This window comes from Chelmon rostratus, chromosome 20 (genome assembly GCF_017976325.1).
Source record: "Chelmon rostratus isolate fCheRos1 chromosome 20, fCheRos1.pri, whole genome shotgun sequence".
NCBI classification, from domain to species: domain Eukaryota; kingdom Metazoa; phylum Chordata; class Actinopteri; order Chaetodontiformes; family Chaetodontidae; genus Chelmon; species Chelmon rostratus.
Window position 1 is genome coordinate 6,260,296 of NC_055677.1, and position 130,811 is coordinate 6,391,106.

Here is a 130,811-nt window from a genome sequence, read left to right on the forward strand (position 1 = left end):
GAAAGGCTTGAGGAAGAGTTAATTAAGCCAGCTGCAGGAATGGGAGAAAGTGCTGAGTCCTGGAGACACAAAATATTTATTCATCAGCCCATTAAAGTTTAATTCCTCTTTTTTTTTCCTATTTTTAAAATGGAGGGAGAATGGAGGAAAGCTTTGAACATTTGACCTTATATGTAAAAGTGTAGGGTGAGTCTAAGGAGCCTCGGGGATTGTTTTAATCATTAAGAACCAGCAAGCAAGAAAAAAAAGAATTTGCTCACTGCTCTATTGGAGCGAACTTACATATTATTCAAATCAGATTATTGCAGCTTTTGATTATTCACTTTTCGTTTTCTGTAAAAATTACGACCACAACGGGATATTCCTGTCCGAATTCTGCTCCGGATATCCATGTTGGCTCTTGGCTCATACTTCACCGTACTGTAGGTAGGGCTCGTTGTGATGAAAGGATGGGGCCTGGCAGTGCAGGAAACAGTCGTGTGCTTGATTTGTCTGCAGCCTAATTATATGGCAACAAACGAGTTGCCAATCATGAGAATATATTGTCTGGTTTTATCTCAGGAACTCATCAAGTCAACCCAATTAAAAGCTGCAATGAGAAAGACATTGGCAGTGAACAGGGCTTTCATTCAGTTAATTCATGATTGCCAATTAAAATAGAATAGCGTGCAAAGTTGTAAAGCTGTCAGGAGGGCCAAGCTAAATTACCCTTTTCCACTTTGAATGATGGATGCGTTCATTGCTCTCCCTTATCTTATTTATTCTCCGGGCAGAAGAGGAGGGGGGACAAAAGCAGGAACAGTTTAAAGAGTGTGTCGCTAATGAAGAGGGTTCCTCCTTTCGGAAAACTGAAATCTGCAAGTGGAAGATTGTTTTGGTTTCCCCAGAAAAAAAAAAAAACTTAATTAAATCACGTACAGTATCCAAGATCCAAGCAGACGGCCCAATTTTCTCCCACAATGACTTATAAAAATGAAATCCAAAGACTGGAGATTACATTGCAGTCAGTATTGATACTGATATTCCTCTGCTATAGGTGTTTTCATTTGCATATCATGCCAATCGTACCAACAGAATCTGTACATATTGATAGGATAAATCTTCAGAAACTCAAAATTCTCTGCTTGTGTCAACGCAGTGCTTTAAATCCCATTTAAACAACAGCTAAAGCGACGGCAACTTATCCTGGTTGTGTCTTCTGCGCCATTAGCCACTGTTGCCATGCTATTGATGGCCTAATTAAAATGTGTCAGGCTGAAATGTGTCACATTTTTTAAAGGCTGAAATTGATGGCTCACATTAATTTTCACTTTCTCAAAATGACCTTTAATTTCGCTCGCCGAACGCCGGCTTGTGTCTACACCGGCACACCCTCCCGTTCCCGCTCCTGAAACAATATGTCAAGCGGCTTTGACAACACGCGGAAGCAGCCGACCGTTCCTCAGAGCGGAATATCTCAAAGCTCAAATTGAAGTCACTCTCAGATTTCAAATATCCGCGAGAAAATCATATGCCGGCGCCTGCCTACAGAGTAATGGTTTCCAAGATTTTTTTCGCTTTTAATAAGTCATCACACGCACCCCTCCCTTCTCAGCCCACTCCCTTTGTAGTCTACTCACTTTTGCTCTTTTCCAGGTAGCCCAGCATTTATATCCCCCCCTTGGGATCCTCTCTTTATAAAAGCAAAACAACCCCCAGATCCAGAAGTGTCGCCGTGGCGAGGTTTCCCCCTGAAACAGCCGGGGAGAAAGTGATAATTTCCATTTGGGCTCCAGTAGCCGAGAGTTTGTCCTCTTCCCCTGGAGACGTGCTCCACAGGTCAGGCTCTTTGCAACAGATTAAAAGAGAGTGTCACTAACGTCACCCGGCCAGGAAATCAATGGCATGGCGTAGGAAATGAAAGCTGTGACGGGCGTGGACGGCCGCATCAGCTCCTGTCACCGTGTGTCCACTCTGAGTATTCTCCTCAGCCTGGCAGCTGCCGGGACCGGAGGGGGGCCCTGTCAGCCGAAGCCAGCATGGCCCCGGCACACTCCTGAACCATGGAAAGCCCATTGGGGCCTTTTCTTGAATAGGCTTACAGGGCTTCAGACCCCCCCCCCCCCCCCCCCCCCCCCCCCCCAACACACACACACACACACACACACACACACACACACACACAAACACACACAGTCAATCAACTTGTGCCACTCTAGACTGAGCTTTGCTGGCGCACCAGTGGAGAACTTTTCTCATTTGACACGTGAGTTTATCCTCACATGAGAAATCAAAGTGTTAAAAGTTGGAAACAGAGAAAAATTAAGTGAAAATGGACAAAGGGCAGTTGTTGTTTTTTTTTTTTGCGAGGGGACTTTGTTTCTTTCCAGGTTGCATTGATGAGCAACAGAGCTCATCGTTGTTTAATCTTTATTTCGTCTCCTGATTGCACCCATTTTTCAGACAATAGGTTTAAACGCCATTTGTCATCCTCCTCCTTTTATTTATTTCCTCCTTATTTGTCTCAATGTCTGAATCTGTTGTCATTTCCAAACAAGACAGATAGAGCTCCTTATATTTTACAGTCCTTGAGTGTTCGGATATATCTGTGGCTAAAGCATTCTTGCTAACCTTTATCTCTCTTTAGGTATTATTGCCCGGCCTTGTCAAGCTTTTCATACTCTCACATATGTACTTGACAATAAAAAACGCCTTGAATTTCTTCAGTAATTTTTTGAAAAAATTGGTCCTTGCTTTAGACAGAGCTAGACAAAAGCAGGATTCTCACATTTTATCAGCTGCTAGGTAGCTCATGTGCTATCGTTAACTCCCTGACTTGGTCGAAAAGCACGCGGTCTCCGGCTGTAATGTTTCCGTCTGACTCATTTTGAAGCGGGAAGTCTGTATGACGGATACATACATATAAAACTAAGGCTAAAGCAGTCCGCTTGAAAAGTCAGCCACACATGTTAGCATGTAGCAGCTTCCACACAGTGGAATATACAACACAGTGTATGTGAAAAGGGCTTTTTTAATGTAGCATCTAACCCCGCAAAATAATGTAGCATGAAATGCTTTGTGAGTAACTATCTTAGCACTGTATGTGGTAAGCTAGCTAGCCAGACATGCTAATATTTGCAGCTCATATTAAAACCACAGACTGTATGAAACAGTGAACGTAGTCTCGTGCATAGGCTTCTGTAGATGCATGGTGATCTACAGTGTCAGTGGCCCTGGCCGTCGCCATCTTGGCTGGGCCTGACGCCACCAAGCTCAAGGCTAATTCAAAAAATGGGCAAAGAGGTGGAGGGTGGGTGGAGCTGAGGTGGGTTGAATGAAGTCTGGTTGCTGAAACCTAGCGATTAGCTGTCACTTAAAGCTTCCATGCCCATAATTGTGCACAACTTTAAGCCTTAATATAACTTAAACAAGTGAGTTGTACAAAAATTCGGGGACATTAGCCACAGAGACCAAAACTGTTCTTTGTACCAGGCTGTAAACAAGTTAGTTTCTGCTGTGAAGTTGGACATTTTAATATGGGGGTCTGTGAGGACTGACTCGCTGTTGGAACCAGCCTCGAGTGGCCATTTGGCACTTCCATGTTGGCTTCATTTTTCAGCCCTGGAGGTTGCTTTTTGACTGGTGACTTGAATATTTGACTGGTCGCTCTCATTAGAGCCTCATACACACTGCTTCAACAAATAAATCCAAACCTTGACAAGCCTGACCTGCCTAGTTACAGCTGCTGGGATAATCTATAATCGAACAATCGCTGTTTAGCAATCACCTTATGGCCATAGGGGAAATCAGCAATTTGCAAACAGTAGTTTTGGCAGTTTTATCCTTGATTCACAGGCAACACAGGTAGATTTCTAATTATGCTGTTACCCCTGAAAGTTTATTCCATTATGAGGAGGCACTAAGAAGCAGCATCATTTGAACAAATTGGGGTATTACACTGTTTGCAGCAAATATTTGTCTTACTTTCCCCATTTTGAACACAAGCTGCTCACGCTCTAAAGTCTATTTTTACTTTGTGCTTAAAACAATGCCTTACTTTATATTCACTTTCTGTCTTCATGAAGAAAAAAGCAAGATTGGTAATGTATTTCGTTCTGCTCACCCTCCACCCACTGACTCAGCAAGTGTTCTTGGCTCATACAATCCCATTCACATAAGGACGGGAAGAAAATTTAATGGGCAGAATAGAAACTCCTGGAGTTAATGAGAAGTGTTTGAAATATGACCGATAAGAGGAAGAAGACCTGAGTTTTCCACGGGCATTCATTACACAGCGTAGTCAGTCAACCCAGCTCCTCATGCGTGCCTTTGCATTCCCATTTGACACTTGTTGGTTGATCAAGTCCATTAGATTATCACTGTTCATTTCCTTTTCTTGAGATTGGGGACTCACTTCTGTCACCAGCAGGATGGCCCAGGCACCGCGGGAGCACCAGATTCGGCTTGACAGGACCGCATTTGGTTTTCAGGATGAGGACGCATCGGCCGAGGCAAACGCCACCTGGACCGTTGGCTGTGCTGTTTGTGTTCACCTGTGTCTTGCAAGAGGAACAAAAAGGCGCTGCTTGTTACATGGTGGCCAGGAAACACGGGAGCTTGTTGAAGCAAACAGAATGCAGATGCTTGTGGTGTGGGAAAAAGGGATGTGGAAAGAAGAGGAGCGAGCAGATGAAGGGATGGGGGGGGATAACAAGCTCTTTGCCAACCAGGCAACCATGAGGGCTATTGCTCTGCTGGATTGAATGCAACAGGCCCGGGTTTTTCAGCCTGACTACTGGAGCATGTGAACACACATCTTCCCCGCCATGGGAGAGGAGACTGTCATGACAAAGCCAATGCCTTTGCCTCGCTTTTTTCCTTTTACTGTCCCTTCCTGCTCCTCATCTGTGTCTCTGTCTCATCCTGTCCTCATTTCTGTCTTGTTTGTACTTGCTCTCTGTTTGGCTCTTTCTTTCGTTCTCATTGTATATAACACAAGATGACATTATTTTCCTCTTTCAAAATGGAAAGAAAAGCATCTGGGTGATGTGCAGTCAAGACTCGCTGTCAAAAGCTTTGAACATTTGCCACCTTTCAGAGAAATCCTAATTGAAAACCCTGGCTCTGGAGGTACAACAGGTAAACTAGAAATGTGTGAGCTAGAAATGAAAACAGATGTGATCTGATATGCAGCCACATGCAGTTTCCTTAAAAACTGCATCTGGATCACGTGTCTTAATATGAAGAACAATTTTTGAGAAACAATGCCACACAAAATGGCTTGAGAGGCAACTTTTTGTTGTGACGTTCCTCACAAAATCTGGTTTTTGTGCATCAAGTGCTCATCCCTTGTACACATGAAAGGTGGAATTTGAAAGTTTGGTTAAGTTTCAGCTCCTTTGCAGATGGTGGCGGCTGTAGTACAGTGATTAGATGTCCCAGTTTATCCAGGATTGTCCTGGTTTCAAACTGGGTGTCCTGACAAATATCTGTGAAGCATTAAAATGTCCCGGTTTTCAACATTCACCACCAGGACACAATCAAAATCATAATAACAATATTATATCTGTTTTTAGCTCGTATGTAGACATATGTTCCATGTATCCTGTCCCACCCATTGTTACCTAAGCCAGCAAATAAACAAAACACAGCACCAGGCTTCTGAACTCAACACTCATTTATCTGTATGTGCCAGTCAATGTGTTGTCAAGGCTGTTTCTAGCTTATGAGTCATTTGCTAACATGCCCTGTCAGACAGACCTGAAGAGCAATTTCTGACAGACCCTGTCATTATGCTAACAGCTAGCTGTCGTACTGAAGAGAGAGACGGTCTTTTCTAAGGAGCTCCAGGAGGCTTATCGTTGCCTCTAAAGTACCTGGCCACACAAATGCTGAGCTTGTGTTGTCAATGGTGTTGAAAGGTTCGCTTGGTAGGTGGGCTAAACACTGAAAAAATTGTCCTCCGTCCTGATGAAAACACTAACACACTATGGAGTGTGCAAAAGTGCATTCATGTATATGTGCATGAACATGTGGCTCAGTTTGGGGGTTTGAAAATAGCGTCACCTATAGGCTGTCGTTGGATTTACAGCAGCTAGAATATATTTTTAAAAATTAATACGTGTTAAAACATCTATAGAACAGGTATCAGGTAATAGGACACTTGTTTCAGTGAGCGAACCTTTCAACACCATGGACACCACAAGCTCACCATATCAGTGGCAAAGAGGTTTGACCGGACGGCTGTTGTTAGCCCATTAGCCACGTTAGCGCCTGCGTTTAAGCAAACAACGCTATATGCACTTATTCAAGTTGCTCCTGCTTCTGACCACACAACATGAGCAAAATTTGTTTAGCCAAACCCAAATGTGCATGTGGATGGATAAAGTGGGCTGATGTGAGGGATTCAAGAAGTTTGCATCTCTTTACACCATGAAACTGGCTCGCCATTTGCATTTGGAAGTGCCCTGAATCCACGTTTGCTGCCGCCATTCGTGAAAGATCAAGACGGGCTACAAGGGGTGAGTGTTTGATACTCAGTTATGGATTTTGGATGACAAATCGGTTTACTGTCTGTAGAAAACATAACTGTGTTAAACCGAAGTGTCATTCTGGAATTTGCAACATTGCAATTCAGTTTAAAGCTTAATTAACCTTTTTTTTGTTTCATTTTTTCTCTTGGCCACTTCAGGACAAATCCAATTCAGTTCAATTCAGTACTGATCAGCCTTTCAGCTCTGTTTTGGTCTCCCCAAACTCCTGAGGGAAATATTTGACTGTTTAGCTGTTGTTTGGTTTGGTCACTAATTGCTGACTTTGGCGGACTTCCGTTTTGGATTTCTCTGATGTACAGCCAAAACAATGAGCTAAAATAGGCTAAAAAGCTCTGCAGATCATAGAGGGGCTGGGTGATCATTTTTTGTGTATTTTTTTGCTATAAAACCCTTTCACCTTAAATGTAGTCAATTATAATTTAAATGCCATTAAGCTTTTAATTACTAGAGTTTTAAACATTTCTAATTCGAGTAAAAAGAAAAAAAACATGAATCAAATATATTTTGAAGTCTTAATCCGAGGTTTCAGAAGCCATACCTTCATGCAGTGTATATTACAGTATTTCATAGTGGTTTTGTTGAAAAGGCGGATCCTCTCTGACAGACTTATTTCCCTTTTGCAGAGATTTTGTAGGTGCAGATCTGAGTGTGAATTGAGAGCACAGCCTGAGCTGCCACGGCTCTCCCGCTCTGTGACACACAGACCGCTGAATACTAGCAAGTTGGTGTGTCATTAGGATTCGGATCAGGATGCTGTCTCAGTCGACACAAACTGAGGTGAATGAACATGTCTGTCTGCAGTGAGACGTTTCTCTTTCAGAACCTGCTGTGACGCGTCTGGAGGGAAATTGCTGAGGATGACCTCTGTACTTACCTGTTATCTATCTCAAGTATTTACCTAGCTTTTTTTTTTTCTTTTAAGGGCTCTCCATCTCGATCTTCTTCAGGAAGAATGAATGTCATTTTACTTACTAGATGTGCTTTGCAGAAGTGATACTGCCTGCCGCTATATGAAAGATGCCACGAGTTCATGATAAAGTTTCAGTAACATTGATTATTCACACAGATGCAGAAGATTGTCCTTGAAGAATGACTGTCTCTGCAGTGTTGGCAGCTAGTGTCACCAACCACCAAGTCATAATTTTGCTTGTGTGCAGAATTGCATCTGCAAGCATGACAACATTTTCAACACACTGTATATCAATGACGATTAAGACAATTTATATATGGTGGGTGCAAGTAGAGGTATTGTGTGATGCAGAATCTGCTTGTGTAAAAATATGGGAGGGAAATAAAATACCTAAAAAGGGAGAAGGGTTGATAAAAACCTGTTACCTTAAATTATGCGAAATCCAGCCCTCTGCAAGACAAGTTCTAAGCTGCAACTCAGCAAGATTGCCATTCCCCATAATCTATTTAACCCTCAGGGGACCAGGAGAGTTACGGGCTAAATTAGTGTAATCTTGAATGAGGATTTCTTGAATATGGTGGTTTCATCCAGTGAGGGATTGTGTCCGCCTCCAGCTTCAGTGGCCTGACAGACAATGAGGATATGACCATCTGAATCAATACAGCCAATCCCCCATGATTAGGTCATCCATTAGTTCACTTGATCTTTCGACCCTCTTACATTGCATCTGATGAAAATGTAATCGCTCAATACTTGCTGGATGATTAGTCCAAATCCCTGTTCCTCAAAGAGGAGGAGCAGGAATGTTTTGATGCAGCATATGCAAATAAGTCCGTCTTTGTATTTTGGTCATGGTGCTGGAGTCAGGGGGCCGTCAACTCCCCGGCCTTGTCCCTTGAACATCAAGGCCCCTCTGCTGCCTCTGATCCTTGGCTCTCTGCAGCCTTGTGCCTTACACCATGTAGTGAAATGCATGTTCACATGCTGTGTTGTATATGCAAAACCCACACTGAGAGAAGGACTGCTCCCGATGCGTCTGGGCTCAACAGAAAGAAAAATCAATCAACAAAAAGAATTAAAATAAAATTTAGAAAAAAAAAAAATATTAATGGGGATTTAAACTTGTGTGCAAATGTCTTGGTGCAATTACGGAGCAGAGAAGGAGTCAGAGATGAATTAGAACAACCACTAAATGGAATTCAGTCTGATGATAAATCAGGATCCAACTGTCAAGATCACGGTGTGAAAAAGGTCACTTGCTTTGAATCATTGCTCCGCCGGCACTAAAGAACACGAAGGCTGACGCAGTGTAGTGAATTCTATTTTCATAAACTTAAAAACTTGAATCAAAATGAACTGCACTTGAAAGATAATTACTGTATTTCAACGTGGATTTTTCTTATCTGTATAATAAGAAGAACCAGGTCATGTGTTGCTCGTTCATCATTATTCTCCAACTCTGTGCTTGACTGTTTTTAGTGCTTCGTCTGTGCCGTGCTGTTCTAAAATGATAACATATGTTATGACAGCTCTTTAGCTGTGAGCACAGCAGCATGTTTTCTTTAAATGTCCACTGGGGAAATCAATACCTTGTTTAGAGCTGAAATGGGCCAGTCAATGTTACAATCATCTGTTTCCAATGACAGTGAAAGGCAGTTACTGGAATTATAATGTCAATGGCCGTTCTGCAGGTCAGAGATTGACCAGCAATTAAACATGACACATCAACTAATTTTGCCGTTAGGGGCATTGATCCACATATATCTGTGTATATATTTGCACTTTCCAGGGGAAATAGAGTGTAGAGTGACACAACCAATTAAAACTAATAGCAATTTAAATATGAAAAATAATTTGAAAAATATACCCATTTAGTCAACACTGCGATTGAGAGTGCCTGAAAACTCGTTAACAAGTGAGTAAAAAGGTCTAAACAGTTAGCTAAAAATAAGTGACAAATTGTTAGGTAAAAGTAGCAAATACAGTCCTGAAACAGAGAGCTAAAGTCATGGATGAACAGTAAACATTGTTAGCAAAAAGTAATGCAAAATAATTTAAACTATTTGCTTAAAGTAATGAAAAACAGTTGAAATAGATGTGCTAAAAGTAATTGATAAATGGCTGAAATACATGTGCTAAAAGTAATGAATAGACAGTTTAAATTGTTGGCTAGAAGTTGCCTAATGGATAAACAGTTAAAAAAGAGCGAAAAGAAATGGATACACAGTGCAGTTAGCTAAAGAAAAATGTTAGCTAAATGCATGGGTATAAACAGTTAAGACAGCTAAAAGTAGCCTAATGGCTAAAAAGTACAGCTGCTAAAAAAAAAAAAGCCTAAATGCTGAAACTGTTACTTAAACGTCTGGATGCTAAAAAAAAAAAAAAAACTGTTAGCTAAACATATGGATAAACTGTTAAGATAAAAGCTAAAAGTAATGGATAAACAGTGCAGCTAGCTAAAATTAATGGATGAATGAGTGTTAGCTAAAAAGTAAAAGTGGAAAGATCACTAAAAGAAGCCTAATAGATGTGGTTAAAATGGATATGCCTAGCTAAAAGAAGAGTAATTGATAAACAGAGTAATTTCATGATTGAAAAATAAATACTTATGGATAGTCCTAAAAAGTCCAAATAGTAAAAAAAAAGTCTAAATAGTAGCTAAAAGTATTGGATAAATGGTTGAGATTGTTAGCTAGAAGTTGTCTAATGGATAAACAGTTAAAGAGAGCTAAAAGTAATGGACAAACAGTACAGTTAGCTAAAGAAAAATGTTAGCTAAATGCATGGGTATAAACAGTTAAGACAGCTAAAAGTAGCCTAATGGCTAAAAAGTACAGCTGCTAAAAAAAAAGGCTAAATGCTGAAACTGTTACTTAAACGTCTGGATAAACTGTTATGGTGGCAAAAAAACCTGTCAGCTGAAATAAACGGATATATAGATTAAACTGTTAGCTAAACGTAATGGATAAAGCTAAACCTAATATGCGGTTAAAACAAATATAGCTATTTTGTGTTATATGTTTACGTATATAATAGCGTTAAATAAGATCCTGTTTAAAATCTATTCAAATGAACACATTCGGAATATGACAGATGGTGTTAATAAAGGAGTATCTAACTGCGTCAGAACAATAACTATACTACTCAGGTAAACACCTAACACAGCTTCTGAGATTCAGTGTGTTTTATCAAACGTCAGTGTCCTTGGAGGTCGTATTTTATTATAGTTCCATAAGCTGCTACAGTGTCCCTTCACTGTTTTCCTTGTTAGTCTGTGAACAAAAAGACCCATCAAGCGGCGTGTCACGGGGGAACAGATAACAGTAGGCCAGGTGAGCGGAGGTCAGAACATCCTGATGAGGGGGCTGGGTGGAGGCGGTGTAATGGAGGCATGGCGGTTAAATGCCGGGGCCGGCCGCGGGATCCGGAGGGAGTGGGGCGCGGGCAGCATCACCTCAGGCATCTCCTGACCGCGCGTGATTGATGGGGAAGAGCTGACGAGCCGGGCTCCCAATGTCACTCTCCAATTAAATAACTCTCACAGCTGAACTGCGGCCCCCCCACCTCCTGCGATACACCTCCTTCTTCTCCTCCCTTTCACCTCTCCCTTTATTATCACACACCCACTCCCCCTCTGCACCCTGTCTCCCTTTAAGTTGAGTTCTTATTTAGTCCAGCTTACGCTCTCTTTCCTTTTATCTTCATGCCATTTTATCCCACTTCAACTTCCCTTTCTTCAGCTGCTTGCAACATTATTCTTCCTCTTATCCCGCCGCGGCGCGCTGTAGCTAATTTTTACCTGTCCATTGTCCCGTGTCTCTAATTTCAGCTTTGCTAACTGCTCTTCCAGGTATGACAGACAGAGGCTGCTCTTTCTATTAGTTTGGGTCAGTGCTCTCTTTCTAAATGACAGAGCAGAGAACAAAGGGAGCTGCACAGTTGTAATGTATTCTGTCTCAAAAATGCAAATAGCACGGCGGAAAACACACAGAGGAGAAACCTTGGGTGACTAATGATCAGGGCCGTGTTTCAACTGAAATATAATGTTTTTTTTCATGTGAGAACAGGTGGATTTACCATGAAAAGATAAGCATAAACCACCTGCGAAAGAGGAATTCGAACTGTTTACACTCACGCGGCTTGAGGAGTGTTCTGTGCAGATGCACCCGCTATTACTGGAGAAGCTGGCCCGTGCTGTATGTTTACAGTCGCTAATTAGGAATGTAACTAATACTGGTCGGCCTCAAATGTCTGCGAGCGTAGAGGTGCGGTAGCTTGGAGGAGCCGGCCCCACGCTGCATTCTTCTGTCACCGCAGAAGCTCAGTTTGTGGCTAATTGGATGAAAAACAAACAGAAGTGGGGGCCAGGCTAACCATGCGGAAGTGCACTTAAAAAACTGAGTATTTAAAAAAGCCAGATTAGGAAGAGAGAATTGCGCAAGGAAAAACAAAATGAAGGACAGATGTCCAGTGGAGCCTTGAATGGGAGTAAATCAGCTATATCTGAACATGTGACTTGCAGGATTTAATTATTTCTCAAGGTGAAACAGGGGTGTTGAATCCCTCTCATTGGTCGAAGGTGTCAAGAATTTTGTATTGATTTTCGTCTCACAAGCGAGGCAATCATTTAACAGTGCACATGCCATCTGCTGCCAAAAAACTTGGCACATTTGGAAATTCGGCTCTTCTTTCTCTCTGCCAGATCGCGGCGTGTGTTTCTGGCTCCCTCCCCGCCAACTTATTCTGGTCAAACTCTGTCGATCGGCTCTCTCCGCTCCAGTCGGCGAGGATTTGGCTCAGATGAGAGCGTTTCCTGTCTCGCCCGGTGTTCTGACTCCTCGCTGCTGCGCGTCCCCTGTTGCCTATGCAGGAGAGAGATAGATGCATACCCGAAACCCTGCAGCTGGGGTTCCCTGCACGGAGGCAGCACTGCGGAGAGAGAGAGAGAGAGAGAGAGAGAGAGAGAGAGAGAGAGAGGAAGGGGGGAGAGAGAGAGAGATCAGACTTGCCACATCCCTGCCAAGGGTGAGAGCATTTTACGCGCGATCCAGTCGCCGATCTCCAGCAGCCCTGCTCTGCCATCGGGACTAATTTCACCATGAAAACTTTTAAACTCCCCATTTCGACGTGAGCCGTTTCCCTCTGTTTGGTGCGCGGAGAGGAAAAAAACCCAACTTTTACCAGTAGACACCATCTGTGCGGCGGGGAAGTTATCCCACGTCTCTTTGGTGAGTATTTCCAGCAGATTTCAGAGCGCAGTGAGGACAGTTGCAGCCATGTAGTTTTTTTTTTTCTTTTTTGATGCATTCCCACACTGCGTCTCAGTGCGTTTATGGTCTGCTTGGTTATTCTGTGCATTTTTGTCCCGTCGTTTATTCTGTAATTAGTATTCCGCGGACACAGGTTTCCTGCGGCGGTCGCTGGCAGAGATTTTTACTGTCGGTTCATCCGCGCTGCCCGATCCCCATCCTGTGTTTATCTGGCACCATCATTCCGCTTTATTTCTCTGAAGCCCGAAGTTGTTCAGATGTTCGATCGATTTGTCTTAATGATGCGAGCTGTTTATTTGTATTTTTATTTTAACTGGACAAACGTCTCCGATCGATTCGGGAACAGGTGCGCCCTGCGAACTTTTTCTGCATTGTGCAGGTGTTGACAGCTAATGCGCAATGATTGATACTAAACAGGAGGGTCACAGCAGGCAGGTCACATCGGTGCCCAAGGCCGAGCGGAGGCTACCTGCTGATTTACACTGCAAACAGTCCATGTCAGGAGATTACAGGCTGCATCATCTATTTCCACCGTGAACAAGTGGGGGGAAAAAAACACAAAAAAATAGGAACTAAGAATTTTCTGAAAAAAAGATCTGCTGTATTTAAGGTTAATGTGCCTCCACGTGTTTGGAGGAAATTCATGAAAGTAAAAACTGCAGTGGGAATAAATGCCAGAAACTGGCAGAATGTGCCACTAGTTCAAGGACCAGAAAAAGATTACATGTGGATCAATACCCGATAAAATTACTTCTAAAGATGCATCTTGCGGAGTGTGTTTGTTTTCAAGCAAGATGCATCAACTCATATGAGATCTCTGACCGTGCAAAATGATTAACTGTGTTTGTGTTGCCTGTAAGCCACATAATCATCATAGTGAGTGGAAAATGCAGTGTGATATAGTATTTTGCACAACCCCTCAGCAGCATTTATGAATTATATCATGTCGCTGCAAGGACAGGGAGACGTGTTTATGTGGCTGTGAACGAGTGGGTCCTGGTTTAAAGACTTTTTAAAAGCACGATTCCAAAAATACTTCATTTAACGCGTAGTTTTTGCTGCTGTCACGGGAATATGAATTAGTATCCACTCGCTGTTCGGTTGGACAGAGTTTATTCTGCAACCCAGCAAATCCCTGTCTTTGCTAACATGGAGCATGTGCATTTAACTCTGTAAAGCCCTCTGTTGAACTCTTTACAGGTGTTGCATTGTGTCTTTTCCGTGCAGCAAGTCAGTCAGCTTCAAATCCACTAGCAAAGGATAAATTCAAATGAATGAGTCTGAAATCGTTGAGTGGGGGGACCACCTTTCAACCGGAGGACTCAGGTTCAAGCTCCTGCACCTGTAAGACTCTGGTCTGTATGTGCTGCGAGCGTCCTTGAAGACCTGCCAGCTAAAGGGTCATTGTGGCTTTTCAGCTGCCCCCATGCTCTGAAGGAAAGGTCAAGGAAAAACCAATGAAGCCCCTTGCTATTATTAATAATATTAAAGCTGCTCGTATAATTAATGCAAAGACGTGATCTACATGCTGGTTTCCTTGATGATTCAAAAATAAGGAGAATATCCTATAAACTTAAACGACGGCATAAAAAGCCTTTATTAAGCGTCTCGAACCATAATCAACTCAAGTTCTCACGCAGTCTGTGTCGTGCATCCCGGCCCATGAGGGAAGCCACTCCGAATGTACACAATGATCGAGGAGAACATGGAGCAGAGGAAGCGTGCGATTGGTTACTGAGCGCTGTAGCTCTGGTAATCCTGTTGTGAGACTGGCAAATGGGATTAGAACACTGTGTGTAAGAGAAACAGAGCCGGGGGACGACTGGGAGGCTTTACATTCACGGATTTATCTCGCATTTTCACTTAATTTGGCGTCATCGCTTTGACGCTGCCCAGCGATGAGTCTGCTTCTCGTTACAGGAAGTCAAATGTGGACTTTGTCCACTTTGGAAAAGGCTGACTGAGTCAGCCAGAGGAGGATGTTTTGTGCTGATGTTTGAATATTTTTAAATGATAAGGACAAAAAGCAGCGGTTTGATTTTCTCTGCAGGGTGGAAAACCAACTGAAGCATTCAGAGCGTTTGGCATCAAAACATTGCGATTGCTTTAAGGCAGGAGGGTAAAACTGACTTTAAATGAAGAATAATAGGCAGTTTGATATCTGGTAGTTAAAGCGCAATGACTCTGTTTTTCTCAGTTTGCCCTTTAAATCTTAGAATATTTCAGTCATCATACTTGCAGACGTCAGGCCTGGTTTTCACTCCTGTGCAGTAAGAAACACAGCTTCCACCGACTGAGACAACCCATCGCAGCACACACAACGCCCTCACTTGGTTTTCGCCAAAGTTTCACTGTTTCGTCGGCGCTTCGGCGTGCACCGAGTTGAGTGTTTTCATATCAGCGCCGCGTCACGCTCTGCTTACTGTCAATCACCTGACACCAACAGGAAGAAGGGATGGAAGTCGTCATGTGAAAACCCTCTCTTGTCACATCCGTTTCTCTTTATTTGCTGGTGAAGAGCAGCTCAGAAAAGTTGATTTCTCTGCAGCGTGAATTGCTTAACAATTTGGACAAATCAACAAAACAGGAAATCAGCAAAAGCTCGTTTGATAGAAAGCCAATATCTGCCTTGTTGAACGAGTTGCTGCACCCACAACTATATTAGCATTATCTCCAGTCCGCATCTGACCCCCCCCCATCTCCTCCAGAGTTCAGAGTTTAGCGAAATTAGAAGCATTAACGGACGCTCGGCTCAAACTGACCCTGTGCCGTTTTCCTCTCCCACAATGCCACCGCTGCAACCTGCCTTCACAACTCGTGCTGCCCCGCAGCCAGATCTGCTCCACTTTCCACCTCGACCATTAAATTGTCATGCAGAGGTAGCGACTTTGTGTGTGTTAGTCTGTGCACGTTCATGTGTTGCAGGCTTAGCGTGTCGGCATATTGTATTCCAGTTCATGTTAGAAGCGCGGACAGCTCAGGGTGAATGTTTTCACAGCTTTATGGCTTCTTGGATAAAGTTTTGCCTCCAAGGGGTTCAGCTGCTTCCTGCACTGCAGGGAAAAAAAACAATTTAAATAAAAAGCTAGATTCTCTCATGCTTGGGGTGCTTCTCACAAACATCTAGGTGTCTGCACAGGTGACAATCACGGTGTTATGATTCGCCTCCGTGTTAATTATTAGCGCAGAATAATGACTTTGTCGTGCCGAAGTACAACGAACCACTTCCACAGGATGTGTGGTGTGCTGTTTTTATTTTGCTGGGGGGATCAGAGAGGAAGTAAAATGAGAACTGGAGAATCTGTGTGTGGGAAGAAAGAGGTCACTTTATGCCAAAGCAATTACCTTCCTCATCCAGGCCCCTGCCAATACTCTGCGTAGAGGAGAGAGAGAGAGAGGTCAGCGAGGAAATAAATATACGTGCGGTCAAGCTCTCAGTTTTCTAAGCGTCTGCTTTCAGAAGACCTCCTGAAGTTGAAATGGCATTTCTGAGTCAGTATCTTCCCGAGATGCTGCATAAATTTGCCAGCGAGCTCTGCTGCACATCCTCCCAGGCTCCGCGCTCCTTCAAAATATTTATTGTGGGAATCAGCCAAAGCCATTGTTACGCGTCAAATTAGACTGATAATACCAGCAATATTATGAACTTTGTGTAATTGCTCAACTGCCGAGGACCACCAGGATGTGTTGTGACATGAAGAGCATTATCTGTCAGGAGCCGAAGCTTTTCTCTGCTTTGACACGTCTTCATGTTCTGGCATCTTGGGGGATCTGTCATGGCATGACGACGGCAGGGAGACAGATCCCCTCGCATGTGCTCGGGCCGGCAAACAGACTGCTCGGAGTAGAGGTCAGGAGCGCTCGGGCCATCACGCTGCTGACAGCTCAGATTTATTTTTAATCTCGCCGATGAGAGCTCGCCACACAGATCATCCGCCTTGTTAGTGTTGAGTGGCGAGCCCCGCCGCCATTACGCCACGATCCTACACAAAGAAAATGTGACAAAATAATGACCTTGGTGAGGTAAAGCCCAGATAATTGGGAGCTGGCCTGAATGGCGTTTTGATTGTTATTCCGTGCAGCCACTGGTGTTTCACTCGCTGCGAAACCTCTTTGCCTGTGTGCATTGGAAACTCCATGTCTCCATCTTACCCTGATTAACATTTTGACCTCCGCCATGATTTTCCTGTGGCTTGTGTAGGTGAGTGTGCACATGAAGGACGTTATGTTGATTGTCTGTACCATATTTACTGTCTATTCATTTTTGACCAATTTCCTTATGATTGGTGAAAAATGTCATTATCATTGCATCAGCAGGCACATTACTTGCTGTCTAAAGTGACTGCGGTCACAGAGGCAATTTTGCTGACGGTACTTTCTCTCTTCTCTCCTCTATGTCTTTGTCTCTCGCCTTTTTTCCTCTGCCTCTCCCCCTCTCTCTGTTCTGATAGGTGCCAATTATACAGCCTGTGTGTTGAAGCCTGCCCGGTCGCCGCTGACCCTGTTAGCCAGCTTTAATGTCAACTCCCTGGCTCCAAAGTGGAGGGAATTACCCCACTTTTAGTCTCCAATCAGGGAAAAAGAAGAGCAACGCAGCAAAATGCAGAGCTTGACTCTTTTTCAACCCGTGCGCAGGGTCTGACTGCTCTTGCTTTGTGTTGAAACACAGGGTCAGGACTGTGTGGATAAAACCCTGAGGGTTTTGACATTTCAGCCTCACTGTCTTTTTTTAGTTTTCGCTCCTCTTCTGGCCTCAGTGCTTTTTGGAGGAGGCCCAGATGATGGGGTGGTGTTGCTCAGGCATATGCAGAGCCCTGGCTCTCCTGGCGCTCCTGTTTCCCTTGCGGGAGAGGGGCTGCTGGGGGCTGAATCCTAGCTCTGGGGATCTGGAGAAGTCCCCACACTCTGATCCAGACCCCTGGGAGGTCCTGCACAGGCACAAACGCAGCTGGGTATGGAACCAGTTCTTCGTATTGGAGGAGTACACAGGAAATGAACCACTCTATGTCGGCAAGGTAAGCGATCTGTGACTCTTAATGGATCAACATTAGCACGGCTTAACAACGTGTGCACAAGAAACGACTGTTTTAAATGTGACTGCATCTGCCTCCTAAGGCTTATGATGAACTGATCCACACATCCTCACATACCCTATTTTTGCAAATCTGGAACCAGGTCTAGTGCACCTGTACAGCAATACAAATATCAATAACCTCTTACCATAATGACCTACAAAATCTAGGACATAGCACTGTTTTACAGAGTTGTACATATTCCCCATGCCCTATATAAAATGTTAAACAAATGAAAAGACAAAACACAGACAGTGTGGGAAGGTATTCTGCATTTCATTCCAACCAGGCTGAACTCTGTTCTTGTTCAAATGTACAGTTTTAGTTTAGAGGACGCTGCACGACTTGACAAGGTAATTTGCACCGTGATCATTCCCCAGAAAAGGTACATATTACTCAAAAGTGTCTTTGTAGAGTAGGTGTTCTGCCAAGGTACAAGCAGATAGATCAAAGTAATGCATGTTTTGGCAGATAAATAAGTATGAAACCCTCCCAATGACACAAATGGCATAATTAATGAGAGGGTACAGCGACAAAGTGACTAAGCATGCATTTGTGAGATATGGTAGCTCTGCTTTTCTATAATGGTAAAAATGTATACAGACCAGTGGAAGACGTACTCAGAGTCTTCACCTGAAGAAAAGTCATTTCAAGTTAATCACATGTGTGTCCTGCAGTCAAATTTGTATTTAAAAGCAAACTGCACTGAAAAAAATGACTTAAGTAGCTAAAGTGAGCATACCTGTAACACTTTATTATAACCCCTCTATGTAGCATTTATAAGCAGTATAGTCAGTAAGTTGTGAGCAGGTATAGACATTTATTTCCCAATATATTATGTATGTTTCAGCAACTATTCTGGAGTATAAACAGTCACCAAATACTTTATAGCACACTGTAAGGATTTATTTATGTGTATAAGCATAGACCTACATCTTCATGAGATAACTTATAATTGTTGACAAATGCATGAATAAATGCATCAAAGTGTATGTAACATAATAATTTAAGGTTCAGGTTCAGCTTCATTGCCTTTGCACAACACAGGATTAAACGTATATTTATATTTGTCTATAAGTACTTTATAGTGTGTTATAAAACGTTTAAGAGTTTTTGTACTGCTTGTAAATGTTAAATGGGGGGTTAACAAGTTCCCTTTAGGCAGAAAGGCTCCTTTCACATCATTGATTAACTTCTTTAAAACCTTGGCTGTTTAATCTATAACAGCACATCATGTTGTATGAGCAAATAACATTTGTTGCATGTAAAAACTGTGGCTGTGAAAGCTGTGGAAGAAATATTCATCCCTTTACTTTGAAATAGCAAAACTGCAATGTTAAAATACTCTGTTAAAGTAAAAGTACAGCAAAATGTGCTTGAAGTATCAGAAGTAAGTGTGAGTGTTTTGGGTGAAGCTGTCTTGTCTTGTTAAATTTGTAACAGTGCGTCGTATTGCAAAGAACTGTGTTCACCGACAACAGTTTTACAAAGTGTTCCTGAGTTCATGTAGTAACATCCTTTATCCCATCATGTGTTCACAAAGTGGTGAACCTCGCTCCATCCTCGCTTGTGAGCGACTGAGTCTTTCCAGGATGCTCCTTTCATACCCAATCATGATGCTATCACCTGTTACCAATCAACCTGTTTACCTGTGGAATGTTTCAAACAGGTGTTTTTGGAGCATTCCACAACTTTCCCAGTCTTTCGTTGCTCCTGCCCCAACTTGTTGGAAATGTGTTGCTGCATCAAAAAACAAAAGTAAAAGGTAGGATATTCCCCCTGTAGTGATGTATGAATATAAAGTAGCATAAAATGGAAATATAGGACATAAAGTATTTCTCTAACATTAAATATTCACGACTAAATAAGCGACAATCAATGTTAAAAAAAAAACCAAATGTTTAAGGTATTATTTATTAAGAGTTGAACAGATGTCTGCTCCTTCAGGACTACGTGGGTGGGTTTTTTTTGATCAGGTTTGATTGACAGTAAACAAACATCCCACCAACTGTCTTGAGATTCTGAGTCAGATGTTGCTAAATTCTGATTGGTGCCAAGAAGCATGTGACATCACCTGTTTCTAACTAAGCCTTGCCCACTTCAAAGCAGTGAGAAGAGGCTGACTTAGAAAATACTTTTTAGGGCCTTCAAGTACAATAAATCAGTAAATGTGGTTAATTATCCAAGGTGCAGAGTAAATATATATATCTTTCTACAACGCAGGGTTGTATAATGAAATGCTCTTTGTAGCCCCTTTATGCTACTCATAAAAAGTACATAAATGGATGAATGAACAATAACTCATACAAATAAACAATTATTTATGGTGGAGTGCGGAGGATGAATTAAGGAGTCTCACAGCCTGAGGGGAGGAGCTGCTCTGTGGTCTGGTGGTACAGCAGTGGATACTCCTGTAAAGCTTGGCACACAGTAGCAGGGTGAACTGGGGTGTGTGGTGTTGTTTAGGACCCTCTGGGCTCTTTGCAGGCCCCTCACCTCACTGATATAATGGATGCCAGTGATGTTCTGGGTGGCTCTAATCACCTGCTGCAGAGCCCTCCTGTGCTGAGCCGTGCACAAACATCCCTGTTTGTAAAGCTTTCTTTACCAGGATGAAAATGTGTGATGACCGTGTGAATGGTTCCCTGTGAACCTGATTCTCAGGAGCATAAAACTGTTGCTCCACCTCAACTACATTGATTTAGACAGGAGCATGTGTCTTTGCCTCCACTTTTCTAAAATAGGCTCTTTGGTTTTGTTGCTTGTGAGCAGCAGGTTGTTCTCTGTGCAACGCTGCAAGATTGTTTATTTCCTCCCAAAATAAATTCTCACTGATGTTTGTAGCCCGGTTGATGATGGTGGTGTCGTCTGCAAACAGCACCTGAGTTCTCTCCATGTCGGGGTTTGTAGTCGTGGGTGTACAGCGTGAACGAGAAGGGGCCGAGCACGCAGTCCTCAGGGGCTCCGGTGTAAAGCGCCAGATAGGAGGAGGTCAATCCAAACTGTCAGGCATCTGTTTGTGAGGTCCAATATCCAGTCGCGGAGAATGGTCCTCAAGCCCAGAGCTCAAGTGTTTGAGGACCACAGCGACCACTGCAAGAAATTCTATACGTCAGATGTTGTCGTATAATTTAAATTGTCTAGTGAAATATATGCACAAGTGCCTCAAAATGTACTTCAGTACAGCACCTGAATAAATGAACTTAGTTAAATTCCACAGCTGGAAGTAACTGGTACTTTTTCATGTTGAATAAATGTCGTCAAGAAAGTTGAAAGAGCCAGGTAAAATATAGTGTACTTCAATGCAGAATGAATAAAAGTACGTAGTTATAGTCCACGATTTGACTCAATGTAATGTAAAAAATGAAGAATGCAGTATTTCCCTCTGAAGTGATGTGAAATAGATGAACAAGACAGCATGAAATTGAAAGAGTCAAGCAAAATGCAGGGAGAAGTACCTCAAAGTGTACTTTTTGTATCTAATCAACACCCATAAAATAGCAAAATCTATTTCTTTTAATTGTATTGTGAAGTTGATGTTTTACATCACAGGGTCTGGTGTACACAAACGTTGCCCCCGGCTTTCAGCACCACTGTGTAAATGGACAGCTCCTGCCTAGAAAATGGCTCTGGTGTGTGCAGTACAGGCCAGATGGGTCTTGGATTGGTCTCTAGATCCCTGTTATCTTGGAGAATTTTCTGGTCTTATTATTAAATTAGTTTTCATCTTTCCGCTCATCTGCAGGATAATCATTCTCATCTGCATGTATTTGCCGGGTCTGCTCTCGCAAGCCCATTTCCTTGCTGTCTCTGAACTGGATTAGCGTCTCCAGCTGGAATTAGGATACATTTGACTGTCCTATTGTTCTCCTCACTGTTTTTGCCAGAGGGATGTTGGAGGAAGGCATCTAAATCAGAATGAGCCTATTTGTGACACTGCAGGAGTTCAGCTAAAGGTCATTTCTTGTCCAAGCGTCCACGGTATCTTAAAACGCCGCCTCGTGTGATCTGTGTGTCTCCAGATATCTACTCTGTCTGACTAGCGGGGAGAGTATTTTTCGCTGAACATCTGTTCTCTGATTCGAATGTCCTTGTCCTGCGTTGCCCATTTTGAAAGTTACAGAAGAGAGGCCAGCGTAGTAGTTGGGAATTTCGAGTGCTTTTCTTTTACACATGCTTGTGTCTGATTGCTTTTCTTGTTAGTAAATCCCGCAGGACGTGAACAGGCTGATTACTTATTCATAGATGTGTGGAGATCTGCTTATCCACATGGAATATACACAAACTCATTTGCAACCCCTTTTCTAACAGGCAGTCTTTTTATTTTGCCCTCATACATGTATTGATCGAGCTTTTTGTTTCGGTCGGTGTCTACGGTGGTGGTCCCGGCAGTCTGGGGCGAAGAAGGCAACACAGCAGCATGTAAAAAGTCAGACCGGCTCCATCTTTACATCTGACCTCGTGCCCAAGCTCAATCTAACCATTCCAGAAATAGGAAAAATCAGATTCATTTACTCCCCGTGGGCAGAGCGGCTGCCTGGGAGCTTGAGAAGCTGTCACATTATTTGTTCCCTAAGATCACAGTTGTCACATGGTGTGTGTTTGTTTGGTATCACAAGGACACGCTGTAAAAAGTCTGGGCGGGACACCCTGACCTCGTGACTCAGCGTGAGCGACATGGAAGGTCCTGCCGTGTCAAGAAAAAGACCTTACTAGAAATGAATTCTGCATGTAAAAAAAAAAAAAAACACGCAGCCAAACAGAAGCTAGTTTTTCATGCTCAGCTCTAAATTTTCCAGCAGGTGATATGCAAAAACACCCGACTGTCGTGACCAGTAATTGGTTTTGTCAGATGTATCCGATGTGTCTAGTATGACAAACAATGGGATTCTGTGTCCAAACAATGGCACAGCCGTTGCACAATTTGGTCATTTGTTTTGCTGGAAGCAAAGGGAAATATGATATAGTTGGTAGGAAATGGGAAGTCATCACTTTGGCCTGGCTGCTCCCTTTGCATCTGCAGTCTGCTTGGCTTTAATGCATTCTGTCAGATTCTGAATTTCACAACCAAATGTCTCATTATGCCTTGGCACTCTGCCTCGGGTAAGTGTACTGGCCCGGAATCAGCTGCAGTCACATCACGCCAGCAGAAACATACATTAAAGAACCTTAAACTGCACATCCTCCGCCACAAATTGGTGACGCACATATTTAAACAAGCGAGAATGCCGGAGCAACTCATCCACTTAACAAACACTTACTGGTAAACATGATGCAATTAACACTTTCTGCAGAGTATTTGTCTGATTAAATATTTCTGAGCGATGCAAAACAAAACGAACCGCAGCTTCTGCTGAATGAGCAGCGTTCGCAGACGTGCTGTACCACGTGACAGACGAGTCAGCTGTCATGTTTAGGACTTTGTTAACTCTCCTCGCTTTACACTCTGGAATATTTCTTCCTCCACCCGATAACTTCTGTAACGCCACAGCTACATTTTGTTCAGGACGCATCCTCTGTCATGAATCTGTTTATGTTCAGGTGACTGGAGATGTTCGCAGCCCGCGAGGCAGAGCGCTGCTTCCCATCGTGGGGAGGGGGGGGCACAAGCACACAGACTGAATCTCACCTGTTTTTTCTTAAAAAACAAAGTTGTCTTCAAATTGGCAGTCTGACTAACCATCAGAGTAATGGATGGACTTGCTCCACCTTTTAATTCAGGCCGCGTTCAGGCAGCAGCAGCCAGCGCTCTCCTGCTATCCTCACAGACGTATTTCTCCCAGTACAAATAAAAGAACTGGGAAGCATCTCCTAATGGAAGAATCTCTTACAGCTCGCTGTGAAATCTTAAAGCGAGGCTGAAGAAAGGGAATGGCTGATCTCTAACAGTGCAACACAGGAAACAGGACATTTTGTTTCTTTGCAACAAGTGTTACGTGTTGATCGTATTTATCGCAGCAATCATTAGACATTTTTATGAGCGTGCGGAATGAGTAATTCCTGACCTGGAAGCAAGAACCTGGTGTTGTACGTGACAGTAATTCAGTTTAATAATGGAACAATATGCATCGTGGGCATCAGGGACGGTTCCACAGATAATTGCAGCAGAGCCGACATAACATGTAACTATGCAAACTACTTCATTAGCATTCTATTAGACGTTCACTGTCAAATGGGTTAGAATCATAGAGCGCGGGGCGCCGCTGCAAAGGTCAGTCTCAATAGCATCCACTCACACTCGCTGGTGCCGCAAACACGTCGGCGCAGCTGGGGAGTGGCGAGGGCAGCGTGTTGAGCCCGAGAGGAGGGTGATTCAAACTGACAGGGGGGGGAGACATCATACACACAGCACCCAGGGACAAGAGCTCACAGAGGGGGGAGCTCATGCAGCATCCTGGGGGCCTCTGGGACGGTGGGAAAGCCTTTATCTGAGCCAGGGAATCAAAGGGGATGAAAACAGCAGTGTAAACCAGGCTAGAGGGTAGTTATCAGCGGGGGTAGAGGAAAGGACAGAAGAGGAACATTGTTTACAGTCGCAGTGTCTCTCATATACAGCACAGGGCCGAGGCTGGAGTCAACATCAGCGGGGGCAATTTTAGATCCAGTAAAGTCCAGAAGGAGGTCAGGACAAAGTCAAGACAGTGTCGAGTAAAGTGAGACTGATTCAAGACCCAAACACGCAATAAACTGTACATTTCATCCAGAAGAATATACAAGCTTCTTCAGAGAGTTTGATCCACGCTTCAACATCAAACTGATAATTACCAAGCAATTAAAGTTAAGCTGTAAATATTTATTCCACCTCATGCCACCAACAAATTCATAAATCAGTGTTGCCACAAGCCGAAGAGCCAAATAATCATGCAAAGGCTTTCTAATTATCGTATTTTCCCTTCAGACCTGTGGCAAACGTCTGCGCTGCGGGTCACAACGCACTCATTCCACTCCATCGTTCACACGCACTTTGACTCTTTCTTTCACGCGAAGAGGATGTCCGTGTGGTCCCGCCCCCGCACCTACAACAGAACTGGCAGGAGAGTGAGGGAGATGTCAATCGAGCAGTGTGCACACGCCCACACAGTCCAGAGATAGGCCTAAACAGGCAGCATCAGTGAAAACACCTGAGTGGGTAGATTATGGCTCTGCAGGGGCTCACAGCTGCTTCCACCCATAAACTCTACGGTCAACTTTGCTCCACTGGGTAGTTTAAACTTCACGCCCATTGAATTCACTCTAGCGTTGATAAATCTCACAAATTAAATAATTGCTCTCTAGACACAGTGCATAAAACCCCAACATTTTAAACATGGCGTCCTTTGTTTACAACTAGCGTGTCATGGTAGGTAGTTCATCTCTGAATGTCCCCCCGCATGCATGTGAACTAAGTAAATCTTGATGCAGAGTTGCAGTAAAAAGATTGACACGTTTGCTGTTTTTCCCCAGACGATAATTGAATTTGGGAAATGAAAGTGATTTAAACGTTGCAGCTTTCCCCTCCATCGAGTGAGGCTTTGGCCATTTTCAGCGGCCTAACTGGGAAACAGGGCACGCTTGTCGTCATAGAAATAGATCTCAAGATTGCGATGTTCACAGCAACTTCGGCAATACCTTCTACCTTCCCTACCAGCCTCTGCACGTCCTCGGCAAAGCAGCCCTAGTGTTGATAGGCTACTACTTGTGACGGATGACCAATCAGGTAGTGCTGTGGGCGGGGCAGCGAGCAAAGCGGCCACATCAGAGCCAAGCAGCGCATTTTTAAGTTGATCAAACCCTAGGATCTTTTTTCCTGAGCCGGTTAATGATCCGACGCGTGACTCAAAACCGTGACGTGAGTTTTGTGATCTGTTGCACTGATATTTAATAAAATGTTCAAGTTAAAGTGGGCTCCTGATCCTGGTTTACTCCCTTTGTTTCACTTCTAGGCTTCGTTCTCCAAGTTCACGGTGGTCTGTTAATGGCTTGGTAAAAACAAGGGTAGATCATTTCAGTATTGTGATGTACTATATAAAATAAATACTCTTTCTCGTAGTTAATAATATCGTAGCGTAATTAAATATTAAGGGATATTGTAGGCAGGGGCAGTTGCGAGATAGTTTGAAGCTGCTGTGTATTTCACTTTATGTTTTCTGTCTGTATCCTCTTTTATGTGTTCTTTTTTTCGGGGGTTGCTGAAGTTTCCTGAAGTGCTGATGTATTGAATTTTCGACATCCCCAACAGGTCTGATCCTGAATAATTCAAGAGAGGTCCTCAGCCTGTGCTGAGAGGGTAGACGTACTATGAATACACACAAAAGTTAAGTTTTTAGATCTCTCTATTTTTCCTCTACAAAGTGGATAACAGGTGGCCTGGAGACTATTGTGTTTGGTGTAACAATGGTATCAGGCATTCTTCTGCATTTCAATGAATAATGTAAACATGGCGAGGCTCCCGATGCATATAGTTCATGTATTTCAAAAAGTCGGTTGAATGTATGCGACTTGTTCCTTCTACAAGATTTTGCGGTTTAAGTAAGAGACCGTTTGCCCTTTTTGAATATAAAAATGTATTTAGTTGGTTGAAAACGACCTAATATGAGAGGAGAAATGGTGGTCAGGCATCTGCATGCAGAAGCTGCTGGACTATAGAGCGGCGCTGGTTTTGCACGCGCTGACTAATTACACTCCGCATGAATATCGAAAAAGAAAGCAGTGTGATCTCAGTTTTCTGGAATTGGTTTTCATAAAGTCTGATAGACCACCAGACAAGAGACTTGAGGCATTGCAAATGTTTCCTTAAAGTAGAGAGATACTGAGTTTCCTCATCTCTATTATTTTTCCTTTTACTACAGGTACCATCAGAGAGCTGCTCATTGTGTCAAGTGTGTTTTGAGATTGATTCATTACCCCGTGTTGCTCAGGGGACACCAGGTTTTAAAGTCTATCAAACCTTCATTGATTTAACAAACATTGAGGCTCCATAGTAATCAGATTATTCCCCACTTCACGCAGTAGTCTAATTTCAGAATCCAATTTTCATCTAAGTGAGAAACTTGGTTTCCTTTTTCATGTTAAGGGAGGGAGAATAATTTGATTAACAGAGCTACATTTTGGAGGGTGAAACAGTGGTACAGTATAACCGTATCATGGCTTCTAGGAGTTGCTGCTTATGTCGGATAGTACCAGTGAAGGAGCACACTGTCCTAATGATTTCCAATCAGGGGTACATGTTCCACAGGGGGTACCTGTGCTGGAGCCCGGGGGAACGTGGAAACAATGAGGAGTAGCTCAGCTAACTGGTAAATATGCACAGAAATTATGACTTGGCAAAATATAGGCCTACATATTGTTTCCTATAATATTACATATCTGTGGTTAGGAGGAAAATAAATACGAGCAGGTTAACTGATGAAAACCTTGAGACCGCAGAAGGTTTCGTGAAGTTGTGAAAAATGTCAAAATGACCACTCTAAGCCTGACTTCAATCAAAAGTCTACAGCCAAGCTAGCAGCTCTACAAGGCTGCACAGAGCTGCTTTGAGCTAAATGCTAACATTAGCACTCCGCTAGCTCACAAGGACAACATGCTGAGTTTTTGCAGATATATAGTAGACATGTAGTTTATCTTATTTAAGTTGTTAATGTTTACTAAAAGACAGACCCACACGAGTCCATAGCCATGCTAGTGGCTCAGTTAGGCTGCACTCAGTTACAGTGGTGCTTTGCTAATGTCAGCATGCTAACATGCAAACAGTCACAATGCGAACATGTTTTAATGTTATGCAGGTGTAATGTACACCATCTTTATCTGAGTTACCATTTTAGCATGCTGACATTTGCAAGTTAGCACTAAGCACAGGTGCAGCTGAGGCTGAGCTCATTAGTTTTGCAGATATTTGATGATAAATCAAAGCATTGGACAAACTGGTATTTTGAGCTAATCATAGTGCTAAAAAATCAAAGCTTGAAAGTCTAAAAATCATTATTATTACATTCATCCTGAGGAGTTCTTCAATGTCTCTACCTAACTTCATGGCATCAAATAGTTGTTGAGATATTTCACTCTGGACCAAAGCAGAGGACCCACATTTCCATCCCTGAAGCCACGGCTAGCATGACTGAACATACTGTAACATTATCCACTAGTACAGTAAGAGAGTTAAATAACATCCACTTTAAAATCAGTTCAAAGGAACATGACATTTGGTGTGGATGCAGGGCTACTAGAGCTCATCTGACAGGGATGTGACGGTACATCAGACAGTGGAGGTTGGGCACCACCACACTACCTCAACTCCTATTGGCTGTAATTAATATCTATAATAAACAAGTACGTGTGATTTATATGAATGGTGGAAAGTCTTAATAATGATTCCTATGGACTGTCTTTGTTAACAGTCGAGCACTGATGGCTGTTTGTGACGTCATACGGTTTTTTGGAAACGAGAGAGTGAAATACATAAACGAGTTATCCTTCTTTCTCACCTTAACCTAATTACTCTCAGTAATCTGCTTTTGTGTGTGTGTATGTGTGTGTGCGCCTGTTCAAATTGCAGCTCTGCTAGAGTAACCTGAAGCCTCCTACCTCCATCCCCTCCTCCACACACACACACACACACACACACACACACGCACACACACACACACACACACACTCTCTCCTCTAGACATTTACCATCCAATGGATGAAGGGACCCTAATATGCTAAAACCAGGGATGCATTGGCCACCTCTCGCTGTAATTAAATTCAGTCATAATGAATCATAGCCCCTAATCCTAAAACAGGCTATATTTCCACAGGGAGGAGAAATGACCTACATGTACTGGAAAAGCTCTCCGTATAGCCGTTCCACTACAGCTTTCTTACTTGGCATCCACTTTGAAAACATGACAAACACACGGCAGACCTCACTTTGAGCTGTGTTGAAAGTAACTGACTGTTGTGGCGTGCTTATTTCCATATCAGTGCTGTTTATTTATACATATCACACAGGGCATGATAAGCAAAATCAGGTAGCAGCTTCAAAAGATTTGCAGCAGATCATGTCACATTTCTTAATAATGTGGTCAGATCTTTTTTTTTTTGTGGTAACTTTTTGTGTCCTGGTTTCAGCTAATGCTTTGTGACTCGAATAGCAACGTGAGCAACGGCTCGTTGCTCCGCTGAGAAGGATCTGTGCAGAGTAACACGAGGCAATTAGGGTATTGTATGAGCCAGCCATCGGACTAATGTTGGTGATTCACAATGGTGCCTCTGCACCTTTGCTCTTGGAGGTGTATTTTATCATTTGCAGACCACGCTGGTAGCAGCCCAAGATACTGTCACAGATTCATTGTGTAAAAAATACACTTGGCAGCAGGCGAACATAGAGATAATACATACTTTGTTTTTCTTTTTTGAATGGCCGCGGATAGAAGAAGGAACAGTGCGCTTGGTTGCAATCCAGGGAAGTGCCTTAATTACGATTTCTATCTTTGTTTTGTATGTTTGAATCATTGTGTTGAATTCATTACAGAGTTTTTTTTTGTTGTTTTTATAATTGCACATCGTCACTAATTGCATCAGAGAATGCAAAATTTCAGCTTTTATTCAAGCTTTTATTCTTGCCTAATAATGGGCCTCCAATATCAGTCATGTCAGTCAAAAGATTTTTCCTCTGGGCATATTGGAGGGTGTAAATAATATATTCTTTCTCCCACTGCATGTCTGTCTCTCGGACAAGACTAAGGCCTTATTTCCACCTGGTAGTTAACGTGTGACCTGTGTCTGGATAATGACATCTGAACCACCAACTTCTGCATTGAAACCTGCAGCTTTCTCTTATTATGACTCTGCCTGCATTGTGATTAGTTGTCAATATGCAATTAGTGAGGCAGGGCTGGCAGACATGGCACGTCCCAGGTCAATTGAAGCAATGCTACAGGTGTATTTTATTTTTATATTACACTATGTGGGGGAGGACTTGTTCCCTACTGTGATTTGTACATATAACTTGTGTCGGGCAGCTGAAGTTAGCAGGGGGAGGCAGATCGAGGTGATCTTTCAGCTTGATTGTGTTAGCATGTAGCCACGCTGTGCATTCACACCATGCATTCATAGTGTTCCTTTAACCACATTGAATACAGGTTCTACATTCATGCTAAATGTGAACAGGATTTGAGAGTCTATGGCCATTCTAGTGGTCCTCCTTATTCACAGTGGTGCTTGGAGCTAAATGCTAACAATGGCAACACTAGCATGCTGATGTATAGCAGGCATAATGTTTACCATGTCCACCGTTTTAGTTTAGCATGTTAGCATGCTAGTATTTTTTAGTTCTGTGGCGATCAGGCCCCCACCTTGATTTTAAGTGGGTGGTGAAGCCATGAGCAGTGTGGAAAACCCTCCCCCCGATGGATTATAGACACTGATGTGATGGAGAGAATGACTGAAGGCGTCAGCAGAGAGGAGACAACATGATTGATTGATTGATTGATTGATTGAAATCATTACAAAATCTTGTTGGTTGAGCTGATTAAGAATAAGCGGGGGGTGGGGAGAGACTTGTGAAGGAAAAAGCACAGAGATAGTCTTCCTGCTTGAACTTACACTGAGCTTATTTGGTCATGAACCAAAGTATTGGTTGGTAAGAAGTCCCTCCTGAGGGGGGCATGAATGTCTCCTACCTCATGGTGGTGCAAAAGGAAGCAATCCACCCGAGAGTTTTTCAGCCTGAACCAGACCGACACAAAGCCTGAGTTTAATGACAAAAGAGTCCGGTAAATAATCAGAATGCAAGAAGTGACCTTTGCCGCTCTCTCATTTCATCTCTGCGAGGCGTGGCTGTAGAAGCATAATTGCTTCATTGAACAAAACTAACCCCTCTCATTACTGACTCCACATGACTGATTTTGGACTTTCGGAGCCCAAGGCTAATTCATAAAAAAACATAACCACAATGACTGTATTGGAAAGAGCTGGTGGCTGAATCAATTCTGTTTCTTTTCATTCTCTTACCCCAAAGCATTCATTCAATTTCAGGGACAACAGGGATAAGTGGATCTTAGGTGGTGCAGAAAATGTTTAGTAATATTTTTTCTTTCTTGTGGACTCTATTTTTTTCCATGCCCATGAAAACCCAAGGACATTTTCTGCTTGTGAAATTAAAGCATGTCATTTGGATTTTATTTCGTATGACATGTGCATTACTAACAACTAAACTTGCCTCTGCTGCCGTTCTTTTCCTTTCCTCTTGCTAAATGCGATTCTTCCATAAGAATGAAACTTTGCACAAAAATGTCAAATCCAGACTCACCTGTATTAAACTTTACCTCCAGTCAATAGGGATTTTCGCCTCAGGCTGGCAATTGGTTATAGGGCCGATGTGCAATCTTAACCGAAGGTGTAAGACAAATTATTTTCACTCTATTCAGACCAAACTTCATTCCCTTTCAGCCCATTTTCCCCCCTTCCAGTAGATATCACTTTGACACAGCCTGAATTCAGCTAAATTTAGTGGCTCCAGAGAAGTTTGAGGGATATCTGTGAAGATATCCTGTACTTGGAACCCAGCCCATTCATTTTCTATGGAAGAGATGAGTTCATAGTCTGTCAGTGTTAAATTATGCCGAGGGGCTGAGGCTATGCAAAGACTATGGGATGATTCAGAGATGGATTGGGCTATGATCTAAAGTTGTTATTGAATTTGGCTCCCGATATCCCTCAGAATGAAAAATGGAGTCAGGAGAGTGATTTGCTCTTTTTCTTTGTGCAAGACTAAATATATTCACTACTGGAGGGATTGTGTACACATCAAAAGTCTTCCTTCCCAAAGGCCGTCTCATGTTGGGGTTTAATAAGGTATTTTATTGTTTGAAGTAGTACTGCTTGTTTGAGTTGTTTATAATCCCATTGGATCGTAGCAGCACTGTTGGTAGTGTGAAAGACACGGCTTTATCCTCGTGTTGTCTTTTCTTTTCCGCTCCGGACTGCGCTTACGTTGTAGAGTCAAGGTGGGCTTTGTCATTCTTTGCCCAAAGAACTGCAGAAACGGGGCTCGGGGTTCATATTATATGCTGTGGTGCCAGCGATGGGCGACGGACAGGTTTGTCGGTTATGGTATGCAAGGTGTTTTTCTGTAGCCCGAGTGTGAAGGTTCCAGAAATTCCAGACAAGACGCTCATGTAACGTGACTGCAGTCTTTGAAAGCCTCGTGGCTGCTCGGTCAGTTGCGTGTTGCTCCCATTTCTCGCACGAACAAATTCCTGGCTGGTAACATTGCAAGCGCACAAAGAGGCCAATGACGGAGCAGCGCTGCGCACCTGCAGGCAGGAATGAGCGTTGCTATGGTTACTGTTTCCGTCGCTCTGAAACTTTCTTGTGAACAGCAGGTTTTTTTTGGTCTGTGTGCTAAGTCATGATTGTAACATCATTTTGCATTTTTGGTTAACGTTCGGGTTGTCAACACGCCCAAATAAGGGGAAGCCTCAAAGCGGCTCTGTCACAACTCCTCCTGCCGCTCTGCACACAAAGTCTGAACATCCGGCTTTCTTCTGAGCCCAAAGCACACAGTTTAGTCGACAGAGGCGCGCACACATGCCGCTGCAAACCCACAGAAACACCTTTCATGCGAGGTAGAGTTTCGCCTTGCTTTTCACTCACAAATTAAAATGTTCACAAAAAAGAGAAAATTTTTAATGTTAGATTAATGAGGCTCACTGGCCAAAGCGTGGACTGTGCTGAGGTGGTGCTTCTCATCCTTTGCACCTTATGATCCAACAGCGGATTTTAGATTTCAGGTTTCTGATGTGAACTATTAGATTTCTGCTTAAATTTTGTTTCATTTCTTGTCTTTTTTAAATTTTTGGTGTGCTTAGTGTCGATATCTCACTATGAGAGCAAAATGATTCAGTGTTTTTAATGACAATCGTCTTCATGAACCTGCGATAATGGGGTCAGTAAAAAACCACAACCAACAAGCATATCCATCGCACACCTCTGGCGCTGAATTATATGATACAAATCCATTCGATATAAGTCGAAGACAATAATAGAAGCAGGATTCTATTTTTTTTTCTGTCTTATCCTGTTAATCATCCTTCGCCCCCTCAGAGTTTCTTGTTACTTGGTGGTTCTTAATACCACTGGCTTGTAACGTTTATTGTGAAATTCATACCTCATCCATTTTGAAGTTGATTGCATTTCATGTGGGACATATTAAGATGCACATGCAAAAAGCATCAAACATATGGCTCTTCCTCCACCTAAAGCTCTGAATTGGGGCCTGAATGCACCTTGACAAAAGTCAGTTGACTCAAGTTTAACAAAATAACACAGAAAATAGTAGTAACTGTTGTTTTTTGTTTAGTTTTTTTTTTGTCAGAAAATTCAAACAAAAACCTCAGCATGACCTTGGAATTGCTGTCATTTATTATGATTAGTTAATTAAGTCATTGAAAAATAATCAGATTATAATATATCCAGAATTGATTAAAATTTAAATAAATTTTCATGCAAAAATCCAAAACAGTCCCTTAGTGCTGCGTCTCACCTGTGAGGATTAGATGCTGTTCTTTGTTTTCATCTTTAAGTTTTGGGCTGTTGGTCGGACAAAACAAAGCAATTTTTTCAGTATTTTTTTGGATAATATGGAGCAAATAATCATCACATTGATGGATAATAAAATAAGAGTTAGTAGCAGCGTTCTTTTTGCAGTCTGTTTTGTAGCCTAATGAAAAAAAAAGTATAATTACAATTAGAATCCTTACAGCAATGTTCCACTCAGTTTCTCCTTTATATTTCAAATATACAGAGGTCAGGCTGCAGCACGTCCAGCTCAGAGGGGTGATTCCCACACGGCCGTCTGACATGAGAAGCTGGTACAAGGACAGTTTGACTTCAGTCAGCGTCCACCAGAACAGTGTGTCAGAAATAGTCAGAGGACGTGGATTATACTTGACTGCGCTCCTCAGCTGAAAATGCTTCATAGTTGCCAGCAGCAGCACGGTGGGGATGACGCTGCCTCACTCTGAAATGTTTCGAGCTGCAGCGATAAGTCGATTAGTCGATCAACAGCCGAATAAGCTGTAAAGTCATTTTTCATGAGAGAAGAGGTTTTCCTCCTCACAGATATGCAGATGCATCTTTGTGTTTTAAACTGTTGACTAAACAAGACATTTTTTTTTTAACATTTAGACACCTTTCAGACTGTACGATTAATGGAAAAGAGAATCTGCAGATTAATCTGTTGTGAAAATGATCATTAGTTGCAGCCCGACGCACATGTGTTCAAAATGAGAATCCAAAATTCTTGAAAAAAATCTTTACTGGCAAAATTTAGTGATGTGTTAGAGTTGAATCTGCTTTTTTTTCAGACATTTTTTGGGTCAGAAAAAGTCTCTCAAATCCAGCACAAAGGCCTGCAGCAGGTAAATTTTAAAATGAGAGAATAAGAGTGGTGTCATCTGTGTCGGCTGTTAGCTGATATGCTTTTAGCTGTCGGTGCTCCTGCCCCGCCAGAAACTGTGGAACAGATGGACTTGAGTTACAGCATTTTTCACACGTCTAACAATGTAACATGTGGAGAATAGAGTGAAGGGAGGTAGTGCATGCGCCATGCAGCAGTTATTTAAGAGACTGCTATCAGCACACACGGATATAGAACAGTGTGAATTTGCATCAGCCATTTCTGACTGCAATCTAGGCTTTCATTATAATTAGCTGTGAACTGAAACGCAGCTGGGTAGGTGCTTTGTCGGGTCATTTGCGTCTGTTTTCCTATAGATTATCAGTCCAACTTTCTGTGGCATCCCATCAATTAAAGTACATCATGTAAAGCTGCCTGCTTGCCAGGAGCATTTACATATTGACTGCGAGCTCCGGGAACACTGGCCACATGTGGATATGCACAGGTAGCTTCAAAAACATGTGCTGTAAAAGTCGGTTGAAGCTCCGTGTGTCTCTGTTCTTGTGAATTCTCGACACACTCTTAAGATATGCTGATTTCATTACATGTAAATGAAATTCCTTTTCTTCACCTCCCACACTAGGTTAAAAGTTTATGAATTTAATCACATCTGTCATGAGCTTGAAAATCTCTGTCTGCGCTTGCCACAGATACTAATGCTGACAGGATTTAATGCAAAAAATACCACCTTAAGAAATGTTAAAATGTCCACAGCAGACTTGATTTACAGATTCTGTGTTGTTGTTTTTTTTTTTTTTTAAAGGTCTAAAACATTAGCGGTAAATGTCAAGAGAGCTCCACCGCTCTCTCCGCCCACACGTACGATTCATACACAGCTTCAGGTATGTCGTCTGGTCATTTTGGGAAACGCAGGAAATCATTAAGTGAAGTAAAAGAAGGCAAGGCCAGCTGAGATTAAATGGAAAAAGTAATTTAACAGCACTACACATTAATGACAGATGGAAGACGTAGCGCCTATGCTTTTGTTTGACCTCTGTATCGTCTAAATAGCGAGCATCAGTAAACAGATCTCATGCACACAAGTTTTCTGGATTTAATGTGTTGGACGTCGAGGTGTAAACACGCTGCACTTTTGACCTGATTCATTTGTGATGTGTCAAACAGAATTAGAGGATTATTCGACTCATTGAAGACACATTGCATCTGATTTGCTGGAGGATGACATGCTGAATTCAAGCACAGAGTCATCAGTGGACGTTCTGACTCGTGATATATTGTTTAAACTGACTTGTTCTTGTCACAGTGTGACTGAATTGATCTTCAGCAGCCTTTAGCACTTCCTTCCAGAAAGTTGGCGACAGAGTAATCTGAAAAACCTGTATTTATTTTATAATTTATCTTTGTTTCAGAGGCTTAAATAATCACCCCAAACATTGCAATGAGTTTTTAATCATAGAGAACAGAAAAAAAGCTTTACTGATTGGTTGAAAAATCAATTAATGCTAAATATAGCACAACTGAAACCTACGTTTTTAAGCTGATACTGATAGTGATATTCAGGAGTTTCTGATATTTCAATAGTAGTTATTTTTTTTACTTAAACTCATCTCATAAATGATAGTGTTGATACAGATCCCTGAGATTAGCTGCAGCAGTATACAGGTTACATATTGTATTATGGTTATAATACCATGTGTATTTGCGCATATGCAGCACTGAATTCTACTGTATAAATGTTATTAAAAAATGTCATATTTACATTATGATCAAGTGTTTGTTGAACCAAAAACACTATTTTTCATTCCTTTAATGGTCTTTTTAACTGATAACAATAATTCTAGCAATAATATCGTGTATTATATATATATATATATATATATATATATATATATATATATATATATATATATATATGCATGGTAGCCTCACTGAGCAGGATGTTTTACAGTGTAAATAATCTACTTCTCTCTGGTGGACAAACTTTGTAATGGAGACTGTATCTAAATGATCTCAAACCTAGTTTGGCCTTTGTTTACTGCAATTACAAAAATGACATTTATATACGTAACTTCTTTTATAACTTGCAGCAGCAAATGTGTTTTGAAGGAAATGTGACGCTGCCTGGATCATCTGCTGTTCACATAATGTGGAAAATATTCTGTCAGGTTGTAAAACTGTTTATACGAAACATATCATATTTGATTTGTTTTCCTCTCAAGTTTCTGTTTTTCAGTACGATGTCTTTGTTTTTGTCAATGGCAGCAGTTGGTTAATTTTAGAGAAAGATCACATCGCCTCTGAACGTATAACCCAATCAAAATTATTATAACAATATGTTTTTTCAGACATTTTGTCAATGACAGTTGAGAGATAACGAGGTAAATTCAGGGTGATACAACTTCAGCTGGTAATAGTTCATCAGCTAAATCAAATTGATGCAGCTGTTAAATAACAGGGTGTATGCAGATTGAAATGAAGAGGAAAGTAGTCATCTTCTGTTTGAATATAAGTCAGCGAAAAGGAGGATCCATCACCCCAAAAAAACACCATTACAAAGACGAGCAGCACTTGTAGTTTTACAAAGATTGAGCTGCAGTTCATGAATTTCTGCTGTTTTTATTTGACTTTAAATTCTACTTGAGCTTTAAAAAAATACTTCATGTTCATATTAGGGTCAGAAGTTTTATTTGTTGAGTTTTAGATGTTGCCCTTGTGCATAAAAAGGATTTTCTTCCACTTTAATGGAGAAAAACTTGTTGTGGTGAAAAGCACGGTTTTACTGTGAATGGACATTTTAAAGCATCCATTCACCTTGCATCAGAGAAATGATGAGGTGGAAAGTAAGTGCATGTTGCCAAGTCCTGCTGGGTCTGGTTTGATTTAGGATCAGGGACCAGGACGAGTCATGACATCCCCGTGTTGGCCATGCTTCTGCTGACTCCTCATCTCTCGGCCTCGGGGTCTCTCCAGCAGACGGTGGCACATACAGCAGCGATGTCAGCCTCACTCTCGTGCTGTCTGGGGTACTTAAGGCGACGGCGAGGCGACAGGAACAACACATCGGTTCGCCCCTGCGAGCGGCAGACAAAATCAAAGTTGACTCGTTCTCGACAGCGAGATTCCCAAGTGTCATGTGAGAAATAGATGGAACACAGTAGCCTATAATACCACATTTACTCACAAAGGAAGCATACATACTGTTTGAATGTCCAGGGTGTCGGCGCTGCTCAGTGTTTCCCCCAGTAGTGGTCCCGCGCCAAACTAACACCAGGCGGCATGAGGTGACGTGAGGCGATTGTTCGATCGGTGTAAATTTGTGTAATCCATTACAACCACCCAGCCTCTGCTGGAGAAATACTCCCATGTTGATGACTCGCATGCATTCATGTCATCGACGCGGTTGTGTGGTTACGGCGTTCGTCATGCTCGTGGATTGAAAAGAGCATTAGATCTGGGCTTAATTACATCCAACGACAGCTTTGGCTTACGTGAGGCGTCCATATGTGTTGTCTTTTCAAGGTATTTTTCAGGCACTTCTTTATTAGTAAGTTCCCAGTCAGATTTATCAGAGCTTTTAGAAAAATCCCACTCGTAATAAAGCTGACACAAATGCTGTTTACATGTCAGAAACTTGTAATTCCAATAACATGAACGTGGCATCAGGCTTTGAGCTAAATGCTAGCTCATGCTAATATATATATATATTTATTTAATTTTTCTTCACCAGAAAGCGTGTCTAAACTTTAAATGTAATGAATATCAACAAATTTCACACTAGTATTTATCAAACCTCCATCAGCTACGTTCGCTGTCTTATTACAGGGTGTTAGCATTTTCTAAGTAGCGCTGAACACAGAGCGAGGCTGAGGCTGATGGTAATGTCATCGGTTGTGCAGGTATTTGGTCGTAAACCGAACTGAAACTTTGACCTGATGGTAGCGTCAGATGAACACTTCAATAGTCGTGATTTTTTTCAATTCAATAACAAAAATATCAACCTCAGCAGAGTCAGCAGGAGTCATCCTCTGGGGACCATGAATGTCTCTGCAGCGTTCAGTGGTAATCCATCCAGTGGTTGTTGGGATACTTTACCCTGGAGTAACTGGAGTTGTGGACTAACTTACTGACCAACATCGCCATCCCTATTTTTCCATTCTCTGCCATCACTGGTGGTCTTGTGTCTCAGTGCAGATCCAAGCGTTGAGTATCGCCCCCGGTTTATTCTAAGTGAGCAGCACTACAGGTTTTCACATTTCTGAGTAAATGCAGATGTAATTGTCTGAGCGTTGAGTCCTCTGAGGACGTCTGCGTCTCAGCTGATGTGACTGATATATTGCTCTATTAACACACCAGTTTCTGCCTTACTGGCCCTGAAGATGGAGAAACTTCACCATCTCATCAGAAAACCTCTTCACGCTTTAGCTATGACTTTTACTAAAGGCCACTTTCAATAAATGTCAGGCTGCAAACATTGGTAAACAGTTTTAGCTCTGATCAAATTCCAGCGGGGTGATATACACGGCGAGGTTGCCATGTCTGTAGGATTACAAGGGTTCCACTTCGGAGATGGCACATTAAACAAATGGATCGTCTCCCACTGGCCACGACAGTATTTATTCCCACCACTGAGGAGGCCTGCCCTTTCACTTCACGTCCCGCTCATCCAAACGTTGAGCCCCTCCCGATGCCGTCCCCTCACCGACGAGGACTCGTTTCGCTCCAGTTGCACAGCGCGGCTCTGGAAGGGAAAGCTGCACGCTCACAACTCCGGCGAGATGTGCCGAAATGTTGATAAGTAGCATTTAAAATAAAAAGATTGCGCCGTAGCTGTGAGTGTGGACCTTCTTTGTTTGATGCGTTCCTCCAGCTTGAGCACGGTTGTTTGTTTTCCTTCCCTGTTTGCAATGATTATGAATTTTTCACACATTAGAGCTGAACGATTCCTTGCCAAGTACATATGCAATTATATGTAAACATGTCCAGTGTATTGTTGTCATTATACTGTACAGTTCGTTTGGAGCAGAATGGTATTTTAACAGCATATCATTGATTTACCTGGAGTTGTTGCGAGCTCATATTGATAACCATCATGTGTATGGAGACCCACGGCGTTCAGTATTGAATGAATATATAAGACATTGTTAAATAATAATCACGCTGATGAGTACGTGTACAATAATGTATGTCTATTGACAGACAAAACATGGCGATTAAATGAGAGCAGTCAGTGGGAGGAAAAAAAAAACAGAATTACCATTTTCACATTCATCTGAACAATGGCAGCTAGCAGTTGTGGCGAACAAGTCTGGTGACTTTTATGGAGGGTGAAGTGCAGGGCAGGAAACTGAAGTTTATCAACCAGGTCCTGCCAAGCAGTGGTGTGATGATGATGTAGCAAGAACTCCGCTGATACAAGCTTGAGTTGAAGATACCTTTATTAACAAGCAGTATCGGATCAGATGCCGGCCATCCAGAGAGCTTCAGGGTCAGATCAGAAGACTCTGCCCTGAACATCCAGACAACACAATATATAGCAGGGCTGTTTATCTAACTCCACCCATACCTTTCCCTATCTTAAAGACCAAATCATGCTCTGGGCATTGTCCCACTGAGGAAAGTTCTCCTTTGTGACAATATATGTCTACATCTTTAGTAAATAGTCCTAATAGCCCCCTCTCTAAACTTTACCACTTCTGGTTTATCTTTTCCTGATCTGACCCTACGTGGCCTCACATACCACAACTAAAAGTGGTCTCCATTCCAGACATCAGTTTACCCCTGATCATGCTTGATCTGACATATATTCGTTATTTGATTGATGATTTGATCATATACCTCAAAACAGCACAGGTGTGGGTGGTTAGAATAAGTGTTCAGGTTAGACAGCAGATAAAACAGCTTAGTTAGTGTTGAGGAGCTTTCACAGAGTCGCCTGACGTACAGGCAAAGTGCTGAGACAGTATTTTACCTTCAACATCTTCTTTCACATCTATTGTAAAGATTTTTTTTAGAAATATTACATCCATAAATTCATTCAGATTTCAGTCTAGAAGGCCAAATATCAACTTGATCTTTTTAAAGTCTGTTTCAATATCTTTTAAAATCTTTTTTTTTTTTTTGCCTTTGTAAGACAGCGAAGAGCTGACAGGAAACGAGGCTGAACTGGGGTTTTAGGCCAATATCCCAAACCCCCAGGCCGACGCGACGCCCCTGCAAGACACAGTTTTTGTCTGTTAGAGTCATAGGTGGTGAAGTAAATGCCAGACTCCGGTTCTTCAAATTGAAGTGATTTATAGGTAATAATAAGGCAGTTATCGTTCTCCTGATCCACATCTCCAATATTTGGATTGTTCATTGTCCTTGTCGGTCATCTTCATCCATGTGTTGTAGGTGACTAGCGCCCGAGAAGAGATTATTGATGTCACTGTCATCAGGCGGTCACCTCAGAGTGCTCGGAGCGATGAGTACTCTTCACTGAACAGGTTTTTAATCAAAATAATGTGTGTCTAACGCCTGCGAAACCTGTTTTCTGTGCAGAGCTCGAGTGCATGTGAAAAACAAGAGTAAACAAAATTATCGTGCTTCCCCGAGCATTCAAAAAAAATATATGAATGACATGAAAACAGCCATTATGAAAATCGCTAAAGAAAAACGAGGGATTTGGAGGAATTTGAATGCAGGTAATGGTGAAGATACCATGTGATTATTTTGTTGTTTTGATTTCTTTTTACTTATAAATAACCTTTTTTTTCTGTGATCTATGTTTTCTTTGAAGACAGGGATTATTTGCTCGGGCACGTGAACACACATTTTTGCAGCTGTTTGTTGACTTGTAACGATAAACCCTCTGGATATCCGTTGACTGTGCTCCATTAAGCTTGCACATACGGAATCAGAGGCAAAAAGCTTCTGTACACATTTACAGCGTTGCATAGAGGAGAGTGGATGGCTGATCAGTGTGGTCTCATTGACATTATTGGTACAATGGAGTGCATATGCATAATATGAGAATGGGAATTAATGAATACATGAATATGTAAATGAGTTGCTTTCTAGATACATAAGGATCTTCACATCTGTGTAGAGAGGGAACAGTGGTTTTTTTTTTAGATAAATGCTAATCAGAGCATTCTAATATGCTGACCAGTGCTAACATATTCACGCTGTAAGACATTTGTTATCTACCTACTATCAAACGTCATTCAAATTACTCATGGACTAGTTAGCCAATCGTTTTTAGCAGGCTTTGTTTTCCTTTGATATGGGGAGTAAGTTTTGGAACTACAGATCCTATAATTCGGTGGCTGTGGAGGATGTAGACAGGAAGTGGGTGGGTTATCTGAGGCCTACAACTTGTGCCTCTTTCTTTTAGCCTATATTTGTTGACATTTTGGCAAATTGGCACCACTAAAAGCATGCCGAATTTGATACTAGCAGCTCCTGTTTGCAGTGTACCCACGGAAGTACAGATAACTATGACTGGATTGCTTTAATACTGAAGAAAACTTAAAAATCGGACGATTCTCAGGCAAGTTCTGGTAAGGAGCATCATTTTCTGTGATTTCAAAGTGGATTTGTGGATGTATGTTCATGATATACAAAGATAATGATATAATTGGGAGGTGGAAGTCACCCTAAAATCTACAATAATGTGTCTGTGTTCAGATTTTTTCACTTTGAAAACCTCTGTACTACAACAGCAGTTGACAGCCATGCTAGCTAGGCTACACTTACAGTGGGTAGGCTACACCTGTACTTTGAGCTAATTGCTAATGTCAGCATGTTAGCATGTTCACAATAACAATGCTAACATTTTGATGTTTAGCAGTCATAATGTATAACACTGTTGCCCTATTTGTTTAGCATGCTAGCATTTGTACGCTAGCACTAAACACAAAGTAAAGCTGGGGCTGATGGGAACGTCATTAGTTTTGCAGGTCAGGTCATAAACCAAAGTATTAAACAAACTGAAATTATGACCTGGTAATATATTACACTTCATCCTGAGGGGGGCATGAAAGTATGTATTGAATTTCATGGCAATCCAACCAATGCTTGTTCTGATATATCAGTATGGTGGTGATGCAGATACAGAGGAACACCACAGTCAGGAGGATTTATCCTCTGGCCATCAATATCTGGAACTCACGGTTATCCATCGAGAGGTGGCTGAGACATCTCATGATGATGCTGGAGGAAAACTGAGGAGCTCACCATCATCAGCAGGATTCCCCTCCTGGGGACCATGAATGTATTTCACGGCGATTCATCCACCGGTTGTTGAGACATTTCGGTCTCGGATCAGAGTTCTGCGATTATCACCTACTTGGTGAATGCCGCCCCAAGATCTCTTCCCAGGCAGTCGCACACCACTTCACAGTTTAATTAACGTTACTCTGACGACTCTCATGAGTGCCATGCGACCTCACACGTGATCTCGGCGATCCCAGAGCACCTGCACGGGTTTAAATGTCTGGGCGCTCCCCGTGATTATCAGTCAGATGGACTAATGGAGCCTCTTAGACCGCTGTGATGACTAAAACAGCAAATCCAGTTAGCTTTTCACACAGCACTTCTAAATATGCAAGAAAAATATATATCTGGGCTGTTGCAACTGCAGTTGTTTAATGCAATCTTTACAGAAAAAGTGTAGTGAATTCCTCCACATGGTACAGTAGAAATACCTTCCTCGTTTTAGCCTCCAGTTTTTACAAAGTGCCAGGGCCCTTTTCATATGACGGCCAATGGGGAGCGGCTGCAAGACGGATGGAAAGCAGCCACTTTGGAAAGGCCTGTCATTTTGTTGTTGGCAGAGTGGAGCGCTTTCTAAAGTTGTAGCACATTTTAACTTTGCAGAGGCAACCACACGAAGTGGACTTCTGTTTGTGTGAGCCGACTAATCACAAGTAGTGCTGGAGGTTTAACCTTATGCAGCTGGAACAATACGATAACAAAAGAACAGCGGGAGCAGTTTGTAGTAGTCGTTGAACATCTTTTGTGACTCACTTCTGCCTATTATCTGCGCAATACGTGAATGATGAAATGTTTTTCTATATAGAGGCAAGAGAAAATAAGGCTGGCTTTACTCAGTCGCCTCCCTTATGCTGACAATCTAGTCACAAGACTTAAAAACTTTACTTTAAATCATGACACACCTACACACACATCATCCAGGTCAAAATGGATCACTTCATTAAGACCTGGACGGAGGATCGAGCATGTGAAAGCGTGTCATTTCCTCCTGAATGTCTCTATTCTTTGATATTATTTCTGCCTTTCTAGCTAGAATTTAATCTGATTCTACAAACCTTCGCGGTGACGAAGGTTGCTCAGAAGCAGTCACAGCAGTTTTTTTTTTTTTTTAACCTGACACTTAAGCTCAATGAGAGTCAGGAAACAATCCTTTCAAAGCGCTTCACAATGGAGGGAAGAGGAGTGAGCTGGCTCTATAGTAAGCTGTCACTATCAGGTTAGAGGATAATGTAGGCTGTCACAACAAGCAGGTGCAAAAAGGAGACACAGACGTAATTTTGCTAAATTTAAGGTTTGTTTATGCATTTTTGTGACACGTCTCAATATGCACCTTATTTTCACCCATGAGAAACACGACTCCAGTTGAGGAGAAGGATGTTGGCTTTTCATATAAACCTGGTTTAGCTCCTTTTTTGCTTTCACCTTGTCTACCAGACTCCATTTATAAAAGGGACATTTTTAGCCTGAATATGACCTCCATATAATGGAAATACAGCTTAAGTAAGTAGCCTTCAGGTTGTCATTTAACTTTAAAATGTTAAATGCATTGTCCTGTTTCATCTCATGTTTAGACCGTTGCCATTCAAAATGAGAAAGAATACATTTATTGTATATAGAAACATGTTTGTACTTCTAAATTCTTTACATGCTGGGTAATGCAAGGTAGCACTTCAGTGTATACTTTCCTTTTAATACATATATTCATATATATTTTTTTATAATTAATATTTTTGTGTAACTCTAATGATATTTTAACTCTATTTGTCTTATAATTTTTGCACACATGCCTTTTCAGCGCAGCCATCCTGCATTTCACAAGTAAAACATTTCAATCTTGGATCTTGGTCCAATTTTGTCTCTTCTAGCTTTATTTTGCATTAAATTCTACTGAAACACGTCCAGTAAGTTCACAAATTAAACATTTTATTATTCTTGCACATTTGAAAGCAGATAAGTTATATTGATTCTCAGCTTTACATTTCAGCCGGAAATCATCTCTTATACACATAATGTGTCAAATTGTGATAAATGTATTTAAACAAATCTATTACCTTGAGCCGCAGGAAATGGGAATTTTGGATGAGCCAGAGATGCAGCCCGGGACGAGAGGTTCACAACAATATGTCAAGTGACATTTATAGCCCCCTGTAACCTCTTATACTCTACTGCATGTCATGCACTTTTCTGTAGCAGTAAAATTAGCCCTTTTTGTCACTTTTGCATGTTGTTTTGTCATTGTTTGACTTATGTGCCACAGCAATGTCAAGTAAAAACAAATGCCTCCTGTTTTATGGCCGCCTTCTTTGCAAGCACTTTCTCAAAGTTCTCAGATGGAGTCTTTATCCCATCAGTCCCGTCCACTGTTTAAGTGAGGCTCGCACACGCACCGATTGGTCTATCTGGCTGCCAATCAACATGTCAATAGACGTGGAGCTCGTAAGCAAAATGAGCGATCGTGCGTGCTTGAACTCCTCCTAATGTGTTATTGTGATCCAAGCAACATGTGAGCATCAAAACCTGATTGTGTCCCGTTTAATGCTGTTAGAGTTCAGTGAATATTATTGGTTATGAGGCCTTTTAGATCCGACCCTTGACCCCGATTAAGTCAGAAAGATCAGTGACGTGGTTTGATTTGAGTTAAAGGAGAAACTTCTGCACACTGTTCGGCTCCAGATAAATAGTTTAATTATCTTTTACAGGCAACATTTCAATCTACAACATCTTCCTCTGGCAAGCCTGATGAAGATCTCGCCTGAGGAAGATCTTGTAGATTGAATTGTTGCCTCTACAAGAGAATTCAACTATTTATTTGGAGTCTAACAGTGTGCAGACTTCCTCCTGTGTGCCCTGCTGTGATGTGTTTTTTGTCTTGAGTAAATCTTAGTTGTCTGTTGCCTGTTTTATCAGCAAGATGTTTTTATCATTGCTTTTTTTAAGTCCATCTCACCAAAACCGTCACACATGGTTCGGATTAGTCGGATTACTGTTGGACAACTTCAAAATTCTGCTAAAATGCACTTTGTAACAGTTGTTTCTTGGCGAACCTAAATTCAACATGTGCATATAATCCATTGTACATCTTGAACTATTCATTCAAATAAATCTTCATTGTCGACTAGTTATTCTGAAAAGACAATGTGCAGCACATTCATATTTGGAGCTAATGGGAGGCTTTGAGAAGCTGATAAATGGCATTTTTGGCCTTGGACTGAAAGGTTAAATGAAGTAATCTCATAGAAAATAGGTGTCAAAGTCACATCAACACACTTTAACCTTACGTTCGATAATGTTTGTCTCTCAAGCATGACTTTTGCTGAACTGTGTCCACCTCTGTGTCTTCCTTTTCTACATCTTCACCCGCAGACTGGAGGAGTAGCAGCTGTAGGTGTGGCACGCAAAGCTCATTTCTTGTATTGACACCACCTGATATGGAAATACACTTTCCTCCTCGCTGCTCACTTTGTCATTTCGATTGGTCCATCAATAGGCTGTCAGTTCTAGCCTGTGCTCACATGAAAAGAAAAAAAAAAAAAAAACAGTCGTCACAATGATAGCATCTAAGGAGCCTTTTTGTGACAAAAGAGCTTTGATTCCCTCACCCGTAATACTTTGAAAGGGATGCCTATTCCTGTCTCCCATTTATGTGCATCTCTGTGATGAGGGGCAGCTGAATGCCACACACACACACACACAGACGCAAAATAAAAAATAAAGTGAAAGCTTGCCCTGATTGCCAGCTTGATTACTTTCATTGATGTGGATGACAAATCTGCATGGTGGCAAAGCTGGCAAACCAGAAAAAGGCAGCGGGGCACCACACTGAAAGGCCTGGGAAGCACTCCTGCATGTCTTTAATTAACATGTGTGTGTGTCAAGGGCTACTCCTAACACGCCGTATTGTGCTGAAGTAAATGAGGAAAATGTAAAAGTGTATTTAGAGGCTCATGTTGGGCAGTTGACGAGAAGCTTTCATGCGGTAGCTCATTTTTCACTTGTGTGCGCATGTATCTGTCTCTATATGTAGCAGGTGTAGTATTAGAGGTGCAGGGATGCTAGGCTGATTCTAGCATCCCTGCTGGCGCTGATAAAGCTGCTTAGCTCACCATCAGAAATTGAATTTGGCCATTTCTGATGCCGCGGCCGATACTTTTAATAGCTGCAGTGTATCGGCTTTCTTTCACCGCGAAGCCCTTTCAACCTTCAACAGGTTTCACTCGACCGTCTGTAATTACATATCAGACATCTGCAAATGCAGCCGCAATTACAATCTGAGCAGTCTGAATTACAACTCAAGATGTCCGCAGATGCATCTTCCAACAGATTTCGAACAGTCACAGGAATCATCACCGTCGTTTATCACACTGACGGGATTCACATTCTGCATTTCTGAGTATTTAGGATACCTCTAATTACGTTTTGGCTCGTAAGAATGACGCGTTGAGTGGTATGGAGGATGTAATGAGACATATTAAGACAAGTCAAAACTGGATATCATGTCAAGGTATCACTAATTATATTCTGCGTACAACTGGACTGTTAATTCTTCATCTCTCCAGAATGTAATTAGAGACATCTTCATTCTTCAGATTCTGACTGCTCATAAATGCATCGTGGGTATGTGAGTCTTTAAACTGTAATATTTAGGGTGTCTGTGTGACGATCCGCTGCCAATGATCTTTAATTAGCACACCGGCAGTTACTTCTTCTGAAAAGTGAGATGTGATCTGTAGCTGAACAGCCTGTTTTTGTTCTGTTTTTTTGTCCTGTAAGTTTCACAGACACAATACAAACACTGCTCCTGTGTTTCCCGTCAGATTTCCTCGTGCACCACATGCTGGGTGCATTATGTTTCGGGATTATATTAAGCACAGCACGATGTATGAACAACTGACGCCCACGTTCATGTTAGTTTTTGACTTACTGTGAAAAACCTGACAGAAACATGAATGATTAATTTAATAAGCATTCAGATCAGTACCTGGATTTTTTTTTTTTTTTTAAACGTGTAAACGCCTTTTCTTTTGGCTTTTGAGATCTTGACTAACATTTGTTAAGGCCCGTTTTTCTGAAAATCCAAATTCATTTTCCCCTCACATGGAAGCAGAGCTATTATCTCTCTGGTGTTATGACTCAGCCGGCAGGTGCAGATATGAGGAGCCGCCGCTGTCTGATGGAGACAAAGTGTATAAATGGCAGTCAGAATTCAGAAAAATCATTTCTGACTTTGATTGAAAGCCGATTCTCTTATGTGAAAAGTCACCACATCAGAGAGAGAGAGCAGTGAACCCTGCCTTATCCCTGCTGGAAACTGCCTCTCTGCATTTTCATATTTATCCTCTGGAGAAAAGCTATCTGCTCTTGCTTTGTACCTGCTGTCAAGCCATCACACACATCTATTTGTGTAGATTTAACAGTCTATTAAACTGCCTTTTTGGCTCGTTTGGAATCAGCTTATTCAGGACAGAAAATAGAATTTCTCCTTATTTAATTCTGCTCTGAAAATGCTCTCGGCGATTAAACTAATTTCAACCTCTTTTATCTTCCGCAGTTCGACTGACTGTTTCCACTCAACCTGCAACTTCGTTAAGTTCTTCATCTTAAAACGCTGCTGCAGTATAAAATTTCACATGCCAACAGTGGTGGACACACAACTCTGTTACTTGAGTCAAAGTTTAGGTCAAATGTTGCTCGAATCTTTACTTGAGATAAAGTACCGAGATATGAGCTTTTAAAAAAGTATTCAAAAGTGCGTTTTCTTTTAAATGCATCATTGGATTGTTGCCACAATGCATTTACTGAATGACTCAAACAGCCTCCTGAATGCACCGACTTTCCTGTAGAAGCTGGTACAATCTGCTTTTTGATGCCTTTGCTCCTTGTGTGTGTGCTGAGGCTGCAGCATGATAATAAATCACACCAAAAACATTAAAAAGTACTGATACTGAGCTAAAACTACTACGGTCTTTAATAATTTAGCGCCGGGGCCTGTTTAATACCTGGTTTCAGAACCCGTCCCTGTACATCACAGTACTGTCCTCATCAGCAACATCGCCTCAGCATTTCTGCAGCTTTGTTTGAAATGTGTATCTGAGATTAAACATGTCTGCGCACCATGACGTGATTTCTCAGGTCGGACGACAAAGTTGTGCAGGCGGTGGCGAGATAAATCTCGAACATGGACACGGTTGCTGTGGTGATGGGGGGAATCGGCATCTTCATCAGCCAGCGTTGCCACCGCCAAGTTCGAAACAAGCTGTTCAAAAACTGCAGCGAGCACTTTGGACTTTACTCACAGACGGGAGTTTTTTGGAGTAGAAAAGCTGAAGAATGCAAAGTATTCACATTTAAAGACGCTGAAAGCTTTCAGTCCAGTTTCTCTACCTACATATTCTTTCCTTCACATGTTTACATCTGCAATTTGTGCATAAACAGGCCCTTTCTTCTCCAGATAATTCAGTCATTTTCTTTTAATTACATTTTTGAAAACTTTGAATGGTTAATCATCAGTACTGCAGAAATAAACACTATTTTAAACTGCCACACTTTTCTCTAGTAATGACCAAAATGTTTGAAATGACACATACAGTAAACGTCAGTTACCTCAGGGAGTAAAGCTAAATAGGAAAATGCCTTCTCCATCAGCATCCAATATCTGCGTGCTTGAAAATGTTTCCATCTGGCAAAGTAAATAACTTACAGTTATTCTGGAGACACAGACTCATTAACTGCAAATGAGTCAGAAAACAGTACAGCTGCTGAAAAAAAACCACACGAGGCTTTCTCCGAGAGATCGTGCACTTTGCTGGAAATATCTGTGTTGCTGTAAATCTCTTAAATTGCCTCAGAAATTGTAAATACGCTTCTGCTTTTATAAACATTATGTGTTTATGCTGAAATCTGCCTCATCTCAATGACTCATATGGCACTAATTCAAACTAAGATACCAGACTTTTAAATTTTGATTCAATCCTAATAGAAAAACTGATACTCGGTACCACAGTGTGCAGCTACAGACAGACCTGTTACACATGTGTTATATTGTTAACATTAATGGTCGAGGACCAGCTGGTATTCTTCCCTGTTATTTCATCTGTGCAGCTCTGGGTTGAAAATCTGATTGTGGATCAGCTGAACTTTGATACTTTTGATACCTTAATCCAAACAGATACATGTAATTTAATCAAACACTTGTCTGTGCTTTGGTGCAAACATGCACAGTGTGTGATTGTTTTGAAGCATTATTACTATCAAATCTGAGGTGTCAAAGTGCTTTACAAACTAATAAAATCAACCCACACACTGTCAAGATGATTAATATTAAAAAGAAACAAAGATGTGCAAATATAGAACATGGAGATCATGAAAAGATGAGACCAGGAAGGCTTACAGAGCTGATGAAGTAATATAATGCAATGTCAGCAGTGAGAGACATCATTTATTAAATTTAAGGACACTAAGGGTAAGCCTGTGTGTACAGATCCCATGCATCTGTACACCAGTGTGCGGTGGCTCACGGTTTCTCCATGGTGACGGCTGACTCCCCACCTCCCAGCTTGAAATGAAAGAGCAGCGGCTGAGCCGCGGAGCCTCTCTCAGGGCACAGCACCATGGCTACTCACCAGAACATGGCCGAGTGAATAGATGAAAAGCAGAGCATGTCGGGGGCTCATGTCAGTGACAGCTGCACCGGAGCCCCCGCCTGCATTTTTAGCCCTTTCTTTTGTAGCAGAACGACCCTCCTTTATTTGAGCTTCATGTGTGCTTTATTTAATGAGTCTGAACTCCCACAAATGGCACATATTTAGTGTCCAGTATCCACCGGCGTTTCGGCTCATGGTGTCAGCTGGACTCTGTGCAATATGATCCAGTGTATAATTTAAACTGTGGGATGGATTATTATGTGCAGGGTTCTTGTGCAATTTCTCAACAGGAAACAATGTCTGAGTGGACCCTCGTCAATGTTTCACACTTTATTTTTGGGTTGCTTGTGAAACATGCTGTACTACGTTGCTCGTAGCGACCCCGTTAAGCCCCACCGTTCAAGTTCTGTGAAATATCTTGAGGGCGACTGTTGATTAAGGGCTCTTGGGCAGCAGCAGAGCCAGTTTTGGTGTACTGCATGCAGTATTGCTCACAGGTTGCCTGTAGGTATGGACGTTTGTATCCATTTTGGATTGTGCACAGACCATTGAATAGGAGAATTTGTACTCTCCTCAAGAGAGGCGCACAAACAAAGCTTGAAACTTGCATCTTGGGGGTTTGAGCATTTTTATTTTTACTCATTTTTCCTTTTATTTTAGGCCTTTATAGCTTCCTGCTTGCAGAGCCGAGCCAAAGGGGCGTTACAGGAGGAACAAAATGGAATTACACTCTGCAACATGAGTGTTCATGTAGCAAAGAATGGAGACAATGAAAATTCAAATGCTAGAACAATTTGAACGCGTTGTGCAGTAGTTCTGGTGATAGGACAAGCATGTATCATTGGTTTGTTAGGGGCTCTTTATTCTTTTTACCCTTCTCCCTGGCTACAAGGTAAACAAGCAAACACAAAGCTAACAGGCTGCTCCCTGGAGGACTGCCTGCATACAAAGTGATGATGAGTGTCAGCACTGATTTCAGAAGGGTTCGTGTTCAGATCCCACCCCTCCCTCACAATCCCCGGGAGCGCCTTTGAGCTACGCCGCCGTGCTGCATGCTGTGTTACACTCACCTCAAGGGAGGCAAAGAAAAGAATTAAAGAGGAGTCTCTACATTTTTGCAAGTGAAGCAACTATGCTGCTCAGTAAAAGTAATAAGAGTTGAAACTTCAAATACCACCTGAAAATGAGCAGTGACGGTTTTAAAATGGGTTAGATTAATGAGAGAGAAAAGTATTTGACCAGGGTATACTTTTAATAAGCCCTGCCAAGCTATACATATTTTATGTAGTCCTCAGTGTTGATGAGATTTAGGGATGGAGTATGTGGAGCCAGTTGCAGCACTGTTGTATGTCCTCCTGCTGCCGGGCAGAGAGAGGGGAATGGAGCAAGCCAAACAGTTCACTGCAAAGACCACACAGCATGCTTGACCCTTGACCCCGGCTTGCATGCTCTGTGGCCTGTCAGTGTCGTCCCCCTTGTCCACGGCATTTGCCACAAACAAACTGCCACGGATGGCTTCCTCAAGATTAAATGTTGACTCTCAACGACTGACAGTTTACCTCGAGTTTGCTCCTGACAGCAGGAGATGGTGAACAAACACGGTGGGCTCCATAAGAGAGGCGGCATATGCATGCTGAGGCTTGAGGACACAACTAATGCAATCGTCATGCCCCGAACGCAGCATCCATCAGCAGGCTGATGGATTCCATTAATACAAGACCTTTGGTGTTATATCCTCTGTTCAGCATGTACTCCTTCAGTGCCACCAATATAATATTGACCTAATCATTCTCCACCCCTGCAGCGCTGGCTTGGAACCTGAAATACCGTTGTTATTTATCCCATAATGAGATGTTGACATTTACAGATAAATTGAAGGAAGAGTTTCAACAACAATCCTGTGTGAGTGCGTCGTGATGTAAAAAGATATGCTGTACAATAGGCTTTTGTCTTTGCTCACAATGAACACGGGCACAGTAAGCAGCGAGAGAGGCCAGTGTGTAATTGAAAAGCACAGTAGACAATGTGCACACACTCACTCATTTGTTCTGTTTTGACGATAAAAATAATCATAACAGTGAAAAATAATTAAATACCCAAAGATAACGACTATAAACTGTTTCTGCGCAGAGTAATACATTAGCTGTTATTTTTTGGGGCTCTGAGTCAGGTGTGATTAAGACTTTGAAAATCACGTAGCGTCAAAGAGGGTCTGAGAAGGGGTAAGGCAGGCCTCTGCACTGTTCAAACCAATGATCGATTCAGCAGAGATCTCCTGAATCCAAACACCACGTCGTCCAAGAGGAAGACATGCCGGCAGACTCGTTCTGAGCCTCACCCATCTCGCTGTCGGGGGATGCAGAGGTAGCTAAAAGGCAGGGGGATGGAGGAAATTTGCCTTGAAATGCAAGAGGCTCTGGTTGTCATAGGTTACATGCCTCTTCAGTGTCACTTGGAGTTCAGAAACACCTCGCGCTCCTTGAGGGAACAAACCAGCCCGACAAGGGTGCTGGCAAGGAGAATCCAACTGATCTCCGGTTCAGGAGGAGTACCGTGGTTTCCATCCGGCTCCCGGAAGAGTTGATTGGCTCTTCACTTTTGCACACTGGAGTAGATGTAACTTGGACAAGGTGCGTATCGTGTCTCCTGAAGTGTCTTGAAGGGTTCGTGTTACGGTGGGCCCGAGGCATCTGAACCGTGGAGAGAGCTGTGTTTGCATTTTCAGCAGTGATTTAGGAACATTCTTGGTGAAGATTATGTATCATCGCCAATTCTGTTATTTTCAGAGACATAATCTTGAGGCGCAGGCGAGGAGTAGAGTGTAGGATGCCCTTTTCGGTAACCTGGAGTAGCTATAGGGTCTCAACTGGGAAAGTGCTTCCCGGTGCAGCTTTCAGAGTCTGAAGTCTGCATGCAATGAGCTACAAAACGCTGTTTGCGTGTATTAAAAGCTTTGCCTTAAATAAATGTGTAGAAGATAAACATTTCATGAAGAATCATTTTATATTTACATTATTAGTGGAAGTCTATTTGGTGAATCGTCATTGTTTTATTGATACAAACACACAAGGACACACAAGCATCTTTAACTTCAGCTGAGGCTGGGTTTCATGTGAGATGAGGGTAGTTAATACCAGATGTTTTATTGGGAAATTGCCAGTTTGATCATTTGTAGTAACTGCCAGTGGCAGTTTTTGCACCGTTTCATTTTTATTTCTTTATTTGCAGCAAAATTCAAATCATGGTGGGATTTTTCATAACATCCTGTAATGAAACAATGCAAGAGCTGTATTTGCATTTCCAGCAGAGATGTAAGAGCTTTCTTGCTGAAGCTTGTGCGTTGTTGAGTGGTTTGCTTTTTCCGTTGCCGATTGTTCCGACGGCCCGTTATTCCGAAACCCCAACAGCCTGAAAAATGTGCGAAACCACTCGGCCAATATCCCTGTGATTGGCTTGTGTTTGTTGCTTGGTTAGGGTTCAGGTTAGATGGTTGGTTAGATGGTTTGGGTTAGAAAAAATGTGTCAGAGCCAATCAGAGGCAGAGTAGGGGGTGGCTCCTCATGGAATTACACAGGGAATCAGAATAACAGGCCATCGGTACAGCTGCATGAAGCGAGATTGGTAACGTTCGGGTCGGTTTATGCTTATTTAGAACGAGTTCATTAAACTTGTGTGCTTGTAGCTGTTCATTCCACATTCAAAGGTGGAGTGAAGAGAGGAGATGAAACATTGTTCAAATTATCATTTAAAAGAAGCATTTTAGTGTTGTACTCTAAAAGGTAGCTTGTAGTTTTGCAAAGAGTGGAAAAAAAAGAGTTAGAGGAGTTCAAAACCCGACTCCTCTCTCACCTCCCACCATGACGTGGGTGTGCATGTCTGATCATCAATTTCCCCTCTAATCTGACGCTGCGAAGGTGTGAAGGAGGTTGAAAAACCACCTTGAGGTTGAGTTTAAAATGACAGGGAAGAGGAGTTTTGCAATACAGTATACCCTTGTTTTTCGCGGGGGTTACGTTCCAAAAAGAACCCGTGATAGGCAAAATCTGTGAAGTAGAAACCTTTAATTTTTTTTTTTTACAATTATTGTACAATTAAATACTCTATTATACATTGAAAAGAAAGAACAAACCATTTAACAGGCTCAAGCATTTGTTTCACAAATAAAAGTACTTTAGAAACGTTTTTTTTAACAAATAACTTCTGTACTGTACTGTCAAATAATAATTTTAATCATCGATGTGAACAGAAGGCTTCAAATTGCCGAGATTAGCACCGCCCACCGCGACCCGAGTAATTGGATTAAACGGGAGAAAATTAAAAATGATTATGAAAAAATACAAAGTACAGTCGGACAAATAGTGACTCAGGTGTATTTCACTGCTCTTCAGACTGAGCCGCTGCATCCTGACTCCGCTCTGCAGTGTTTTCTTCTTTTGAAGCCCGCGGTGCAGGTGTGTTTGTTCGGGAGAAGAACATAGTGATAGGCAAAACTCGAAATTACAAGAGAATTTGCACGTACGTAATGTAAATTTGGCAAGATGTTTTACGTACATGTACATATTAAACGGCAAGGTTATTGACGCACAGGTAGAGAAGAAGCGGAGTGACTTTTTAGCCAATCAGAATGCAGAACACAATGCACGATGCAAATCCGTGAAGTAGCAAAACCGTGAAAAGTAAACCGCGTTATAGCGAGGGATCACTGTACTGACTCGCAGCAGAATCCTTCAAAGTTTGCAAAGAAGAGTGATTATTGGCAGTTTGATTATTGGCGGTGTTCTGATATAGAAATCATTTGTCTCAGTGCAGTGGGCTGGCCAGAGCTTGGCTTGTGAGTAAGAAGGGAGAGTTAAATCATTTCTTTCTAACAGACTTGAGGACGGACCAGGCTTTCCCGCCTGGTCCGTCCTCATTTTATTGGTGTGGAGCAAAGACTGTATGTACAGTGGACAGAGCCTCTGGGTCTGAAAAGTGAATGTAGTGTTCTGCCAGTGCAGAAGTGCCCCAAACCTGCATTCTTTCTAATGGCCAGCAGGGGGCACCTCCACTGGTTGCAAAAGAAGTCCGATAGTATGTAAGCTTAAGAGAAAATGACCCGCAACTAACATACATTTCACTGTCAATTCATCTTTTGATTATTTTCTTGATTAATCGATTAGTTGTTTGGTTTATAAAATGTCATAAAATGTTGAAAAACTTGGATCAAAGATATTCAGCTTACTGCCATAGCGGAATGAAGTAACCAGAAAATATTCACATTTATGAGGCTGGAATCAGATAATTTTGACCTTTTTTTTGTTCCTTTGTGATTGACATGTCGCTACCACGGCTTGTCCTCGGGTTCGCAGTCACATCCAATCAGCAGAGAGGCGTAGCAATGCATGTCTTCCCCAGCTCCACCCTCTCATCCAAACACGGTTACCTTTGGCTGCAAGACAGCGTTGGGCATAATGCCAAACTCCCGGCTTCGAAATGGTCCTCAAACCAGCGAGTGACGTCGCTGTGGGTTTGCGCTTTCTTTAGAGAAACACTTGGAAGATTGAGAGCACCACTGAAGTGTAAACATTACAAGTTCAATTGGAGCTTTATTCTGTGCACTTTGAACAGCAAATATTGAGAATGAGGAAAAACATCCCCTGAAAAAAATCCACTAAAAGCTTTCTCTGCCTGCTACGCTTTTAATTGAGGTGTTTTGTCATGTTGGAGGTGATGGAGTGAAGGCAGAAATGTGCACTCTGCTAAATGCTGACAGTTGAAAATGGTCCATCTGTCCATCTTTGAACACCAGCAATGGCCTTCCCCTAAGATATATGGCAGTTTCTGTGATCGCTCTGATGTTCGGCGCATTGAGGGGTTGATGGCCATCAGACAGCTCTGACTTCAAACGGGATTATTCAAGGCTGGTTACTAGCTTCAAGTGTTCTGTTTTTAGAGTTCTTCAAGGATTTTTTTGTGTGTTGTCCTTTGAGGAGGGGACTTAAAGTCATCTTAAGACTTGACATGTTCTTCTGATATTAAAAATCCACCATAAGCAGAAGGTTGTTGTAGTGATAAAAATGTAGCTACCCTTTGTGTACCTCGTATGTCCTAAGCTCCTTTAATTTAATCAATACTCCAGCTAAAGAAAGATGAGGATATGAAGTCAAACATTATTTGGTATGCTACTAATTTTAGAGAAGGATGCTTCACAAATCTATTAAAAAGGACTGATCTTGACAGCGCGGCTCCTGCTATACGACCTCAGCTCTTACTGTTGATTCTCCGAAGGCAAAAACCTGTAGAATTCATTTTGCTGCCATTAGTGGACAAATTTAAAGCCGCTCTTTGCATTTTGGCTGCTCTTAATGGCATCAAGAGAACTGTTAAAAATATCTGAACTTTAACATCCTGTCATTTAATACAGGCTTGTCATTGAGAAGCTGCACGGAGAACATTGGCGTGCACCGCAACATCACGTCCGTGCACCTTTTATTCCAAAGGGCAGAAAATGCATGAATGGAAGCACAACGTGGACCATTGAGTCCAGCTTTCACTCAACAGAGCATTCACTCACTGCTGGTCAAGTGGCAATTAGGATATTGGATTCCTCACTACCTATGCACAAAGAAGTATCTACACCTGATGTTATTATCATTCGAGCAAAGACGCCAACCGTGCAGTCTCCACTCGGGTTGAAGTGTTTTTGCATAAAAACGTTTTCCGGTGCAGCTTCATGGAGGACGCTTTGAAAGCTTTGCATTAAACCTTTGCCACAATGTAGATGTATTTTATCTGGACGTTTAAAATGACAGATTCTACACAGGAAATACGTGAAATACAAAGATCCATTTGGTGAATCGCTACTGTCCGTTTCTTTATGTGAGCTCAGCTAGTTATTGCGGCCGGTTTAACTAATAATTAACAACCAGCAGTACATTAGTTGATGCTTTTGTAGTAAGTGTCACCATTATTTGTAACAAAATGCAAATCAGGATTTTGTAACATCATTAATTCAGGAATAAATGCCGCATGTTCCGATCTTTTGATCTGATGCAGATGTTTGTCCAGTAAACATGACGTGTGTTTGCTTGTGTTGTTTGTGCTCGTGTGCGCTGTACATATCAGCGAACATGTGACTCTGAAATTCCCACTGTGTGACTGTTTAATTTTTCATACATCGTTTGCATAGTTTATTAGGATGTAATGTGAGGTATTTACACTTTTTGTGAAGTAAAATGAGTGACTTGAAATGTGCTACATACAGCAGAAGTTGAAATTTTATCTCTGGTAGGCGATGTGAAGCATCGACCTCACTCCTGTAATCATTATTTAATAATTGCTGGTGGTGTGATCCTTTAAGACAGAAAGCCCTCAAGTTGTCAAGTCTAGCATCACCACTAAAATATTAAAGTTATTTTTTCTCCAATAGATTATTTACTTTCCTATATGACCGTCTTTACTCTGATGCTCTTTTTTTTTCCCTCCAACAGCTACATTCAGATGTGGACAAAGGAGACGGCAAGGTCAAGTATGTGCTGTCTGGCGAGGGCGCCACCTCCATCTTCACCATTGATGAGAACACGGGGGACATCCACGCCACAAAGCGCCTCGATCGGGAGGCGCAAGCCTACTACACCCTCCAGGCTCAAGCCGTAGACCGACTCACCAATTTACCTGTGGAGCCCAGGTCTGAATTTGTGGTCAAGGTCCAGGACATCAATGACAACGAGCCAAAGTTTCTTGATGGACCGTACTTGGCGGGGGTGCCGGAGATGTCACCCTTAGGTATGCTTTCCCATTCATCCATCCATAACATTTCCTCCTTTCTCCTTAGATTTTCCCCCATATTCCCATCTTTCCCCTCTCAGTCTCTCACTTTCTCTCCAACATCTGCATTAGATAATTTTCCTCTTCACTGAATTTGTCTTCATCTGTCTCACTCTTTAGGTCATGAGGGGACTTTGCAACTCTTGGGGAAATCTGCAATATTAATTTGAATGCAGCTTTGTAGGACTCGATACGAGCTAATCACATGGAGCCCCTTTTTGACTGTGTGGCGTTCGTTCATGTGGGCTCCACATCAGTTGAGTTCCAGGTTAAACTGCTTGGCTTTTGGCGTCCCTGCATTTTGGCCTCTTCGGTCTTTTCTCTAATACCGTATCCTAATACATAAGACCTTGGACTTTTCTCCACTTGAGGTCTTTGAGTTTTTAAAAACCTTCGACTCAGTTTTTGAGAGCAGGATTATGTACAAAGATTGAACTCCCAAGGCGCCCTTGGAACTTTGAAAAAGGCAAGGCAATTTATTCATGTAGCACATTTGGAAATTCAAAATACTACACAAAAGACAATGACAGTAAAAAAGCAGAATAAAAAAGTAAAAAGGAAATACAAATCAGTCAAAAACATATTAAAAGATGAAATTCGGTGAAGGCACAGCAGATACCTTTGCAGCCTTCACTTAAAAATAAACAATTCTTTTGAGGATGTAGGTTTCAGACATGAACAACACGATGGCTGAAAGCAGCTGCACCGTGTTTTGTTTTTAATCTAACGATAAGAAGACAATGCCAGACGATCTGACAGGTCTGTAGGGTTCACACTGTGCTCCATTAGCGCTATCAGAGTATCTAGTGTTATTAATTTGACATAGACAAAACGTTTAATTTACATCACTTTGTTCAGACGTTTGTTATCTGCCATCTATTAAGTGCCGTTCACATTACTCATATGTTGTAGAATAGTTAACAAGATTAAGAGTTTGCAGCCATGCTAGCGGCTCTGTGAGGTTGCACTTCGTCATGCTAACCGTATCTTATTTGACCATGTTAGCATGCTACCATTTGCTAACCACAAAGTACAGCAGAGGCTGTTGGGAGCGTCATCAGTTTTTCAGGTATGTTGCTCTGACGCGGGAGCTAGAAGAGGTCAGATTATCACCAGAGTCATTATCCTGAGGGGACCATGAATATCCGTACAAAATAACAAAGCAATCTATGAAGTCAGACTAGTCTCAACATTAATGGATACACCCAGGAACAGATAGTTTTCAGTAAGTTTTCAGTGTGATTCATCCTCCGGGGACCATGAAAGTTTGTACAAGATTTCATGGAAATCCCTCAAATATTTCAGTCTGGGCCAAAGCGGTGAAAAGTGGCGCACCAGCCGTCACCCCTCTGCTAGCCCGGCTAAAAAACATTATACAGGTGTCGGTCGTCGTAAGGACTTGCAGCTCATATTCTGTTGATCACATTAGCATTCATTACTGCAGATATTTCTTTTATCTGTCTGTTTTAAATACGGTCCTGGAGGGAGCCATCATATCAGACCCTGTCTTCAACTGGCTGCTTCTTGCTGCATGGTCAAGATTTCCTCCGAGGTTTTGAACGGGTCACGCTCGAGCTCAAAATGCGAGTAAATGCAAATGAGCCACAACAACATCCTGAGGCTTTTCAAAGTAGCAGGTGTGTGAGAAACACAGCTGGAGCTGGCGAGAGAGAGAGTGACGTCCATATTGATAAGCCATGATGTGTGTGCTCTTAAGCAGACATAGCACGTAAAATATTTCATCACTTTATCAAAGCTGGTTTGGGTTTTTTTTTTTTTTAGGGCTTGTTTCTTCTTTCTTAGTGTGAGTTTCCCAGTTTACCATTAATGCTGCTAAAATTCTACATTTTGGTCTGTAAGAAATGGGTGGTGCTGAGCATAAAATGCCGTCAATATGCTATTTCATGGTGTTTTTAAGTTGGACTCAGTTGTAATGCGAAGTCTGATGTACCCTCATTTGCATATTATCACAGCACATATGCCAACACGGACCTCGAGGCTCCGAAATGTTGATGAGTGACACAAAACAGACTCAAGCAAACTTAAGGTCTGAATCAGTCTTGAAGGCCAAAGGCATGTTTTCCACAAATTAGGCTCGGAGTTCATGCTAGCCAGTACTCGCAGGTACCTCTCTGCTGAAAACGTCTCTGAAAATGTATTTCAGAGACGTTTCTATCCATCAGTTAAACAGAGCGGGACAGGCATCCTGAACTTCCTCCAGCTCCTCCCAGGGGATCCCATGGCACTCCCAGGCATGCTGGGAGCTGTGGTCTAATCACAAGTGAGCCCTGACTGACAGGATGGAGACAGAAATGAACTTGGGTGTCAACTGACCAAAAAAAAAAAATGTTGCCTTTTCATATGATTTAAAAGATGCAAGCACAAAGTTTGAGACCATTTTAAAGCAAGACACTTCCATATGTGAATGATAAGTTATATTTATTTATCTCTTGAGGTGCTCCTGTTGTTATGAATAGCAGACCGTCATTAAAATGTCTATAATTTGGAACTTTTAGTCAAATGCAATGATAATTCTAGATATTTAATTAAGAACCTGTACACAAACATACATTGCCTTGTTAGGCTCTTCAATCTGCAGTCTGAATCATAATTAATTATCAGAATGGGACCAAGCTATCCGTCCACTCCCGATGCTGAAATTATTACAAGTGGAAGAAGGAGTAACAAGATATGGCACCACAGGCTTCATCACTAATTTAAGACTACATCTACTTTTTTTGAGTCAGTGAATTAAATAGCCACTTCATTATACTTCCATCCCATCCTGGTACCAGTCCGCGGGGTAAACTATAGATGGAAGAAGACATAGGGTTTATATACTCAAGAAAAACCGAAAATCTGTGATGTTGCCGTACAGCCATCTTTCTAAACGCTGTCAGAGCTGTAAGTGGGAGCGTCAGTGGTTTGTTTTAACCGAGGGAAGGAGGAGAGCGTGAACTCTGGATTTGAAAGCATTTTATTTTTGGCCACTAGGGGGCAGCAGAAACACTAACATATCACCACCTTTTAAGATTATGGCGAGTTACATCCAGGAGATAAAAAGCCAAATTGGCATTGATTTTGAGTTATATCTCAGCCCAGTATTAACATTTTTTAGCTGTTTTTTGTTCTCTGCTAACTCTTGAGAGAAATATCTTGCTCTAAAGCTGCTAAATGTTCCACTGTGTCCACCAGCTAGTTGCTAGCTGTGTCTGTTTGCAGTTTGATGTTGGGCGGGTAGTGGACAAACACAGGATTTTCACCCAGGAAATAGATCGTGTCCCGTATGAAACCAAAAGTGATCGTTTGAACGTAAGTTACGCAACATACGTGACTTAAGTTCATGTACATTAGTAACATACTTATTTTAACCAAAACCGTGATCTTTCGCTAAACCTAATCAAGTAGTTTTGTTGCCGAAACCTTCACAACGGTAACCCAATGATTAGTTTTGTTCTTTGCAAGCTTTATTTTGTGTATTCATTATTGCTAACTTGACTGCTTTATTTGGCGAGTTGGGAGTGAGAACGTGTTGGAAAGCTATAAAGCTCTGTAGCACTGCAGTTGATTATTGCCACTTTAAATTTCAGGGGTTTACCAGCATGGTAAATGAAAGCACTTCCTCACGCCAATAAACACCAAGAACTAAAAAGCTCACTGTGCATCAGCCCAGTCCCTCGAACAGGCATGGCACCATACAGATGGAAATGAGCGAAAACAAAGGTGTTTATGGCTTTTTTTTTTTTTTACCTTCAAAGTCAAAATGAAAAATATCAGCAGGAAAACTGTGGCAGCGGGAGTCGTTCCAAGAGAAGCAGTGCTTTGCTTACTACACAGGCACGGAGATCTCTGAAGGATTACACAGCCGACTGTCAACGGGGGGTACAGAGCTCAGGCTTAAGGAACCAGAGGATTAGAGTACAAGGGCTTGGAGTCTCGTGTCCAACCCGAGATAAGACAGCAACTCGGTACATCAACCGCAGAGGAGGACGCGTTCACACCACAAGCGCCGAGACGCGGGGGTCACCCTCGCCACTTTATTTACCCTGCCAGTTCCTGTGAAGGTCTTCATCACAAGTTGAGAGAACAACAGGAGAATAATGCATCGCCTGTCTTTGTAAATATCTACTCACAGCAATTATCAATGTAGTCAAGAACAGAGAAGGGCCAAGCACCTCTTGTCCTCAATAATTCCTTAATAGATGTCTTTAAATCATTAATGGTCACAGCTCTGCACTGCTGATGAATGGGTTCAATTTAGAGGAAATCATGAATTTAATTAATTAAAGTAATTAGAGGCAGTGCTCGTCCATACACGTGGAGACCTTACGGCCCGAGGATCTCTGAAGGCTTTTGTCTTAATCACGACAGGGATGTCAAATAAAAGACGAGAGAGCTTGAGGACAGTTGGAGGTGTGACGATCGCGAGCCTTGGCTCTCTCCCTCTGCACGGCGAAGGGCCAAAGGAGCAGTTTGAGGGCTCATTACAAGCATAGAGAATGTAATGTCAACCCAAGGCCACAGCCCCTGAATTTACTACTCGCCAGTCCTATATCCAGCTGTCATTGTTCCTGTCTAATTCATGAGAGCGGATCAAGGATGGGATAGTCATTTAATTCGGGAAATGAAAAAGGTGTTCTGGCTTAGGGAGAGTCGATCCAAATTATTATTTTTTCCATCACAGGTGAAGGTTTGGTGTCATGTTGAGTCTTCTTTGCCTTGTGGGTTTTAAATATACAGTTAGTGGCCAATTTATTAGGCATACTTGTGCACTCTACAACACTCTGGTACAACAGCCCTGCCATAACATGTACCTTTGATCACTTTCTGTTGTCTCTATTAGTCTTGTTTCCATTTTTATTCACATTTTGAGGAATAGAAGTAAACAGCAAAATTTATTTTTCTTCTTCTTTGTTTTTTTTTTTTTTTTTTGTTTTTTTTTTTTGGTGGTTGGCAAACAGCTGCGTTTGTTTCCAGTTCACAAAAGCTACTACTTCTTCTTTTTTATTATAACAGCCATGTGTAACGTAGCCTGTACCGCCAACTTTTGTCAACACTACGATTTGCGTGGCCTAGTTTGTTTGCCCCAAACCAGTTTATGGAAGCTAATTAGAATTTTCTTTTTTGTGACATTTCAAACGTTCAAATCCACCTGACAGCCCGATGGAAACACAGCTATTGTCGAAATGAGGAGGGGCAGAATATTAGAAATACTTCTGAATATAATGCAGTCCAGTCCAACACTATCACTTATTATGAGGTCAGTGATAAAAGAGTTAACAATGATGACAGTGTGTAAAACATTACAGGCATCATAAGAGAACAGCTCTATTTGACTGCATTAGGTTATACAGGTGTACGTAAGTGTAGCTTGAATGTAAAAAAATGTTAAACATAGAAAACAGCAGGCAGTTAGTAACTTCCTTTGAAAGTGCTGTAATTCACTTTCATTTGGCAAATGCAGAAAAAAAAAAAAAAAACGTGAATTGAACTTTGCGCAGTAATCCCTGCTTATGTGAAACAGTGGGGAGCAGGTGTGAATGTGCATGAATATAATCAACTTAATCAATGCTGCCAGCTTTGAATACTCATGAAGGCATTGCAGCATTGCTGGGTTTAAACAAAGGGTTTAAATATTTTTAATACTGTCTTTCTCATGCCTGTATGTTGCAATTCAATTTCAAACCCACACATTTGGTTCCTTTCCAGTCACATGACATGTATTTGCATTGCTTCATACAGAAGATGGCCCTTTGTTTGAAAGCACATGCAGTTTCTATAAATAAAAAAAAAAGTTAGAATTCTCATTCTGGGTCACGTCCCACGAAAACAAACAGCTAACGAATGTGCATCATAAGTGTGCACTCAGGAAGGAATATCGTTCTTGACAGTTGGGCGCAGCCTGTATATCCAAGTGGCTGAAGAATACCTGTCTCCCATTCAGATTAAGCATGCCACATTTATTTTCATTACTGGCAGATGACAGTTGCTCACCCAAGATGCAGAATTGATGAGGAAACCTGTTTTGTACGCAGCTGCGGGGGAATAAATGAAATGCGAAGGAGATCGGATCCATCACGTCAATGAGGATGGACAAATATTGAAGGGACACCGACGGGGCAAATTGAGTAGCAGATGACAGCCTTGTGGAGCAGAAAGAATCTGCTCAGGGTGATTCTTGTTTTTTTTTTTTCTTTTTGACATGCAGCTCACCCTGCCGGTATTACGTCTCATTCTGACAATATTGTCAGGACAGGATGTTTGTAGGATTCACAGGGCAAACAACCGGAGAAAGAAGCTAAAAAAAAAAAAAGCCTTTAAAAGCTGTACTCTATCTGAGTCCATATTGAATGCTAATTTACAGCCGGGTCTGCCAAACGCTGTGAGAAGTGATTTTAACTATCAACCTGTAATAGAGATTTAGACGTTGCCTGAGTTCTCTTTCATACAGTCATCCTTTGACCTTGGTGTTTTAAACTACCTGTAATATAACCTGTCATGACTAAGAGGTGATGATATAATCTGGGTGTCCTTCTACAAGCGGCTTGGCGATAACTTCCCCAGCTTCCCCAAGCCTTTTTCCGTCACCGTTATATCGCTCACATCCAGGGCCAGAGCCTGTTAATTCTGCTTTATGACCAGAATGGAGGACTCTAATCTTCAATTTCCATGATCACTTCATTCTGTAAAAGCCTGTAAAATACATCTCATGTTAGAAAGTGAGTTTTTTATTAGGATGTTTTCTCCAAAATTAAAAAAAATAAATAAAATCGGCAACTTGTAACGCAGCACTTTCTGTCAGATGCTACAATATAGGCCCGAGCTCGGCCAGATACGTGCAGCTAGCAATTAAAGTGAAATACTCAAGCATAAACCAGCTATTAATCTGACCGACTGGAAGAGGCGCACTCATGGGAAATGTCAAGTCAAGTCAAGTCAAGTCAAGTTTATTTATAGAGCGCATTTAAAAACAACAAACGCTGGTTGAAATGCTTTACAGAGAGATTAATGACAGGATTATTCGATTGATGATTAGAGTTAAACAGAAACACAGGGATGAAGTATTAAAAACAAAGAACAGAATCATGAGACAAACATCACCGCACCAGCAACAAATAAAATACAGTTTAAAACAGCATGTCTCCATGATGACAATTAAGAGGCTAAAGAAAACAGATGGGTCTTTTGATGGGTTTTAAAGGTATCAATGGGAGGAGGTGATCTAATTGTTGGTGGAAAACTGCTCCATAATTTATGGGCAACAGCTGAGAATGCTCCATCACCTTTGGATTTTAACTGGATGTGGGGAAATGGTGCCTTTTTTTTTTTTTTTTCAAGGTAATTTCAACAATGCCTATTTTTGATGATTTCATCGCTGCCAAGTGTGTAGTAGGCGTCAGCTTTAAGACCAACACTGACGTACAGTCTAACAGCAAAGAATAGCCTGAATCATAATGGTTGTTGGCTTTTCCTCTCTATTATCGGATGGATATCAATTCTTTGACGTGAAATTACTTTGCCTGAAAAAGACTCTGTAACCGCTAAATGAGCCCAGTTGGAGCCACAAGGCTCATTTATACCATAATGAATGACCTATTGAAATTGATAGGCAGTGATTGTGGCTGATTATGTTTTCTCTGTGAAATCTTCAAACGCTTTTCTGCATTACCTTCCACGCCACGGCTGTCAGCTCAAGTCACATCAGCCACATTCTGTCGGTACATTTAAAAAGAAATGCATAAGGACTCGCGTCTGATGTCTTCTTCCTCTGCCTCGGAGGAAGAGTGGGAGAGGACGATGCAGCGTCGCACGCAGAAACAACAGTTGTCAGTCGTCGGCAGAGTTTACAGTCGAGTTCGAAAACAAATTTCCTTCTTGTAAGATGGGAGGGACGTTTGGGGATTCGCGGGGCACTACTGGCCACTAAAATTAAATCAGGCTTTATATCTTGAATTTTATCTGCAGTACTTCACAACATAATGTCAGTTTTTTTTTTCCTGAGACTCTGGTGATTTAACTATATGGCAATAATTTCTCTACTGAGTTACAGTCTAACATAAAATATAACTTTTATTGAGCATCAGATTCCTTCCCTTTCAATCAAACCTCGCTCACTGTCTCGGCTCAGTAGGGAATGGGAGTCGCAAAGCATTCTGGGGTCAGCGCCGCCATTTTTGGAGTGTTCGAGCCGTCATTATCTCACTGTCACTGCATATACATAAAGCACAACAGACAAATGCCCATAAGAAGAGAAGCTAATGTTATGCTAACTGAAGCTAATGTTATGCTAACTGAATGCTAGCTGGCTAATCATGTTTAATGAATCAAGCTTTCTCTAGCAAATTATTCAACATGCGTGTTTTGTGTTAGTTCAGCAGTTCTACAGTAAACAGCCAGCAGATGGCGCTCTTTCCCTTGTAGATGATGTTATAGTTATGCCAAAATCCTGAGTAACTGCCATTCTTTGTAGCCAACATGTAGCATGTTGCAGCCTATCTAATTTTAACTGGCTACGTAACATACCTCCCAATCTTGTTTTACGTTTGTTGTTAGCTCTCGCACACAAAGCTCCTTAGCATGAGCTAATTTTTGTTTGTTTGTTGGTCGTATGATTGGCTGTTACAGGCCGCCATGCGACAGTGTTTGCCGACCGTGTCTAAACTGGCGTTTCCTGGAGTTACACTGAGTTGTCCTGGTTGAGACTACCAGGCTAGCTGGTTGACTGGTTGGCGCAGAGGTGATGGTTGGATTTGCTGTTTGCTGTCACATTCCCATTTCTTGTAACTAATAACCAGCGCATGTGTTAAGTTAGCATTATGGCTAACTGATGTGCGTGCTAACACATGAATTTGTACTTGGTATTTGGATTTTTTAGCTGCAATATCGTAGTTTAACTAACGTAGCACTGGAAACGTGCTATTGCCACATAGAGATTTAGGCTTTGCTTCAAAAGTTGTTGATCTAAATGAGTCACATGACATGTCTCTAGCGACCATGAACAGAACTTTTACTTCGGGAACCGGGGGCCAAAACAGCTCAACTCTATCGCTGACCGGAGAAGAACTGACCAATCAGTGAAGAGAACTAAAGCTACCCTGTGACTGGACTTTTAACTTGTCTGCTGGCCAATGAAATGATGGGTGTTGCAGGTTTGATGTGTAGGAGAGAGAGTCGGAATAGCGAGTCGATATCACATTCGTCTAAGCAGCAGCAAATTTACATGTAAATTAAGGTGAAAATCACCCTTTGAAATCTGCATGATTTATTAAATGAGGGGTTTTCAAATTAATGTCTTATGGTGTTAATCCAGTGCCTGGATTAGTTTTTGCATTCTATGAACCTCTTATATATCTTAATAACACCTTGAAAGGATAATTAAGGGATTTGTGAAATATTTCAAATTAATGTGTACGTTAAAGGAAAAGCTATACACCCCTTAAATTATACATTATTTGTCAGCTAAAGGCTTTTTGAAATAGGGTGTTTTTTAAGGGGTTTTACTCTCACCAAAAAAAAACAACCTCTAATGAATTAATTAGTTAGAAATGAAGGGGTCGGTGGCTAACATACCAAATATCTTTATCCACAATTAAGGTGTTACTGAGGGTGTATGTTTTCAGGGGTAAATTAAGGATTAATTTATGGTCATTAAAGGGATTCTGATTTATATGTTATCAGGATTCCAGGCTCAGTATATCCAGTTTTTGATAGATATCTTGCATTGCTTGGGTTAATTCAGTTTTTCAGGAAAAAAAAAAAACCTTTTCACTGTACTAAGAGCTGTGCAATTCATCCAAACAGAAAAGGAATACTTCATTAAACAAGACGATCTACCAGAATCTGACAGAGCATCATAAACAAACAACACTAGAGATGTTTGTACAACAAAACCGCAATCGTGCCTCTCGCCTTCACATATCGTTTTGTTTTCATGGTTGCCTTTTTCTCCTTTGCAGATCAACAGAGGCAGTCTGTGGACCCTAAACCAGTAACTGGGTGGGTTGCCATCTGTGCATGTTAAGACAGAATTTAACTGTAAAATAAAAAAGTGAGTAAAAAAAAAGTGGAAAATTGAAGGAAAAGTGTTTTCCCAGCTGTATCTTTTTCTAAAACTTTGTGTTATAAAATTCTTTAATCTACAGCGTTTTATTGAGGCCTAATTAGTGCAACACAAAGATGCAGTGTCCTCCTGTGACATCGCTGGAGGACAAATTCAAACTCTTTGACTCTTCTAAAACCAAACCAAACTTTTTTTTTTCAGATCAGGATGATATGAGATGCATAATAATTCAGCTGTTTCCTTCTTGGTGGTGGTGAAATGCCTCTTTAACACAGCACAGATTGGTCGCAGAGCCCATTTGGCTGCCGAGTTAGAATCGGCAGATTGAAGTTACCGGAAAAGATGCTCCTAACTGATCTGCAGGAGGCAAATGGAAACAATGGCAACGAAACGATCACTAAAAGCTAGGAGTTACACTTTAATCCCGCTGCAGCGTCCCTGCAAATGATGTCAACGACGGAGAGGGTTATTTGTTTTGCAGCGTTTGAGGCCGAGAGCCAGTACACAGCACATGTCACATCTTTTGGTGCTGCTGAAGGTTTCTGTGAAAAACTGCCTTAAACTTTGTATAAAAATGAAACCAAAAACTTAAGTAAACACCAGCCCCAACAAAGGAAGACAGTGTCATGACTAATGTCTAATGAGATTATTTATCGCCTCAGAAGTTACATTTTCATTGCTTTCTCCCTCCCCCGCCTTCAAGTGGAATTGGTCACACGCTCTGTTGATATGATGACTGTTTCCACATTTAGCTCTGTTTGACTTGTCTTCTGGATGTTGTCTTGGAAACTAATGAAGGGCTGTCTGCCCACAGGAACAATGGTGGTGCAAGTGGCAGCCACTGATGCAGATGACCCAACGTACGGGAACAGCGCCAGGGTGGTGTACAGCATCATCCACGGACAGCCCTACTTCTCAGTGGAGCCCAAGACAGGTCGGTGCAACACATGTTAGACGACAGCGAGGGCGATTTAATGCACAGATATGACCACATTGTGTCATTTTAGGGCACTTTATGCAGGATTTTCCTAAAAAAATAGATGTTTAGCCTAACACTAACGTAATCCATCACAATCATCTCTTATGACCGACTAGAAGTGTGTGTATTTATCTGCCCTCCGCCTGTAGCTTCTTCTTATTTTGCTGAGGATGTTTCTGGGCTGCAACCTTTGGGCAGGTGTGTGTAGCCTCCAGCCAATAACAGCATGCAGGTGAGGTCAGGACTTAGGCTGACACTGTAATCTGTTTCATCTGTTTCTGAAGCTCAGGATTCTCCTGTATGGACACAAAAACCATGTGCTAATGTTGGCCTGTTGACTGCTGTCTGTAACTCCACAGATTACTAATGATTGCAATCAAGTTATTATCATGACAGATAATTATTGTCTACTAATACACCTGTTAGTGAGCTAGACTGATTTTTTCCCCTAAATTTTAATATATATCTTTGTGTAATAGTGTCAAAAAACATCACATTATGGGCATCATAAAAGTCAACTTTATGGCACAACAGCTGTATTGGATTGTATTAGATTGTGCAGCTGTACTGAATAAAGTGGCCACTGAGTGTATTTAGTATTTAGTGTAGCTTTAAAAATATCATAATCAATGCAACCTGACTGAGGGCCAGTTGAAGGCCCTCAGAAATGTGTCTCCTAATGAGGGTACACTGTTTACTTCTTGTTTTACCTTACTGGTAAAACCATTGAAATGTTTATCTGAGCCATTATATAATATAGTGCAACAGTAGCTCAAGCAGAGAAGAGCCATAAAGTCATTTATATAAACTTTGCTAACGTTGGCTAACATATAAGCTGCTGGTGATACCAGATCAAGTCAGACTGTAGCAGCAAAATCCCTGAGTTATGCCAAAAGTTACACTGTGTGACTGTAAGTGTTGCTCATACTGGAATACACCAGACTTAAGTGCCTTGATGCTGACTATAAAAACACCAGTGACACTTTTATTTTGCAATCAACAAGCTAAAGCACCGAGTTTCGAAGAAAGCAGCCGACATCCAAATTCTATCATCGCTCGGTGCAATGAAGATAGCGTCGATCAAATTAGGAAACGGTTAAAAAAAGCCTGAGAAAAAAAGGTTCAAATGAACAGAGAAATAAGATGTGAGGTAGTTTGTTGACTTGCCGGGCGTTTTATCCTGAGGAGAGCAGGAGCAGTCCTCGCTACGTCTTCATAGCTGGCTCATTAGCCAGTGCCCTGCCCAGGCTCGGCCGCTTCATGCACAGCACTCCTGCTAGAAAACATAAAAATATGGGCCATCCCATAATATTAGACGCCGTCCTCTGCTTTGGGAGCAACACACACACACACACACACACACACACACACACACACAAACGCACAAGCCGGGATTTTATGAATGTCGTTCTAATTCATGAACTGGTGAAAGCCACTGCAATGCAGGGATTTATGTCGTTTATTTTTCACACTCAGGCAGACACAGAAATAGGAGGGAAGCTCAACAACAATAATTCCACGGTGACCCGTAAGGTTCACTGTAAACATTCAATAAGCCTAACCATTGGAGGAGAATAGAGCATTCCAGAGAAATGAATGTACATCTCGAGAAAGGAAATGACTTTGTAGTGTGTTGGCGTTATGGATGTGGTGTCTGAGGAAGAAGAGATATGAGCATCCACAATTCAGCACACTTAACCAGGAAGTCTGCACAGTATCACAGAGTTTCTGTGTTGTTTTTCACTTTCTGGAGACCTTTGACTAATGAAGCCTCCTGCTGAAGCTTTCATTAGGGAACATTTCCATGTTTCCATGTTTTGGGGTGAACATTTACATGTTTTATACACTCTAAATGAATAAGTTCCTCATGGATACTCTTTAAGCTCCAGCAGTTCCACTGGGACTTCTCTGAGGCTGTAAATCTTTGATTTTCTAAGAAGCTAAAACTACTGTGGGCTAATTAATGTGTTAAAATGCTGCAATCACCTTCCTTAAGATGAGTTTGGTTTGGAACTGGGGAATTTGCGCTTCAATGTTTTTCTCAGTTCCTTTCTGCTCAGCTGGTGATCAAGCACCAGACATGCACGGATGTTGAAAATTCAGATCCTTTTTTTTAAATTGTAGTCATCATTTATGCCCTCCAATAAAGCTGAAAATGTGGCTGGTTTAGTCCAAATTTAGCCCTAAGACAGATCATATCAGTGAAGGGGGCTATTTTACTCTTCGTGTTTGCATTGTAAAAGAATCGAGTCTTATAGATATTTTAAAGGAGTTGATATATGCTTAAAAACAATTTCTTCTTTGTCTTTTAAATGAATTGAAACCAAATTTTCTGAACGTTTCCAAGACTTTGAGTGCTGGAGCACATCTCATCTTGAAGTGTCTCATTTCCCTGACGCCACGCATTCATTTGCACAAATGAACCTCTAGCGCTGGTGTCTCCTGGCAGGACAAGCTACCATGCAAAAATGATATAAAACGTGTTGCTAGACATAGAAATTAAACTAAACATTAGATATTCTGCCTCTCTCCTTCCTGAAGCCTGCTTTAGTTGATTTTTATTTTCTATTTTCTGTCACGGTAGCATCATTGATTTGGTCTCTATCAACTCCTGAGGGAAACATCTTGATTTGTATCTGTTGTTAATGCTAGCAGCTCACAGCTAGCTGCTATGACTGCTTGCTGTTTGGTGCTGGACAGGTAGCATTAAGTGGATTTGCTTGCTCTTTTAGCTGAAAACGACTTAATGCATCATGATGTTTGCGATCAAATGAAGTCCAATATTCACATTTCCTTTTAGCTCTGTTTCGGTCTGCACAAGCCCCAAAATTTCCCAATGCTAACATGCCAGCTTGAAGTTAAGGTTAGCATGAGGTAGTTGCATACGGTTAGCAACGGCAATGATGTGCTGCACCATTTTCTCCAACATCACCAACTCTAGCTTGAAGCATGAAACTTTAAGCTCACATTGGTGCTCTTTCTATAGAAGGGCAACGGCTGGTTTATTAACCTGTCAAACATGCAGCACACACACACACACACACACAAACACACACACACACCTAAATGTGCACTCAGACACAGCCCTTGGGCCCCTGCCAGCGCCTCGGTATTCTGCTGCCCATCACTGCCTGACCACGACTGATTATACTTGGCTCTCTTTCCATCCACGTAGAAGGTGATTGGATCTCATGGTTATGAGATGCAATATTGGTGTCAGAATTGAATAGCATGGATGACTGTCAAGGAGGTGTGACTCCATGTGGGACCTGATGCAGGGAAGCATGAAGACATGTTCTCTTGTTTGACAGGAGTAACCTTAAACAACGGCTTATAGAACAGTAAGTTTTGTGTCAAGGGGAAAATCCTGCCGGCTTTTATAGCTGCAGTGCCTGTTACTGCCTGGAAGTCTCTACTGGCTTACTGAAGTTTCTGAACAGATCTCTTTTAAGATTTTTCCCCTTATATTGCTACCTGAAAAAGTATGAGACTCAACTGTAATTGAGAGAAATATTAGGAAGTGTTCATGCGGTTACCTTCGTCTTCATCTTAATTTAGTTGCCTTTCAAGAAGAACTACCTTGGGGAAATAAAAATTTATGCTACTAAAAAAATGCTTGGCTGGTTTCCTGTAAAAACCGAGATCCTGTAGTGTCATCAACTTCTAACAGTGTCGCACCTTTTACCAACTTTCCACCTTTTGTACTTATTTGTCTATTTGTGGCTTATTTGTTTGACATCCCTTAAAAATCACAGCACTTCCTCTTCTATAGTTATGTTGGTTTTAGCTCAGAAACACATTGAGCTAGAGACCTCAGTTGCAATATAGCTGAGTATAAATAAGATCCTGGACACCATGAAAAACGAATGAGAAACTTAAAATAATAGATAATAAAGTAAAAATAACAAAAAGCCAAATTAGTAAAATCATAAAACCATAAGAATGAATAAAGCAGTTAAAATTTAAAGCAAATGAATCAGCTAAAACAAGGAGAACAGCCGGGGGTGAAATAATTAAATTAAAATTCTGATCATGAAGAACTAAAAAACGGGGCCTCATTTATCACATTGTGTCCGGCAGAAATTTCTAAAACAGGGACGAGACTGGTTGTTTTTTATTTTTTATTTTTGGACCGCTTCCCTTTGGCTGCTCAGTGATCTTTTACAAAGTTTGCGAGGACGCCCAAATGCATCGATGAGTCTCAAGTGAGACTTCATGACACCAATACCAATTAGAGCGAGAGCAGACATTTACTTAAGTGATGTTCAAACAGCATGTCTGCCCCATAAAGTCCCCATTACTCTCATGTCATGTTTTTCTTAAGACCCATTCAGCTCAGTGACCGCAGCTCATTCTTTCACCGCCTCAGCTGATGACGTGTTTTTCATTAAGCTAAGTGGATTTTTAAATCCCAAGGTTGATATTTCAAAAGCTTTAATGGGTTATGATTGCTTACTGTAAGTGGCCTGTGTTCTTCCACAGTAGATTGTGATGCTAACCAGAGTCAATTTCTGCTGCACGCCGTACAGACTCAGCGTGGTAGATGAGACGTGATGCAGGGACGTCGTCAAATGTCAATCTACCTACAGTCTGTTTTGTATCGAGCTGCCAAAGTGTTTATCGCTGTCTCTTAGATCTTCAGAGTGACAGTCGCTCACATGTGCATGCAGACATTTGTTTGCATATTGACACCAATTTGCTTTTTCAGATTTTCTATCACATAAGGATTTAGGGTCTGTAGAGCTGAAAATGTCAATCACAACACAATGTGCTTGTACCTTTCATGTAGCATACATTCCTTTGTGTATTTTCTTTCCTTTGATCCTTGAAATTGAAAGTTGAAAGTACTGCTACAGTCTTACGTGGTCTGGCATGACCACTAGCTTATGGTGGCTAATGTTAGCTAATGGTAGCTAAATTTCACATTTCTGAGCTAGTTAGACTTTACGTTTCTTCTGAACTTGTGCTACTGTTACACAACATTTTTGCCATTTTTTAGCATGTTTCCATAACAGCCACATGTTGCCACAGTTGCTTCTGTCTTTAGCTTAAGTTATATAGTTTTGCTTTAATGAAACCTGGGCGAAACATGCATCATCTGCAGGGCAGCCGGACCCTGAATCGATAGCATAAATGTTGTTTGTGTTGGAGGAAGTAACCTGAGCAAAATCTAATCCAATGCAGCAGGGCTAAAAGCACTGTTAACGTGAAATGAGCATTTCTTTAATAAAGTTAACATAATGTAGCAAACAGCGCCCTCTGTGGCCACAACTGGAAGTTACAGGATAAGGACACAGTGAAATCATTTTCTCCTCAGTCAACAGCTTGTTTTATTACTGTGATAATACCACTAATATTCACCTGTGGCATATAGACAAGAGTCATGAAGTCAGCTAACTGACGGTGCATAAAGTGAGGTAACATTATCTAACATTAACTACCATAAACTACCGGACCAGAATAAATAAGGCTGCAGAAGAAAAAGTTAGTTACATCGCCTCAGTTTAAATGGTGTTACGGGTGTTAAATATTGTGTCCATGCTCAGTATTGGCTGTGAAAGGGACCACGGTGTTTGTGTTAACTGTTAGTTTTTAACATATTGTCAATACCATGTATCTTACAGAATACACTCCCGGGGTGAGACGCCAGCTTTTAGACAGCGCCCCAGGATTGAGTGTTGTGGGATGAGCGTTGTGCTTCTGTCTTTGCAAGTTGCTAATTAGTCCCATTTGCAGCACAGGCCCGGGCCATAGCAGAGGGTGACTTTGACAAAGTGCCTGGGCTGAAATACACTCTAAGCTCCACGCTGCAATACTGCGCTAGCGATTAAGTGGCAGAGGGCTAATGGTCCAGGGGGGGAGGGGAGGAGGTTGCGTGTGACCTGGTGTTAGGTGGGAAGCATCCTGGCTCTCTGTCGTCTAACAAGTCTCTTTACTCTGGTTCTTAATCCCAAATTGAATCTACAAGGTGCCCTTGGGAGAAGTACTTAATCCTGAATAGCTCCAATAACTTCCAAGCAATGCATAATGTTGGCAAAATATATAAGATGCCTACAGGTGCACAGTTAAGACAGCATTTTGTAATATATGTTGATTGATAGCTCGTAGTTTAGTTTGAAGGTGATGCTGAAATGGTTATGCTGTTAAGGACTGCGCTCTAATTGATGGCAGGCTCAAGGAGGTTTGAACAGCTGCCTCCAGCTCCATACACCTTGGTGATATGGCAAGTCCTCTAGAGACAATTATCCGCACACATTAGCACTGCTAAGCATGCGTGCATGCTCACAAACCTCAATGGCTGGAATAACAAGAGCAGAAAATGCAGGTGCCTGAATGAGAGGATTAATTACATTCTAAAGGGGGAATGTAAGATGTGACACGGCTTGCCTCGCGAAGCAACACGACTGTGACTGCTGAATATGACAGGCACTCAGGTGAGAGGAGCCTGGATGGACCGAGCTTTGTCTTTTTCTCAGCCTGAGAATCTAATTAAACTGGATGTGCGCAAATAAAGGAAAAGGCCAGCAACAGATCCTTGTGTAATCTATAGCTGCTGTGAAATCCAGATGCTGGGGTCAAGAGGAGACCGATCAGTCTGCGATGAAGATATTAGCATAGTCTTTTTCAAACCTTGTGCTTGTCTTTACCCTCTTCTTTAAACATTCGTGTTGCTGTGGCTGTGGACCAGATTCCTGTAGTGGTGACTGCACTAAATCGAGAACATTACAGCTGAAGGCTAGATATAAATCTGGCTGCCTCCTGTAATATCGAGAGGGAGACACAATTTTTCAATTCTAATTGCAAACAAACACATACACCTGGACGTGCACACAGACGAACACACTTCCTTTCAACAAAACACCACAAATTAATGGATATTGTGTTCTGTAGCATGTTTGACATAACAATATGCTTCTGTAGCACTTAGTACTGTATCACAGGGCCCTTTTAGTGTTAATTTCATCAACGTAAACTATGAATCCGGCTTCCTTTTTATCCCATGACTACAATGAGACAAAATCTCTCTATTTTTTCGTTGCAGTTGCGTTTTCCTGTGCTGCACATGTCGTATCAGGACTGAACCACAGCACACAGTCAGGACTCATAGTAACTTACAAAGTAAAGCTACCACTGACGACAGCAGGGCTTGGGAGGAAGAAACAAGGTGATATTTGAGCCCATTTTTGTTACAATGACGCTGAGAAAACAGGACGAAACAAATTCATTCCTTTATCAGAAGGGAAGAAAAAGACCTGAAGAGACTCATTAAAGGATCAGGAGACCTGTTGGTAGAAAATGGCAGAAAATAAATGTTCATGAGTATGTTTTTATTAGTGTAAAAATAAGAATTGTTGTGCTTTCGTTATAAAGAGCTCTTTGTATCTACAGAGGGAGCTGGTCTTCTTTCAAGGAGTCCGCCATGTTCTTACAGACTGGACAAACCGAACACAGGTGCTAGATAGAGCCTTTCACGTTTTTAGCAAAGAGGGTGAAGCAAAGGGTATTCAGTCAGTTGAAATCTGCAACCTCACTTCTAGACGCCACTAAATCCCACACACTGGTCCTTTAAGACTCACCACAATGAAACTGAGGTAGATTTACAAAAGGTCAGGTTGTTTCATTTCATCAGATAACTAAGGGATAAAGAGACAAGACTGACTGAAATGCTCAATATAATATGATGACTAAAGACTAAAATGTCAAGTTTTCATTGACTTAAACTGGACTAAAATTGTTGAAAAACAGTAAGAGGTCGACTAAATATGATAAAAACTAACAAGGACATGTGACGCAGGTCTGAGACTGAGACTGGACAGAAAAATAGCTGACAAAATAAAGAGTATTTCACTCTGGCTCCTTGGGTGGGTGAGTATAGTGACCCATGATTAGAGCATGATGCTTGAATGTCACTTGGTAATAAACTACCTGGGCTGGAGGTTTTATTCCCTGTTTGTATGGCCTGTTTTTTTGTGTTATGGGATCTATTCCTTGTAAGTGCACCGCCTGAGGGTTCAGCAAATCACATACTGCACCCTTCATGTTTAAGTGTTCATCACCTTCATCAGTGCCTCTCATAGCTGCACGCAGAGCCAGAGGGTTCCTCCAAAGTCTGCACTTTTATTTCCTCTTCCCAAGACAAATGTCAAGTATCTGGGCTTTAGCAGGGAGCATGGCCCACCCGTCTGCCGCCAGTGGTGTGGAGACAGCTAGATAAATGCACGGCTACAATGCGTCTGGCTTGCACCGGAGGCGAGGAGTCACGGCGCAATGCGAGGCCGTGCCGTGATAGCGACAGAAGGATTTTAATCATCGCCTCTCCCCAGGAATGACACCAGCGCCGCACGGGGTAACAGAGATAGAGAGCGAGGGGGGCTGGCACCCAGCAGACAAACAACAGCCTTGCAACACCGCCGTGTGGATTAGCAGTGTCGCTCTGTGAGAAGTATGTGTGCTTCTGGCCAGGCGGGAGGAGAAACATGTCGCTGTTTTTTTTTTTCTAGCGTGCTGGAATCAGGATTCATGGCATCATTAACCACAGCCAATATCTCTCAGGCTCCAACACACCAAGCTGATATTAAATAAGTATATCAATTGTGTGTGAATCCTATCTATGGTTTAGTGAGACCATTCATTTGTCTCACTGCTGGCTTAACATCTGAACATCTTTCTCAAGTTTATTTTACCTTTTAGGAGCCATCCGTTGCAGATGTTGTTACAGTCCAACCATTATCCAGCTTCCTCCTCAGCTTTACTTCTCCTGAATGTTTAAAGATGCCTCTTTCAAGTCTAGACATGCATGCTTTGTCTCTGTGGTATTGTTGTGCGGAGTGAAGAACAGAAAAAGTTTTGCTTTGTTTGTGTCTAGCTAGTATTAAGGGAGCCTTGCAGGATTGAAGGCTTGAAGTAACCTTTCTGATGCAACTCAGCAAACAGGGTTCACAGGTGTCGCTACAGCAGGCACCAGAGCAGTGGTGGTGCTCTTTAATTGGCTACGAGGTTACACTGTGGAAGGAACTACAGAGGGGTGATGAATGGGTGGATGGAGGACAGATGCAAGGGATAAACGAAGCAGATGGGTGAATATCCACGGCAGAGAGATAGATGCCTGAATTCTCGCATAAAAGCATTAGGCTGAAAAACAAGGGGGAAAGAAACAGATGACAGTTTTGACTTTGCGGTTGAGGCTTTACTGAAGGAGAGAAAGACAGTCGTGTTTTCCCCCAGTGCTGGATGACAACGTCCCACCGTTCATTATTTGATGCAGGACTGAAATTGCGTGTTTTGTGGAGCAACAGCAAAAGATTATTGCTTTATTGACCACCGTCATCCCACTGTAAGCCCACTGGCAGGGACTTTGGAGAAAAAGAAGCGGACGGCTCACTATAATTTAGCTAACTGAGCCTTTTAGTTAGAGCAGCCAATAACAGTTTTCAGCTGGAGGGACTGTAATGACATTAATAAAGGATGGCAGAGAGAGAGAAAATTAAACACTTAATGGAATTGTTTATTTTCAAGTACAGCCATGGTTAACGGTCAAAAGGCATCTTCATTTTTCTCTTAAAGTGTTTTGACCCACTTTTCTTGATTTGTTTGTCCCTCGTCCTTTGTTCCTGGATTAAGCTTAATTACGAATACAATGTGTGTGTGTGTGGGAGTGTGTGCGTGCTTCCACTTGTGCTATTCTTGAGAGGACCGCACTTGCAAGGTCAAGAAATCGTTCTTCGGGATAAAGCAAGAATGAGGGCCAGGTTGGACGTGTAGTGATGAGGGTCGTGGTTTTGCACCTGGATAAAAAACAGCACCTGCCAGTCAGGGTCATAACTCAGTCGAAACAGAACACGTGAGCCTGATATACACAGTGTGAGACTTTGTGGACCTTATTCATGGTAGTAACAGCAGTTTATCAGAAATCTGTTCATGTGCTACATCCACAGACCCATTTAGAATTAATGCAGTTTCAAATGTTATCATTTTAATGTTGTTTGTCCATTCATGGTCACAGTGTAAACAGGGTCTGCAAGTAGCTAATGCAGCGCTACTTTCCCTGGCGCAGATTAACTGAACATGTCAACAAATTTAGCCCAACAGGGTGGGCTCAGGTGTAGTCTAGAGCCAACTAATCTGCTGTCTGCATGGTCAAATTATACTTCCTGTTTACAGCACCCAAAGCATGATGGGAACTGTAATGCATATTCTTCACAAATTGAAATAAGAAAACAATGTGGGTGACAAAACTCATGAAAATCTTCTTTTTTCCCTCCATCACTACATTTTATATTAGCATTAATGTAACAGACATTCTCAGCTACAGTATTCAATCATAGTTGTTTGAACCTTTTCCCTCATGAGATCAGCTGAGAATCCATTTTGCCAGCCTTCAAGTTACGCACTTGTGGCCAAACCACAGGCGTGAGGACGTGAGGAACGACTGGCAACTACAGGTGTGGTTTGAGTGTGATGACAGCGAGGGACGCGACTGTTCATTTGAAAACAACAATAGCGGCTCCTAAAGAGCTTAACGTTGATGCTGTTATAGCATCAGTTTTATCAGAACAGGAGAGTATCATCTCCTCCCGACTGGCTTCGGCAAGAGTCCTACTATGCATATGATGCGCTGGTCTGATTGGTCGAAGTTAGACCGTGACAGACAGATGGTTCATCCAATCACCTGCCAAGTATTTTTTTTGAAAGTGCCCGCCCTTTTCCAAACAGTTGCCATGGACGACTTCCCAGATGGTTCAGTGTAACAAACCATCTGGTGCATCGGCTTAGTAAACCTGGCATACAGGCAAAAATAACGATTTGAAATTGCACGAAACCTTTTGTTATTGTACTTAAAGTAATATGTACCTCTCTCATACCAAATAATGGTATTTCTGACTCTGAAAATTATTATACTGTTACATGATGTATATGCCATTAGCCTGTCAATTACGTGACAGCATATTGGTGCAAGAGTATATGAAAGGAAGTGAGGATTGTGCAATGAAGTGATTTTCTTCTATTCTTTTCTTTTCTTCTTTCTTCCTTTTCTTTTTTGGGGGACATGACCATTTTCCATCATTTTGAGTCACGGCGACCTGACAAATGGAAGTCCAATATTCACCCTCCTCTTAGCTCTGGTTCATCAACTTCTGAGTAAATATCTGGCTCTTTAGCTGCTAAATTTTTCACTATGTTCACCAGCTAGTTGCTAACTGTCTGCCTCCAATCAGTAAAAGACAGGTATAAATCTACCTCTGCTTCTTCAAATCCACCAGTGGATCCTTGCCAATTCCACGTCTAAAAACAACATAGCCCTCATCAAGGGTACAGCTGATTGAGAATTCTTCAGTACATGTAATGAGCAAATAAATACAGCGTTTTTTCTCTTTCCTCCTCGTGAGAGTGGGCCTCAATTACATGTAAAATTTCTGTGCAATTTAAAGGATTATGAGAAATTCTTCAGGTGCCAACTCTTAGCAAGAGTCTGTCTTTGATCTGCTTCATCAGGCTGTGAATGTGATAAAGCAGCTAAAAAATGATTCATTTATTCAGGAACTGTGTGCTGTGGCTTTGTGGGGTTCGTAATGAGTAATCTGCCATGTTCTGTAGGAATCTTTAATAAGTGCCATTTAATGAATGAAACACATTGTGTGGTAAGTCATTAACTTTGTGAGCAACAGTGATTGCTTTTGAAGGATTAGGACACTTTTCTTTGCATTAAAATGCATGGCGTTAATTTTTTCTGGAATTATCATCTTTGTAGTCGAGAGATAAAGACGAGATTGGAAAAAATGTCATTAATGAGAAGATTTCTCTTCAAGCTTTTTAGTATTTCGTGCATGTGTGCCACATCTTGGCCTGACACTAGCTGTTTCATACAGCAGCTCAGGTGCAAACTACAGACAAATGCCAGTCATTTGATGCCAGTGTTGTCACATCTCTGATCTTTTTTTTGATACGGATCAATCAAGACAGGGCGACAGACAGATAATGCCTCCCCTGGCGGCTGAAATGTCCCTTTGCATGTGCTCACTTTTCTGACAACGTCTTAACGTCCTCATCATACATCAGACCACTAAACTATTTGGATTGACAGCACATTTTAGGGCACATAAGAGTCACAAAGCATTGCTGTTGTGTAAACAAGCAACCAGCCATTATGGACACATCCATTAACCTAAGTCATGTATTCTTGTAATTACTGCTTGAAGAGTTGCAGTTAACAGGTTTTTCCAGCCTGAATTAATATTTTTGGGCCATCAATTTTGACATGAATAAATACTTCCACTACTCGAGTGTTCTTCTTGTCAACTGAAATAATTTTAGGGCTTGAGGTGTAATTTTGTTGGTGTCTTTTAGTCGGGCTTTTTCGATGCTTTCATATTAAAGATGAACACTTGCAGTGAACTTGAGGCATTTGAAGCTTTGTGGTTTCTGACCGCAATCAGTCTTCTTGAAGGATGAAGAATTAGCATAATACAGATGAAAATAATAGGAATATAACATTTATGAAACACATTTTGACACCTAAAGCAGTGATTCCCAATGAGAAAAGACTGTAGAGCTCAACTAATTAATAGAAATTACGAATTATTTAAAAACAAATTGGCTTATATGTCAATCATTTGAACCACCTGAGCATGTGTTGCTATGAGAGTGTGTGAAAACTAGCAAGCAGACAGAGAAGTCTAAATATTTATAGATAAAAGTAGCAGATAAATTGTTGAAAAATACTTGAAGTCATGAATAAGTAGTTTAAATATCTAAAAGCAATGGATTAATCGTTGAAATATGCAAAAAAAATCAAATTAATAGCTGAATTTGTTAGCTTAATGGATGAAGGGGTGAAATATACGTAGCTAAATTGTTAGCTAAATTAAAGGCCTAAAAGGTTGAAGTAGTTGGCTAAAATTGAAATAGATAATATGTACAATTAATACACTTACAATTAATAACTAATGGTTGGAGTTACTTTTAGCATGAAAAGATGCTAAAAGTGAACAGTTAGGTATCTAAAAGTAATATTGATATATAGTTAACTAAAGGATAACTGGTTGTTAGCTAAAACTACTAAAGAAACAGTACTTAGCTAAAAGTCATGGATAAACTGTTGATATGTCCCGTTTTAGCCACTCCAAGCGGTAGTGGTAATGGTAGCAAAAATGCTAACTTGACCAAACCAACCAAACACGGACAGTTATGTGTGAAAACAACATGGTAGTGATTTATTGTTAAATTAATCTATTCAAATGAAAACATTTGAAACGTGCCAGGTGGTGTCGATGAAGGAGTCAATCTGTGGCCTAAAGCATCTTTTGCTCCCTCTGTTCCTCTCTCCTCAGGTGTCATCAGAACAGCTCTTCCCAACATGGACCGGGAGACGAGGGACCAGTATGTTCTCGTCATCCAGGCCAAAGACATGGTCGGCCAGATGGGCGGCCTCTCCGGCACCACCTCCGTCACAGTCACGCTGACAGATGTCAATGACAACCCGCCTCGGTTCGCTCACAGTAAGATTCAGCTTCTGATTGTCCCTGCAGGGACGATTAAGCTTGTCATGTCCAGTTCATGTCATGTTCTGAACAGCTCAGCAATCAGAATAAAACCTCCAACTCCTTGCTTCACTTACACATTTTTTTTTGTTCTAGCTGAATGGGGCTTTAAGGATCTATTATCATTGGAAAACCACTTGATCTCAGACAAGCAAATGAGGGTACAGTTAGTTCTGTGTTCAATGAATGCAGTGTGAAAAAGACTGGGCTGCTGACAAGAAATCATTGGACAGTATTACATTTGTTGTATTATATATAACAATACTGAAGAATAATTTTTCCTCTACATTGCGGTAGAATACAGTTGAACACAAAATATTCTTCAATCTCAGAAGCAAAACACACGTGTTTAATGCTCATCTCGTCCATTTTCTGACTGCCTTCCTAACTCTGTTTATCTTTGGAACTTCCCTGCATTTGTACTTTCAGCCAAACATTTGGACTTTTGGCGACCAAATTAAAAAACAGCCTTCCTGCAAGGTGTGCACCGCCCTGCTTCACTCTTCAACAGAGCAGGGGGCTGCTTTGGCGTTGGATACCAGGATCAATCGGGCTCCGTTTTTTTGTTGTCAGCCTATTTCACGGCCTGCTAATGGGTTCCAGGCCGAGCTTTAGGATTCAAAGGCATGCAGTGCTTCTCATGATAATCCGAAGCGCCGGCAATCGGTTTACCGCTGATAGCCCAACCACTGTCTGGCTGGTGCACTCACCACTGGACCGCCATGAAGCAGAGTCAATTTGCTGGCCCCTGGGGGGAAAGAAAGGTTCAAGTTTGCACAACAAGTCATCAATGCGGTTTTAACCCAGTCCTGTCACGCTGGGGAAAAAAGAGACTTTGGAGGAATTTTGGGTTTTGCTCCTGCTGTCGCACTCTCAGGGTCATGGGTCAGAATCGATAGACCATTACGAAGCATCCGAGCTGATAGAGAGGGGAGCTATAGCTAGTCCTTGGAAGAAACGAGGGGAAAGAAGCCAAGGTTAGCTGCATGAGAGGACAGGCTGCGGGGGGAGGTGTGGGGAGAGGGGAAAAGAGGTAGGTGCAGGGGCAAAACGGTGAGAGGAAAGCAATTCTTTGGTCCTTTAAAGAGCTGCTATTCCACGGCAAATTAAAAAGCCATTATAAAGATTACATGGCGGCAAACAATGTCAGGCAGATTAGCATTTAGACGGTGGCTGAGGGAGACACTGTGAGGAACACAGAAAGGTCTGGTAATGAGCTCTGCCATGGTGATTGGAGAGATTATGATTATGAATATGATTCCCTTCTTTATTCCTATAAGAGTACTTTAAATCCGAAGGGTCAGACAAAAGCTCAAGGAACACAATGGAGAGTTTCGGAGTAATAGAATCCTCAAGTGGACATTTCATCCCGTGAAAGGTACCAAAGGGATCTGAGCCTGACTCATGTTTTTTTTTTTTCTTACTTTCTCTTTTTTTGGTCCAAGGAATAACCCATTACACTCAGATATCATTTAGGGAGTTCTGCATTTTGCCAGCAACACGCAGAAATTTGACAACTGAAATTCGTCTTTGCTTTCTTAATTGCATATTTTACTTTTCTATTGCCGTCTCGACTGCCTGTGCCGCAGAATGAAAAGCAAAGTGCTTCATTCCGTGTCTCACTGCTGCTGCCCGTTGTGTTATGCAACATGAATTTATTGAGGAGCCACACAACCGAATCAAAGCCGAAGGGGTATAACGAAAGCTGAGCCGCTTGAAGGTGAGTTGGTGGTGAAATAAGCACATCCATTATTAGCATCCGCTCCTGTCCTTCCTCTCCCAGAGAACTATCAGTACACGGTGCTGGAGTCACTGCCGGTGCAATCTGTGGTGGCCAGAATCAAAGCGGCGGATGCTGATATAGGCTCCAACGCAGAGATGGACTACAGGATCATGGACGGCGACGGGCCCGGCATATTCAACATAACAACAGATGAGGACACACAAGATGGGATCATCATCCTTCTAAAGGTACGGCACATACATATAGCTTTTATGTTTAGCATATATATTTAATATACCAGTGGCTTTCTGCCCATGAATGGTTCTACACTTTCCCTCCTGAAAGTCAGTTTTTGAGAAACAGCAACATTTTCTGACTGTCGGGAAAAGTCGTGTACGCGCGCAGCAGGTGTGGGATTGAATATTGTTCGGAGTATTGATCGGAGGGGTGTGACTATCCACATACTGTTAACTCTGAAATCCCTTCCTTTTTCTACCTGCAAGTACCACACCACATACCACAATATCACAATACTGCATTTTTCCTTCCTACTGAATGCCAACTCTATCTGTGAAAGCTACATTTATGTATGAATTTTTGTGTCCAGAAGCTAAAATGTCGTCACACTGTGAAACAAAATATGTGGCCAACCCACAGATATGAATGAATCTTGACTTGTTCATGAAACAGCTTATGGCTTTCCATAAAAAGCCCTAAACCAACAACAAATTGATCCCATTAGGGCCGATACAACTTATTCCTTCGTGCCACAGAGCTCCATAGTTGTCCAAAAACCATTAAAAATACATCAGTGAGCTACGCAGTTGCAAGGCGATGTGTTCCTTCATTACCAACATGGGCAACATGGGCACTGTAGTTTATTTTGAGTGCCCAATACACCATCTACTGTAAATATTTACTAGGGCACCAAATGTGTATTGATCCACAGCTGAAAATAGTCCCCAACAAATGCACTATTCACTCCTGTTTGAGTGATGTTTGCTAAGAACTATAGCGTCCACAAACTCACTTCTCCTTTTTAAAAACTGAATGTTTTCAGTATTAAGTAGGAATGATGGGACTGGATGCACAGACAGTCAGAAAGTATTAAAACACAGCACTCAAGCTGTTGGTTTTGGTCTTTTCGTGCAATTTTATGGGGACGCACAAAATGCATTCAAGAATGCATCACTTTTTGATGAAAAGAAAAAAGCGCGTCTCTCGACCCGCTGTGATCTTTAAGCATAAGCAGCTTGTTTGCTGCAGGATATCAGGATAACTGCCTCTCCCAGTTTCCATTACTCCTCTTTCCCCTCTCACTCTGTTTCAAAATGTCTTCTGCACTTTTGACTTAAGCTGTAATCGCTAATGACAAATCAGCATTGACTATCTCCAGCAGCTTTGATTGAAGTAAACATCCAACGGTTAATCGAACCACAGCAGCTCACAGAGATCACTTTAGGGACTGAAAGGGACATTTTAACACTTAAAAAAAACAGTCTTCACACCATGGGAACCAGAATGCTACAGATAATTGCCTACATTGATGAATAAAACTTCTCATTTAGATGTGTAACAAAGCCACTTATTTGTTTCTACAGGACATTTGTTGCACATTCTTGCCTCACTTTTGGATGCACCAGAGCTCATGGCTCACACTTTCCATTTCAGGGTTTCAGAGGACTTTAAATGATCTCCTCAGGCCACTTGGAAGTGACAGATCAGTGCTGCAGCTCTTTTGTAGCAGAGGGAGAGCCATTGTTGGACACTAGCAATTCTTGTCAGATGGGCCAATTTGATCCTTTGTTTGTTTTGCACCAAACTCAGACAATTACAACAATGGAGCGAGTCACTGACAATGAAACTGTCAAATCAATGTTCTCCTGCAGTATATTATACGTTGCAATTGGGAGCTCCAAACAAAATGGCAAAATGTTTCAAAACCATTCATTTCAGAATGGTGTGTGCCTTCGTTAAAATCAATATGATGGCTTTCACAACACAAAGTAACTATAATCCATCAGAAAATGACTGTTTAAGTCTGACTTCATGTTAAATTGTAATGGCTCTTTAGAATCAGCATCTTTAATTGGGATCGATATCTCAGCATTGTTTGAATGATTTACAGATTATATAAATATATAAGCTGTTCCTTCACCCTTGACTGACTGGAAATGTGGAGTAGCCAAAGCAGTGCAGTCTCTCCAACAACGAACTGAACATTTTTAACCACCTCAAACCCCACGTCTCTTATTTGACAAGAAAAGTGAACATCTCTCACATATGTTCATGCATTCTTCCTGTCTGTCACCTCCAGCCTCTAGACTTTGAAACAAAGAGCAGCTTTTCTCTGCGAATCGAAGCCACAAACAGGAATATTGACTCCAACTTCTTGAGTCTGGGACCATTTAGCGACACAACATCTGTCAAGGTGACAGTGGAAGATGTGAACGAGCCACCGGTCTTTTCCACGCCGCTTAGCAGGATGGTTGTTTCGGAGGACGCCAAAGTGGGCACCTCGATTGGGAGAGTCTCTGCCCATGACCCTGACACCTCCAACAATGCCATCAGGTACTAACAATTTGCTATTCATCAACTTAAATATCAGTCATGAATCACTGTAATTTTGAAAAGTGTTAAAAGCTATTCTCCAGAGCTGTTTGTTAAAGAACAAACCCCAAGAAGAAATCCCTGTAAAGCTCCCAAATCAAGTAAAGATTAATTTGTTCATTAAGGGGTTAATCCATTCCACTGCTCCACATTATCTACAAACACAGAATCCGTAGACCCTCGAAAGACCCTGTGTGGCTGTCACAGTGACAATGCCAGATGGTGGGAGGGCTAAGGAGTGCAGCATTTGCAAAACTGAAATGCCATCTTGAACGAGAGAAGGGCATTCCTGCAGGAGGGTCAAGGCTCAACACTTGTGCCATGGCATTTGTGACTCAAAACAAGCACTCACATTGCCAATCTGTGCGGTGTCACTCTCGAGATCCCCACCTATTTTGCATTAATTGAATGAATATTGTATGGTATTCATGCTTGGTCTGTTAGGATTGTTAGTAATCTTAATCAGAAAATCAAATTACTCCGCCATTGTTGCTGTAAATTGCCTCTTTTTGCTCCTGTGACTGTTATCAGCGTCTGCAATATATTTCACTACATCTGTTGAAATTAAAATTATTGTGGAACTAATGCAGCCACAAGAGTCAAATTACATTGCAATAATACCCTTTGGATGTAGGCTAATTGAAGTTGTAATTTTCTCCAGAAATACGAGTTGCTGTGTATTGAAAGGGTTTGATCAGTGTTGTGTGCTGAGGGACAAGTAGAGAGCCTTCAATTTTATCAAAATTTAATAGGGTTTTGTTTCACTCATGCTTTAAGTTTCTGCTGCATTTCTGGATTCAAAGTAATCTCTGGACTGGTGTTAATTAGTTTAACTTTTCAGACTCAAAATCTTATGTTAAAGTGTGAACGCAGTTTATTGGTAATTGATTAAAGTTCTCCCTGTATCAGCTGAAAATCTTCAGTGTGATTGTTGCAAAGCTTGATGGAAGAAATCTACCATAATATTTTCTTATAAGTAAAGGAAACATTAAAATGTCAAATCAATAACATAATCCCAAAGCCATTTTTTAAAAGCATCTTGATTGTGTGTATCGTTGTGTATTTTTGTTCAGGTACTCCATTGACCGAAACACAGACTTGGAGCGTTTCTTTAACGTGGACGCTCTAAGTGGGGTCATCAGCACAGCCAAGCTGCTGGACCGAGAGGCCAACTCGGTGCATAACCTCACCATCTTTGCCATCGAGAGCCGTAAGTTTACTTACAGCACAAACTCTCAATCTGCTATTCCAGTCGGAGTTGACCGTTCGCTAAACCGCTTCCCTGTAAAGCAATTGTCAGTTGTAGCCTAGCAACTGCATCTAGGCAGGGCAGATTTGTCATGCTTTGGATTTTTACACATGTTAAGGTGCATGTGGTTGCAGATGCTCATCTTTTTTCAGAGTTTTGTTAACCCAAAAACAAACAAAAGCAAAAGTGTATGGATTATACACTGTAGTCATCTGCTCTAATGTGAAATTATTAGCATGTCTGGCTAACTGGCTCATTACACTCAGTTGTAACCAAGCAATACTTCCAATGCCAAGGAGCAACAGCTAGCTACATTTGTCCTGGATGCTATCAGACTTTAGGCTAATGTTAGCACCTCTTGCATTAAATCCAGCATCCATCAAGTGTTACTTGATAATTAGTTTTGCTAATCGTTTAGTACTCATCTTGAAAGCCTTGTCTCTGAAGCTAAATCAAACTTTCACTTTAAAAACACAAGCAAGCATGTAAACTAAGCAACGTAATAGGGTCAAGTTAGTATGAAATATAAGAACATACTTGATACTAGAACTAACTAACTCAACAATACTTTGGCAAAACTAGAGCAACACTTTGTTTAATTCCATGTCTTCTGCATGAATCATGAAGTCATGAGGATGCTAACTTTGGCCGGGACATGCAGCTTTAGCCTTTAAGCTCAGTACTGTATCATCCCTGTAGCCATCAAGCACATCCGAGACTCCTTTTACAGGATTTTCACTTTAGAACAAGTCGGAAACAAGCTGAGAGCATTTAAGTCAGCTGGAAGTCAGAGCTTTCTACCAACTAATGGCGCTAATATTAGCTTAATTAGCTAATTTGCTACAGGTGATAAAATCTCTTAGCAACAGTTGTCATTTCAGCCTGAAAAGTCGATAACTGCTGGCTAGAAATCACAAGGCTGCTTTTGTCCACCTCTATTTTAGATTAGGGACCCACTGTTTCGAAAATTAATAAGAATTTCGAGCGGTGACTTTGCCACCGGGGTGTTGTAAATTGTCAGTTTACTTGTTAGCATCACGAGGAGTGACATGAAACCTTAAATCCTGTCCTGTTATCTTCTTCATAATGTCCCGTAGCATTCTGTGGACAGTGCAGTTGTTAGGTTTGTTGTAGGGCTGTCGGGGGAATGTTAATTCACACAGAGGACGGTCGTTTTGCCCTCCACGTGTCCCTGAGCCGTGGGGACGAGATGCTGACTCAGGGTGGGCCATCTCACCCACGGGTGATCTATGTTAATGTGATACGTGTATGTGAAGGAGTGCCACCTGACTTTTTGCTCAGCTGTCTACGGCTCGAAGGACGCGGGCGTCTTTCTTCCTACTGATTCTATCATTTGCTGCCGTAATGCAAACACAATGGATAGCAGTCATCAGCGCGCAATCCGGCGAGCTCTCAAGACAGCTGCGTCACATCAGTATAAGTTAAAAAAGACAAGCAGCCTGTCAGCCCGGCAGTTCCTCTGCTTTCACGTCTTCTCTCTGAACGCTGTGTGAAAAAAGGTGTTTTTTTCAAAACCTCTTTTATCACCCTTTGGTTCAAAGATGTGTTTTTATTTACATCTAACACCGCACAGACGCAGTACTCGGTTGATTCCCGAGTGTGAGCGCTTGCCTGATATAGCAACAAAGAGAAGGCAGCATATAATAATAGCCATATGAAATGTCACAACAGTCCTTCATGCATGAGGTAGTGGCTTCTGACACATTGTGACACTCGGGCACTGTTTCCAGCTGAAAACATCTTTGAGTTCACAGACTGGCAACAAAATCCACTGCCCTGTGTGCCGTATGACAGTATTTATAGTAAATGGGTTCTTTGTAACTGAAAAGAGTGCAGGGACTCTTCGGTTGAGGGATGTTGTGCATTTGAGCTGCAGTCGCTCACATTTCATCCGCTCTGCCCGGACCACGCCAATGACAAGAAGTCTGTGGCCCGAGGCTCAGCGCGTCCTTTTTATCACCATCAAATCAGCCTGCCCGAATGTCAGCGCGTCATCTCTGGCCGGCATGGCGGCGACGCCAGGCCAAATCATCATCTTGCACTCAGACGCAGCCATTTAGCCATCAGTGTGTGTCAGGCAGCCAGTGGCGTGAAGCCCGGCGTGCAAGATGGCTCGTCGGCACACGCAGCCTTCCCCGACTACGAGCCTGCGCCGGGCGTAGTCAATTTGGCTGATCCACAGCAGTGTGGGTAAGGACGCCAGCTGTTGGAAGCACACTGCATATTTCATTACAGCAGCAGTTTTTTTTTCTCTCCTCCTTTGTGATTAATTAAAACACATGATTAAAATCAATATCCCATAATTTGGCCAAGTGCATCAATGCAGAATTAAAGTGTTTAAAAGAAAGTTTGCTGAATGTTGAGAAATGAACAGGGGACTCTCTCCTCTCTCTTCTCTTCCAGAGGACCCAACCCAAATTGGAAAAGGCATCTCTCTCATCACAGTGCTGGACATAAACGACAATGCCCCGGTGTTCGCCATAGACTACGAAACCCTCCTCTGTGAAAACGCCATGCCGGGACAGGTAAGACCCAGCAAAGCCGCTGCAGCTGGTCCAACTTCCACTTCTTTTTCTCTCTCCCCGCTCGCTTGAAGTTTGACTCACAAAGACAGCCTGCTGACTCTCAAAGCCATTAAAACCCTTTCTTGTTCCTCAAAACAAGTCCACTGTGCACATATCCGCTTCACAGCTCGAGGTCATTCCAGGGAGACGGCATCATTAGTATGAGACACATCCTTAAGATTTAATAGCACGTATTGTAGGTGTTATCGTTCATTAGAGAAGTTACTCTCATTCCGCACTGTCAAAGCCGGCTAAATTAATGACAGTGCTTGACTCTGCCTGTGGTCTTAATCCACAATAATATCGCGGCCTAATGTGATATCTCATGCTGGGATGGAGTGGTGCTCTTATGCGGTCTGACTTGCTGTTCTGGAGACCGCTGTAATTAGACGATCACCACGGAGGCACTGGGGCAGAAAATGCATCCCAGTATCAAACAAAAGGGAGACCCTGGGAGATTTCAGGGATAGGAGGTTTGATCGAGGAAAAGATGCAGGAAGAAAGAAGCTGTGGCCGTGCATCGCATTTTCCCTGTTTAGCATTTGGCCTCATTGTTGCTAAATGACTTCTGTGTCTGCGCCGGCGATCCGTCTGGTCTTGGCATTTGGAAAATACAATCAGAGGCGAAGGGTAACGGAGGCGTGCAGACCTGAAAACGTACAATTGATCAGAATGATGCATTGTATTGGAAATGGCTATTAGGCCCTTTTAAATATGTTATTTGCATTCATATTTCGGAGTTGTTTGTCATCGTGCTCACGGGAGGGTGAACTAAAATAGCAAATGGTTTCATTTAGGAAAACGGAGAGACTATTTTTCACGTGTGCATTTGCTTTTTCTCCGTGAGCACGATGCTTGACCATGTAGTGGCTCTTTACTCAGCGAGGTCATGGCGAGCCTGACAGGTGAAGTTTTCTGGCGTTTTGAGGTGTTTTTGTGTTTGTCTCGTATTTGTTTCGTTGAATCTTAACATAAAATCCAACCTACCTTGAGGCCTTTTGAGATGTTGCTAGATTTGAATTTAATTAATCAGATTTTAGCCTCAGGGTGGAAAGTATTTGCTGGAATAAACATCGCCTCTATATTCAACGCCTTCATTATTGAAGAATGCATTCTACCGCAGCTGAATGTCTATTTTTGGTTAATGATGCTGCCACTTATCCTGAGATGATCGTTGTTGCTCAGTGATATCAAATTTAGAGCAACCGAAGCAACTATCCCCCATCAATATACCCTGACTTTCAAATGCAACACATGATTTGTACATTTCTTCCCTCTAGCACCTGATAAATTATGGCACAAAGCCTATGACAATACTGAAACAAAGTCGTTCCCCAACAATCAAACCGGCCCCCAGGACATAGCAACAGCCGTGGCCCATGACAGCATCATCAGCAGGAAAAAGGTACGGCAAATCTGTAATTACTCAGCTGTGGCCGACAGATTGCTTACTCAATACCAGTGATAGCTGAGCTGTGAGGTCCCCCCTAGGTGTAGCTAGGAGCTACTCTGCTGTAAAGCGAGGAGCTGCCGGTGACGGAGGCCGCCGTCCTCGTCCGCCCGGCGAGCAGACATGCTGCATTCAAATTCTGTCCGTACTCTGTTAAAGCGCCGCGGCCACAAAATGAGCTGCTATATAGCTGGAAGCTAGTTTCAACATGCTAATAGTCGAGACGCTGTCAGCATTTTAAAGTGGTGCGTGTTTGTGGTTGTGTGTGGAAGCGTTTTCCTCTCCTGCCTGAATCAATGATGAATTTAGGGACTTTAGTTCACACTTTTGCAAAAGCATCTGAATGCAGACGTTTACTTAGATTTGGTAGTTATTTAGCTAATTAGCAGGTTAGTTTGCTTGTAACTTGACCTTTTTCAAACAATGGGCATGTAAATGCGAGGTTGAAGCCCAATACACACACACACACACACACACACATACACACACACTCTTCTTGTGTGTGTCTTTTGCATCAAATTTGTTGATTTGCCAAAGGGATGGCGGAAATTTCCCATCATGCCGTGCTGGACTGAGTAGTTTGTTAAGTTTATTCTCCAAAATGCAAATATTACTTTGTGATATTAGTGTTTCTACATTAGTATTTGTAATGTGTGTGTTCAGAACGTGATGCTTTATGTCGGTAACTGTCATTTTTGTGGTGAGAAGTGAGGCGGCTGGTACTTTTCATGACCATTTTTAAGTTCTTGTTTCCTCTATTGAATATTGGTAAAGGGTTGATATCGTTAGCTGCTGAACACTTAATAGATGGCAGCGATGTGTTACACAATCTTAATTGCAAGAATATGACCAGAATCTTGTTAGCAACATGTTTTTTTACTGAATTACCAGGGAAAAGTATTTATTAGTATTATTAGTGTAGTAAAAAATGTGAATTTATTACACATGAAATTCTTGTTTGCGCATGTGATTTCTCACGTTTCAGCTGTGGAATATGTGGAAATCACATGTGCAGGTATCATGCAAAAACATAACGTGAGATAACCAAAAACATTCCCACTTTTCAGTTCACATGAAAAATATGAATTTGTGATAAATTCACAAGCTTTGCCGTCTCCTTCGCTTCATTGTTGGATTCAACGAGGTGCTTTCCCCCTTTTTTTTTGTTTTTCACTAATTCCAATTTCTATTCAATCCCATTCAAATAAAGCCTTCTGCTTAGGCAAAGCTGAAGTGTACCAGTGGGATTGCACCTCCAGACTGAATAATGGAGGCAGGCAAAATGGAAATTTCATGATGAAATTTACACCCAAAAACACATACAGAGCAAAGGGAAGGAGAGAGGCTGACATTTGAATGCAAAACCCTGTTTGAATTACAACGAGGTGTCGGCTGTCTGTTAGCAGACAGACTGGGTGGACTCGTAACCTGTCAGATGTGCGCTGCACCACCCCCCTGATTCCTAATTAATTAAAATGCTCCTGTTGTGCACTGTATGTCCGGCCGTAGCAGTGAACAGTTGGCTGTACCGACTGCTCTGCCTCCCTGTAAAGCTTTGTTAAAACTCTTAGGCCGCCCACTGGCTGTCACGCCCATCGGCTTATTCACAGCTGAGACAAAGATGAAATAATAACATTTGCCAGTTGGGGCCAGGGTTGACTCTGTGGCTCCGTAGCACAGATTAACAGGGAGTGCAGGGATGGAATAACCTGCCATTTTTCAGGCCTAATTAAGGCCGTCTCGTGGCTCTGGCTCTCTCCAGAGATGCCACTTGTTACGGATCATCGGTGCGTCTGTCTTCTGCCATAATATTAATTGATATTATGATGGGGTGGAGGGGGCAGAGGCAGTGGGGATGGTGGGGGTGGCAGGGGGTCACGTTGTACGATCACTTCAGTGTAACCATTACATACATGAGTGGACTTGGCATTCTGCTGCCCCCAATCTGCTCCCCTGCCCCTCCCTGCACTCCCACAGCATCCCAGACGAGGCTCGGCGTCCTCCAGAGATTTCTCAATGTTTAGCAGTCAAGAACTGAGGTTTTCAAACTGCGAGTCGTGCAAAGTCCTCTGCGCCAGATCGCCGCAATGTGCGTCAAAAATACTCCTTCTCTGACTCATACCTCCGACGAATGTGAACACAGACGTAACACACTTAACTTTAAATGCAGTGTGACTCACACTACCCCAGGATCACCGTCTCCAATGTCAGAACTTGCCTGAGAATCGTCACGTTTTTAGGTTTTCTCCAGTATCAGAGCAATCCAGTGACAGCTGTCTGTTCATCCATGGGTACACTGCAAACAGGAGCTGCTAATAGGAAGTTCGGCATAAATTATGCCAGTTTCCCAAAAATCTAAGGCTCAAAAGACTCAGCTTTAAGTTGTAGCCCACAGCTAACTCCATGGCAACAATACACTTCTTGTTTGCATTCCCCAAAGCATTGAAGGAACTATAGTTCCCAAACTTAGAGCAGTAAGTAGCAGTTGTCTGGATTTCATGTGAGGGGGGGACCATGGTGTCAGGCTTTGAAAACTCTGGATTTCTTTTTTTTTAATCCCCAGATCAAAAATAACGCACTTACAGCTTCTTAACTACTGCCTCGACTGTCACATCAATCACATAAACAACAAAAAATGTCTTCGCACCTCCAGTCTTCATGTAAATTATCAGTTTATTCTAGGTGTTGCATCAAGGTGGGGTCGAAAACAGATATGTCAAGGCGCAAGGAAGGCGGAAAAACATCAACGTGTGGCAGCATGCTGTCGGTTCTATAAAAAGACAGAACATGGAGCAAATTTAATCTTGGATCTCACCGGGAGATCACTTTAACATCGGCAGTTCTGGCTTGTCGGGATCATGTCAGCAAACACACTCGTGTCAAGACGAATCTCAGCACATGATTCAGATAATCGATGTGGACTGAGCGAACAGGCTGAGAGAGAAATGAAAAGAGATTGAAAGATGACATTTGTTGAATGCTACCCATTGATTGCCATTAGAATGTATCTGTATTGGTATCTGTGTGTGTGTGTGTGTGTGAGCTGACGGCGGGGAGGGATGTATGAGCGGATGCTGGTAACTCACGGGTGTTACATGTGGGTGATGTTTGGGGCGCCGATGTCAAAGGAAGCTGTGGCGTAGCAGTGCGGACTGAGGGGTGTTAAAACAGCAGGACCGCCGCTGCTTCAACACAACCCCCGGTGACAGCTGTCTCGTCACCATGGCAATGAGTACCACCTATTTGATGCGATGCTTATTTATACTCCTGGTTTCAAGTGGCCTGCTTGATCTTATCGCATGACTCATCTGGCGGACTATCTGGTATTTACACTTTTAGGACAATATAACGAGGCTTTGCTCGGTGTAGCCATGTCTCACCAGCTCACAGTACTTTCCTCATTACAGGGGCCACGTTGCTAAGAGAGGGTGTGGCACACTCAAAGCAGCACAGATGCTTTGTGTCGGAGGTGCAGTGAATTCTGGTCATTGTAGTTCACAAGCATTCTTCGGCTGTTTGGGAGAACCCTGATTGTTTGAGCTGCACACCGGTGAGAAGAGGCACATTTTAGTTGTCAGGATGTTATTTGTGGAATTACTGCAAGGGCTGTGTTAGTATGTGGTCTGTGAAGGTTCAGCTCAACGATCCGCTGTGTGGAGAAATGTGCATCCAGATTACAAGACTAAAGCCTTCAATGAAATGACCAGTTATTGATTATAGCTCATATCCAGAGAAATCGGTGTAACACCTGAAATTGATACAATTTTTCTAACAAGATTCTTTCATTTAACCTAATTTGCTCAAGTGCGCATTAGAAAAATTCAAAATTTTCTGTTTTAGGACAGGAAATATCCAATTAAAGACAAAATAAGCACTGCTAACAGTGTTTTTAATGCTACCTTTAGATACTTGACACTTTTTCATGCTACGCGCTCATGTTAGTTGATGTCACTGCAAGTGTTGAGATACGATATCCAACCCTTTTAATAAGATCCACCAAACTGCACGTGGCATTAGTGTTACATAAAGTTCTTCAGTACTTTCAGTTTGAAACTGATCAAACGCAAAAACTGCAGAACATTAATAATTGGGTTTTGCCATAATTAGACTGCTAATGCGAAGTGTTTGTCAGGTGTGACCTATGCGGCTGATAATGCCTGCGCCTGCAAACTGCATCACCTCATTAAAAGAAGTATAGTCACTTTTTGATTCTTAGTCGATGACAGCGAGGTGATGTGTGAGATTAGCTCTGTCACCTCTGCTGTAGTTTAAGTCTGCAAAAAGTTCTGCTCTGCTGGGCTGTTTTTGCTCCATTTTCACTCACTTTATCACTTACTATCTTAAGTGGGCATCTTGTGTATTTTCATTTCCTGGATAAAGTTGGTTACTCGGGCATGTCGCCATTGTTGGTGCTACTATTTGTTACTGGACAGTGGTTTCTAACCTGTGGGTCAGGACTTCCCACGGGGGTCGCAACATGATCTCAGGTTTAGATTAACACAGCAATGAGGTGGAAAAAATGTGTTTGATGCACCGAATGCTGTATTTCATCCAGAATTTGTTCTAACTTTTGCTTTTTTGTGATTTGCAAACCAGTGAGTATTCCGTTAAATAGAGTAAAACATTTTAAAAACGCCACAAATCTGAGGGATATACATCAAGATTGTTGTTAATGTCGCGAAATTAATAGACAGTGCTTCGTTTTAGGTCAAAAATGTTGAGAATCGCTGTTTTAGGACACTGTTTACACCCAAAAGAATTCTCTGTACTGTCTGTCCAAAGGTTTCCAGCACCCTGACATCCTTTTATTCAGGATTAAAGTTTATAGTTGACTGCCGGGCACTGCGTGTTGACCGTCCACATCATTTCCGCAGTACCGCTGAATGTGTACGTGTATATGTGTGTCTATGTCTATTGTTCGCACACTCCTCCTCCTCCTCTGAAGCGACAAATAGAGACCTTTGTCCTTTTATATCCTTTTTGATCTGACGTGCAGCCATGTGTAAACTCAAAAAAACCTTTAATTCTGTGATTCATAGGCCTCCTCAGTCTTGCCTTGCGACAGCCACCAGTCTGCTGCTGCTGTTAATGTCTCTCAGCAAGAATTTATGCCTCCATCCCTGCCTCTCTCCTCCTGTCTGCTACTCAACCCATTAGAGAATTCCCCACCAAAGGTTCTCTGGAACGCCTTGCATCAGAGCCACACTAATGAAAGGCATTATACATTACAAAGTGTTTGATTTAAGGATGATTTACAGTCCTTTCGCTCCGCAGTGAGGAATGGAAACCTTCCTAGAGATAAGCTCCGAATCCATCTGCAATATTCAAAAGGACATCAAAGGTTTCAAATTGTGTATAGGCGGTGTAAGAACCACAAAGAAAGGTTTCTATCTGATGTGAAATTTCCATAACAGAGTGAGAGGCTTGTGAGTTATTATGATCCCCGAATCAATGGCAGCTTTCATGATATGCAGCCGAGCATGCACACACTGCATGTTTAGGTGCGCAGTTGTTGCATCTACCTGTCACCGATCTGGGTCTGACACAAACATCACTCCTGTCTGTGTACACACAGATATCCCAGATGTTCTTCAACTAGAGCAGATAACCTTTTTTTTTGCATTTCTGCCTCCCACATTAATTTCCCTTGCGCTGCAATACCAAGCCGTAAACAAAAAAAAAGCATACTTTGTGATTACTTTTGCTGATGAAAGAGCAACTATTTTAATTTTGTTTAGAAACAGAGTAAAATATTCATGGATTTTCACCCCGCCTGCCAGATTTAATAATTGGCAGGATGTCGTTTACCACCTACACCAACCCCTAATACCTGACAGCTTGTAACCAGCAGCATTTAATCACAGCTGACAACTGATAATCCATGTCTCAGCACTGATGGATCATTGGCTTTTTTTTTTCTTCGTCTTCTTCCTCGCCCTTTTTATTTTTTATTATTTTAATTTTGTTTTTGTCTTGATGTTAGACGCAGAGCTGTTTGGGGCTGGGAGATGTGATAATTTAGTGTGAATTGCTTTTAAGAATCCCTTGGATCCTGTCCACGGGTGTGAGTTGTCACAGGGTTGAGTTTTTAGATTGCCTACAAAGGATTCAGGAGGCTTGATCTAAATTTATAAGGACACTGCTGCAGTAACACCCACTTTGATGGCCGTCGTGGTGGCTATCATTTGTCGTCCATATGGCATGTCTGCGTGTGATATGCTTCTCCTGTACGGCATGTACTGAGTGAGAGTCTTCCTTTCTTGCAGCAGCAACGTGATGCTGCAAATAAGGTGCTGGAATTAAAGCTTGCTGTGTTTTCTCTGCAAAGAGATTTTCAGATACCATGTTTGTACGAATAAAAAAATCATTGCAGTTCACGCTAGTGGGTGTAAATAAATTGGTTTATTTGCTAATTTGATTTCCTGCATTATTTATAGTTGTCAGCACTGCTATATAATAAAGGGAGTAAGAATCTGTTTAGTCTTGAGTTCGGAGGCAAAATAAAGCAGACCGAAACAAATAGAATTCACTTGTCTTGCTCCCAGATGTGAATGCTTGTCTTGCATCGCCTCAAGCAAGAGCAGGTCTTAACATGACTCATTTTCATATTTGTAATAATGAAGTAGGAAGGTCCGCCTGCATGACATACACATTTAGTTTGAACAACATCTGCGTGACAGTCAGTGGACTGACCTGATTATATGGTGGTTGATGTAGGCAGACACATCTGACTGAGCTTTGGATATTAGTGTAAGAACAATGTGTGCTATATTCATTAACCCTTTGATGCTCTTTTGAGCTGTGACAGTTTGTACTGAACCTTGACTGAACCATCTCTGGCACTTGGTTGACGTATGAAGCCGTTTTCGGAACCGGCGCTTTTCAGGGGACTTGGATTTTCGGGATTTTATTTATTTCTTTTAGTTTACTTTTAGAGGACTGGCTGAATAGAAGGATGTGAACTAGTGTCCTCCAAACCGTCTGATGACATTGTAAAAATAAAAAACCATGCTCTGTTGGATGATAGAAAAGTGCATTAACGGTGAAGGTAGTTTCTTACAAAAACTGAAAACTGCCATGGACATTTGCTCATAACTATTGTCATGTATGATAAATCTGTTATTCACTGTGCATTTGTTGAACTTTTTAAATCAGTATGTTTTTTCAATGAGAATACACTAATGTGGTAAATGTAGAGTAGTACCGTAATGTTGGTAGCAATGACTCAATAAAGCCAAAATTACACATTATAACAGTTGTGGAAATTTACATAACTGCGTTCACTGGAGGTGGTGCAGCTCCTGCCTTAATTGTGTGTCCAAATTGAAGTGTATAGGAAATACCTACAAGTAAACAAGCCAGCCGTGGCTTATAGAAAACCACAAAACTGCTGTGCTGATGGGACACCACACAGATGAGCCTGAACTGCAAATTATATCATTTTTTGTTCATTTTATATCACTGTTGTTTCAAAATGTTTGATGTTTGTAAGTAAAATGCTTTATTTCTTGGGTTTTTCATATGGCTCTTGTCCATAAAAAGAGATGTGCAACTATAAAATGTCTTTAATTTCACAAAAATTGAGAATAATTAATGCAATTTGCTAAAAATCTACTTTTACTGTAGTTGGACATCACTACTGTCTCTGCATGTTGTCCATAAAATGATATCTCAGCTGCTGCTCGAGGCTCATAATTTCAAAACTCTGTGGTCAGTTGGAAAAATGTTTTTGCTGTTAGTGCCCAAAGGAAGTACAAAATGCAAGGAAAAAATCCATAATTTATTTTTTTTCCATTGGATGTTATGGTCTAGGTGCTGGGACTGGACAAAGAAACTACTTCCCAAAAGAAGAAACTTCATCCCTAAGAGGGTGCCAAGCTCTTGCCAAATAAGCACTTACTGTATACCAGGAGATAAATGACACAAAACCACAGCCAAACATAATAAAACAAATCTTTTCCATCAATCAGAATCGAGTTGTCTCCAGTCTTGAGTTCACTCGCACTGCTGCTTGGCTTTTTAAGAAAGATTTACGCCTCTATGAATTTATGACAGAGTGAAAAGTGATGAATATACAAAGGCTTGACAACAATGCTCTCCTTAAACTGATACCAAAGCTCTTACCGCGTGTTCCCATTAAACAATTTGCGGCTCGAGTTAACGCCTAATCAGCCAGTGAGATCAGCAAGGTAACTAATGTTGTTTGTCTCGTTGGTGTTCCCGTTGTCCTCAGGTGATCCAGACCATCAGCGCGGTGGATAAGGACGAACCCCTGAGCGGCCACCGCTTTTATTTCTCCCTGGATGCACCTGTTGCCGGCAACCTCAACTTCACTCTGCGAGATAACAAAGGTGCAACAGCCGCCTCTGGTTTTACCGATGTTTTCTGATTGTCTGTGGTTTAACTTTTATTTAATTTTCTATCTGGTAAAAATCTGCAACTTCAGGGTATCTGCAGGTCTTAGTACTGACTTCTGTTTCCCCCAAAACAGCCTTAGAAGGTATTAACAAGTTTTCAATTTAAAAAGCCTTTAATGTTTATTCTGGCCTACTGTTTGATGTATGATTGGGAGCTATCGGGAGACGTTATGCACCTAAACTGAAGGTGGAGTACCAATCCATTCCATCAGACCTGTGGCAACCACTGTCTACATACTACTGCCAGGTACAGTAGCTAAGAAGCTAACTGTGTCATAATGGGAAGGTGTCAATCTTAGCAAAAAAGTCCCAATCCTTCACTGGCTAATACATCTGCCCATTTTCTGCTGCTTGTCCAGGTCAGGTCACATTAAATTAAAAGGAAGGTCATAAAACGAGTCAGCTGCCCAAATAAACACTGAAAAACGTTTTTTTCTTGCTTTAATCGTTGCTTCTGGTCATACTGGTCACTAAAAAGACTTATTCCGCAGTGTATTTGCTGGATTTGTCTAACTAAGACTGCTGAAGCTTCATATTAACTTCAGATAAACTTCTCTCTTAATGGCCAGTGTGAAAGGGAGGAATGATTACAGCAAGAAAAGGCTGTTTCAGTGTTCGAATAATGGACTGTTGCTTCTGATGTCTTGAAAAACTGAACTTATCCTTTAATCATAACATCATTAGGATAATATAACATTAGAATTGATTGGTATAAACTGTTGGGAAGAATGAACAAAAAATGGCATAATAATTATAATTCTGGGCCTTATCGTCCCCACTGGTTTTCCTTTATACTTTCAAACTGGACAGTATTGTGAAAGTTATCAAACTGCATTCTATGTGGTCTTAGAGAGTCTTAAATTAAACTTGAACAACTCTGCAGAAACCCTGAAGTCAGTCACCAATTTAAAGTTAAATGTCTGCGTCCTTGTCAAAGCTCCAAGTGTCAGATCAACCCTGTTGCATACAGCTGCTAAATCAAAAACTCCCTTGAGAAAATTGCCGGTGGCCTTCGGAGTGTGTTAAAAGTGTTGGTCAAGTTAGGTACGGTCTATTTGCTGCTTTTGAATTGAGCCTTGCAGCAATGCAATTGACACTTTGGCCATTGCTCACTCCAGCTCTCTATATCTGCCCTCTATCTGGACACAATCTACTCTGCAATCTGACTCGGGAGAAGAAGCACGGAGTAACTGGCGCCTCCCGGCCTGCCCAGCCGAGCCAAATGAAACCATAATTCTGCCATGACAATGCCCTGACTTCCTGTTTTTTGTAATTGTTCATCAAAACTGGATGCAAAAACAAACCTCTCTGCTGCAACTGGAGCACATCTGAGATAACTCAATTTGTGCTCCGACCCACTATACCACAGCCTTGTTCTGCTCTGTGCATCTCTGCATACTATATCACAGAATAACTTTAACCTTAGCACACAGGCTGGAACCTGTCTTTGTACCCCTATGATTTGCTCACCACCTACACGCAAACCAGTGGGCGAATGAACAAAATTAGCTTCTCCTACAGGAAAACTTAAGTGTTCATTTGCATATAGCTTTAAAGACACGAGAATTGCGCCTGAGTACATCATCAGTTGCTTACATGAGCCCCCGCTGTGTTTAGAACATGTGCGGAGCTGACACACTCGGCGAGGTAATTCCCTGTGTTGAGTGCTTTGTTCAAGGCTGCCGTGTTGCATTTCAGAGGTAGCAGCAGCAGCCAGGTTGTGCCACAGTAATCCATGTGAGTGCAGGCCCGAGAGTGGTACATGATGTTTCGGCTAACCTCTCAGCAGATTACAAGCAACTTGGCTGGAAGACGGTTTTTGATATCTTTGTTGAAAAAAGGGAGCACACGGAGTTTACCTTGGTTTCACTATGTTGAGTACGTGCATCAACATTATTATCAGACATGAAAGTAAATACTGGACAGCTCTGCAAAAACTCATTCATTTAATTCCAACATTTTCAAAACGATTCCTCTCTGCAATACTGGTACATGGGAATAACAATATGGTAAAGCCGCGGACAGACAAACAGACAAAGTTAGCGGCCAGCTGCTGAACATAGTGGAGCATTTAGCAGCTAAAGAGCCAGATATTTCCCCCAGGAGTTGACGAACCAGAGCTAAAAGGAGAGTGAATATTGGACTTGCATTGGTCAGTTGTTGTCTGAAAAAAGAGAAGAAAAATCATTTCCTTTCTTGTACTCTTGTACCTGATATACTTTACCTTGATGGCAGGAGCTTGTCTTATACAACATGTATTAACATAGACATGCCCTATACTGTATAGTTATTTTCAGGATAGGTTGGTTATTCAGTAATGCCATTTTTTTGTATGTAAGAGGTACATAATACTATCTACACAATAAGAAAGGTATTATGCAATTTCAAATTGTTGTATTTTTTCTTACCTGATGAGCCAAATGGTTTGTTAGGCGGAACCATCTGGGAAGTCGTCCATGGAAATTGTTTGGAAAAGGGCAAGCACTTAGGTGATTGGATGAACCATCTGTCCATCATAGGCTAACTTCAACCAATCAGATCAGCTAAAAGTGAACCTCTTGCCGAAGCCAGTTGGGAGAAAACATCTTTTTCCATTGACAAAACTCTTCAGTGCTGTTCTTCCTTCAGTGATGCAGTCAGCATCTGGGCTAACCTCTTTAGGAGCTACTGTTCGCGCTGTCGTCACACCTAAACTGTTTTGCACAAAGCTGCCAGTACTTCCTCAGAGGATGCTGATTAGTCCAAACCACTGTGCTTTGCAACATGGTTGTGGCTTGTGGGAAGGGTGGGAGGCTAGTGTAAGGGAACAGGAGTAATTGCAGGGCAGTGATTGGACCCGAACTCTGGTCTTACACCACCTCCACGCCTTTACTTTCCACTCTGCTGCTTCATTCCTTCAGATACTGGGCTTGTTTATGGGGAAGGCTTTTCCTGTTTTAATATGACAATGCCCATAAGCACAAACCTAGCTCCTTAAAATAATGGTTTTCCCCGGTTGCTCTAGTAGGTCAGGGATCAGGTCAGGGATTAGGTCAGAGCCAGTCTCCCTGTCCAATACGTTTGGGATAAACTGGAACACTTCGAGCTAGAGCTTATCGCCCTGCATCAGTGCCTGACCTCACTAATGGTCTTATAAGCTGAATGTGAGCAAATCTCTAAAAACCGGGTTCCTCTATCGTGTGGAGAGCCTGAAACCAGAAGAGTGGAGGCTGATACAGCATCTCATGGTTTTGGAATTAATTATTTAGCAGTCACATCAGATGCGTACAGACTTTTGCAATGTGGCTTAATGTCTTATTTTTACTTGTATGTGTCCCCTGAGGACAAACGTTAAGGACACAGCTAAATATTTTGCATTTTCTACCAGAGCATATTTATTGAACAATTTGTGTTTAATTTCCTACCCATCACAGATGTTACCAACCCAGCTGTGTGTTTTTCTTCACCCATGAGATTATTTTGTTGATTTCACTAATGCGGCATTTACAAGAGAGCCCATCTCCATATTATTTGTACCTTGTTCTAAAACTCTGAGAGCAAAGCAAAGAGGAATCTTAATATTACCCAGAAAAACAAAGGAGTTGTCCATCAAGGCGAAATCTACATTTCAATTGTGACTGCTCAGTTTGAAAGTGCTTTTCAGTCTATTGAAATAGTTGTCAGGAAATGGCTTTTTTAGCTGCTGTAATGGCATATTATTCTCCTATGACTGCCTCTCTCGCTCTCTCTCTCTCATAAGCTGAGATTTCATATATGATTTTATCATCAAACCAAAGCTGTTATTAGCCAACAGGTGGTCAAGATCAGGGAGCGACGCCACAGTGTGTCATATAATGAATTGTGCTAATGAAACCATCTGCTGGCATTGCTGATTTTAATACTGTAAAATCATTTCAAACTGCACAACCAATGCACAGCAGTCATTACAGGATAGAAGGTAAGCCTCTTGCTAGTCATATACATGCAGATCGCTGTTCACTTGAAGCCAATAAACTTGATTTGCACAATAAATGCAGCTTTACAGGCTTTTTCTTACAAATCGGTACGATGTATGTTTCAACTGTGTTTTGCAGACAACACGGCGTCCGTACTGACGAAGCGAGGGGGTTTCAGGAGACGGGAGCAACCTGTGTATCGGCTGCCTGTGCTGATAGTAGACAGTGGAAGTCCTGCCCTCAGCAGCACGAACACGCTCTCAGTGCGGGTGTGCGACTGCGACTCTGACGGCGTGGCCTTGTCTTGTGGAGCCGTGGCCTACACTGCGACCGGCCTCAGCACCGGCGCCCTCCTGGCTATTTTAGGCTGCATCATCACACTTCTGGGTAAGATCATGTGTGACCTCGGTGTCAGAGACGAAAGTCCATCTAACAACTAGTGGAAGAGGTTGGTGTGAAGCTCACTATTCCCTGACCGATATGAAGACATTTGAACTGGGGGGCTGTTTACAATTCATCGTGGTGTTGCTTGCCTCCTGGCAGTGGTGGAAGAAATGTTTAGATCCTTTACTTAAGTAAAAAAAAACACAAAACCACAATGTAAAAATACTCGATTACAAGTAAAAGTATGAATCATCTGCAAAAAGGTATGCAAAGTAACTGATATTAAGTTGATTTTTGCATGTCAATAGTAGCGAAAGCTGTGAAACGTGTGTAGTGGAGCAATAAGTACATGATTTCTCTGTGAAATTTAGTGGAGTAGATGCATAAAGTAATGGTAAAACTACCCAGAATTGTACTTAGTGATGTTCAACCACTGCTCAATGACTTATTCTAGCAAAAGCGCCATGTCCTCAGATCTCAGCAATTAAGTAAGAGCTAAAAGAAAATGACCTTAGCTCACTATAAGACCTTCATTTTCACTGGATATCAATGCAGCTGCAGCACATGAGTAGATGGCAGCAGCACCTAATCAGAAAATCATCCAAAAGCAGACAGAAAGATAGCTGCAGTGCTAGCTTTCCAACAACAGAGCAGGAAAACTATATATTTGCACTGAAATGCGTCGTTGTGTCCAAGTCAATTAGCCGTAATGGCTAATATGACAGATGACCCAACACCCAATCGCTGTATGCCAGAAAGCAGCAGCAGAAAGCGCAACATAAACACTGCTGTGAGTCCACAAAGCTGTCTTGAAACTCCCGTCGTTGGACTGTTTGCACGTGAGCTTAGGAGGGACCAGCAGCAGAGTTACAGATAGTAAGCAAATGAGCGCTGCAGAATCACACATCAGAGACTGTATGAAAATGATTAGTGTGGGGAGAGGAGACTGAATGTGATATTTCATTTGATAAAAAGCATCACTAATAGTTTATTTGGCCTTGTCTTTGAGTTAGAATGAAAATAACCCTCCCTTCCACTATGTTAAAAAAATGATAAGCTAATAACAGACACCACAAAATGCTGAATTATTCCAGCCGCGTTCTATTATTTAAAATTACTGAATTAAAAAATCTGAATGAAATAAGATGATGTTTCAGCTTGATATGCACAAGATCAGTCTGACTGTCGCATAGCCAGCCACGTTGTAGATGTTACTTCAAAGAGTGTACAAATCCGAGATGAGGACATTTCAAAAGACCCTCCTACTACCTTCTTTTCAGCGTGAGCAAAAAGATCCAAAAAGTCCCTCAGCACATCAAGACCGGGCAGGGCATCGACAGCTTCGGGTTCAGGTTGTGAGCCTGAACTACCTGGCGGGCTCCGTTTGTTTGTCAAGGTGCAGCAGGAATATATTTAAGATAACAACCTGTGCAGTTCAGATTTAAGTTCAGATTTAAGTGGAGGTAACGTAGACGTACAGTGCCGCACTACAAAACACTGCTTACCTCAGTATTTACAACCCACTCAGGCTCATCTGCGCTGTTCTGTATTCTTCAGGCAGTTGAATGTGTGAGAGGAGCTTTGCTAAAACACAGTTGCATCTTGAGGTCTTGCAAATGTCAAACCTGGGGGGAGTTATCTTCCCCTCATATTTCCTCTTTGGTAAATACATGTGACCTCTGCTCCTCCAGCTCTGAATAGCAGCCTGGATGTTTACAAGTAAAATACTGTTACTGAAATCCTGCCAACAGGATCAATTACCTGGAGTCGCTATACTGGTTTTTGGGGGAATTTTTGGAGTACCTGTAGTATTGAGTGTTTCTGGAGCATTCAGATAGTAAAATTAATTATGTGGGTTGTTCACAGCCACCCAAGACTGTTACCTTTAATTTGTATAAAAGGTTAAATTGTCTGTCCAGACTCTGAGAAATGAAAGAGAATAAGATTATTTGTCCACTTATTTGGCATTACTGTATATTCAACATACACCCCTGGTCTTTAACAATGATTTAATGTGTGCACCTCAGTATTAACACTTTATGTTTAAGTCTCAGGAAGCTATTTAAAACCTTCTGTTGGCAGCCGTGATTGTGTGTCAGAAATGTGACAGTGCTCCTCCTGCCTTTGAGCACGCTAAGCTACAAAATAAAGCGTAATGACGTGCGTTTCCATTGAGAGAAAGCGGTGCCTGAAGGCAGCCCGAGTCAGTGATGAGATTTCCGATTTTAGATCATTTCCTCATCTGCAGGGACTCTCGTGACGGCTTCCCCGACATCCGTTTCAGTGTATTTTACAAGCTTAATTCTGAAATTTCATGAAGGTCATAGGATAATGACTGTATAGCTTTTCAAGGACATCCGCTCCCCTGCTTCTGTTTTCCAGTGTTAATGCCATATGTTGGGATGTTAGTGAAGACGCTTGTAAATGAGAATTCATTAACATAACCTTAAAGATATTGCAGCACTGAGCCATCACCTCCGAGCTGCATTATTACTCATAAAATCCACAGACAAAGCGTTGCCACATCAGGGGAGAGTCACAGTTTAACGCTTTGGTGAGCTTCATTGAAAGGATCTAAACAGCATATACAATAACTGAAACGAGTCCTTCCACGGGGTCAAACTTTGCTTTTTATTCCAGTCCCCTTGAAGTTTGCCTTCTTTTTATTGCAACAGAATACTTTTTAGTGATGAATGAAAACTTCAAAAGAGCAACAGGGGGAAATACGTTACAACCCTGAACCCGGCATTGCTAATGAAAGCTGGCTCTATTCTGTGCAGCATGGCCTCAGGCCACAGGCTTAGAACTAATGGCCTCCAGTTTAATATACCTCCAAGTTGCCTTGTCCCTGTGTTTGTGTGAGTGTGTGTGTGTCCTTAGCTGTCCCCATCAGTCTGTTTTGCTCAATTGGATCAGCCTCTTTCCTTCTTTTCTCTGTTTCCTCTTTGTGCATATTCTCTCCCCCTCTCACAGCCCCTCCTTCTTACCTTCTATTAACACCCCATGCGCGACCGCTCTGCCCGATCCTTTATTCTGATCTTCCTTGATGGTCTTCCATCAAGACCTCTTTCAATCTCCTGGGTAGCAATTGAGGCTGTGATTGCGCGTGATTGTATTGTTTAGGATGAGACACGAACCAGAATAAGACCCGAGCTGGCGTCTCGCTGCTGCTGTCGTCCTCAGGAGCTGTCAGTCTTAAATCTGCCGCTTTTTTTCCTTCGCCTTCCTCCCTCCATCAATCTCCTCGCGTTCTCATCAGGTGAGAGGAACGCACACCCCTGCCAGCAACACACTGATTCCAGTCATCTGTCGTCATGACTGAGTCTAATAACTACAATGCGTGGTGCGTGTGGAGAGCTCTTCAGAGTGCCTCTCTGCTCGTCTCCGGATCCATCAGTTGTGTCTGAGAAGTTCAGTCACAACAGCTGATACAAAGTGTGCAGTTTCCCCCCGCCTGCCTTTAAAGCACACGGAGCTGCATGTGCAGTGGCTTTGGCTCTACGCACTCATAAGCTAAGTGGTCATTAATCATAGGTTGATATTTTTAGATTTAATTACTGAGCTTGTCCTTTACTCCTTGCAGCAATATTCCTAAAAATGCCCGAGCACAAGTATGTTTTTTTTTTGTAAATGTCATTTAAAACCTTTTTTTTAATGATACAGTCACTTTTGGATGGAACACCCAAACTAGTGAGACGATCATTATCTTGTTAAGATCCAGAGCCTTTTTTTATACCAGTGCAGGTCAGGTATTGCTCAATCCTCCAGAGGGCCAATTAGGACATTACGTAGCACTCTGATTCTCCAGACAGTTATTTCTGTCTTATCAGACTCATTCTATAAATCTTCACATCTATTCATCTTGTTCTCCTGTGTTAGCTTTGTGTGTCTCTATTTATTTGTCTGCATTCAGACAGCGGACAATTCTTCTTTTTCTAATCTTTAGGCTCGACTGTGCACGCTGTACCCTGCGAATGGCTGCATCAGGTTTGTGTGTTTAACATCAGAAGAGTGTTTGCTATCACTGGTTGACATGCTAAAAATAAAAAGAGGGAGGAAAGGCAAATCAGCCCTTTTTTTTTAACCAAGCAAGTCAATTAAGAGCAGATTAATGACAGCCTGGCAAAGGCTAAAAAGACCTCTTGTGAGGGAATTGGGATAAAAAATGCTAACAGCTTGCAGAAGGACACATGGAACAAAATAAAAACAGAAATGTGAATTCAGTGAAGAAGCACGCAAAAGGTGGACAGATACACAGTAAACAGTCTGACAGAAAACATCAGCAATAACAAAGAAAGCATAAAAGCTGCTTGAACTGTAGCAAACACAGAACAGCACTGATAAAGAATAAAATGCAGAAGTTTTTAGTGGAGGTTTTGTGAGTCTCTGTGCCCTTTGCCGAATGTTGCAGTGTCCTCCGTGCAGGAGAGTGATATCTGTTATGTTGATGAGGAAGCATCGTCTTGCTTCTAGACTCATTAATTTTCTCTCTTCAGTGCTCGGGTTAGAATTTAAAGTCAGGGTGTTGTTATTATTGCGTTTTCAAAATAGTAGTCACCAGAGGCGAAACGATTGGCAGTCATTCAGAAAATTATTCAGCGACTATTTTCATAATCGATTGTTTAATCAAACCAAACAGCGCAAGTCATTTAAAACAGGTGTGATGTGTGTTCTCCCTCTGTTTCAGTTCAGGTTGATCTATGGATTTTTTTTTTTTTTTGGTAGACCACAAATGAGGGCATGACAATTGTCCAGAAAACCAATGATCAAAACAGACACTCTCTGGCAAAATTTTTCGAGTAATTAAAGGCAGATTTGGACACATTCCGAATGTGGGCCTTGAAACTTCAATTAGAGCCTATAAAGAGAGCAGGGTTTCTAGCCTAAGTGCCAGTGACTTCAGTTTAGCTTTATCTATGTGCCTCTGCTCCAGTGACAAGTAGCTCTATTTTTTCCTAGTTGAGCGAGGATAGCAATATAGAGTTGAGCATCGTCAGCGTAACTGTGAAAAAGTCAAGGGGCAGCATTTAAAGAAAGAAAAGGACTGAATCTAGGATCGAGCCTTGTGGTTTGCCACAACTGATAACATATTTCTTAAAGGAGGAAAAATTGGTCTACGCAAACCACTTAAGAACAGTACCAGGGAGGCCCACACACTTATGTGGTCTGTCGATGAGAATATTGTGGTTTCCGAGCTGCAATGGGGCCGAAAACCTGACTGAAATTTTTTCAAAAAGGCACTTTGCGCTAAGAAAATCCTTAAACTGCTTCAAAACTAGTTTCTCTGAAATCTTGCAGAAAAACTGAACATTAAAATTGGACTTATGAAGACTGAAGGGTTGTTTTTCTTTAGGAGGGGTTTGACCACAGCAGTCTGAAGGGTGACTGGAAAAATACCTGTTAAGAATAGTTAATTAAAACTTGAATCTCATCTGAAGGATGTGGGGATGGGATGAAGAGAGCAAGTGGGGGGCTTAGCTGTGATACAACCTTCATGAGCATTTCATCGTCAACCAGGGTTGCCTCACATAATGATGCCTGTGGTATCACTTTGGCTCAATAATGTAAGTTTAAGTCATTTATGATCCAAAAAGGTCAAATATTTCTTGGTTCCAGCCTCTTAAATGTCAAGATTACCTTCTTTTCACTGTTTTATATCAATGTAAAGTATCTTAAAGCTTTGGGCTGTTGGTCAGACAAACAAAAAGCAATTTGTGGACATCCTGTTGGGCACCGTGAACATTCTTCACTATTTCCTGACATTTCATAAACCTAACCATTAATTGATTTGCAGCCCTAGTAGCTACAAACTGATTTAGAAGTCGGGGCAAATGTGGATCTGAGAGCTGTAAGCCTGTTCAAAATGTTGAAGCTGAGATTTTAACTGAATTTTAAATCAACCATAACATATGGTCAAGAACTGATTAATAAACAAACAAAATCCAATTATTTGTTTATTATTTATTTTCTCAGTGCACTAGAATATGTGGGCAAGGTGTATTTAGGAGAGGAATTTAAATCAGATCCTTCAGACTTGATTTGATCAGTCAAACGGGGCAGAGGTGGTCACGGAGCCCTGGAGGACTGTTGGTCTCCATTCACAGAAATGAATAAATCATACTTTATTTTGGAAATGTAAACAAAGCCTGCGACGACTGAAACAACTTAACACACAACCCCTACTATGAGCTCGCTCTGCTAGCTAGAGTTCATTAAACACATGAGACATTACAGTTTTACAGAAAAGACAAGGTGTTTGATATATAAGTAGTATCTACTTAGCCTATAATGAGAAATATGTGAACGGGGTACAAGATTGGAACTTTATTTCACTGTATCATTAAGCAAATATGCTAAAGGCCAAGAGTTGTAGCATCTGCTTTATTGTCTTTGTATAGTGCTGCTAACTTGCTGTTCCCATCATGGAGTTAACATGTATTATACCATGGTCTGGGTGAGTACTCGATTCTGATTGGCTGCAGGGTGTCCGTTAAAAAGTGTTATAGGACACCTATAAAAGAAGTTCCGGTCATATAGCCTGATTGTTCTAAATTATTGCGCTGGCTCAAACACTAGTTGGTAACCGTGGCAACAGAAACTCAGAACATACCTTAACATGGACATCAACTTTGAGAGCTACACTGCCGCTACTCTTCATGACATTTTGCGACTGTTTTATGCGTCTGTCCAGTCGACTCAGGAAGGAGGAGAAAACAGTGTTGCCAGTTTTAGGAGTTTGAGAGCCGGCTTTAATCGACACTTTAGAAACGTCAACATCATTAGCGACACTGTGTTCAAGGGCATTAATGCTGTTTTTAAGGCGGTACTGAAGCGTTACAGGAAGAGTGGGAAAGACACCAGCTTCCACCATCCTCGTATCCCTGAGTCGGACCTTGAGATAATCAGATGTTCATCTGCGCTCAGTCAGAAAGGTGTGGTTTGACATCCAGCTGTGTTTGGCTCGGCGTGGCAGGGAGGGGAACCGTGAGCTGACCATGACATCTTTCAGCATCCAGACAGACGAGGATGGCGTTGAATACGTCAGCCTAGCGCATAATCCTGACTTGCTTGATGCCCATTTAATGATCAGAGTGAGGCTATTTCTTGCAATTAAAACGATTTAGGAAACTATCTGTTTTACTTTGATTCTTTGAGACAACCAGACAACAACATTAAGGTATTCATAATTGATTTAATATTTATTTTTTTCGTAAGTGACCATGGTATAAGCGGGATAATGCCCAACCGACGCGAACGCCTCCGCATCATCCATTAATTTCTGATAATGGACACCTCGTAGGGCATTATCCCTTACATAAAACTTACACATATCAACCGTATTTGTTCTACCCAAGCAGAAAAGTGTTTGAGAAAAAAGTGGTTTGAGTCTTCCTCAAATAAGTCCCATAATTTATATTAATGTTTTGCACATCATGTAAAAATATTCTGTCTGGCTTTGTGTACAAGTTGGCCCTGAAAAATATCACATGCTGTTTTTATATTTGCAGCAGATACTGAACAGCTGGTCCCATCAAATCAAGCTTTTAATCAGAACCTAAAACGTGGCAGCATGCTCTGTCCAGCCAGACGAAGAGTTTTAAATGGTTTCACAGGAACAATTGATTCGACATTGTACTCTACACAATCAGTTGACAGTGATAGTTCGATTCAGAATGCTTTGCTGTCTAATTGAGGACATCCGTTAGCTATTTAGTGTAGCTGAGGGATACAGCAATGTGTTGTGGGGCATCCTGTTAGCAACCACTTCCTGCTTCAAGCCCCCCTGAAAACAGAAGTATTTCTTATAGCATTACATAGTCGTGACTAAGTAGGCAACAGTCAAAGTTCAATAAATTAAAGTTTAGAAATCATAAGTACAGTTTATTATGAATTAAACAGTGAAAAGATGATCTGACTGACGTAGGCCTGGCAACCTAAGCAACTACCAAACAACAAAATCCTGATTGGTGCATGGAAATATGTGATGTAACAGACCGTTCTTTCAACTAACTCTAATGCAAATCCAAAAACAGCAATATTAAACACTCAGAACAAGGTGACGTAGTATTAGAGCAACGAAGGATGTGTATTGAGGAGGTCGAGGTGGATGGATGGGGTTTGTGTCCCGTTTAAAAGTAGAAGTCATTTCACTTACGTACACAAGTGAACTTGCATATACATATTACACATCCATATCCATATATGTATGAGTTTTGATGCCTAGACATGACCAACAACTGTGACTGTTTTGCAATTTAACATCGTGTTAGTAAGACTTTCTGACATAAAGGCTTTTTGCAGGCGTTTCATACACATGCTCAGTGGTACCTTCTGTATGAGAGGCGTGATAAAATATATCAGTATTTGACAACCTGGGAATGTGAAAGGGTTGGACATCACTCCCACTACAAGCCAGTTAGAAGAGCTCAAAAATCCCTCATAACCAAAACTTTTTAGACTTTTGCATTCATGTAGGGTCTAAGTACGAAAGTTGGTTTTCAGCACCTTTAAGCATTTGGGAAGGATGTTTTACGTCTCACAAAAGAATGACCCTCCTACAAACGTAAATCCTCCTTTTGCTGCAGAGTGACATCCCGCTTGGAAAACCGCACTGCAGAACAGAAACATATCGAGTGTGTGGGTGACAAAATGAGTGAATAATCAGTCGCAGGTACACCAGAATCACACAGCACGTGGGGAAAAAAAAAACTCTGATGAGAAAAGTGCATTCAATGATGCATGCTGGTAAGAAAGGGGCAGCACAGAAAACTCACCTTGTTCAGTATCGATTGTGCGGGGTAGATCATTTTAACAATTCAATTACAGCAAAAGCCTTTGTAGCACTAAATTGATCTCTGTTTTTCATTCGGTGTACATCATCAGAAATGTGTTATGAAGAGAGGGGCTCCTGCAGCATCATGGTTGCACGTTTACTCAACCGTCTGGACTGGAAATCATTTCTTACAGGACCCTTGGTACCTGACACTGACTATTTGTATTCTCGGCCATCTACCTGCTCATCCTAGTAGGGCGTGATTGGATGTTGGCTCGCTTCCAGTGTGTGACGCATCGTAGCTGCCTTCTAGGCATTAAGCCCTAAAGAGCTTTGCTGGAAAGCGCTGAGAATATTCTATTTCAATGTGCCACTTTGTAATTCACTTTGGAGAAGCCCTACTGAATCGAACAGAATTTAGAATGACTCGAGTTCCTCAAATCAGAGGAAACAATCTTCCACAGGAATGTTTGCCGTTCTGTCTTAAAGCACTAAAAAAGTGTCACGGATATTAGTAGAGGATATTAGACTGGAGGGACCATTCCAAGTATTTCACAAAAACTGCACTAGTGCTGCTGTTATAGGGTACCAGCAGTCACCACATATCCAACAGAGAGCTGCCCATTCATCTCCTGCAGCCTTTCCACGCGACACTTTTCTCTCTTCCATCTCTTCCATTTGCTCCCTTATTAGAGGGTGTGAAGTGGTGTTTGAATTTGGTTCCTGGGCCTCTTCCACTGCTGCCTGCAGTAGCTCGACGCAGAGAAGGAAAAGAAATATGGGCCCGTGGAACGATATTTCACTGGCACCAGCTTGACATTGATGGATAGAGGATCATTAGACATTTGCCAGTTTGCTTGGGCGTAGAGTTATTTTCAGCAATAATGTATGGGAGAGGGAACAGGGGTTGGAGGAGGGCTCCTGGTAGGATCTCAGAGGGCCACGGATTTCAGTGTGGTGGAGTCTTGAAGTCTTGAAGCAAAATGCAGGTGGTGGAAACCATAGCGGGGCAAAACATATTACATTCCAGGTTTAGTTTTGTAAGATGATTGTATTCATAGTTCCTGACCTTTTTTGTCAGATGTTCCCCCGTCGCCCTGCAAGATCGAATCCCCTTCACTGACACCACAAGTCATTTTCAAATGTATTCATTTAAACAGGATCTTGTTTAACGCTGTCGCTTTTGTAAAAGAAGTGGATATTGTTAGCCTAATATTTCCACACACCTGAAGTGTTGATGCTGGAGTGGTTTGCATTTGTACCGCTAACCTTTGAAGGCTGGAACAGCTGTTATAACCTTTAACTTATTATTTTTGTTAATGATATCAAGTGCTTTTTTATTACTTTTAGCTATAGCTATGTTTTATTTCATTATTAATAGCATCTTTTCAACCATTTATTACTTGTACTATTTATCCAGTGATTGTAGTTTGCAACATCAGTTGTTTATCCACGATCTTTAGCTATTTCAACTGTTTATTCAGTAGTTTTAGTTAGCAATTTAAACTGTTGGTCCAATACTTAATATAATACTGTGAGTGTGTATGTGTGTATGTGCTGAACACACACTCACACACACTATAACCGCTACTTGGCCTAACCTTTACCTTAACCTGAACCCAAGTCTTCACCCTAAAATTTTATCATTTACATTATGGGGACTTGTGTTTTTTTGTGTTTTGCCCCCATAACGAGTGGAGAGTGTGTACACAGATTTATGTCTACACACACGCACACACACACATGTATATTTAGTTGAGCTAGCCTACTCTACAGTCCCTCCATGTACCCCCTGGAAGCTGCAGGAGTACCCCCTGTGGAACTCGTTCTGGTTGGTAATCACTGTCATAGCGTATTCAGCTCCTCTAAAAGCCGCACATCTCTTCAGCTGACTGGCACAGAGAATATGCACATTGTCAGTCGGCGCTGACTTAGGCGTCTCTCCCTGTCTCTGCAGTGATGGTTCTGCTAATTGTGACGATGCGTCGGAGGAGGAAGGAGCCCTTGATCCTTGAGGAGGAGAGGGACATCAGAGAGAACATCGTCCGTTACGATGACGAGGGCGGGGGAGAGGAGGACACGGAGGCCTTCGACATGGTTACCCTCCGCAACCTGAACGTCATCAGAGACCCCAACGTGCGGCGAGATGTCACACCGGACACCCCCACCTTCTTTCATTACCCATCGGCCACCCGCCCGTCTTATAAATCCCTGCCGGACAACGTGGTGTTTCGAGAGTTTATTTGGGAGCGGCTTAAGGATGCTGACGTGGACCCTTCGGCTCCCCCGTATGACTCTCTGCAGACATACGCTTTTGAAGGCAGCGGCTCCGTAGCGGAGTCGCTAAGCTCTCTGGAGTCACTAAGTACAGACTCAGATCAGAACTATGACTATCTGAGCAACTGGGGACCTCGCTTCAAAAAGCTGGCCGACCTGTATGGCAACAGTGACGGCGCCAGCGTCTTCTCATAGCCCCTAAATGTCTCTCTTAGCATTTGCTGGACTTTTAAAAAAACAGAAAAAAAAACAACAGAAAAAAAAGAGTAATTTATTGTCAGAGAAAATGATTTTGTCTGCCTTAGTGCACTGGAGGAAAAGATTCAAAGACAACACAAGAGAGATTGAAAGAAAAACACTTTGACTTCAAAGGTTTTCAGTTTGTTTACCTCCTTGTATGGATTTTCAAAAGCGCGCCATGGCGAGTTTTGACACAGACTTCAAAAAGTGGCTTGACTAAGGAGGAAACCTTGTGTGCAAAAGACATTAAAGGTTTCAGATTTTGGGCTCTGCTCCAACCACTGACTGCAGAATGCATACATGTTGGAGCATTTTTACAGCGAGGCACCTGTCCTTTCATTCCAGCGATGGGCACGGGCCCAGCACTCTTGCTTTGATGCATTCCTTTGCTATCTTTGTGCTAAAAAAAAACCCATAACGTTTCTCATGAAATGCTTTGTCCCTGGCGGCTAATCAGTAGTCACTTGACTGTTCATATGAAATTTGACAACTATTTCTATGGGGTATTTTTTTTTCTTTTTTTTTTCTTTTTCTTCTTCTTTTTTTTGAGGGGTTGGGGGGGCAGGGTGAGGAAATGTTGTTCACAAACATTTAAATGACAGAGCCACATTATTCATGGCCTTTGTCATAAATCTCAACGCTATATGAAAAGTGCAACTGCACACATACAGTATAAACAAGTAGTTGATGTGCTAAGGAAGTGATGTGAAGACATAAGTTGTGCAAATAATAAAAAGAATGACACTCGTGTCAGTTTGATGTCTCCACTGGGTGAAACAGGAAAGCGTATAATTTTATTCTCCTAACAATACATTTTGCAGATGTTGCAATGTAGTGTTTGTCTGAGTCTGTTTTTTCTTCCGCCTTTGTATTTCCAAGTCCAATGTATAATTTCTGAGCTATGAAATTCAGTTGTTCTGCTTTTGTACGAGGCGGGGGGGCCTGGGAACGTCTGCTACGTGAGAAAGCTTCGCCGAAGGATCATTGTTATGTTTGGTAGCGAGGTTTGCGCCACCCAGACTCGGGAAAAAATAATTTGTTTCTGAAGTGACAGTCCTTAACTGGGTGACATTGCAGTTTGTAAGTAAATGAATTTTGCTTCTGTAGTTTGCAGAGTCCAGCATATATTGACATTCAGAAATGAAATCAATGATGTTCATGGTTTGTTTATTGATGGTGAAAGGACACACTGTATGATAATAATCATGTGCCGCATTGTGCCGATTCTGTTTTCCAGCTTAAACAAATTATGTTACGATTGGGTGTCAACATGTACAACCGATATGTATTATTATTATTTATTTTGAAGAGGCAGAATTGTGCAGATGATGTTTTTATCCTTTTGCCGAAAATAAAATTGACATTCAGTTCCTTAAAAGACTGAAGGGATTTCTTTCAGTCCACCTGAACGCAGGGAAGTCAGTAAATAAATAGAGGCTGTGAAATAAACAACCTGCAACAATAATAATCAATGATTTAAAAAAAATGGTGCCTCACTGTTTGGATTTGGGGAGCTCAAGGAACAAAAGAGGGGTCTGGGGAGAAAGAAGGAGAAGATTTTTTTTCATATCTCTTTTTGATGAGGCTTTTGTAGTTGAAAGGCCTGATCGACACAGAGCCGCGACGCTCCGCAGAGACTCGTGTGATGACTGCCAGACTCGCCGACGGCCATCTGAGGAGTCCTTTGCAAGTTAGCTGGTCCTGCGTCGTGCAGTAAAAGGAAGGTGTGTTCAAATACTGCATCTCATGTTAAGCCTGACAGAGGCACGTGTACATAGCATGTACGGTATGCATGTATGGTTTAAGCAACGCTGTCTTCATTTGACCCAGAAAAATTGTTTGATTAGAACCCTGAAATTCCAAAATCAGTCAATACAACACCAAAATGGTCTAAAAATGTTCTTAATATTTTATGTTTCTTCATTTTGTATATTTATCGAACAGTTAATTTATATTTCCTTTAAGTTTAATCCCTCTGCAGGATGCAAATTGCACCTTCATAGGCCTTATTTGACCCATAAAGAGCAAAATCTAAGGGTATTGTCTCTTAAATATCTGAGCAAGCCTTAAATAATGTACCACGTGTGATTACTGTGTAATTGCAGAATATAAAGTCGTCGTATCAGTAAAATCTCACAGGCAACAACCAAAACATGTCCTCTGTGTGTTTAGTGGTAGCTTCAGCCAACTCATTTCTGCAACAAAGTCTGCACATTTTCCTTAATTTTTTTTTTTTTTCACATTTTCAATTTCTTGCTATTTTCTGTGTTATCTTCCTACAGGATACTAAATGTTGTTTCAAAGGCCTTACTTTGGCCTAAAAACATGCAAATTTAAGAATATGGTCTCAATATACGTCTGAATTAGCCTTTAAAATCTTACTATGTGTAATTTTATGCGTAATTGCAGAACGCAAAGTCCCCCTCACATCGTTAAAGGCCCCAGATTTCCAGAGACAACACCCAGGGTTCAGCTTCTTCAATGCAGCCCTGGCGAGGAGACTCGTCTTTGGATGTTAAGACATGGGAGTTCCAGATGTGAGCTATAAGCAGCTGTTTAAATCAAACTAATCCTCCTGATGATTTCACCTCCGAGCCAGTTTCAGAATTGTTTTAGTTGGAAATGAAGCTGTAGTACTTCAGGTTTTATGAATAAAATGGGACAAACAAAAATCTTGTCTATGAATGTTTGAGGCTACTTACAGTTACTGTATGTCAGTGCCAACAAAGGCAGCTGATACACTGCCTCAATTAGACCCAACCGATCCTTCAGCAAAGCAGGGCCACAGTCAGAATTTTAGAAATATTGATGTCATGGGTCCAAATCCCACAAGTGCAACATCCAACCCCTTCATTTTTAAACATTAAACATTAGAACATTTTTTTCCCCGGTTTTCTATAACAAGTTAGTTGTATTCCCCATAACTCAGTGGACAATGCAAACTGAAAGAAAATAGAGGAAAATATCATAAAAAGAAATCATTATGTCTCCTTCTTGTCCTTTGTTTATATGGTTGTTGGACATGGTGCCATCTTTGGGTTCAGATTGGCCCACTATCTGCTTTTATTTACCCAATGAAGGCGGTTCAAACATAACTGTTGTTCAGCAAGTTTGCCAAAATCAAATTGCACTGGTTTCTTCCATTTTGTCATTTTTTAACTCTAAACAATAACTGCAGTCGAGTGTGCAACTCTTACTCGGCTGATGACCCACAACAATGCAGATTTGTGTTTTAAAGTAGCCGACTAGAGTCTCTTCGCTCTCGGTGCATCTCGACAGCACTCAAAGGTTCATGACTACAACTGACAGTATAATTCACAGTGATGCAAGACGTTGCAATGAGCTTGTTATGAATCTTTGCTTGGTAAATATGTCGTCTCCTTACAGGTATTGACATAGTTTCCAACGCTTTGAACCTGGCAAAAACAAAACATCTGAGATTTTTTAAGTGTGAGCCAGGAGTAACCAAGGTCACCGTGTGTGCTCATTATGATGCATTTCACACCAACCTACAGGAAGAGATGTGCAGAGTGTTCTTTCTTACATATTAGCGTACATGATAGCCTCTTGCATGGCGTATTCAAAACCACAGAGATTACTTGTAAAACTGGCAAAGAGAAGGAGCCTTGTGGAAATCAGTAGATTCCACTTCTGAAGTGGACTCAGAGGACATTTCTAATCACATGAAGTTAGAAGATATAATCAGTTCTTGTTAACATTTGAAGAAAAATCAATAAAAACAGCCTGAAATCTAAAAAAGGTTAAATGCTCAACACATTTTCGTGTTTTTACAGATTAAAATCATACAATTTATCAGAAGCAATAAGACATTATTCCTCTTACAGATTAAAAAGCATTCATATGCAATAAAATGCACTGTTGCTAAATTCAATACACTTTGGCTTTTAGCCGGGGGCAGGAGCCATGATTAATACCTCATTTCTGACAACATTTAACTACAGAAAGTTTTACCTGAGAGGAGGACACAGAGGCCTTCCTGTCCTGAAGGACAGCCGAGGAGGATCGACCATTTGTTAAGATCACAAGGTTTAAAACAAATATAAAACTGTGTATCGTCTGCATAAAGATGGTGTCACTTGAAGATGCTGAGGCTGCTGTTCAGCAAAAGTTGCTTCATCTCAGTTTAAAACTTACATAAACTAAAAAAAGTGTTCTGAAACCCCATTTTTAATATTGTATAAATGCTTAAGCACTTTAGCAAGTTTAGCATTTAGCATTAACATCATTAATGTCACCTGTACCAGCAGTGGGTGCGATCTGGCAGACGTTACCCCTTCTCACTTTAAAGTGTATGTACTCTAAAGATGTGCCTAACTCCACGTGTTCTACTGTAACAATATGTTAGCATTTTAGCTAAATGCCGAACATTTGTTTGGCATGTAAACAAAACTTCTATACTCTTAAAATGTGTTGAAACGCAAATGACCAGAAACCCCAACACAGATACAGCTGACATTATAGCGAGATACAGCGGGTATAGAGTTCATGAGATTTCTTTTATCTAAGCAGATCAACAGCGGCTTGAACACGGACGCGATGTAAACTCCAGCACTGATAACAGCTGCGACCAGATGCTGATTCTGATTGAGCAGCTGTCAATCAAAATCAGCAGAGAGTGTCTTAAATGCCTGCCGCCTGGGGGTACTTATGAGCAATCAGGGACCCTCTGCTATCAAGGGCTCAATCTAGACCTGGGCTGATTACTCGTGTTGGCCCCGGTGCCTTGGCTCTCGGGGTCCTGGGCAGCTACAGACACTTCACTCAATTCTTATCATATCCATGCATCATCAACAAATTGCCCTTACAAAGAGGTGCCCATTTTCGGAGACTCTCCACGAAATGAGGAGCATGCTTTTCCTCAGACTGTCTGCTGGAACATCGCTAATAGAGTTTGACCTCTTGTCTGCCTGTTAAAGAAATCTGTCTCTGCTGTCGCCTTCTGCCTTCACATGCAACACAGGTGTCTGAGATCATTTATCACACAGCAACGCTCTCCTGTTTATGACGCTGTGTGAAGAACACCAATATTAGTACTTCCGCGTGATTAACAGCATCATTTCTTTAATTGTGTGTTTTTGTAGCTTTAAACTTTAAGACAGACAAGATTAACATGTGTGTCTTTGTGCCAGAACATGATGCATTGATGTGTAATCATGAGAAGAATTCATTACATATACTCAGGTGGAAAATATGCTGCAGGTATATCTTTCTGCCGGGGTTTAAGACATTTACCTTGAGCATAAGCTGCCCTCCTCTCCAGCGCCGCGGCTGAGAAATGAGTTGAAATATAAGCTTAACTCGACTGGGGACTAAGTCCTCGCATATTTATGCATGCAGGTGAATATTTATTTCTGCGATTACCCAGCATGAAACAAAACTCCAAAGAGAGTCTGTCTCCGTTTTCTAGCTCTCACACCGAACAAAAATAAAAATAAATAATGCGCCGGCCGTCCGTCCCGGGGTGCCTGTTGGTGGCGGAGAAATGGGGCCCCTGCCTCGGCATCAGCTGGACGACTCCTCACTGGTCCTTTGAAAAAGAGAAAAGGGGGGGAAAGGAAGATCAAAGGCCGTTGCAGCGCCATGTTTTATTCTCTGTCTCTCTCTGCAGCGCTCACAGTTCGCCTTGCCGTCAGCAAGAGAAATGTCAGACCTGAGGTTTATGTACTCTATAGTTCCACACAAATTAGACCGGTCCCAGACCTGGGCAATATAAATAATTCTCTTGAGAGGTATGTCTGTGAGTAGGAGTGCAACAGCTTGCTCCTTGAGCGCCTGGGGAGTGGAAAAGTAGGTCAAAGTGGCAAGATTGGGGTAATAGGGTGTAAAAGAAGAGAAATTTAGGATAATAACTGGAAAATAACTCAAGATAGCTCTTTCATTGGTGCATCAGTGTCCAAAGAAATTGGTCAGAGCTACAAAGCAGCCCACTGGAGGAAAATTTGAGGAGAAAATATGAAATTGTGATCATCAGGATGAGCAACTCTTTCAGCTCGCGCCGCCCGCCAGTTTGCTCGTCTCAGAAAGGTCAGAAGCAACAAGCTAATTGTGAGAACTGTTCAACTCTCAGTCAACATTCGCTCACGCTGGAGGCAAATATATATCATTTAATGACCAGACACACCACAGACATGAAGCTGTTTAAGTCATGCATTAGACTATCTCTTGGTCCAAGGACTTTTAAATGTTAGATTGTGTTTGATCCCTGAAAAACAATATTTGGTTTAATCTTGTTTTCTAACATTTTCCCACTTTTTGCTAACTTGGTCTTCTTACATGTTCGGCTTTGAAATCTCACCCTTGAAGAAACCTCATTACATCATCCAATTTCTTTGCCTTGGAAGGTTGAAAGAAAATCTTTTTGGAGCAATGTCTCATGCAAAATACAATAAGAGCGGGTGGCCAGTCCACTCTGCCAAATCAACGCCGGTTTTCACTCAATTTGGGTCACGTGTTTGCCAGAATTCTCATTTCAACACGTGACCGCGGAGCTGATACGAACACGCTTAGAGCACCGGTACGATGATGAATTAAAGTAATTAGAAAATGATGCGCTGGAGCCCTCTCCAGTGATGATTGGCAAAAACATGTCAGGGCAACATCAGCATTAATGAGCCATAATCGACACAGGCCTAATTAGCAGCACTTTGTACTTTTACATAGGTTTATCATCATTAGCCAAGCCTGGCGAGATATATTGTAGCACTGAATGTGTGGGTGGCGTAAGTGTTTGTTTATCATGTAGACATGGAAAACAGTTACATGCAACAACGGACTGCGTGGCAGGGAGGGGTTCTGCAGGCCTATCTGCCATCAGGAGGGGCTTCAGGCCTAATTAGATCTCAAAAGACTCTGTGGAAGGAAACATGCATATTTAAACAAACAGTGAGATTTACTGTAGGTGTTTGGGGGGTTATTTTAGTCGTATTTAGCTGAATTATACATTCAAATGAGGATGACTAATAAATCATCTATCAATGAGACTATTACAACCCATCAGAAGCAGTTTAACACCACTTCTGTGCATCTCAGGACCACCCCTGTGCTTAAATCTATCAGCCCCACTTCCTTCAGCTGATAGTTGAGTCCAGGACGGCAGAAAAGTTTGAGTCCTCCCTCACTCACTCTCTACGCTGATCTCACCGTGTTTGACATAATGAAAACATTCATCGATCATGTCTTCCGCCATCCACTAATTTGCATATTTCCGCATGAAACAAATGAGCGCACGGCCGACCCCCCTGCTTAATAATTCATCGGCTGCTTTCCCTTTTCTGTTGTCGTTTCAAGGTGCGAGCATGCCGGGTTTATTTTCCTCATAAAACCGAACGGCACAATGAGAGGATGGAATTATCCTGGTTGTATTTAATTGAGTTTGACCAGGTCCCTGCTCGGTGTCGGTCTAATCTCCCCGCAGCACTGTAGTCTCTCTCCCGGGGAGGCAGGGGAGGCCGATAAACTTTGAAGCTCGCGCTGAGAACCTCCTCGCTGCACCCTCTGCATTATTCATGACGCAGGGACTAGAGCATCTTCAAATGGCCTGTCATTTCCTTTTACCCTCCATCACAATGGCCATATGCTGCACACACTAGAGGAGGGGACGGGGGGAAGCAATCTCCAGCTAAGCCTAGCCAAACAGGGACACATACATACTAACAGATGCATTCACAGGTAAACCCACACAAAGCGATGTGTACAAGTGGGGAAGCTTGGGAATTCAAAAAATCTGCTGTGGCATATTTCAATCTTGTGGCATTCAAAACTAACCCCCACCCGCCGCCGCCGCCGCCGCACGCAGCTCACTGCCGCCGCCGCTGCTGCTGCGGTACACATGGTGACACTCCTGCATTCCTGCCAAACTGGCGGGAAAAGGACGAACAAAAGGAGCAATCAAAAAGTTTTCGGCAATTTTTTCAAAGACCCGTGCAAGTTTTGTCACATTTCCGGGAAGGTGAGAGCTGCTCCGGCGTAATTGTTCTCACAGGAGACGAAATCTCTCCCAGCGAGGCGCCGCTAATTTTTGCTTTTCTGAGCTAAACAAAGTGTGGAGGCGTAATCGCTGCTGGAGTTGCATGGTCTCCTGTTCCTCATGCTTCTCTCAGCTCCGTGACATCTTGTCAGCCACCCCTGAGTCCTTCCAGCCACTGTTCCGCACCTTGTTTGTATTTATGGGAGTTTGTTTTTGCGTGACGGGGCCACACGAGGCGCGTCCCTCCGAGGTAATTGGGGATTGCCGTCATTTGGCCTCCCCAATGTCTGCCATTCAACATTAACATATCATTAGCTCTTTCTGGGACCGTTCACTTAGAAAATTAGAGGTCTCCGTAGACCCACGGCTCCATCAATATGGCAAAACCAGTTGACACCTTCTCTTTGTAGCGCTGTGGACACAGAAGCAGGCGGGAAGGAGGCGTGGGCGTGAGATCGGTACTTCAGGTGCTTCTTGATTACATTAATCGTAAACCTTTGTGTGCGCGGCAGCAACTGGTGGAGTATAATTCTCTTTCCATGAAGATTATAATTGACACGTTTTTCCATGACCTTCACCTTGAAAGAAAAAGATGGCGCTGACAGATTGTGGAACGTGATAAAATTGCGTCAATGGTTCCCGAGGGCTGACAAGGATTCTCCTAAAATAACATCAGCCTGAGAGTGATTCGTTAAACGCTGCCGTGAAAACGCCGCCCTTGTTGAATGGCGGAGATGAACTGCGGCGCCTTCATACCTAATGACAAAACATCTGGCAGATTGTTCCTGCGCTGTGATGGAATTGCTGTAGCTCCAGCATTTAGTCTTAGTAAATACCTTGTTTTGACACCCATAATGGCGTGAAGTCTAACTTGTTTTTGTTGTCGTCTCACACACTAAATAGGTAACCGCTCTAAAGCGAAGCTGCTCTTCTCCAGGGTAATTAGAGGTTGAAATTAATTCCAAATAGAAGCACAAATGTGCAACGGTACAAAGAACTCTGTCTAATAGGAGAACGGCGGCTCGGGCTGTTTGTGTTTTCACCTGCAGGGTCAATGTGGTTCAGCTGATGCATCTTTTTCTCTCATCTCTCCTGGATATACGAGTATTTGTGTTAGAAGTAGCGGAGATATTAGTGAAAGTATCGCTCACAGAACAGAAATACACAGAAAGAGTCCATGAATGAATCCCCATCAGGTGTGAATCCGTCTTTAGATAGTGAACTTGGATGAATGGATGAGAGATGCTTGTTGTTGCACAATGTGAAATACAAAATACTATTTATATGATGTAAATATTAATATTCTGTTAATGTATCACACATTTCACTGCACATATTGAGAAATAAGAGTCAATGAATTTTAATGAAAAGTGTGAGCAACACAAAATATCCCATATTTCCTAAAGTCTGACCACATGTGTCCGTCTGTTCTGAATTTATGTCGTTTAGGTTCAAATTTACTGCCTGTTTCAGAAAAACGGATCCTGGTATAAACAGTTAAAACTCCAGACTTCTCCTCCTTTATCATTTCCTCTCAGCTAGTCTTCAAGTCTGCGACGAATTGCCGGAGTGGGAACGAAACAAAGAGGAAAGATATTCAGTGATTAGCATCTTTCATAGTCTTTTTTTTTTAAGGGGTGAGAGAGAGTTGAACTATTTGTTATTTGTAGATAGTTTAAAAGAAGCAGCAGGAACAATTAGAGAAATCATGATAGAAACAGGATGTGAATCAGTTCACCTAATATTTTAAAATGACAAATATGCCTGAGTTACAGCCTCTTTAATGAGAGGATTTGCTGCTTTTTTAAAGGTTTAGAATGTAAATTGATCATGTTTCGTTTTTGGGATGTTGGTCACATAAAACAAGCAATTAGATTATTTCAATTTGGGCTCTGTGAGGAGTATTTTTCCCTTTTTTTAAGTAAAGCATAAATAAATCAAGCCTTGTGTTAGCTTTGCTTCCTCATTGTTCGAGGTCTCACAAATCCCACCTCTGTATCTGAAAAAATACATTAATAACAGAAAAATCATGTTAATTTAAAGTAATGTTCTTTACTTTGGAGTGATTTTTGATGAATATATCAATAAAGAAGTCACCACAAAGAGTTTTTAATTACACCAAATAAGCAAATATTTTATGTTTATGTTGTTTATTCATTTCTAAATGATCGATCAAATTTAATCTGCTTGCAGAAAAGTCTCACAAATAAAGAAGTCAAACTCCCTGTTCGAACTAAACAATCATGTTTGAAGGTGATTCTTGTAAAAACATGAAAAATGGCAAAGGTTCAAGGTGATAAAATAACATCAAGCATGTTCTTATGAGCTGATAAAGAGCGCCCAGATTTTCCACGACCCCAAACACAACATTAAGATGAACTATAAATAACAAGTGGGTAATATGGATTATCTTAAACGAGGAAAAATGTAATTTTAGACTGTAAAACTGATTTATATTGTGATAAAAAATTTCTTAAATCCATTGAAAAACTGTTGTTTATGGATCGAATTTGGGAAATCCACCAAATTAAACACCTAAAACAATCACATTAATGCAAACTTCATGTAAAAATACAACGCTGCCATCAAGTAGGTGTTAAAGAGGCTGAGACGGCTCAGTGTAAAGATGACCAGCTGACAAATATCTTGTGTCTCCTTATAGCACACAGAATTCATGCAAATCCAGCCGAGTTGCCAGAATAAACGGTTTTCTTGTACGAATCAAATCAACGTTTCTGCAACAGAAACCAAGTGGTTTTTGTGCCTGAACTAACCGGACCTGAACCACAGGGCTGTCCTAACACAATGTTGAAACTTGCAAACATACAATGCCAACATTTATTCTGGCGGTTGGGCTGAACTGCAGGATGAATGAATGGTGAGCACGGCGCGGGCCCAGTGTTTTTACATTGCGCTGCCATTACCACAAACCAGACACCAAACAGGATCAGAAAGCAAAGTTTGAGCCGCTTGTATCAGTCAAATGAGGAAAATATCCTCAAGGTTTCCTCAAAGCTGGCTGCCAAATAAAGCGATCTGGCCGGGGGACATGTTCGGGCTCCTGATGGGCGTATCAACACACGCGAGACACTGAGCAAACATATCCCGTGGATGACCATTAGAAAGCCACTGTTCGGTGGCAAAGGCTGTCTAATCCCTGCTGGTGTGTGTTTCAAATTCAGCAGACAGAAGGAAGCTGATCCAATTCCCTGCATCCTACAGGACACAGATCTGCATTTCCTCTGCACTTTGATGAAACAGCAGCCAAGCTGTCCGCCTCCATTAACAGCCCCTCTGATTTTACACTGTGCTCTGACAACCATGTGTGTGTGTGTGTGTGTGTGTGTGTGCGCGCGCCTCTGCTTCAATGTGAGTCAGTGGGTGCATATAATAAATATGTTTGAGTGCATACGCCTGTGATGTATGTCTTGGGAGGTGTATGTTTATATTGGTTTACAGCGAGGAGCTTGAGGTATCACGACCGGGACAGTCTGTGTTTATTTTTAGAGAATCTGGACGGACTGAAATCTGCTGGGAGACACAAAACATAATATATATATTGGATTTTAGATTACAGCCTGCAACGTACAACATAACTCTTCCCAATTTACTGTGTAATTTCTTGTCGTAACGGTGTACCAGTACGTATAGATGCATAAATGTAGGTGCAAGGGAACAAGATGTGAAGGTAGGGAATAAGGAGGCGAAGCTAAAAAGAATTTATACTGGATGTTGTGGGTCGTAATCTAAAGCGTTACTGTAAATTTTTTATTAGATTTTTAAAAATCTCAGATACCTTTATCATATCTTTTTGAACCTTTTCAATCTGAGGCTGTTTTTGCTTGTTTTCACCTCCAGGCTTACAGTCACAACACAGCCGACAGGAAAAGCTTGTCAGTGTTTCAACACATGTGTCACTTTGTGGAAAATATGATCTAATGTAATTTGCATTCAGAAGATTCTCGCGGTTGAATCACACAACAACTCTGATTTGTTGTTATATTTACATTTTTGCAATTCACCGAGAAATTACTGCCTCTCCCGTCAAATATAATCCATGCAATTAGTCCATTTTCATGTTTTAAGACTCAAAAGAACTCATTTATGCACAAAATCAGAGTGACTCGATTTAAACAAATTGTTACAGGAGCAACAAAAGGCTGGGAAAGTTGTGAAACGCTCCAAAAACACCTGTTTGGATCATTCCACAGGTAAACAGGTTGATTGTTAACAGGTGATAGTATCATGATTGGGTATGAAAGGAGCATCCTGGAAAAGCTCAGTGGTTCACAAGCGAGGATGGAGGTTCACCACTTTGTGAACACATGATTGGATAAAGGATGTTGCTACACTGGCTTCGTAAAACTGTTTGTTTGCAAATGGCTGCATTCTGTTGTTGTTTACATTATTACTATAGAACACCTGTGTTATAAGACAGAGACGAGGGCAGCAGTGTAAACCGGCCCTGGTGCTATTTTTTCACAGGAGCAGTTTCTAGGTCACCTCCTTTTAACGCCGTATCAGTACGAACATGGCTGGTGGCTCGAATACTCAGACTCAAATGCCACGCAGGCTCGTCACAGTTATGCAGAACAATGATCCACACAGCTTGAAGGGCAGGACAAAAGAAAAAAAAACACAGAAAAAAAAGGCACATATTTTAGTTCCACCTCCGCGATGACGTGTATACACAGGATGGTTAACTACGATAAATTGGCCAGAAATTGGCCAATGAGTTCAGACGCGCTTGTAATGTGGCTTAAATTGCATGCCCTTTCAGGCAGGGGAACAAACCTCCTCAATGTCAGCGCTCTCTCCCACATGTTGAGTGCTTAGTTTGCCATGCAGTACAAGATCTCCGGGCCTGTTTAGTATTCACCCACTTGAGTTTCCTAAAGGTTACCAAACCTAATTAGACATTTATGCAGGATCTTCAAAGGTCCCTCCGTTATTAATGATGTGCTACTTCTGAGGACTGCATCGATGGCTTTTTTTCTGACTCGGAGAGCACACTCCTCACAATATGCGCATACACAATGGAGACACGCAGACATCCACAATGCAAGAAGAGGCTGGTGGCAGTGGTAGTGATTACTTAAAGTGCTTGCATAGAGGAAGTGCACCGACACACGCTTGCACTGTACACATTATTATTCCCATGCTGTGGTTTAATACAGGGTCAAATACCAAGAATACCAATACCAAAGAAAGGCCGTACTGCACGAGCCAACTGTGGCACAGAATACAACAAAACTTAGGCTGATAGAACCTCCTTCAAAATAAAAGCACACAATAAATATGCTCAATTTGGGGCTAATGTTATTGTCACTATCAACTGATCTGGAGATTATCTCCTCAAATAATTGATTAATTGTGATCAAAAACATGCGGATTTAATTTAACTGTTGCATGGAAGTATCCAGGTTCCTTAGTTAAGTAAAAGTAGCAATACTACAATGTAAAAGTACTTTGCTACAAGTAGATATTCTGCATTTTTAATTCCGCCGGAGTAAAAGTACAAACGTATTGCCATCAGAACAGACTGCAAGTATCAAACTATTCTCGTTATGCCAAATGGCCCGTTTTAGATTGTTTTACAAGATAGTGATTTATGTTCACTGGTTATTATCTCACAATTAGATTATCATAATTATTTAGATTGTCATTCTTATTATTATCACCAAATCACTCAAAACACCACTGCGGATATTTAGGGCCTTTAATCTATAATAATATATCCTATTTTATAAATTGATCATGTGTTTTGTGTGTAAAAAAAAGTACAGGAAACTATTGCCGTGTAATGAAGAAGAAAGTGGGATGTAGAAGTAATATAACATGGAAATACTCTCCACACTTGAGTAAATGTACTTAGTTACTTTCCATAACTGACGGTCAGACAGCAAAAAAGCAGCAGTTTCTCACATTTCAGATATTCAGGTATTGTTCATTGTTCATAATTAATAAATTACTTAATCAGTTATCAGAATATTGGCACATTTTCTGTTAACTGACGAACAGCTTCAGCTTTATTAAAAATTATTTTTTATTCTAAACAGCTCAGAGGTGGAGGAGGAGGAGGAGGAAACAAACTGCTCAGAGTAAATCACGTTTGCGTCGACCGACTGACTCGTCGCATCATTTTCCTGCCGACAAACGAAAGTGACGCTCAGCAAGAGAGAGAACGAAAAGTATATTTCTGTCTTTTCAGGCAGAAGTCAAGATGGGTTAAGTGTGTGATTTAAAGTGCTGCCTCCAGAGTAAGGCCAGGCCCATCCTCTCCTGATGGCCTGAATTAGAAATTACATCGGGGGGGAAAAAAAAAAAAAAACCCTAAAAAAAAACCCTCCTGAAAAGCTAACCGACACCCGCAGCCTCTCTCTGCCCTTTTCACATGATTAGATCAATCTGATCGGCAAATTATTTTGCAATTATGCAGCCCATGTTTACATCCAGTCTCAGCGGGGCCTTAGGTAAACGACACCCCAAATAAAATTCAATTTCCATTTATTACTTACATTCGGACTTTAATCAATTATGAATGACAGCTAATTAGTGGTGTGCAGGGGCCATCGCTCTCTGCAGTGTCAGAGTCTACTGAACGTACTGTATGTCATGGACTGTGGACATTGACAAAAACCCTCTCAACACTTTACAGATTTGGGTGTCTTTTTTCTGAGGAGGCTTCACTAATCATCTGTGAAAGTGCGTGCAGTGAGCGTGCACGTGTGTGTGTGTG

General features: G+C 41.8%; 1 protein-coding gene across 2 annotated transcripts; it reads left to right on the forward strand.

Annotated features, from left to right (window-relative positions):
• Positions 1–17,491: 17,491 nt before the first annotated feature.
• Positions 17,492–116,040, forward strand: LOC121623743 (cadherin-7-like). 2 transcript variants are annotated; one of them, XM_041961166.1, is made up of 12 exons: positions 17,492–17,728; positions 57,529–57,823; positions 68,740–68,859; positions 82,233–82,400; positions 84,226–84,413; positions 86,483–86,736; positions 87,849–87,985; positions 90,449–90,570; positions 100,293–100,418; positions 101,886–101,925; positions 104,550–104,798; positions 115,526–116,040. In XM_041961166.1, exons 1-12 carry the CDS (start codon positions 17,492–17,494, stop codon positions 116,038–116,040), a joined length of 2,451 nt encoding a protein of 816 aa, XP_041817100.1. The 2 variants fall into 2 exon arrangements, with proteins under 2 accessions (XP_041817100.1, XP_041817101.1); XM_041961167.1 differs by lacking the exon at positions 101,886–101,925 and having other exon boundaries at positions 100,293–100,410.
• The last annotated feature ends 14,771 nt before the right edge of the window (positions 116,041–130,811 follow it).

What these genes read in the sequence shown, in the direction of transcription:
- LOC121623743 (XM_041961166.1), top strand. Translation starts at nt 17,492, where the DNA reads ATGATGGGGTGGTGTTGCTCAGGCATATGCAGAGCCCTGGCTCTCCTG. An exon ending in ACAGGCTGGAACCTGTCTTT is followed by an intron (nt 101,926 to 104,549) that starts GTACCCCTATGA and finishes TGTGTTTTGCAG; the next exon opens with ACAACACGGCGTCCGTACTG. An exon ending in CTGCATCATCACACTTCTGG is followed by an intron (nt 104,799 to 115,525) that starts GTAAGATCATGT and finishes CTGTCTCTGCAG; the next exon opens with TGATGGTTCTGCTAATTGTG.